Below are 118,635 nucleotides of genomic sequence, written 5' to 3'. Positions count from 1 at the left end.
AGTCACCCTCTGCTTCCAGTAAGGAAGCCCCTTCAGGAAGCCTCTCTAGCAATGATGTCCTGCGCAGCCCTGACCAGCCTCTGAGATATTCAGCCCTAACAATGTTGACAGCATGTAATACTGCCCCGGAAACATTCAGAGATTGCTTGTCAGGCACAGCCAGTGTCTCCAGTACCCAGGCAGCTAATCTAGCAGCAGATAGATCTTGGGTGAGGAAGCCAAGGGAAAGGAGGCACCCTCTTGGCTATCAAAGAAACCGAAAGGCACAGGAGTCATTTCTTGAGCACCAGTGGCAACCTGGCACGCAGTCAGAAAAATTAGACTGCTTCTGGAGATTGTAAAGTCAGCTGAGCTGCTGAAAACAATGGTGCTGCTAGAAGTAGCCTGAGAGAGAAGAGGCTTTAAGGGCAGGTTGTGAGCATGAGGGCACAGTGGAACTGATACGTGAGTTGCCACAGAAGAGCATCTTTGGAGTACTGTACTGAGCCTGTAATGAAAAAGGCTTGGTATCCCAGAAGCCTTTTATCCCAAGGTGATTCACATTTTTCAGGATAGAGAAAGGGAGAAAGTTCATTGGCCATTAATTTTTAATTATAATGGAGTGTTCTGTAGTGATAGATAGTTTCTACTGTACTGGCTGTCCATAGCATGCAGTGGCTCACTAGAAACCTACTCACTGATAAGGCTGTCACAAGAGGAGTACAGAAGAGAGTAGAAAATAAAATACTGTTACACAATCAAAGCATTTCTGTTCAAGCACTCTGCTGCTACTAAGTCATAGGTTATTAGACCTGCATTATAGTTTCTTTAGGCACAAGAAGGTGCTGCAGCTTGTGCTGCAGAGTGCCAGAAGATGCTGCCTCTGTGGTTCCTGCTGGGGCTTGCGAGGCAACCTTCCAGGATGAGGTAGGGCTTAGCTATTGGGATGCTCATTTGGGACTCAGAAGACAGCAGTTTGGTTCCTTAGGCAGCTGCAGGCCTTCTGTGGACTGGAACGCTGAAGGGCTGAGCTTCTATCAGCATTCCTGATTTCAGGGGGGATATGCTGGAAGATTTGGTCTTCCAAATTTGTTTTCTTTTCATGGGATCTCCTTCCTTTCTGTTTTAATCTGACCACTGTTACTTGGGTTGCAGAAGGCTTTGGGGTAAGTATCTGAAGTGGCTGGCAAATACCAAGGGGCTGTCACCTCACTTGATGGCCACAAGTGATAAGGAGGCACCAAAAGGCTGCAGCTTGAACAGTGGGTGGTGGAGGGCAGAAGAGAGAACCTGAAGAGTTGCAGACTCCCAGGTACTGCTCGCAGCCTTGGTTGGTTGGGTAGGTGTGATGTGGCCTTTTTGCATGGATAGTGACTGCTGCTAAGAGGATGAGTTGTTGCAAATTCCTCAGAGTCCTTGCCATCCAGGAGATGATGCTCCTGCCAGGCTACAGAGGAATCATTGGAAAAATAAGAATCATAGAATGGCCTGGGTTGAAATGGACCTCAAGGATCATCTAGTTTCAACCCCTCTGCTAAGTGCAAAGTCGCCAATCACCAGACCAGGCTCTCCAGAGCCACATCCAGCCTGGCCCTAAATGCCTCCAGGGTTGGGGCATCCACAGCCTCTCTGGGCAACCTGTTCCAGTGCGTCACCATCTCTCAGTGAAAAACTTCCTCTTTACAATCTCTCCTAACTTGGTTTAAAAACATTCCCCCTTGTCCTATCACTATCAACCCATGTAATCAGCCATTCTGCCTCCTGCTTATATGCTCCCTTCAAGTATTGGAAAGCCTCAATGAGGTCTCCCCAGAGCCTTCTCTTCGCCAAGCTAAACAAGCCCAGTTCCCTCAACCTTTCTTCATAGGAGAGGTGTTCCAGCCCTCTGATCATCTTAGTGGCCCTCATTGTGCTGCTCCCACCTTCCTGCAGCCCAGCTTGCACCCTGCAGTCTGAATTTGGGCAGTGTGAGCTCTGGGGTGCTCATGCTGTGAAAACAGGCTGCAGATGCTGAGAAGAGCAGCCCCTATATTGCTAGAACTGGTGTTTCTGCTGTCAGCACTGTAGAAATACTCCATCTCCGTGCCGCTCACCCTTCCAGATGGACAGATTCTAAAGTCCTAAATGGGAGAAAAAGAAGAAACAAAGAATTGAAGCAATGCCTTCAGGATACTTTGAGGGAAATCATAAACGGCAAAGGGTATCCTGGCACTGAGAAGATTCAACCTTTAAGCACAGTGACATAGAAAGAAGGATATTCTGTTTATGGAAGGAGTGAGGAGGGAAATTAAAGACTGGGAAGCAAAAAAAAGCAGGTCACTAACAAAAGCCTGTGCTTTGGGATAGGGCAAAGAGGCCTGTTGCCTCCCAGAAGCAGAAGCCACCATCTGTGATGCACAGCCCATTGCATGGCCTGCTACTGCTGCTGGTGGCCAGGCTGTGAGGAGGCCTGCATGGGCCTGGCCTTTCTCCCTTCTCTCCCCTGGGGGTTCTGGGGCTGGATACCTTTTGAATATCTAAACCATCCATTTTTGAAGGTCTCTGCTTCCTTGGAAAGCAAAGTATATGATCAAGAAATGTGTGACCCAAGCCTTGGAATGTATCCCATGTGCCTTGTTTCTGCTGCAGGTAGAAGCCCAGAGAAGCTGACTGGGTCTATGGCATCGTTCTGGCTGGGGATCGGGATATCTCTCATGCCCAGCATGGCTCCCACAGCTCTCTTCTCCCTGTGAGCTCTCAAAGAAAGTCCTTCCTTCATTTCGCAAGGTCTCAGAGCAGCCTCCCCACACCACAGAGCCTGCTAGTGGCTCTGGGCATTGTACCTAATGAGCTGACAGCAAGTTAGCTGCAGCAAGGCTGTCCCTGTGGGGCTGCGAATCCTGCCTTAACCAAGCTGACTGGTACTTCTGCTTCTCTGCATCTGCAATGAGCCCTGGATTGCTGCAGAGGATACAGCGGAACTGAAAGGAAAACAGCAGCAGCAGTGCCTGGAGTGCTGCAGGATGTCACCAGGAGCTGCCTAGGCTGAGCTGATGTCTGCTGCATGGCCATACCCTACAGAGAGGAAGGGAGGCAGGCAGGTAGGTGCCATGACTTTCTGTTCGCCCTGACCCTCCCTAACGACTCTCTGTGATTTCCTTCCTTCCTCTACCCTGCAGGGGATGGTTTGTTTGTTTGTTTGTTTGTTTTACTCTGAAAATGTCATTATCCTTGAAATCAGAATGGCCTAAGATGCAACAAGGACAGGGCAAAAGGTCCCCTGGGTGTCTGTGATTGAAGATGGCAATCCTTTTTCATGCTTTGCCCTTTTCACTTCTTTCCACAAAAACAGGCACATTCCTCTGTTCTGCCCTCTCTGCGCTTCCAGGGATTAAGCACTAAAAAAGCATACAGGCCTTTGTACTGAGAAAAAACTGGAAACTGCTGTAGCCTCTCGAACCTATCTGTTGTCAGCAGCACCAGACCTGATGCTTGTCTGATGGGAACTACTGCAAAAGGCATGCAGAAAGCACCTTCACTATCATGCAGATGGTGCTATTGATATCAGGGGCTTCGGGTGCCTGTGCCACTATGGGAGGAGATGAGGAAGAGATCAGTACCAATGAAATGTTACGGAATTAGCAGCGTTTATGTATTGTTTAACAGATTTTCTTCATAAGGCCAGAACTAATTTGTAGCTGAGCAGCAGAGGAGCTGTCTGTGGGCAGCTGGCTGGATTCACGGGTGACTCAGCTCGCTACGCATGTGTTTCCTCAGATCCAGTCATTTCCCTCATCCCTCCTGGCTTTTCTATCTTACAGAAATATTCAAAGAACTAACTGAAAGTGTGTGCCTAGCAGTATGATAGAGGGTATGGATTTCTTTGAGCATCTGAGTACTTTTCTTGGGAAAAGCAATGTGGCAAGTTTGAAAAAAAGTTGGATTAGATTTTTTTTTTTTTTTCTGTCTTTGGTTTCATGGGGTAAGTCTCATGATATGGAGCAAAAGCAACAATACAAAAGGACAGAAATGGGAGTTCGATGCAAAACATAACCTCAGTGTTAAAGATGCTATTTTTCATATGAGGAGCAGTGCAAATGCTCTACTCCTTGTCTACTAGGTGCATGGAGTCAGCCTCGTGTGTGCACATTCCCAAGTAGATCTTCGCCTGTGTTTCTGAAGTACCTGTGTCTCTGCATTTGTTCATGTATGCTTGGAGCATATCTGATGGCTCTTTGGGTTGAGATGCTCTTTCCCCAGCAATGAAAAGGGAACTCCTCCATCCTTTTAAGAAAATATCAGTGGGAGACTTTCAACACTTGACTGAACTTCCCCACTTTCTCTGTGAAGGTAGGTAGATCTGTGCCCTTGGCCTTGCCAGTTAGCAAAGCTTCCCAGGCCAGAGTCCTTCCATGTGGAAAGTTGGAGGAGTAAGAACAAAACTCATGTAGCTGCCAAGAACACAGCTAACATTCATAAAGCCAGCTTATGACAGCCCATGTTCACAACAGCTGACTCCTTAGAATTTTTCATTAATATGTAAAAACACATCCTTGTCCAATGAGTGTAAATGGGCTTCTAGCACCTGTAAAAAAATAAGGCCTCTTCTTGCAAGGCAGGAAGAATTAAAAAACTGGAAAAGCTGGTGTAGAATACAGAACATCTGGTATACACCAGCACTCATCTTTGCTTCAGCAGAACTAATATTTGCTTCATCTGTTTTGAGATGAACAAGAAATTCCAGCAGCTGCCATCTCTGAGGAGAGCTGCAGAAGGGTATGGTTAAATCCAGCATTGTGTTGAGCTCCTGGGATTGCCAGGCAAGGAGTATCTCCACTGATGATGACATTTTTAAAAAACATGCTCAAAGTTTGATCTTGGTCCCACTGGGCATTTTGCCATAGATCTTAATGGCTTTGTGGCTGATCTCTTAATCTCTAATGCACCTGTGCAAACTTGACAGTTTATTGCAATTTCATGCTTTTTGGAAATCGTCTCACACTAATGCCATCAGAGAGAACAATTTTTAAGGTCATTAGTTCAGGACATATCAAATAAATACTGTGAGAAAACAATGTGTAAATGTCATATTTGCTTAACACACAAAGTAGCTCCTGAAGACCAGTTATCCTTATGTCTGGAGCCAGCATGAAAATTACATTCCGTGCCTAGAAAATGTGGATCTGATGGCAGCGAAGAGTATAACATGGTTACTTGTCTTCTCTACTCTAATCTCCTTCTCCTCATTGCTCGCCATGCATGCATTTGTTTGACTTATTCACCCATACCTTTAAATTCCTGGACTGCGAGCCAGGGCTCAAAGCATAAGACTTCAGGTTGTCCTGCAGCTGAGTGCTGATAGCTGTGTTTCGCTTTTAGGATAAACACTGCTTTCTAGCTACTGTTTCCTACAGAAGGAATTGTGTTGAGTGGGCAGTTATCCCTTTTCTACAGCAGTAGGAAACCACAGGCCCACTGAGTGTAACCTGAGGCAGAAACAGGTGAAAGCTTTATCAGTTGTCTGTTCTATCGATAGTTACACTTGAAGCTCAGTTCCAAGTCTGCCAGCATTTTGCTTATGGAGGCAACCTTGAACCCATAGCCAAAAATGTCACAATCAGTAGCAAGACACATAGATATTCATTTTTCTAGGGATCAGGATGGGGAACAGGATGAGTGGAGGCAAGAGGACTGTAAGGCTTCTGCCTTTCTGTGTCCCAGTGAAGTCTGCCCAGTGGAGTGCATTTGGCACATCTTTTGATGAGGAGAAGCCACTCACCCTAGCCACTGCTGGAACAACATCAGGAGCCCTCAGCCTTTGAGATGGATCTTTAGTAAATAGTCTCCCTGCCCCATTTCAGGCATCTGACTGAGTTGATAGCTTTGTCAGCTCTCCAAAGATTAAACAGAGCCCCAGGTGAGTCATTCAAAGCAGCCAGTTGTTTCTTGGTTTATGCTTGGCATACAGGAAGCTGGACCTTCTCAAGCAGTGATGGGGTTAAATGAACAATCCTTTATGTGCTCCAGGAATGCCAGGCTATCAGCAAGCCCAGATAAACTTCAATAATGGATAACTACTGCAAGACATTGTGTCAAACTTGGGTTAAGCATGACAAGAATTTCCCCAGTGTAAGAAGATGACGTTTGCTAAAAGTATGTAGGCTTTTTTCTTTTTTTGCTTGCTTAAAATATTTGCTTGTTCATTCTAGAGAAAGTTAACACTGTGAATTTACATTTTACAATGTAAATGTTAGTCTGTTAGCTAGTTTTTCTTTTTGGCCAGGTTTCTTTGGGTATTAGCAAAATGTTTAATGGTTATTTAATTAACTACAATTTTATATGTTTCTCTTATTGATCTTGTAACTCAGCAGAGTGGCAGGGGCTTGAAGCAGGGCTTTGCTCTCTTTATGATGACGTCTGTTTGCTTCTATCAAGCCCAGTGACTCAATTTCAATTGATTTGTACACCCAGAGTTTCAGCCACGCTAGAGTGTGGATGTAATTTAAAATAAAGAGAGATGAAACAAAGTGAATATAGAAATGCTGACGGTTTCATCATGTGGGAGGATTTGATGTCTTTGGTCCAGTGGAAATGTGAAGTGCCAGGATTTGTGTCCGAGTGGCAGGTGTAAGATGTTGGGAGCCTTCTGGGAGCCTAAACACAACAAACTGCTTTAACTCATGTCACTGGTAATACAGACATTCAGTCAGCACTGAAGAAACAGCAAGAATGGCATCTTCTCCAGACAGGTCATTTCCACCTTTGTGCAAAGAGAGTAGTAGGTGTATCAGACAAAATGAAAACCCTTAATTCAGAATCTCATCTCTGGCCATGAATACCACCCAGTGAGGCTCAAGATAAATGCTGAAGATCCTGAAAATAAGTACATTTATCTAGGAGGATGATGAACACTTCTCAGCTTCTTGTTTACTCTCATCTGTGTTCTGAAGCATGAGTTGTTCCCTGGCCTTCATCATGCTCTCCTTGGCCTCTACCCAGGGAGAAGGCATTATGGTTTCCCTCTTGCCTGATAACTCCCCCCTACCATTATGCCTGGTGCAAGGGGCCAGCCTAACCCATGGTCTATGCCATATTGCCAGGAGGCACACGCTCCCTGGCTGTGGTCCTTCTCCATCCCACGGCTGGCTGGCTCCATCCCATGCCTTCACAGTGAAGCAGCTCTCTTTGTTTTGGTATTGTTGATGCCAAGGGAGCTCATACAGATCTAAGGGGAAGTTGAACAAATTTGTGGTGAAAAATCCACTAAGCATCACCAGAAGAGTTGTAGAGCTCACAACTGGCTCAGGAAATCCCTGAAATGCAAGTGGTTGTGGGCTGGAAGGGCAGGCAGCAGAAGAGCATATAGGGTTGCCCTGTACCTGGAGATCCAGGGTTGCTCATCGAGGCCAGGCATTCACAATGCTGTGTCTTCAGCTTTTGATGCCCTCAGCTCTCAATCTCTGCTTTGCACTGGGACTCACTTTCCCTCCATCACGCCTCCCATCTACTTTTGGCCAATGCTGTCAGGCAGGTGGGACACGTCAGCTGGTTTAAACCTGAAGGTGCTGTGTCTTTTCTAATAACTTATCTGCCGAATCCATTGCCTAAGCCAGTTCAAAACGTATCCTTTCAGTCTGTGGTGCTATGTAGTGCAGGTGAACAGCACAGAGGACAAGAAGGGAGGACTGTGTTAACTGCCTGAGCCAGTATTGCTACTAGTGGCTTTGTGTTGTGAAACCAGAGCCTGTTAGTCCTGGCGTTACTATGCCCACAGAAACCTTTGCAGCTCAAACCTCAGCTGATGGCAACAGCTCTCCATTAAAGTGAGAAGTGTGCTAATTTGAAGCAACAACAAGTAATTCTAGAGAATACCCTGTGGCTCCAAATACTCCACATTAATCTGACCCAGCCTGTGGACACATTGCTGTACTGTGACAGTGAGATCCTTAGGCTGCTGGTGCCATCGTGTCTTTGTAGTCAAGCAGGCACAGAACTGAGAACATATTTTCTTCTCACAGATCTCATTAGTAAAGCTACAAATCTCTCCATGTTGTATCCAGACATTGAGTTTTTCCATGTTTGAATCAATGTTTTTTAAAATCCCTGGGCTCTTCTTCTATTTTTCTGTTAGGAAAGAAATAAATTATATACCTATGTATGTAGTTCATATATCTATGTATGTATGCATCTATGCATTTATGTAACTGCTGAGAAGAGTACATCTTGCAGTCTCACTGATTTTAAGCAAGAAAAAGTTCTATGAAAAGCAATGAGCACATCAGTCAGGGAAACGCTGGCATAAAATAATAGTGGCCAGAGTCCCCTGTGTGCTCTGATTGCTGCACAGCTTTCCGGGAATTCAATATAGCCCCAAGACCCAGCTTAACTAGCTGCTCTGTGCCACTACAGTTGCTCTGAGCCTGTAGCTGGATCTGTAGATTTGTTCCTCTATAAAGCGGACCTCTCAAATGCAAAGTGCATCCCCCTGCTGCTTGTGAAACCTTCCTCAGCAGCCTTGGAAGGCCCCAGCAATCAATGCGTGATACACAGAAGCAATCAATACGTGATTACCGTCATTGTCTATTGCACTATTGTATATCCACCCCTTTCCAGCCTGGCATCCTATAGTTTCTTTTGGAAGCGGAGCAGCCTTCTGTATGTTCCATATCAGCAGTCATACTGGAAACCTTAGAAAGCTCGCTGGAGAAAAAGCTGGTGTATTTGAAGTGTGTTTTACAGCTAAAAATCCCAAACCAAGCAACCTTGTTTTCTGCAGCCATGGTCCAAGTGTAGGGGGACAGGGTGGGGACTTGCTTCCTGGTGGTGTATCCCTAACTGAATTATGGACCTATGGCAGAAATCTCATTTTCTCCAGATGGCTCTCAGGAAATACCCTCCCCATCAACTATTATTGCTTAAATAATAGGGAGGGAAGTGCAATAGACTTGAGCAATATCTGAAGTACTCTGTGGGGCACATCCCAAATCTTGTATAACGCAAGGCTACTCAGACAACTGATTATAATGTCACTTGGTGGGTGTATGCACTTCTCTTTTTGCCCCAAAGTGATGAGGTCACGCAGAAAAATACAGATACTTGTTTAGAAATTGGTAAGTTGGTGAAAAGAAACGTTACAGAATCTCTTCCTAAGCTTGGACCCATTTATTGCCAACATTCATGCATAGATTCGACTTTAATAACAGGCCCTGTAGGTAGGAAAATATGTGTATAAACGTTTGCAGGATTAGAATTTTAAATGTTAAGTTTCCAGAAAATCCAGTCCAGGAAGGGAAAAGTCTGTCAAGGGAGAGGTCTGCTGGGATTTGATTTATATACAGGACATCCTGCTCAGTTCCGAGATCTTGCAGATATGATTCTAGTTGGACTGCTGGGTTATTGTGATGGCAAAGAAAAGAAGCTTACCCTCTCCCTTGTCTGCCAGAGGCACTCAAACCTATCTGGGCATCATATCAGTGCTAAACATTTGGCTTTCTATATCACATTTCATCACCACTGTTCACTAAGCATTGTTAAAAATGCATGGCATGTGTTCAGCTCCATGCCTGTCGTTAATTAACAAGACGCACGCTGTCATTTGTGTAACGAAGCTCATTGTCCATTCCATGACATACCCATGGAAGGAGATTGTCCAGAAAGTTGGGGCAAAAGGAGAGGGCTCTTAAGGGGTTGCTTCCTAGCTCCTCTGCAGCTGCATCCATGCTTTCCCCAAGTGGTAGCCTGAGTTAGTCCTTTGCGTCAGGAACGAGGGTGCAGTGGGGAAGAGAGAAAGGATGCTGAACTCACATGTCACTCTCTAGTAGGAGAGGCAAGGCACCCTAGACCTGCTCTGGGGTGGTGATACTGACACATCTTCTATGACTTGAGTGACTCAGTCACAACAAAGAGGCTTTAGAAAGCTGCTTTGTTTAGGTACTGTGGGTGCTGGTACTCATCTCAAACTATGAAGGGTTGGTTGTCATGGCTGCCAGACTGTCTTCTGGTTTAGATGGAGCTGCAGGGCTTCAGCACCTGAAGCTACTTCTCTGCTACCCAGTTACTTGGTACCAGGGGACATTCCCAGGCTTTAAGACTGAGTCATCCATACTCTTAAATTGTTAGGATGTCTGAAGCACGTCTGTGGTCCTTCTGATGTTTCCCAGGCGTGGCTTGGAAGCCAGAAGGGTCTGGAGACCATTATTGGTGGGCATTTGAGATGAAACTGCCTTGGTTTGGCAGAAAAAGAGAGTTGAATAGTCTGGATGTGAAATATCCCATGCTGGCCAGACTCAGTGCCAGAGGACAAACCTGGGCATGTCTGATGCACTGTTATAGACACAGCCTTGGTGTCTCCAGCTGCCTGTCTTTAGCATAGAGGGCCTTTTTATTTAACAGAGGGGTTACAAAGAAGTGCTTTAAAGTGCTTTAAAGGTCATTGCTTCTGTTGACCGTTCAACTAAATATAATACAGCGTGGCTTGATGGGAGCTGGTAAGGAAGGAGGTGGGTAAAATCACTCATCTGGTTGCTTCCTCATATGCGAGGGAAGGAAACGTCTGAATTAGAAATGGGTAAGCTGTGTTTACCTGAGTTTCCTTCAGGACAACACTGACAAAGCTAACTTTTACCTTGTTCTATTCCTGGCATGCCTTTCATTCACATCTTTATCAAACATCCCCACAAACTAATGTTGAATCTCCTACTTTGTTAGGCACTGCAGAAAAACCTCAAGCCCACCTTGTTGCCCGTGGACAAGTTGGGCATGTTATCAGGAGTAGTTAATCCAGTTGCAGACTAACAGTCCTCCAGGCAGTTTGCTCCCTATCTCATTACTTTGTCACTGACTAAATTCCTGCAGTAAATCTTAGTGCTTTGTCATTTTACCGAAAGTCATGTTACTTCACCTTTATCTTCAGATACACCAACGCCAACCTCAGAGAGATGACTTGCAGCAACCTTGCAGTGATATTTATCTCCCACTTGCTGATATCCAGGTAGCTGTGCCATCTTCAGAATGAACTCTGTACCAGGCAGGCTGCCCGTGGCTTTCACTTGGAAATCCCCCCATTCCTAACCTTGTAAGTAGCCCAGAAGATATGTGAGGCTGCTAAAATTAAAATCGGAATGGGATGGATAATATGACAGCTGTGTGGCCTTTGAATCACTTGCTAATCTAAGGAAGAAGCCCTGTGCCTCTGCCCCACAGCTGTTCCCAGCATGGGCACGTCCCCAGTGAGGCCATGGGCCCAGGAGATGGCCAGTCCAGCTGTAGAGTGTTTTGTCCTGGCTTTGTCCCGTCTGCTTTTCCCCCTCAGTTCTCCAGGGTTGTGGCTCCAGGCGTGACCCGATCTTTTAAGCAATTTTGTGCTCATCTACGCTTCATTTTGTTCTGACGCTCCCAGCTTGTACAGTTCTCTGCTGCCAGCTGCCTTGTGCCAGCATCCTCCACAGCCAGCAGCTGGGCTCAGAAGCAGTGAGCAGAAACTCAGCACCCAGCCTGCCCTCCCTCTGTTTGGGCTCATTGTACTCAAGTCCTGGACAGGTGTTTGCTTAGAGAAAGCAAATGCAGGCAAGGGTGCAACCACACAGTGAAGTGGCATGGAGCTAGTCCTACTGGTTCCTCCAAAGCTGTTGCACTGGCCAGGGGATGATGAGAGGGTATGCTGTTGTGCTGGCACTGGAGATGAGCACTGAGGCACAGAAAGCTTGACTGTCCTTCCCAGGCTGATGCAGGGAGACCATAGCAAATTTGGGATTGGATGTTGGGGCTGGAAACTGGGAGGGAGCAGCAGACAGTGGGATTGTTGCACATGGCTGGTGACGACCAGAGGAGCTGCCCCTTATGCGCTCACAAAGCAGCAATTTCAAGGTGACTTTGAAGGGGTCTGCAAGAATAAGAGCATTTTTTTCCAAGGGTAAACCTGTCTGTGCATGGAGACTCCAGAAATGAAGTAACATGTCTGACAGCAAGCCTCACGAGACAGATCCTCTACAGGTGTAAATCAGCAGCTGTCCCCTGGTTCCATTTATTGCTGCGCCTGCTAATGGTCCATGCTTCCATCTCTCCCCCCAGGATGACAAGAAGCAGCAGAACAAATTCAGGTGTAATTGCTTCTCGCAGAAAAAAAACAGCAAGGGAAGGCAGCTCACTTAGTGAGGATAAATCTAAGTCTGATAGTTTTCTTTTCCTTGAAGGAAAGCAGAGTTATGATGCCAAGACAGAAAGACAGGAATACCATAAAACAACTGAACAAGGGTGGATAGGTTTCAATCTGATGGCCTTTTTTCCTACACCTTCCTGCCACATCACTGCTAGCATTTGAGAATTGGAGAAAACCTGAGAGAATGGCTACTTGAACAGCCTTCTAAAAAGCCATGGATAATTCTCCTTATCATTGCTTTGCCTTTTTTTCACCAGTACCACTCCACTGATTTTCACCGCAGTGACACAGCTGTAAAACAGGCTTAATGTAGTGCAGAATCAGACCTCATGTATCTAAATTTATTTTTCAGAACTCTTCTTTTCTTATAGGGAAGAAGCAGTGCCCTAAGTTTAAAGGTAAGATCTGCGTGTTCACCGCAGCATGAAGATTTGTGGATATAAATCCTGTTTTGATGAGTTCATAAAGTACCGATGTACTCCATGGCACCAGGCTTTAACCTTGGGATGTTCATTTTCTGTAATGTGATTAAGGAGCTTTTCCCCATGCACAGCAGATACCGAAGCAATTTTTTGTGTCTGGAAGTGGGGCAATTGTCCGGCTTTACGCAAATGAGGAGCTACTTCAGTGCTTGCCCTGTGAAGAGACTTCAGTTTCAATGGGCTTCAAGATTGCACTTTTGTGTTAAGTGGAGCTGTGATCTTTTTCCAATGAGTGTTGCTATGCAGGGCCAATTTGTGACGTCCATTATTCTAAAATAAGTAACTTCTGCACAGCAGAAATATGCTCCACTTGCACTGCTAATCTGTCTCTCACACAAAGGCGTGTTTGGAAGAAAAGTTATTTATTGCAAGTAATAAATGCAGGTTCTCAAAAGCATTTATAACTTAGTTCCCAGAGTCAGAGCACTTCAGTTTGAAATAATTTCCTTTCAATTTTCTGTATTTTCAATCTATTTCCTGGCTGTTTTAGACCATATGTTGCATACTTAATTATTCTCCAAAGGAGAATCTCAGCCACTGAAAATGAAATATACTTACCAAAATTGCTCATGCTTAAGTTTGTTCTTCAGGTATCAACTATTGCCTGTTGTAAGAGAGAAAACCTGGCTGTGAGTTGAATAAGCACATCACAATGAAGTTCCCTGCCTCACCTGTGCAGAAGGTTGTAGATCTCCTCCGTGTAGTTGTCATTGATATGACAGTCCTCTGAATGTCCTCTACTGAAGAAGGGAAATAGTGAACACTTACCCACTGTGTGAAATCACAGAGGAGAGGCCAGGGTGCTGTGGGATTGGAAACCTGTTTTTCTGTGGTTTTGTACACTATCTTTCACCTTAGTAATATTCATTGCTGTAAGAGCTAAGCTGTTGAAATTCTTCCCCAGGGGACTCAGACATTTTCATTACATTAGAAGCCACATGAGTTACTTGCTGTTCAAGGCTTTGGTCTCTTGAGGTTAGAGGTTAGAGGGCTTCATATGATTTTTATATGACAGTTCTCAGGAAGGGGAAATGTAAATATAGACCAGTATTTGGAAAAGTTCATCAGGTTAGTCTGGGGCTTCCTTATGGCTTTGGCCACGAGGCACCATGGGACCAGGAAGTGCAACTGAATAATTCCACATCAGCAAAAAAATGTGAGGTTTGCTCTCCTGTTGTGCTCCTGTGTGAGGCTGGTTAAGTAAAGCCCTGGCCCTCTACCCTACCAGCAACAACCAGCTGTGGTTGTGCAGCTGCACAGCTCATGCAGCAGGACAGACAAAGGCTGACTCCTGCCTGCTTGTGTAAAGGGTTTGCATAAGGATGAAGCACAGCTGCATTCCGCTCTAGTTCAATAATCCCAAGCATATTTAGAGCTGCCCAAGTAGGTATGGGAACGATAAAGTGGAAAAGAATCTTTACAGCAAATAATTCATCTGCTTACAATCCCTATCTGTCTGCTGCATTAGGAGAGGGAGAAACTGCAGGTGTTCCTGTTGTCTGTGCCTTTGGAGGGAAGAGAGAAGTTACGGTTCAAAGGGAGGTCACTGCTCCAAGGTCACACAAAATCTCTGTGGATTCTCTGGAAGTACCCACATTTCATTCTCGTTTTCAAACTCCTTCCAGTATTTCATCCTTTCTGGCAGACTGTGTTAGACAAAAGAGGCTTCTCCTGTTTGCTGAGAGACCTTCTGCTTGACAGCTTTGTCTACTGAGGAAACATTTCTTCACAAGAAGAAATCAGTTTGACTTGAATCAATTTGACTTGATTTTCATGTTTTCTTTTAGCTGACTGCAAAACCTCTATCCCAGTATAATTAATTTCCACAAACATCCCTACAGCATGCTGGGCAAACTGTATTGGCCACTATCCATTGGAGTTGAAAATGGAAGACCCAGCTGCACTGGGCAGTTCCTGAGCAAGGGGCAAAGCACATGCAAGACCCTGGCTAAGCCACTGAATTCACTGAGTATAAACTACTTGCACATGGATCATGGGGTCACATGCAGGGAGCAATACATAGCTGGTAGTAGGTGAGCTTGCATATCCAAACTTGTTTTTTTTTAATAGAATCATAGAATGGCTTGGGTTGGAAGGGACCTCAAGGGTCATCAAGTTCTACCCTCTCTGCCACAGGCAGGATTGTCATCCACTAGATCAAGTACTAGATCAGATTGCCCAGGGCCCTATCCTACCTGGCCTTCCTGGGCAGCCTGTGCCAGCACCTCATTGCTCTCTTGGTAAAAAAATCTTCCCTAACATCTAATATAAATCTTCCTTCCTTTAGTTTAAAACCATTCCCTCTTGTCCTGTTACTATCTACCCATGTAAAAAGTTGATTTCCCTCATGTTCATAAACTCCCTTTTAAATATTGGAAGGCCACAATGAGATCTACCCGCCGCCTTCTCTTCTCCAGGCTGAATAAGCCCAGGTCTTTTAGCCTATCTTCATAGCAGAGATGCTCCAGCCCTTAGATCATCTTTGTGGCCATCCTATGAATGCACTCCAACAGCTCCACTCTCTCACTTGCGCTGAGAACCCCAGACTTGAATACAGTACTCCAGCTGAGGTCTCACAAGGGCAGAATAGAGGGGGGCAATCACCTCCCTCTCCCCACTGGCCATCCCTCTTCTGATGGAACCCAGAATGCCATTGGCCTTCCAGGCTGCAAGCATACACTACTGGCTCGTGTTCAGGTTTTCATCAGCCAGGACCCTTAAGTCCTTCCCAGCAGGGTTACTCTCAAGGAGATCTTCTCCCAGTTTGTATACAAATCAGGGATTACCTTGATCCAAGTGCAAAACTTTACACTTCGCTTTGTTGAACCTCATTTTTATGGTATCGGTGCATTGTTGTCACAGCCCATATTAAATTTGTGATCTGCTGCATGGCTGGCATTTGCTATTTCAAAGTACAGCTGTACTTACATCACTTACGGAGCCAGCCAAGTTACTCTGGATGGCAGAGCTTCCTTGGGATCTTTCTCTCCCCTTAAGCCAGGCTGCTCTAAGCACTGTTTGAAAGGAGACTGCTAAAAAATCATAGCTCATCTGTAAAGGCATGGCTTGTCAGGGGAGGTTCAAGTTGGATATCAGGAAAAAATTCTTCACAGAGAGGATTTGTGAGGCAGTGGCACAGGCTGCCCAGGGAGGTGTTCCTGTAGGTATTCAAGAAATGTGATGATGTAGCACTGAGGGACATGGAGAGTGGGCACGGTGGGGGTGGGCTGATGGTTGGACTACCTGATCTCAGTGGTCTTTTCCAACATCAGTGATACTATGCTTTTATGATTCTCTTCTTTGGACATGGCACCAGAGCTTATACTTACATATAGATACTCAAAGGAATGACTGAAAAGCACTTCAGACACCATACTTTCGTCAGTGCTTATCCCAGGAGTAGTTTGAATCCAGCTCCGTGCTCTCCTGAAAATCTGTGGGGGGCTGTTGGATTATCTCATTTTTACGAGGCTTGTAGATAACTCACCACAACATTTTTGGCTTGTCGTGGAGGCTGGCAATCAAGTGTCGCTTGCAGAAAGCTTGCGCTCTTAGTCTTGGTCTTAGCTAGCAAATACAAACGAGGGTTCAAGTTAGTTTAATGACCCATAAAAGAGATACTTTATTTTTTACAGCTATATATACACGTGCGTGTGTGTGTTTATGCACATACATAAAAAAGAAATATGGGCTGTTCCCTTGGCTTCATCCCACTTTCCATGAAAAGAAGTGTTCCCCTGGAAGCTGTAGCCATTCACGTCCCACAATCTGCCACCTGTCAAAGCAATCTAAGATTTACTAGTGACAACTGAGTGCTAATGTCTGCCATCCTTGCCCTGCAAATAGCCCATGCATTCCCAGTCCCATGGCTCTTACGTCAGCTCTCCTCCCCAAGATTAGTTCAATCCCAGCCAGTCACCCGGTGGCCATTTGAAGTGATTCACTCTTAGAAGTGCATATCTTTGACACTCACTAAAACTTCAGGGGGAAAGTGAGTCATTTCACGTTATAGAAAGTCATATCTTGCCCTTGGTATTTATACGTATACATGAGTGATAATTGTTTATTTTTAGACATCTTTTTCCAATATAAATGCTGCTTCCTTCGATAAAGGTCGCCTTGAGAGCCACATGCTAATATTCAGCTTATTGCACAAATGCTGCAATAGATTATTTATTTATTCATTCATTTGCAGCAGTGCAGTGGGATGACAAGGAGCTACAGCAGAATCTTATTGTTGGGAGTCAGCCTGGAGACAGGGTCCCTGTTGCTAGGCTTATCTGCTGAATGTGCTTTCAATAGTGCAGTGAAATCATCCTTTTCCTGGCATTTTCTTGCTTATTTAATCACTTTGGTCTGCCTCTTTGACCATTTGGTAATGAGTGATTTCAGGACTCAGCCACAAAACTCTGGCTTTTCAGGGAGGACCATTAGACCATGTATTTGTCATGGTGTCCTGGAGAAGCCTTGGGCCTAGTTAGGTCTCATCACCATCCCAACAAACCAGCATTGCACTTGTGGGTGGACATGGACATGGACTGCCAACTACAGCAGCTTTGTGTTGGGACCTATGGCAGTCTGGGGACGTGCCACCCCTGAATTTCACCAGTGTTTGTTCACTCCTAGGAAGAAGTGGATCAGTTGAGCTGCCAGGTTTGGCCTTTGTCTTTCTCACTTGAGCCTCCTGCCCTGTGGCACACATCTGGGGGGAAATCCCAAGTGCCTCTGCCCTTTCCTACTGATGTGCCTCTCCTCTCCTCTCCTCTCCTCTCCTCTCCTCTCCTCTCCTCTCCTCTCCTCTCCTCTCCTCTCCTCTCCTCTCCTCTCCTCTCCTCTCCTCTCCCCTGCTGCTGCTGCTGCTGCTCAGGCTCAAGGCCAGAAGCAAGGCATAAAACCCAATCCAAACCAGGACTCTCCTTCCTCTCCATTCTCCAGCAGTTAAATATAATTTTGGATATAAACTATCCAGATTAAAGAGATATCTGGGATACTTTACTATCATGCTGGCTCCCAAGTTCAGTAAACACAATAAATTGTGGATCCAGATAGAGCTCTGCCTGAACTTTCACATGAAGTTTTAGTTTGATGTTGAAATAAGGTGACATACCAATTTCAAGAGTACTGACTTTTCCCCTATTGGTGTTTATGTAAAGAGAGTTCAGCACATGGGCTTATCCCTGCACCCTGGAGGTGCTGCCAAATGTAACTCAAAGTGGTGTTTTCCTATTCTATCCTGTGCTGGCCACCAAACATTCAGAGGGAGAATGTGTCTCAGCATCTGTGCAGATGCCATGTGGGCACAGATGTTATATTATTTTGGAACATAATTATCAGAAGACATCTCTCAGGCTCCTTGTCTGCTCTGTTTGAAATCATTCAGGGCAACTAATCATATCACAGGCAGGAGACCAGCCATCTTCTTCTGGCAGAATGTAAGAGCTGAGTGAGAATCAAGTCTGTGAGACATCTGTCTACTTACAGTGAAGCTTTCTCACTACCTTACAGAGAACAGATGGAAATCCAAGGGAAAAGGCAGAACATACATGATAGGAGATGCAAGTCCTAAATCTGACATTCAGTAGTTTGACCACTTTTACCATAACAGTAAAATATATTCTCAACTGGCAGAGGAAAGAGAGGAAGTAAGGCATGCACTTTGCGTGCCTCTGCTAGGACATATTTATGTTTTGTATGAGTGGATGACATTAAACAGAGGTTCTCGTCTCTTTCTGTAGCTGAGAAAGCTGGCAGGGCTCATGCTTTGCTAGACCTACTGGAGTCAACACATTAGTGAGGATTTCTTTGTTGTTTGGCAGTCATGGCCATAGAAATTACCAAAACAGAGCAGTGTAGTACTTCTTATATTTTCCCCACCTGTGGCTCACCTGCTCTCCCATCTTGCTGTGTTTCTGACAGACAGAAACTCTTCAGGGCTTTTTAATGAATGAATTCTTAGTCTTCAATGTTTTAAAATCATTTGTGATCACCTTGTTTGACCACTATATGTTGGAGAACTTAGAATTTTATCCTCTAGCTCCTAAAATCAAGCAAAACAGTTTTTGGTGGAGCAATGCCTGCTAGGACAGTTTTGCTAGACTAGATGTAAGGGTATCAGGTAATGGAGGCTGCACACTGCCCCTCTGCACAGTGATGAGTCCCTTGATTGGGTGCTCTCACTACTAGATGCTTGCTAGCACAGTGCTTTTCTGCATTCAGTTTCCAGCTGCTCATCTTAGCACTCTGTTTCCTGTTTTGTCAAAGAATGTTTCCACTTTATATGGTTTCCTTGTCTAGGCACCTGGGCACTTCTTTGTGATGAGCAGAGTAGAAATCCCAGCTCAGCTCTCGACTGATGACTACCATCAGTGGGCACTAGATGGGAAGTTGCTTCCTTTCCGGAGGAACAGACTGGCAAACTGGAACTGTGTATAAGGTCCCTGTGGCCATGAGTGAATTCACGCTCTTAGAGCTGGCCTCTGCAAGGTGCTTGCCATATCTACATGATGCTGAACACACTTACTTCCCATCCAAGTCTTTGGTGGTGGAGGTTGTTCAGCATCTCTCAGCAACCTGGTCACCTTGGATGATCAATTGGTATAAATGATGCTTACTGACACCTAGGCTTCCCCGTCCCTGCCAGTTAAAGGGCTGTAGAAGTAAATCAGCCATGGGGTTGCCTTTTGACCAGTCAGCTGCCTATTTGAAGGTGATTTCCTGAATCCTGGGCATATTGCAGAGGGTTTGTTGGAGATATTTCAAGAGTCATATGAGGGAAATTAAAGGAGGGAAAGAGGACAACACATATCTAGAAATTATTCATTTGTTTGTGGTGGTGCTGCCTTTTTTTTTTTTTTTAAAGCACCCCCTGACAGCCTTCTATTTGCAAAGAAACATAATGTACTCAGCAGCAGTGAAAACACAGAACTGTTTGTTGAGCTGTGGCATTTTTAGCTTCTGCTCCCTGGAGCTGCTGATGAGAGATTGAGAAATAGTTGTTTAGTGGCCTTAGAGTTGTGTAAATCATTTTAGTCAACAAACTTGGCTGCTCTTTCAAGTTAATGTGCCCTTAAAATGTAACACCATTAGACTATTTGTTTTTGGAATGTTAATCTAAATACTTTTGCTTATAAACAAGAAGCATCTATAAAAAGGACTCTGCAAAGCAACATCAAGACCAGAGTGTGCAACAGTGTTCTTACACAGTGCCAGCCCTTCCCAGAGAAATCACCGTCCTGCTGAAGTCTGTGGAAGTGTTTCCACTCACTTCAGCATAATCAAGATCTGGCACAGTAAGAAAACAAGCTCTGGGTGTCAACATGTTCTACCTCTCCCAGATACACAGAGGCATTTTGGCCCCTTGACAGTGATCATTTTACAAGTAAATACTGTTTTATTCATGTAAATCCCAAATGGCTTTCTGAGTCCATAGGGAGAAAATGAAGATGGAGATCCCCAGAGCTCTCTCATCAGGTCAGAGCTTCCTTTCTCTCATCAGTGAGAGTTACCTACCCCATGGAAGCGTGTCAGCAGCTTTCCCGCTGTATAGGGTCTATCCTGTATTTTGCAGCTTGAACTTCACTCTTTTTTCCTATTAAAGCCCTGCTGGGAGTATAAAGTCATTGAAGTCTGTGGCAAGGTTTCTTATTGACTTCAGTGAAGTTTGGATCAAGGCCATTTAATTAGGCTACAGAAAAAGCTCTTTTGCTGTTATATCTTCTCCTGGTTTAACAGTGTTACCTGGATAGGATCATATAATCTCCATCGTATGTGGCTAATAAAAATGGCAGCAAAAGCTACCAAATAGCCAGTTGCCAAATAGTTACTGAAAAATTACTGCTGATATTGGCTGTTATTGGTGTTGCCACTTCAACTCATTTTGGGTGACTGACTTTTGCCGGCTGATGTACTGGCTACACAAACTGCACTTATAGACATGTGAAGGAATGGCCTTTGGATGACCTGTATCCTGTTTCCCATCCATCTCCTACCTCCATTTTGCACACTGGACCTCTCTGATGACAACCACGAAGTGGCTGTTTTGATGTGTCCACACACAGGGAATATCTCTAGCTCCAGAGGCATTAGCTGTGCTGGAGGACAAGATGGTTGCTTGAACCAGAGAGGGTCTGATCTCAGTGGTGGTCTCAGACCTTCCCTGAAGACATGGTATAGAAGCTCCTAACCCTGATGTAAAAGAATATGCAACCTCCTGTATTGTAGCTGTCGGCTGTTGTGGTCCCTGAGTGCAGCCTGCTCCTCAGAAGTGTGTTTCATCCATTGTGGAAAAAAACAGCTTCTGATTTGAGGTCTCAAATGCTTCAAAGGAGCCCCAGCTCCTCTTTGAAAGACACTCGGTACCATTCCTTGCTCCTCTGATGTTCATCCCAGGTGTTTCTGAGCTCCCAGCCACCTGAGCAGAGCCAGTCTGAGGAAGAGATGTGCCTGGTGTGAGTGGTGTGGCTGGGTGCAAAGGCAGAAGAGGAGGGGAGCAGAAATGCCTGCAGGGCTGAAGGGCTGTCCTGTCCTCTCCTTCCCCTTCCTTGGGAAGGTGGGTTGTAGTTATGTACAAGCAACTTGCCAACAGCGTTGTTGCAATGCGGTAAATAATGTGTATAATGTTACAAATAATTCCTGGCTTTCACACCTTGCATACACACAGCTGTCTTGTGAGTCATCCTACAAAGCACGAGGCACAAAGAGGCTTTTGGAGAAGCTTTTCTTTTGTGTTGCCAGTCTCCAAGAGCAGTCCTTCCTTCAGGGCTGCCTCTTTCTTTGGGGACATCATGGGATCCCGGTTTCCGGAGCAAAGCAGGGAAACAAAAGCAGAAACAGAACAGGGAAATCTACTTCCCATATAAATTTATCAGAACAAAGGGTCACTGAGCCCATTTCTACTGCACTGCAGTGACTGTAAAGGAGAGGGTAAGGTAGAGATTTCATATGAGGAAAAAAGAGGCAAGAAGCTTGGGAGAGCATCTGAGGAAGGCAATCAAATGAAGAGCTGGTAGGGGAAAGGGGCAGGCATCATCTTAAATAATGCAGACTCCAGATAAAGGAGAGAGAGAGAATTCAGAGAGGAGGTAACAGAGGGGACTGACGGTAGAGATGCCCCAAGCACGGACTGCTGGGTGGATGTGGGGAGGAGGAGTGAGCAACCCTTGTAAAGGAAAGCACTGGTTGGATTAGCAGAGGGCTGGATGCAGAGGGATGACTCAGTGGTGATGCCTCCATTATGAGAAAGGCTGAGGGGGAGTCTTGAAATGCTAGTGCAGAGAGGAAGAGACCAGGCATAGGTTCAAGGAAGGAGGAGGAGAGAATTAATGCAATAAAACCTTCTGATGGAGAAAAAAAAAATCCCCCCCAAAAAAACAAAACAAAAAAAACAACACACCAAACCTCCCTACCCTAAACTGTAAGCAAATTAATTCAGAGCTATTCGTGGCAATGACATCAATTCTTTGCTCCTGAAACAGTAATGGGAATAGGGGGAGAAAGTGGGAGGAAAAAAGAGGAAATGAAGGAAATTAATTTTTGGCAGTAAAATTTATCATGAGCACTTAGGTATTTCTGGAAATGTTATTCCAAATTTCCCAAGTAGCAGAGGCCGTGGTTCAATGAGGCAGTAAATCAGCTTTCAGGGCAATTAGCACTGGCCTAAAATGATTGCAACCATTTCACACAAAACAGTGAGCTGCTATTTTCAATCCCCCCACTGTCTCATGTTCAGCGGACAGCGCGTTTTTGGATGTGTTAACACTATGACAGAAGACTATGTGCTAGATCAGGCTCTGCATGACATCCTGGAACTGACATGGAGCCAGTGTAACGGAGACAAGCTGCATGGATGCTGGATCATGTGCTGAGGCCAATTCAATGGATACGTGGCTGAGTGAGTATGACCTCTCTGCTGCATTGCTATCCATTCAGGGGACTGGCTGGCACAGAGAGCTGGTGGTAGGGATGTACAGCCACAGCCTTCAGGGCTAAAAGCCTGACACTGGGAGGCACTGAAAGCTCTCTAAAGCCAGACATGCAACCAGCTTCGGGTGACAGGGGGTGATAGGTTTTTCAGAATCCCCTTGGTCCCCAACTTTCATTAAAATAATGGGTTGGGAGATGGAGGTCTTCTGAAAACCCCACTTGGTATCTTTAAAAATGCTCCTCTAAGTGCCCAATTCTCATCCAAGTCCACAAGAACCATGTTTTGTCTTAGTCACCTCCTCAGGCTCAAGCATCTCTTTACCCTGTAGCCATGCATGCCTGGGTTGTCCCCTTCTTGGGATGCTTCTGGCTTGCAGCCTGGAAGGCATTGCCAAAAATACATCTGGTTTTTCCAATTCAGAAGAGCTCTGAACTGTCCACTAAGCATTTCCCATGCAGATGGGGGACACAGCAAAGCCGCAGCAGCAGCAGTGCCTGAAAGCCACTGTTCCTTGGCCAGCAGCCAGGGTTGAGCAGGCAAGAAAGCCCTTGTTTGCAGAGGTTGCAGCCATGCCCTGAAAGCAGAGGTGACCCTCTGGTCGCTCACACACAGAATGGTACCAAGTGGTCAGCTTCATGGTTTCCTTCAGCAATCCATGGTTCTTAGAAACCAGAGCTGTATTTTTCGGGGTGCTCTGCAAGCGGCAGTGCAAGCAAATACACCTGAAGTTAGAAGTTTGGATGCCGTGAGAAAATCCAAGGATAGTTTGAAACACAGAGAAAGCATCTCTTTTTGAAGAATTTCTTATCATAAACCTGGAAAGTTTCACACTTGCACAAGCCAAAGATCATTAAAGGAATATGTCAGGGCAAGAAGAGAAAGCTTCTCCTAAATTGCTCTGGGAAGTGAGCTTGGGTCTATAAGAGCCATTGCTAGTGCTATGTCAGTCTGACAGCAATACAAGGTCAAGTAAGGTCAGCCCTAATGGCATTAGACTGGGAGGATGCCTGGGGAGCCAACATGAAAGGTGCATTCAGAGTTACTAATGCCTACATCAGGGTCAGCTGCTAACAGCCAGGTGCTGATTGTAAGAGCTCCCCTTCCCTGAGCAGTCTGTAAGAATACATATGTTTTAAACAGCAAGGAAATGAATGGCCATGCTGAGGATGAAGTGCTCCTAATGCCTGACACCAGGCAAGCTGACTTTGCCTTTGCTGAAGCCGGCTGCTTCCGAGGGCTCCTCTTCTTTCCCAGCATGTTCCCCTCAGCCTTTCTCCTATCTCTTCTCCTCCCTTCTCTCCCTATAAAGAAGCCATCCAAAACTAAGATCCTGCTCTGGCATGGAGCGGGGAACAAGTGTTGAAATCCTGCTCTTTGTTTCTTTTCTGCGAAATGTAATTCCTGTTCACTGGTTGCCTTATTCTCAGTACATCGCTACAGGACCTGTTGCCCCTTTCCCCATTCTTAGCTCTGCACAGCTGCACAGAGATATCCCTAAAGGCATGGAAGTAGATGTCTTTGCCAAAACAGTCTCCTCTGGGTCTGGGGAGGGCCTCAAATGCTCTTTGCTGGTGCCTGTGTTGGAGCAGCTCCAGCTGGCTGGTATGGGGCCTGCTCAGCTTGCTTGCACCCATCACCATGGTTTGGAGATGATCCATATGGGTGCCCAGGGATTTGGTGAAACCCATTAACTGAAGAAATGCTGTTCCCCTGCTATTCTGAGTTTCCCAGCTTCTTTCACATCCCTGGTTGCACCAACCTCCTGGTCATTTCTGGGGAGGACATATCCTTCAGGACTTTCTTTTGTACTCTGTGATGGGCTTTTAGCATAGTTCTTTCTTTGATAAGCTGTTTAGCCTTTCTTTTTTTCCTTTGAGTTTTGTCCATAGCAAAAATGATTTGCCATTGGAAACATGTTCTTGCCTGTTTGGTTTTTTTTTTAACCCCCATTTTCTGCCTCTTGCAATCTTTATATTTCATTTCTGCTAGGCTGCCCAATAATGTGTTTCTGCTGTTGCATTGGCCTCCTCATTCAGACTAATGTTCAGAAGTTTTGCTGTGAAAAAGAGATTATTTCCTAAACCAGGCTAGGTAGGCAAGGAAAAACTGCACAGTAAGCAGAATTTAGACCAGCAGAAGGATACAGCTTATTTCATTCAGAGAGGACAATAAGATAAATCTTCCAAATCACTCTCTTCCACATACAAGCTGAGCTCCTTTAGAAGCTGTCGCTGGCATAAATCAGGCAGTTTAGCTGCTGCAAGGGCCCTGCAGAGTAGGCAAGTGCTCCTTAGTGAAGCCACCTGAAGTGTTGGTGGTTTGACTCCATTGCAGCACGTCAGTCAGTTAAGGTCGCATTATTCGTGCAGCATTTTGGCAGGTTTGTGCAGATGCCCAAGGGAGCGATGCTCTGAAGCCAGCCTTTTTGCATTTGTAATGTTTGTGGCCTGACTGCCTTGCTGCAGTCATTGTGTGTGTTACTGCTTCATTCCAGACTCTCTGTGCTCTCTGGTCATCTTCACATGTAAGGTGGGAGTGAACTTGAAGAGCCGTGGAGGGCCTTTGCTTGAATGCAGCAAATTATCCCATTCCCTCCTCAGCAAGACACCCAAGCCAGTTTTTGGCTCCATTTCTATTCAGCAAAACATTTGGCTGTGAGTTTGGTATTAAACTCATGCTCAAATCCGCTGGCTTATTGTCAGATTGAAGTCCACAGTGTGTTACTGAATGCAAAGGGAGCCAATTACAAGGAGGGGGAGGTTTGCTGAGCTGAGTTTAGGCTGAAGAGCATGCAGCCTATCCCAGGCCACTTCTCTCCATCAGCTGCTGAGTGTGTGAAGCATGGCGGGCTGTTGTGGCTGCTTTTCCATAACGGGTTTCACACAGACTCAAAAAGGTAAAAACTGAAGTAGGAAGTCACTGCTGAGGAGGTGACACCTTTGCTTGTGTGGTCTTCAGGAGCAGCTCAGGCAGGGCATTGCATGCCCATTGGTCTCTGTAAAGGGAGAAAAAGGGGCAAAAGTGATCCTTCCCTCCCTGTTAACTATTCCTCCTAGAAACTGATATCCTGAGTGTGATTTTAGAAGTGCGCTGTCTTCACTAAGTGCCATGATTCTAACAGATCTTTTCCTCTAAGACAGGAGGTGACATTATATTCATGAAATGCTTCACACAACCCTATCTTGTCCTCAGGAGCTTGCCAAAAGACAGATGATCCCTTGCAGAACTGCATTTCTGTCATTGCAGCTAAGATGAACATAGCCTGGTGTCATGGGAAAATGATTTTGTACCTGTCTCTAAACCAGACCTCAGAAAAAGCATGAAAACATCTGATGAGCTGAGCAAACTGCAGTAGGAGGGATGGGAACTGCAGGAGCTGAGCAGGCCACAGGAGAAGAGATGAAGCCTGCAGGAGTTTATCTGCTCAGAGAAAGGGAATGCCGGTGTTGTGAAGGTCCTGCTAATGGGACTCAACCAGTTATAACAGGATGCTATATTACTCAACTCTTCTGTAAACAGTATGAAGCCCTGAGCAAAGGCTGGGTGCTGTACAGTGACTGATGCTGACAATCTCTAGATGCTGGAAGAGAGCCCAACTCTATGGGCACCAACCAAGATACATTCTTTGCACCTCTCCTTAATCTTTAAAGTGAGAATCATAACAGTCAGTGACCACCCAGAAAGATGACACTGGCTATGTTTAGATAGTGTTCTATGAAGAAAGCCTGAGCACGCCTGGGGAAGCTCTATTCAATTGCTTATGGACTTAAATTTAGCAAGTGTTATTTTTCTAGCTCCCATTGCATCCGCTGGCCAGAGTAGCCTGCCCTGCTGTGACATGCTCTGGCAACATGGGACTGGTCTTTGACTTGTGAGGGTGCAAACCAGAAGCCTCTCATTTATTGAAATGCAATTGCTGGCCCGTCATAAGCAAGAGGATACCCTCTGCAGACCATTGTGATTTGCAGAGAAAAAACATAGAGCTTAGTCATCAAAAACCGGGGTTAGTCATCGCGAGCAATATATCTTCCTCTGAAAACATAAAAGGGAATAAGTTTGGTAAGGTTTACAGGGCATTACAAAAACACTGCTATCACAATTGCTGGCATTAATCCTCATTAGGTAGCCTTCCTTCCCAATGGGATGCAGAGACGTCGCCAAATGCTTTAGCTCTGGTGCCCATAAAAGGCTTCTGCTGTAACTGTCTCGTTATCAGACCATCAATGTCCTGACACTTCCTAGTGATTAATCCTGTGTTGAAATGAAATTAAGTTTCCATATATTTGGCAGAATGACCCCAGGACTTCCTATTTGGGGAATACAAAGAATAAGGCCTCTACAGCCTACAGGAAGCCAGAGTCTCTGATTTCCTGCAGAGGCAGAACAAGAACAAACAGGGAACACATATTTCACAGTGGCAGTCGAAAGCTCACGTAAGAGCCCTGGTGGCCCCCATGATGAAAACAATTAGAAAGGGGAACATCCCTGGTCCCAAAATTCTTTGTGGGTGTTTTGTTACATGCACAATATGCCATTAGAAAATAGATGTAAGTCAAGTTAATGCCTTTTCCAGGTGACTACTAAACTTTTCCTTGGCTTATGTTTTATGGTTTACATCAGCAAGATTGTACTTGTAAAGTAAGTGAGTTTTAGGTTATTATTTGCTATGCTAGACTCTCTAAATCCCTTTGTACTTAGGAAAACACAGTGACATTTTCTTTGATGACTTTGTTTAAATGAACCAGGCCAGAGTAAGGCTGATGTAAATTCCAGTGAAAGGGGCAGGAGGAGGTGGTAAGGCTGCAAATCCTATCTATAGCCCAGCACTGGGTTAGAATGAAAAGCGTGCAGGGAAGTGGAGGCACCATCCAGTCTTCTGGGGCCTTGCAGCACCAGACCTGAAGAGAGAGGCACTGCTGTGTCTATGGTGCAATTTAGTAGCTCTAACCCACAGAAAGTAATGCTTCAAATTGTTTCCAAAATGCTGGATTGCACTCATGGGCATAATCAGCTTAAAATTTGACCTCTGTTCTGAATAATAATTCTATATGAATACTGTAAGTGAAAACTTCTACTTGTATGCTTGCATGTGCTTATGTGTAGATCGTGTCTGAAAGTAATGCTTCTAATTTATTTCCACAGAAACTACAAGAGATACAGAGATTACGGTAATGCTATTTGACAGAGAAAATTCTCAATTATGAAACACTTTTTTCATAAACAACATAGTCACCACCATGAGCTATGCATTTTATCAGCAATGAACAAGAGCCCGCATGCCATAAAATCTACATGGTCATCCAGAAATTGACTTGCCTTTCACATTGCTGTAATCACTGCTGAAATGCATCTACCACCGCCTCCCTGTGCTCACGTGCACTGGTTGGTATCCAAAAACGTGCAGCAAACATTGATGTATGTCAGCGGGTGCCATCTTTTCTGCATGGAGGAATTCAGTGACATGTCTTTGTTTCATAAGCGCTTTCATGTCAGATGCCACTGTGTCAGAGTGCCCCTCTGCTGCCATCTGTCACACGGCAACAAAGTGTAAGAGGTGTATTGGTGGGAAGGTTCAACCTCTACTGCCATACTACCAGCATATGCTTCTGATGTCATGGGCCAACAAAATAAAATAGGAGGCACTACTTTCAGAGCAGCCCTCAGATTAGCGTGTGTGTATTTGTAGACAGAGAAAAACCTGTTCTGGTTGCCTGTGATATCCTTGGAATTACCTTGATTATTCTAGTGTATTTACTTAGCATGTTGACAGTGCTTTGTCAGGTGGCTCTTTCTCTTTCAGTACGGTCAGTTTTGCCAGTGTTTCTGGCTATTTTTGTTGGTTCTTCTCATAAGAAATTGTCTTCTTTCTATCCTGTACAGGTACATGTTATCATAACTATGACTAAGAATGTTTTATTCCCTACTGTTTTCTATCTGTAGAGTCCCTTTCAATGCTACCTAGCTCAAGCTGGAAGAAATGATGGGAGACCCCCATGCTGTGCGGCATTAGGCTTGGTGTTCTTCCATGGAGAAAGGTTAAGACTTCCTCCTGCAATCAGAAACGTGTCTAGTGTGGCTCTCTGGAAAGCTACTTGTCTCTGACCATGCCTTTGTAAGGGGAATTGGTGTTGAAGATCCAGACCTGAGAGAAGATTCAATTGTTTCCCACCATGCCATTTTTCTGAAAAGGCATCTAACATTTTCCTTGAACTATTAGAGATATTATTGAGACATTAGCCTTGCAATGGTTGTTTCTATAGCCTAAAAGTATCAAATGCATAAGGAACACAGGATGTGGCTCACAGGTCCTTATTATGGTGAAATAGAGAAAATCACATTATGTCAAATATATCCCAAGAGAAATACAGAGGTGGTGTCTGGGTGAACTCAGGACAAGTTGATGCCACAAAATGCATCTGGGGACACAGCAGGAAGCAAGATCACTCACCGTGAGCAAATAGATCCAGAAGACTCTTGTGCTATACTTCTGCATCTGTGGGGAATTGGCCAATGCTACCTCTTCACTTGTTCTCTGCTCTGAGCTTTATGAGGCACTGTGTGTGCCTGAGTCTGCCAGGTGGGGGCTGGCTGAATCTCTCCCAGTTATTCTGGTGTTAGTAATGTACAAACAAATCTGTGCAGTGCTGCCAGGTCTCATGATTCTGTAAGCCCTGCATTATTTGTGCTGTTGTCTTTTGCTCCTGGATTAATGCAGTGGAATTCCTGTTTACACTAGCAAATAAGAGGGTCAAAAAAAAAAAGAAAACAAAAAGCACTCCAGATGTCTGGTATACTTCTTAGAAAGGAGATCCAGCACCTGTTGACACAGAACTGTGTTCCAGCTGTTAGCACTGAGACTGTGTTCCAGCTGTGGGCTGAGACAGGTTGAACTCTGAAAGCCACCATTCCATCACTGCACAGTGGATATTGTTGTAAATAACCCCTGTTTGAGAAAGCAGACTATAAAGTGACCACTGTTTTCTCTCACTGCAGACAACTCCTGTCCATGCATTATCTCATCAGCCTTTTCTCTTACAATAACTGAGCTGCCTTGCTGACAGCTGCTGGTGGTTTCCCACTCTTCCAGGGGAAGGCCTTCATGAAGGCTGCTCAGCGATCTTCCCTGAGGAAAGCCTGGTGGAGACACCAGGGATGTCCTGCAGGATCATTCCTTGGAACACATGGGGTGCTGTCTGGAGGTGAACAGGCTCCTAGAGCAGAAATGCTGTGTGTGAGATCTGCTGCTGCATGCCACATGCATACACCACTCTGGATACCCTGAACACAGTACTCTTCCTTCCACAGCCTCAGAGTAATCCTTATCACAGCAACATTTCATTTTTGTTAAAGGGAGTGCTAGCTCTTGTTGAGACGCCTTGATCTAAAGCCAGTGATTCTTTAAGGAAAAGGTCACAGGATGGCAAAGGTTGATATAATTGAACTCAGATTATCTTGTTAAGAACATTTCTACTTTTATCTTTTTATTTCCTCCCAAAACACACCATTGTGAGTGAATCAGAAACTTAAGGCAGATCTGGAGATCACAGAATCATAATATCCTGAGCTGGAAAGGACCCACAATGATCATGGAGTCCAATTCCAGGCTCTGCACAGCACCACCCAATATCAAACCCTATGTCTGAGAGCAATGGCCAAACTCCTCCTGAATTCTGGCACTGGGGACCATGCCCACAGCCCTGCACAGTCTGTTTCATGCCTACCGCCCTCTGGTGCAGAACCTTTCTCTAACCTCCAGCTGCCCCTTTCCTGACACAGCTCCATGCTGTTTCCACTGCCAATTCTACCAGTCAAAAACTGTTCCTGCTGTGAGCACACCAGTTATTAGCATGTCCTTTACAGTCTGTCTCACTGGTACCAGGCTCTCTCTGCTGGGTCTGCATGTGATGAGAAGCAGTAGTTACCTGTAGCATCATTGTGGCTGACACTATTTGCTATTGTAAGCTGTAAGGTAGTAAAGGCATGTCAAGGTGCTGAGCAACTGGAAGTGAAGGTAAAGCTGTGTGCTGCTTTGGTAAAATCCAGGCATCTGAGCTCTGCTTCTTTACTTCTGCATGGGACACCTCAGTGGAAGTCATTATAACCAATACATAGTGGGCACTGCAGATGGAAAATCTGGTATTTTTTTAGCGGTATAACTCTACTGAGATAATCACTCTCTAAGAGTTTCATCAAAATCTTTGTGTTACAAAGGTGTGAGTGAACAGAGAACCTGCCCAATATGTTAGAAATGATAAAGTTTTCCTGATGAAGCATATGAAGCGCCAAACAATTCTTCTCTTCATTTACACCGCTTTTATCCCAATATAACTCCATTAATTTGACAATCACGGGAGGACTGTGGATCTCCTGGGAGGAATTCACCTTTATGGTTCTTGAAATTGATGACATGTATACCTTTCTTGTAGTGTAGCTACAACGATTGTTCAACAAAAATAAGTTCTATACAGAGCAGATGAAACCGTACCTACCAGGGTCATTAAGAAGCGATGAGCAGCCAATTCTTGTTTGTATAGTTTCAGAGACTGTTAGGAGTTGGAAACCCATAAATGAGTGATTAGATCCTTTGAGGAAAGAGAGCATGCAAATTTCTTAGCCAGTCTTGAGCCTGAGTGAGGATGGTGGTAGCAAGAAGCTTCTGTGAGACATCTCCTGTCAACCCCCTGCTTGATGGCAGAGATCAGCTCAGAGGAAAGCCTGATCCTGACTTCTTGTCTCCTCCTCTTGGCAACTGGTTTCAAGAGACATTTTAACTTTCATCCTCATCCCCCATAGTCAGTCCCTCTTATTTAGACTGTGGGACCATATCTCTTATATCAATCTTCACGTCCCTTGGGTCTGAAGAAAAGCTGGGATTTTCTGATTGGTTTAAATTACAGTGGATGATTTTAAAACTTTCATCCTAGAAGAATGTGTTCCAGGAGCAAAAGAGATTGCTGGATCTTTTGTGATGTTTCATGTACTTTATACAATGTCTGAATCAAGTAAAACATGTTGAAGTTTGAATAAGGAAGCTTCTGGTCTGCTCTGTAGGTTTGGCTAATTGAGAGCCTTTCTGTGCTTCAAAGCTTTTCTAAGATGTCAAACAATTTGAGTTAATTAGAGTTAGGAACCATTTCACTGTTTGAATTTGTGACAGCAGAGAGTTAAAGCTTTGCTTACAAGTCTCTCACTTGGAAGTACACACAAAGCTGTTCAATCTTAATTCCCAAGTTTGCTTTAAGGTTTTTGGGTAAGCATTTTATCTCCTCTCAATCTCTGCGAAAGGTCTCCAGGTCTTTATGTGCCTTTCTTTCACAGCAGAGTTTGTCTAGACTTGGTGGGGACCGTGCTGACTTTGCCATCAAGTCTGTAGGAAGACAAAATACTTCCCAGGTGTGTGCTGGCTTCTCAGGATGATGGCTAACAGAGGGGTAGAGATTAAAATATAGTAGCAGTACTGATATGAGTTATGGATTTGAGGATGAATTCTGACAGAACATTCAGAGAGAATATTAAGAGAGGCGCACCACTTTCAAATTGAAAAAAGAATCCAAGACTGTGATCTGAGTTAGATGACAGTGTCTTGGCTAGGTTTACTGAAATTTTCACTAGCCTCATAAAAATTTTATAGAGAAGATCTACGGTCCTTATTTATTACTGGGGAAAAGACACTAAAACTCCAAAAAAAAGATGTTTTTTGGGGACATCTGAGTGAGCTCACTCCTCTACACCATCTAAAGGGTTAATTGGGATATCGTAGGCCTCTAAGACCCACAGCTTGCCCCACAGGGCTGTAGAAAGGCAGATAGGTCTTCTTCCCACTTTATGGAAATAGACTGCAGGAAACCACTTGGCCATTCCCAGTTGTGTCATTCACTCCACCAAGAGGTTATGGGACTGAAATGCAGCACCTTGCGGGAAGCAGCTCTGCCAGCTCCTCTTCTTTGCCCTGACCACATGCCAAAACGTGGCCTTTAGCTCATGTGGATGCCACTCGCCCATGCATGGAAAAGAAGCTGCCCCATCCCTGCAACCCACTTTGATTGCCACAGCACAGGGTTTCTGCCAAGCAGGCCACACATCTGTTGCTGGAGGCTGTGGTCCAAGGCTTTGTGGTGGCTGAGAGCTCAGCCTCATGCAGAAGACCCCAGACTTCAGCAAGTCATGACCCCGGTCTCATTTGTGGCTTACAAATAACTAGCAGCTGCTGAGGAGGTATAAGTGGATTTGCACGTCTCCTTTGAGACATATTTGCCCCAAGGCGCTCATTTGGATGGGTCAGAGATCCAGGCTGTGACCTAGCATCTCCCGCTGGCTGACTGGAGGCATCTGCTGCTGTCCCACCACATGAGAGGACATTCCCCATCATGTTTTGATCATATACCCCAGAGGCACTTCAGGCAAAAAGAGGAGACAGAACCAGGGACCACATCAGCCGGTGAATCACACAGGGGATATTCATAACAGTTCAGCCCCTTCACTTACACATCCTGTCTGAGGAGCATCTTTAGTCCTTTACAAAGCACTTATCCCATGGTAAGCTTAGTCTTCTCATTCAGGATGTTCTAGCTAAAAGAAGTTTTCCAAGAAACAGATTTATTTCCACAAAAATATTTCTGGAAGCCTGGCCCAGGAGTGAGAAGCCACTTTCAAAGATGTGGGAAAGTGAATGGGTTGTCTGTAAATGAAGACCATTTATAGTCTAGTAATAGTTCTTAAGATATTTGAATAGCATTTCAGAGCTAGAGCTGAGGATTTTGTTAGGATGTAGAACATTCCTCTTATGTTTGCCTTTTTATTTAAATGAGATATTAAGGTCTTGTCTCTTGTGGAACAAAAATGTGCAGTAGAGTGTTTTATATCAGAGTAGCGAAGCAGGCAGCTTCAAGCAGACACTACTACATGACATTAGAGTCTCACATTGATTTCAATTATGTCTCTTGGGATTAGCTCACATTTAAAATGAAATCTAAAAGGTCATATTTTATACTGGAATAGGGGTATTTAGATAGGGAAGAGAGCATGGTGTAACTGCACAGTATACCTGGCTTCTAATGCTATACATAACCACAGAGCTTGTTATATGCAACTGCTAGTACTTTCCTATGTGTACGAGTCTTTAAGTTTGCATGAAGGGGTGATTCCAGATCTAAATTTTTGCTCCATCTGCAGGCTTGAGGCTTCCTCATACATATAAGGATTGGGGCCCTCATCTGGAGTAAGCTGATGCCACTCTATTGATTTCAAAAAAGCTAAACCAATTTACAGCAGATGAGAATCTGCTCCAGATTTCCCAGCTGCCCTATCAGAAATCTTCTCAGAGCATTGACTGAGGGGAAAAAAAAAGGTCTCAGCCTGATATCAAGGAACATAATAGACCTTTAATTTAATTGACTTAATTTTATTGGCAGCTATTGTATGATGAAATGAAAACAGATGATCTGGACGAATAAGAAAAGGTTAGATGGGAGTAACCCATTAGTAAATATCAGGGCATCATCTTATTGTCCTCATTTAATAAAGAAACGGGTCAGTAAGTATAATCATAAACATTTTTACATTTTAGAGAAGATTTATTTGACATCATTACTAGCAGAGAGATAGATTCTTCGAAGAGCAAATGATGAAACAGTCTAGCAGATGAGAAGCTAGCTCCTTTATCTGGCATAAAATGGCACATCTCTTCAGACTGACCTGTTTAATTTCGCCTTTTATAGCAGTTCAGATATTAGTTTGGATTGCTGTGGGATATTTGGTATTTTTTTAACATTCATTTGACAATTTTTCTTCGCTTGCAGCTTTTCTTGCCTGTTCTGAGCAATATCTGCATAGATCTAACTTGATACACGATATACCTGAGAGAGATAGTCTAAGAAAGGGAACTGAGTTTCTTTTCAAGGGCTTGATCTTGGGTAGAGCTTCAGGTTTGTGATCATTTAGCATACAACTGAATCAGTGCACAGGACAACACAGGATACAGTTCAGCTTAATCACCAGTGTGGTCACATCTTGACCTGCTAGCAGTCATGGTGGCTGCCAAGATCTCCGTGGGCATCATTTAACCATGTCATTGTGATCATCATCCTTCTTCATCCCTAGGTCTCCCTAGGGATGCATGCACCAAGTTCTGCTGATCCAGCAGATCATTCCTGACAGCTCCTGACTGCTGACAGGGCCTGGCTGAACACACTGTGGGGCAGGTGTGTCTCTGACAACCACTTGGAAGGGCATGGAGGTGAGCAATGTGGCTGTAGCTTGGGGCACTGTGAAGTGCAGGCTACCTGAAGCTATCCAGGTCCAGAAGAGCTGGGAGGGTGTGCACTGCATTGGAAACCTGACTACCACTCAAGAAGCAGCTTCTCCCCATGTCTGCTCAGTGGTGTGACATGTGCCAAATGATCCAACCTCACATGCTGAAAAACCAAGCTTTCAGCTGTCTGTGTCTCACTGGAAGTCTGTCCAAACAGCATTTAAGAACATCAGAGAAATCTCATCCAAGGACAAGAGTACCCTGAGGGAGAGAACAAATATCACACACTGTAAAGGAGAGAAAATTCAGATCAGATGCAGGGAAACCAAAAGTGATTCCTTACTTAATTCTTTGCCAGTATAACTGGCCAGTGGTGAATGCCATTTGTGCAGGAGCAGAGAAAGCATTAAAAAAAAGGCTGTCCAGACCAACCTTGACAAAGCCTTTTCTGAATCCTTACTGCAAACAAATAATTCTAAAATAGTGTAGATGGATTAAAATCCTAGGTTTTTTTACTTAAGCTGAACTCAGTGAGAGATAAGTGTTGTGTGAGTGCAGACACTTTTTTGTCTTCATGGCTTCTGGGGTTTAGCTTAGCCCTGCAGGAGCACTTAGCCTGCAGGCTAGGCCATCCTGCAACAATGGGAATGGTCACCCCAGCCTGGAGCTGGGGAAAGCCAGCATCACACAAGCCCTGACAGACTGCCTTTCCAGCACAGAGTGCCACTAAGCCCCAGAGGGGATCCCCAGCAGCATTTACTTGGAAGGGTTGCCCTCCTGTCAACAGCATCCTTGTCCCTGCTGCAACACCCCTATGGGCCTGCCACAGAGGAGCACTGAGGCTGGGGGCATTTCTGCACTGATTTTCTCCTCCCCCTCTTCTCCCCAGCTCCATTGAATTGCGCAAATCCTGCTCTGTGCTTTAAGGCACCATACCCAACTGAGCCAGAAAGACACGTCTGCTACTGATAATCCAGAGCATTACCAACACAGTCATGCGGTGACTCCATGCTTGACCACCACGGAGCTGATGACGCAGCAGCAACTTGTTTTTCCAGTGCTCCTGCCCTTTCTCCTAGTGTTCTCCCCTTGGGCCTGAGGAGGCTATAAGGGCTCTGCTCACAGAGATTACACTGGAAAAAAAGCAGTGAAAGGGGGCAATGGTGGCTCTTCTGTGAGAGAGATTGGTGGCTCCTTTACTCTCAGTGCATAAAGACATTTATTGGAACAGGCTGCTCAGGGAGGTGATAGAGTCAGCGTCCCTGCAGGTGTTCAAGAAATGTGGGGATGCAGCACTGAGGGGCAGGGTAGTGGTGGGTTGACCGTTGGACTTGCTGATCTTAGTGGTCTTTCCAACCTTAACGATTCTATGATTGTGGTTGTCTCCTCCTTGGTGTGTGGGATTTCGGAGGACAGAGTTGCATAATGCTTGAGTGGTCCCTGAATATTGTATTCCTGCATGGGGGAGTCCTAAGCACTGTAGAATACACCGGCTGCTTAGGAACCAGGTGTCAGAGATAGTTGGAACACGTCCCTTTTTCTCTGTGCAATAACTATCTCTGGGATGGATAGTTCAAAACTAGGTATTTCCACCAGAAAAGCCAAATACCTTCTTCAAAGAAAAGTCAAAAGCCAAACTTTCCAATTATTTTCATTTTATTAAAAAAAAAAAAAAAGAAAGAAAGAAAAAAAAGAAAAAAGAAAGAGAGAGGTGAAGAAATGAAGGTTTTCCTGGGAAACCTTTCCTTGATGAAATTTTTCATTGTGGTCCACAAGAGAACCTCTTGCAGCTGACTTCCCCGTTTCAATTAGGGCTGAAGCTGGAGCCAGTGGTGCAGAAATAGGCCCACTTGCTGGGGTCCCTGAGGAGGCTTTCCTGGGGTGGGAGGCTGAGCACCGTGACCCATACTGGGCACAGGGTAAGCTCCGCAGAGGAGCGCTGTTCCCTGCAGCGCACTGCGAGATGGAGGAAAAGCAGCTTGTATCTTAACATGTTTGGCCTGGCAGGCATTTCAAAGGCTTCTCCTCTGAATCAGGACTGCAGGCACTGCCTACATTTCCTTTTTGCAGAAATTGGCAGGTTGAGCTATGCTGAATTCCCTAATCCTGTTTATCTGCTGCCTCCTTCCCAAGAGGCACAAGGCTCCGGTGGACTCTTCGAGCTTTCCTTTATGCAGTTACTGGAATTATATTTGCCTGTTTGAAGGCCAAACAGAGGCAGGGTGAGGTGAAGGCAATCTGGGGCCTTCGGCACTCCAGAATGTGGGATTTCAGTGAGCAATAAAGAAGGCAAATGTGATGGCCCTTTCCCCTTTTTTCTTTCCCAGAATAATAAACCCTACATGAAATGACTTGTGTCCAGGGTAGATGTTAGACATGTAAAAATAACCCATTGCCCAAGGCTTCCAGTAGCAAAGTTATTACTTCAAAGGAGGAGCTAATCATGCTCTCTCTTGCCTTTTCCCCACTGCCCTGCTCTAATGGTGACATGCTGTCCTGATGGGAGAGGAAGAGGGCTGGCTGCACTGGGCTGAGGATGGAGACAGAGAAGCTCTGTCTTTTCTAGGCAAAAACCTTGGTCTCAGTGCTGCTTGGTGTGGGGATGTGCTCTATGCTGTCCAGCAGCTGAATTGCATATCCCCAAAGGGAAGAAGAAAATAAATCAGTTCTGTCCTTAACCTTTGCACAGGGAAGTTCATTTCTGTGCTTTCCAGAGTCATGTGCCAGCCCTCGAAATGGGTCTGGCACACACACAGTGCTCAGAGAGAACGGGTGCCGAAAACTTAGCAAAGTTTGTGTGTATGGGTATCTGCTGGGCAGGGATCCTGGCTGGGTGTGATTCACCTTCCTTCCCCCTCAAGAGACATACTTTTGTGACCCTGTCACCAGACTGGCAGCAGCTCTGCAAAATGCCAACTGTCTTCTTCTGGGGCTAAATGGGGGGGCTACCTCAAGCACGTTTCTAAAATCAGCCTCTTTCTCTTATTTACGACATTATTTTGCGTAATGAGCATTGCTCGTGAGCCTGTTCTCTGGAATGGCATACTGGAGGACCATATGTCATGGTTTAGACTGCCAGCACATCAACATTACAATCATTTGCAGACTGTTTTATATTTCTTTGATTTGAGAATCTGTGTAATTAGCTCCCCAGAACAGCCGGGGAGAGGAAATGCAGTCTGTTATTTAGGCAGAATTAACATCCTTGTTCTCCGTATTGTGATCCTTAGTTTCCTAGTGCTGTTGCCAGAGCAGGGAAGGGATCACTGCTGAGATATTCGTTCCCTGATCCTGCCTTCCTTGCAAGACTATTTCTACTGCTTTTCAAGGCTCTCTCGAGGATCTGCAGACTGGTACAAGATGTGCTGGTGCTGTAACAAACAAATGCATACTGCAGGTTGCACTGAAAGATCTGTAGTCACCAGAAGTGGTTTCGGCAATGAGAAAAGCCCCAAAACACTTATTCTCACTACCAGCACATCACTTTACCGCTGCTTACTGTGTTTTCCTCCAGCATCCCAGCAGGATCCAGCTAGAATTTCCTACCCTTTGTGTTTCAGACCTGGCAATAAATCTTTTCTGACCTGTTGTGGCAAAAGCCATCTATGGATAAGCCAGTGGGGAAAATTTACATTATTTTAGTATGTTAACAAGCCACTTTAGGCTTTTTCTCTGTCAGCATTTGGTCTGCTACCAGGCATGTGATTGTTGTGTTAAGCTTTCTGTTTCTATTCTATTATTTTTCTGCAAGCTGATTGTTAGCACTGAACAGCCAGAAGGCAGGAGGAGAGCACTCCTGTGAAATGGCTCCCGCTCATCTGGGTGTTGCACTTTGGGAGGCATGGAAGGGCCCTGCCCCACAGGGAAAGGGCAGGCAGGTGCGTGCAGATCCACCAGGTAGCATGGCTAGGGGTCAGGACAGCAACCCACTACAAGCACTGACCTGACCTGAGCTGTCACTTGATAAATAGTAAGTTTAAGATGGCCAAAAGATGGTGGCCAGCAGGGAGAGAGGATTGTCCACCTGTGCTCTGCCCTCATGAGGCCCCACCTGGAATACTGCATCTGGGCTGGGGGCAATCAGCACAAGAAGGAGTGGAGCTGTTGGAGCGGATCTGGAAGACTGATCATGCCAAAGGTGATCAGAGGGCTGGAGCACCTCTCCTATGGAGACAGGTTGAGGCAGCTGGGCTTGTTCAGCCTGGAGAAGAGAAGGCTGCGGGGAGATCTCATTGTGGCCTTCCAGTACTTGGAGGGAGTTTACAAACAAGATGGAGATTGACTTTTTATATGTGGCAGACAGGACAAGAGGGAGCAGGAACACAGAGAGTGCTCTGTTTCTGTAGGAAAATAGTCAAGAAAGCGTGTGAGGTATAACCAGCTCCTGCTCTGCTCTGTCTGCTGGAATGTGTCCACACAGGGTCAGCCTGGATGGGTTTTGGGAGCAGGCCTGCAGCTGACCCCGGCCATGTTGCATTTTGGCCAGGAAGGTGCTATTTTTAAGATGCTTCTGTGGATTTAATATCATTTTGGCCCTGCTTCTGCTGACGTTGTGACAGCAGCACCAGGCTCTGGATGTCAGCTGGCTCCTCCTTTCCTCATGCTTGTCTTCTCTCTGCTGAATTTTGCCTCACTGACCTCAGGACAGGGTGGTTTGCTATATGCTCTTTGTGGCAAAACAGACTGCTTCTCCCTTTGGATATGTCCAGCTCTCTTTCTCACCTCCACATTGCCTGCTCTGGCTCACAATTTTGAGGTGTTTCACACTGCCTTCAAGATACTTTTCTGTTACTGCTGGTTTCCTGATTTAATCCTATTTCTGCAAGTTTGGGGAGTCCATCTCTTCTCCATTTTGCTGCCACTTAACCTCAGAAAAGATTTGGCTGTCTATAGTGATAGGATCAGCTGAGATTTGACTCCTAATGGGGCTGGGGAAAGAGTTTGATCCCAAGTTAATCAGGAATGTGATTGGTCAGTGTAACAAAAACAGGAGTTGCTTGCTCTGACCCAGAAGATGGCATCCTGTTTGGGACTAGGTAGAAGGTAAGAAGGCCTTGTCATTTGTTAATTTGTTCCATCAGTATCTGCTTGGAAGTTTTTGATAAGATTTTATGAACTGGGCAGCCATTAATACCTATCCCTCAAAGGCTCTGCTAAGATATTTGCAAAGTTGTATTCTGTTAATATATAGGTAAAGGAATTGATATTTTACCAAGAATATAAGACCAAATCCAGCATGTTGCAAAGTACTTGCAAATTAATACAGAAAATAGATATTTGAGTTCCTAAAGGAGCACATTTGTTTCCAGGGCTTTTCCAAAGGTGATACACTTTATAATCTGTTGGTTAGCTTGATCTGTCAAGAAAAAAAGGCTGTGAGCACAGACCCAATAACAACTCTCTAGTAAGAGTTGTTTTGTAAAAAGGCCCCGTTTAGTTAGCAGCTGAATTGCTTTCTCTTCCTTTGACATCTGCTGGAGCAAGCCTGTGACTTTCTGCAGTCATTTTTATCTCTCTGTCAAGCATTGAACCTAGAAAGTGTAACTGGACAACGCTAATTAAGTCTTATCTCATCTCCATCTAACTGAATGGTCAACAAACAGGACTTTCTCAGTGTAAGTGTTCCTTGAGTTTACATGCTTTACAGCACAGCTTCTCTTCCTGTGCGGAAGGGTTTTCCCCAGCTGCTTTGTGGTGCACTTTTTGGAAGAAATTCATCCCCTCCTTCTAGCTTATTTGTGTCAACCATAAGATCTCTCTGAGCCTCTTCTCTCAGGAAACATGCATTCCAGAAGAGATCTTTTAAGACAGCACAGGGTCTGGCACCTGAAGTAAAATGCTTGTTCTGTGAGATCCAGTCTTGCATATTTAGATTTCCCTCCTTGCTGTAACCACCAGCTCAATCTGGTGCCTGCTTGAGAAGGATTTCCATTTCTATTATAGCCAAACTGGAAAACATCACCAAGCCCATGTCTCCCACAGCATTTTTTAAATAGAATTGATGGGTACATGTCTAAGACTGGTCAAGACTGGAGCTAGGACCTGAGGAAATGGCCACCAATTGCATCAGGGGAGATTTAGATTAAATATAAGAAAAACTTTTTCTCTCAAAGAGTGGTCAGGCACTGGAATGGCCTGCCCAGGGTGGTGGTGGAGTCACCATCCCTGGTGGTGTTCAAGAGGCGTCTGGATGAGGTGCTTGGTTTATGGTTTGGTAACTTAGTGGGTAGTAATGATGATAAGAGGACGGTTGGACTAGATGATCTTGTAGGTCCTTTCCAACCTTGTGATTCTATGATTCTAGTTTGCTACACTGCAAGCAACATAGACCAGATGCACATTTTGAAGTGGAGTTGAGTGAAAGACAAAAAGTGATGTACTGACAAAACATATGCATAGAATATGTACAGTGGGTGTCATGCCTGTGTTTTTAGGGGCTATCAAGGTGCTACCAAAAAAGTTTTAAAGTGCAAAATCACCAGAACACTATGTTTTCACAATATGATTATAATTATTTTCTTTCTGAGGCAATCTCATATGTTGGTTGTACCAGAATGTGAATATCCCAGCCCAGCCTGATTTTAGGTCAGAGGGAGAGTTCTGAAGGATCTGGCTAACCATGGAACTTCTCATCATTTCTGGGTTTTGGTGAAGCAAAAGCATTTTGTTTTCTCCTGGTCTAGAGCTAGGACTTAGCAGCCCTGGTCCAGGAACAGGGACAGGGAGAAAATGTGAAAAGGAAATGTGCAATAGAAGGCTGTTAAGAGAGCTGTGAGGGATGCTGAAACCACCAGACTCAGCAGCAGATCATAGCATTACAGAATCATAGAATGTCTTAAGTTGGAAGGGACCTTAAAGGTCATCACATCTTTTCAAGGTGTTTTCACCCTTGAAACCTTCCAAGGGAAGAAATGCAGACTGAAAAATCCTTCTCACTTGTACATGACAGAATGCCAGCAAGTGGCAGCAGCTCCCTGCACGACAAAGAGGCTGTCCATATCTCACATCAGCTGCCTGCTCAGCCATTTATCTGAAAACAGAGCAACAACAACAATGACAAAAAGCCCAAATCACAAGCTTTTCTGATATTGCTGGAATAACAGCCCAGGACTGACTGGAAGAGCCCTGCTCTATTCCCCATGTGGAGAGGTCTAAGGAGAATGAGCAGTGAGCTGGAAAGGACAAATGTGGGTTTTAGGAAATGTGGAGTTCCATGTTTTGCAGGAGATCCCATCACTATTCTGGTTTCTCTTTGTCTTCAATCATCAAATGAAGCTTTTGTCTTTTGATAGGGCAAGGAGGAAAGTAATGTACAATAGCTGTTCTGACAGCTTGGCACACCCCAATTCAGTGGTTTAAAGCTTTCTTTGTTCTGAGTTGGTTCTTATAGTGCTAATGACCAGGTTGCCATAAATAGGCACTAAATAGGTCTGGATGCTGTAAAGGAAAGTATAGGTCAACGTTAGCTCTTATGTTGCTCTTTAGATCTCTGTATCAAAGAACTTCATAAAGAAAGGGAAGGTGCCTTTTCAAATTCTGCTCCCTTATAGATACAGAGGGGGAAACTGAGGCATTTGAGTCTGCAAGTCACATGGCAATTTGCTCATCAGAGCATGATGGAGACAAGGACAGCCCTGGGCTCTGCCAAATGTTCTTCCAACAGCAAAGCATCATCCAGTGATGTAAAATTAGCCCCCACTAAAACCATGGGTTAATGGATTTGTCTCATGGAGAGCTGGTGCCTGCAAGGATACAGCCATTTGAACCAGGTAGGAAGGACACAAGTGTGACTGGTTGTGTCTGTGGAGGCATTGCCAGACACAGCCACTGAGCCAGTCCCTGGGAGAAGTACACAAGAAATCCTGTAGGGGATGTCAGTGGCCATTCTCCATCCGCAGGCAGTTCACCTGGGTCTGGCATTTGTGAAACACCCAGTGCTGGCCGGCCATACTCGGAGCATTGCGTTCCTCCTCTCTTTCTAAGAAATAAGCCCTGCTGCCTGCACAGAGATTACCAGCTGGGACATAGCTGCTGCAGGGGACTCAGGTGACATCTGCCCCATGTGGTGGACAGCTGAGCCTGGGCAGGCATTTTTCAGAACACAGCAGACACAGTGCCATGTAGAGAAACCTACTCTGTCACTGCGGCAAGCTGGTATGGAGGGTATGACCTTTTTTGTCTGGCATGCTCCCATGTAATGTGACCTGGTGTCGATTCATGACCATGTGGTGTGGTGACAGTGCTTGCTGGCCTTTGAACTGTGCGGAAGTTGCATCCCTCTCCCAGACCAAGAGACTGCCGGTAAACCACACAGGATGCCATCCAACTTGAGCTATTCTTTATTTTATGTTTCTTTGGATGAAAGCATTTGACCTGAAGTCACTTTTCTCTTTGAAAAGGGAGCTTGTTTCTTAGGAATGATTAATTGGATTCATAGCAATAAATCTGGTCTGAATTCCTGCAGTGTTTGGGGCTGCCCATCCTTCCCACTCAAACAGGGCCACTGCTGTGGTGGCTGGGCTACAGGTCTGAGCCACGCTCTGTGTTCCCATACTGTGCCTCGGCAGAAGCCTGGGGCAGGGACACCACTTGTTATTGCACAGTGCAGTCTGAGTGCCTGATGCCAACTGACTTATCACACGGGTAAGCAGCTCTGTTTTTTAATACCTCAGATCAAGTCAGAAGCAATTTGGTGTGAAATTCCTGTATTAAGGTGAAATCACTTATTTTCCAGTATCCCACTTCACCTTAGTCCTGCTTATCCTGATTTGAGTCTGTGCTAGCCTGTAGAGAGAAGGAAATACAAAGAGGTCAAAAAATAGTTCTGAATCTGCTGCTGCAGCAAGAATTATCTCCTTGGCTTCACATTCTCAGCAAGCTTTGTGCAGAGCAGCAACGTTTCTTCCTCTTAATTCTCTTACCTGCACTTTGGACTGTAACAAAAACCAGTTTGTTTGAGAGGTGATAGATAAACAAGATGGACATGACAGTATCTTTGATAGAAGGTTGATAGATGGGAATATCCAGAAAACAGAGAGAGTAAGTTAAAATGCCTTCCAGAAAAGTGAAGTCAAGAATTTAGGATTTGTAATTACTTTAGTCAAAGATAATAAATTCATGGGCCCAATAAAAAAAACACAAGAGGGAGGTGTACAAATAAAATAGCATGACTTCCAGAATCTAGATGCTCAAATAATAGAATTCAGTGATAGCACTGTGATCTGAAAGAAATTGATGTCTTAGATAGTGAATTTCTACTATTTACACGTTTTTCTTTCCTTTGTAAGCACAGCACTTGGGAAGGGAATTGTGTTTTGTTGTTTTCTTTTTTAAATTTGTGCCTCTTGTCATTGTTTAAACTATATCTGCAGCTTGTTAGTTATTGGTGATAACACTGAGTCTGTCACTAGCTTGTCTTGACTGTGGGATAGCAGGCTAGCTTTGCAATAGTAGCAAACCTTCCCTTGGACCTCCTGATGCAATTAGCTGTAGTATCAGTGAGAGATTCACTCTGCACAAAGCATCACCTCCAGGTAAAGCTGCAACGAACAAGCAAACATTTCTGAGACAGCACAAACTTGTAAACCCTTCCACAAGATTGTTGAATGACAGCAGGTTGAAAGTATGTAATGAGAAGCAGAGAAGCATGAGTTCACTGACTAAGCATCCTTAAAGGGACTGACGCTTAATCTTTTCATAGACTGTGCCCTCTCACCCTGCTCTGAAGCAGGAGAAATGACATGCTCAAGAGGAATGACATAATTAAGAGTAAGGTTGATCTACTGCAAAATTCAGAGCTTGCCTTCTCGCTGACCTGCCTAGAACAGGCCAGTTCATCAACCAGGCCATTGCACATAGTCCTTGGTTTGTCCCTAACCCCTTGCTCCTTTTTTCTGGGAGGTGGTGAAGGCTGCCATGCAGCTCACCGCAATGCAGACTCAGTCTTGAGGCAAGTGAGGCTCTCCTGACCAAAAGTCACCTTGGATCCTGGGTCAGCTTTGTGCTGCCCTAATACTTGTGCTGAGATACCTTAGATGAGACCTCCTCTTCCACAGAGCTGCAGTATTGAAGTCTTAACTCTAAACGAAAGTTGGAGTACGGAGCTACAAAGTATGTGTCATAAGTCACTGCATGAACTACTATTGGCTGAGACAGCTAATTCCTGCTGCCACAGGCAGTACCAGGAGCAGCCCAGGCTGAAAGAGGTGTAAGGTAGCCAGCTACAAGGAGACTGAAGCCATTTCCAGAAATCTCAGAAAACTCTTCCCTGGAAGGAACTGTAGTGGGAAGAATAAAGGCTCTGTGCAGATGCAAGACCTTCTCCCTCATGGTTAGCAGCTCAGGCTATCAGAGCTCTGCCTCAGGAGTTGCATATGGAAGTACCAAGGTAATCCTGAGGGTTTGTCATGTAGGTGGCACGTGCACAGCTGTGGGAGAAAAGAGGACAGGCTGAGTACCAATGTCCTGCATGGGTTTGTACAATCCATGCTAACAATCCAGTATCAGTGTTTTACTGATTCAGGCTGTGTTGTATGACACCAACTCCCGCGTATGTACCTGAATAATATCACATGTCCAGACTGCACCCACAGGCATCACCCCCACATCTCCTTGGCATCATCCTGGCACCACCCTACCACCACCCCTGCATCGTCTTGGCATCCGAGCAACTGCAAATGAGCGCATGGTCTCCCCGACTGCTGTGGCTGTCCTGAGAGCTGAACAACTGGCAGCTGGTGTGGGGTGCTGTGAATACCCTGTGCCAGCATTCCTTCCGGCCTCCCCACTCCCTCTGCTCCCGTGCTTGTGCTGTTTGCCAGGAGAGGCACCATTCACATTTGTCAGGTGGGTTTGTCGTGAGAGGGCTGTGATAAGAGACCCTGCACATTCATCAGGCTCTTATTCTCAGGCTGGTCTCATCTGCAGTGTTTTCATTATTTTCTTTCCTCCCTCTGCTCAGCTCAGGCTGCTCCGGGAGAAGTGGCACGTAGGCACATACGTCCTTGCGCACGCTATACTTGTATAAACTCCATCAGGAAGTCATCTGGCCAAACTTTCCAGGCGCTGCTTTTAACTCTTCCCTAGGCAGGCTGCACTGTCAGCCTGGGGATTTCCAGGGAGCACGAACACATGCGTTCATCCTCTTGCTCTGTTTATTGATTCCCATCGCTCTCCTTCCTACAAGCCCCGAGCATGCAGCGGCACAGTGTTTGAGCCCATCCTCCTCACAGTTCCCACCAGAAAGCCATCCCCTCAGCTGCACATGGCTGCAATAAAATGCTGCTTTGGCTTTCCTGGAGGATGGATAAGGTAACAAAAGCCACTTCCCACAGAGTTGCTGCTGCAGAGGTTTGCCCTGGCACAGCAGTAGGAAGGAGTGCTGGTGGGGCAAGGCTGTCCACAGGGGCAATTCTCCCTTGCAATTGTTCTTCCTGAATTCTCCAGGCACAGAAGTTGTGAAGAAAGTTCTCACAGCCCTTAAATGTTTACTGTGGTCAAGGAAAGATAAAAAAGTCCTTCATGAGTGACCTTGTCTTTAATAGAGACGTGCCTTGCTGTATATCCCACTCTGAACAAAGGCACGATTACACACCCGCTATGCACATCAGCATGCATATAGACATTTCAAAAGTCTGAGAAAAACCTTCTGAGACTGTTCATGTAGGATAAAGGCTGCTATTCCTCCCCAGAACATGTGGATAAATAGATCTCCTAATGATAAATGCAAAATAATGACCATTCCATTTTGTCGGTGCCTTTTAACTGACCGCTGCCAGATTTCAGAGGCTCTTACAAGATTTTGGAGCCTACTGCACTTAGGAATGAAATTGCTGGGGATTTTATTCTGTGCAGGGGGATATGGGTTGGGGATGCCCAAGCTCACTTGCTATTTGGCCAATAGTGCCAGTCATTTATTTGTTCCAGCTGACCTTAGTGCAAATGTGAAACATGTCAGACCAATAGATCTCTGTTGGAGAGGTGCCACCAATGGTGATGTTGTCTCTGTTGGTTCACGGCTGTAACTAACCTAGCACTTGACTGTTTGTGCATAAAGTTGTTCCCCACTCACAGACATCCATCTCTGGTTTTATGGGCATTCATTTATCTGTTCTGTTGTTACAAAACTATAACATGGTCAAATAGATTCTGTATAAAGGTTTTGGTTATTCTCCTGGCTTCAAGGGAGTAAATCAGAAGGATTAACATCATTAAATTCATTTCGGGTAGGCTGGTGTTAATTTTGCCTTTTCTATCAGATTTCCAGGTTTCTGTGTAAGATAGGGGAGTGTGCATTTGCATTCAGCCTTGCTCGGACAGCTGCAGTATAGAAAGTGAATCAACTGCCAGAAATTCCCAAAAATCTAGGGACGACTTTTATGGCAGACTCACCCACTCCTTCTCTTCTTGAACAGCTGTTCATGCATCATGGACAGCAAAGGAGCCCTTTGTTTCTGTCACGCTCCTCCTGAAATTCATGAGATTCAAATCATGACTGCTCAGCACTTGGGGTCAGAGGAATTAAGAGTGCTTTCCCCTCTCCCCTCACCCGCTTTCTTCCAGACAGAGAAATCAATCAGTCTCTCACAGTCCTTTGAGGAGGTAGAGAAGCTCTGATTGCTGAGGAGCATTCAGGTTTTTGACTATGCATGATGTTTCTCTTTTCTCTTAGGTTGTTTATTCAGATCTTATGTTGGGCCAGATTATTCCTCTGTCTCCTGATAGAGGATCAGTATTTCTCTGGCTCGTAATTCCCACCAGAGCATTAAAGAAAGAAGCTGCCATTTGTGCAACTTAATTTTTTGCTTTTTGAATCTCAGAGCCAGAAGACAGCATTTTTACTGGAGGTGAAATGACTTACAGAGATGCAGCTCTGTGTATGCTGGACAAAGGGTGGGCTTGTTCTACCTTTACCTAGCTGTTTCCCAGCCTGGCTGGGGCTGTTGTTACTAAGGCCAAGCCATTCTCCCTCAAACAGCAGCAGGAGACAGGACCTTGCCTCCTAAGGCACCTTACTGCTCCTACTGGTAGCCACAGGGCGGTTGTGTGGGCCTTTCTCCTTCCCTGGGAGGAAGGACAGCCTCCTTGACACTATATTGCACTAGAACTGGTAGATGTCCACCACCTAAGTTTGGCTGACAGGACAGAACAAAGAAAATAACGATTACCTAAATCACAAGACTCCCCTCCATAACTCATACACTGACCACCTAAGCAGAGATTCACCTTCTGGATTTAGTGGAAGATTGAAATGCAGTAAAGGGAAGCAATGTAGATTATTTCTGTGCAACTACAGTGTGGTTCAGCAAAAGAGACAGTCCTGTATGCCTATGGGAGCAAGAACACTGGGCAGTGGTTCAACAGATGCCCCATGCAACCCTTGGCCATGCCTGCGCCCATCACCAGGCTGCTCGAGAGCCTCACTTGCCTTGGCTCTTTAGAAGGCCCAGGGACAGGTCAATGTGAGGATAAATCTCTCTAGCCAAGCTTTAAACATCAGCCTAAAGCAGGAAGAAACTGGCTTGTTTCTGCCTGCAATCATACATAAACTCATTGTTGCACGGCAGAGCTCAGGGCAGGCTTCCAGAAAAGGCTTCCAACATGGCCAGCTTTGTGTGCAGAAGGTAACCTTATGGGCAGCCGGCAGAGAAGGCATCCTTGTAGGTGCGTTTCCCCTTCTGTGACAGAGCCTTTGAGACTGAATGTCCAACATTCAGGAGGTGAAAGGATGTACAGTGCTAAGTCCTGACCTTGCCGTAACCCACAGGAGGAGCAACAAAGATCCCCTTTAACCATGTAGGGCATAAACAGCAAGGAACACGCACGTAACAAAATTAGAAAGGAATCTCACAGATAGCCCCAAAGATAAATGCCACTTTAGGCAATGTTACTTTAAACTGTTGACAGAAGCACCATTCAAAGAGAAACTGTGAGGTGTAAGTGCTCCTCTGCTTCTGGGTAGGATAAGGTGTCATGTAAAGTGCATTTTGTGTTCTTGTTTTATCTCCCTCTCTCCACTCTTCACCAGTGAGAACATGCACACTGAAAGCATTACAAACAGACCACAGTGAGTTTGCTTCACTAACACATCTCCACATCAAAGGCATTGCTGGAATCTATTGATTCTGGCAGAATCACAGAAACCGGTGATGCTGTTAGTGAGAAATCATGCACTTTTCAGTTGATTTCGGGGAAAAAAAAGAAAAAAGAAAAAAAGCTCTGGAATGTGCAAATATTCACTATGCAAAGTGGCTGATAAATAGCAAACTATTTCAATTGTTTCCTCCAGCATCAATAGTCAAGGATGCCCATATTGACAAACAGTAGAGCTTCAGCTTACATTATGTTATGAAAAGCTGCCCTATTTAATTTTTAAGTTTTGTTTTCACTGTTTGTGGATAACATGTGACAGCTCTTATCTGACCTATTGTTTACTTCCTATTTCTGAAGAGAAAGCATCCTATGCCAGTGAATGGTGTTGGTACACTGCCCTGGGAACGTTTTCAAAAAAGCCAAGAGCTTATCAGTGACAGTGGGGCAGAACTGGGGTTCAGGTTACTCCCACCCTCCAGGAGCAGGCCAGGCAGATTCACCTCCAGTATTGATGTACCTTACTTGCAGTGTCATTGGAAAATCTACTTCTGACCAAAAAAAACAGTAACTATTTTGAACAAAACATCATTTCCCTTTTAGTTTTGCCTCATAAGTATGAAACCATTGCATTTGTAGACTGCTTCGACATGAGAGGCAAAATTTTCTGCTGAAAATGGCTCTGTGATTTTACACCTGTGATTCAGAGCAAAACCTGGGAAGGACACAGTAGAAACCACACACCAGGTGCGTGTATCTACATTCCCTCTGCAGATGTGGCTAACATGGCTTCATAAACATAGAATCATAGAATTGTAAAATCATTAAGGTTGGAAAGACCTCTAAGATCACCTAATCCAACCATCAGCCTACCACCATCATGCCCACAGACCACATCCCTCAGTGCCACATCTCCATGACTCTTGAACATTTCCAGGGATGGTGACTCCACCATCTCTCTGGCTGGTATTCAACGCTCTCTGCAAGCACTTGACAGTCTTTTGCACTGCTGCCTATATCTGCACACTGGTGGCCAACCTGCTGCTTGAAAGAAAATCACTCTCAGAATCACAGTGCCAGAGGAGACTTTTCCTTAGGAACACGCTATTCAGGATCCTTCTGCTCCCAGTCAGTGATTTCCAATGCACAGGAATGCACACAGAGGATTCTGCCTCTCCTGGGCTTACTGCTCTCCAATGCAAGCCTGCAGCTGCAGTCCTCGGTTTGGGCTCTGCTGGTGGCTCTGCACTGGCTGCTGACCCTCCCGGGCAGTGGTGTTTTCCTCCTGTACCTCCTCTCACCACCTCGCTTACGAGCCCAAGTCCTGACCTACAGGATGCCGTGACGATCCAGCATCACCTCCACTGGGGTAAGAGTATCTGCCTGGGTATCTAATTATAGAGGGATGGAAAAATGCCCACCAAAGACTGAGGATAAGTTTTCCAATACGTAGCACAGGAGTAATCAATACTTGCATCAATACTTAATTAATCTATGTGAAGTGGAACAGCTTCAGCAGGAGGGAATGAGATCATCCTTTTGAACCCCAGTGTGCTCTGCAGTGTCATGTGGGATGGGAGACATGGGTTTAAATCCTTTTAACTTGAGGTCTAACTTCTCAAATCCTTGGATACGAGGATGCTGCTGCCAGGAATGCTTTGACAGGTCTGACCTACCCTTAGCATATGAAACCTTAATCTCTGAGTAAAAGCACACTGGGATCAGTATAAGTCTCCTTTGATCTCAAGGACCTTTTAGGCTGGTCTCTGATGAAAGGTATTTGCCTCAAGGCCATTGAGTCAGGCCCCTAGAGGGTCCCTCTTTGCTCCTCATAAAGAACTGTGATTTCAGCCAGAGGCTGCAGCACGCCCCAAATCCCAGCCTCCTGGAGTATGTCCCCCCTTGTGCCACAGTGACTGTTCAGCCACTCAGTCCCCAGAGAGATACTCATTTTTGGGCTCCTCTCCACGGGGATATCAATGCTCTGACTCAGTGGCATGGAAAGCCTGCTGGGAAGTGGGGGAGAGTTGTCCACCACAAGCACATGGTGACATAAGTGGTGGGCAAGAAAAAAACAACAGCTTCTCTGTTGCAACAGGAGGAGAAGGTTTCAGCTCTGGGTTCCCCTAATGGTGACTAAGCCATTCCCTCATCCAGCCCCCAGCTGCCGGCTAATGGAGAGGCCCTGCTGCACCGCGTATTCCTGTAAGCTTTGGGTCATCCCGTTTCACAGCTTCTCAGAAGGCATCTGTCAGTGTGTTGGTTTCATGAAGTACACAGAATGGAGATTAAGTTATATTTCAACCACCCTTTCCTTTCTTACAAAGCACTTTGCATAGGAGTGGCAGTCCCTTTGTTAACTGGTGGAAGGTAAGTGTGCTTCACTCCTCTGTGTGTGCCTAAGCTTAAAGGTTGGCTCTTGCTCCCAGCTCATGGTACAACTTAACTTAATACCCCTTAGCCTGCAATGAGATGCTGAAAATCCACATTTTCACTGATGTAGATGATTAACAGTTTCAGAACACTTTTTTTTTTTTTTTTTTTAAACATAAAATCTCTCTGGTATTAATGACAGCTGTGATTTTAAAGCACAGAATTTACTCCTGGATACCTTGATTGAAATGGGTGAGCTGAGTCACAAATGCACCTAGGGTTAGGGTTAGGAACAAGGGTGCTGACACATAGGGACACTGAGGAAAAACTCTTCCAGAATGATTCTAAGAATCACTGCCAAAAAATGGAAAAATCTGCTCTGGTGGTCTGCATGGGTGTAACGAATGTCCCAATTTGCAGAGATACCCACTCAACTGACAAGCCTTCTTCAAGGGTTCACGTTTTTCAGCTTTCAATGGACCATGGGTAGTCCCTGTTCATGACTTCCCTAGAGTGCTATGTTACACTCTCATATCTGGTGAACAGTGTCCGAGCAATCAGGCGGGCTCTCCCTTATCTTTTGGGGTAGAGGATGAAGGAACAAACATGATAAATGTTCATCAGATAGCTGAAATGCATTACAGGAAGGGGCTCAGACGTTGTCATGATAAGCAAATATGATACACAATAGAGGTTTCAGTCCGTCCCTAACTTCCCCAGGAGTGGCTTTGTAGAGCTGCCATGGGCACTGTGGGAACGTGGGCTGTTCCCAGGAGCGTGGCAGGCTGCTCCTTGCAGTGTCTCCAGTGGGATTACCCATCCTGGGCAGGTTACCCAACGGGTAGGACGTGACTTTGGGTACTGCCTCCCGCACGCTTTGGGAGCACCTCCAGCATGGAGGCAGGGATATCTTCTGCTGTGTGTGTGAAATGTCCTTGGCACTGGTGAGCAAACTGGCTGCACCTTTAGAAACAGCACAGCTCATTGCCGCTGGGTTTGAGAAGGGGCTTTTATGCAACCACTTCTGTGTCTCAAAGCCCTGAAGGCTGTGTGTCCTCAGCAAACTGCAGGGTGATACTTCTCCAACACCTTTAAACTCATTTTGGCTGTCTCAGAGGAGACTGGTGAGCATCTCTCAGCATTCACGACTGAGGAGGCAAGCCATGGGTGGCCTCTGCAGACTGCTGGGGAACAGGAGCTGTACTCAACAGTTCTGAAGGATCTGAGCCTGAGACTAAGAGAGAGAGGGGGTGAGCTGAGATAAAGGATGCAGGGTGATTTACAAGGAGGAGGCACTGTGGAAGGGGTGAACTAATAGCAGAAAGAAAGGGCAGCTGCATGCTTGACTACCTTTTATATATATATGTATGTATGTGTATATAAATACATACTGCAGATATGAGTTTGTGCTTCTGGTACATCCCTACCACAAGAATAGTCCTTCCAGAAGAAGAATTCCCAGCATCTCCTCTCCACTGAGGTGCTCAGCAATCCATCAGCTAGAAGAGGTAGAAACAGAAAAGGTGGGCAGGTTTGCTGGCATAGAGCTGCAAGAGAAGGAAGAAACTGAGAAATGAAGAACTGCAATAATACCGGAACATTCTTGTCAGAGGTACTAATACCAAGAACAGCTGCCTGTCACTGAACTGTTTTTCCCCTTTGCTCACTAGGACATGTTAAATATGCAGAAGCTGCGTCACCTCCCTTGACAGACAGCTCTGGAGATGTTTTTTGCATGTGGGGCTGCCTAAGAGTCTGCAGACAGCTGGAGCCAGCCCAGAGCTCCCAGAAATCACGAGGGAAGCCAGGCTGTGCAGCCACCTCCGAGGGATATCACAAGTCCCTGCTGGGTGCACACATGGTGCCGTGAGGACCTCTTTTTGTGCAGGACCTTTGCACTGAGAGTGCTTCCCCTGCTGCTATTGCAGCTCTCTGCAAGACCTCATATTTCTCAACTAATTTCCTCCCAGCCCCACATTTGCGAGTGCTGAGGGCTGTAGCAATTGAGTGATCAAGCATTCTCCCTGCTGGTGTTTTCTACCCAGGCCTCGTGCTGATCCTCAGGGTTATCAGAGAAGCCTTTTGTCAGACGTCAGCCGGAGCAGGAATTGGCATGGAGACAGCGCTGCAATACTGGAAGTTGTTGCACTTGTACTGGCAAAGGTGGAGAATGCAGCCCTGGCATTTATTGTGCATCAGCCCACACACGGTCACACTGCCTGACAGTGCAAAGAAGAATTGTGGCTGTAAAATTGCCCATAGCAGCCTTTGCATCCACTTTGCCTTGCCTCATCCTCAGCATGCAGGACACTTTCTCAAGGAGTAGTTTCTCTCTGGTTTAACAGCCTGCAGGACTGCCCAGCTGCATGTTGCAGAAGATGCTTGACAGTGAGATCCCAGCCTCACACCCAAGGGGTGCATGCACACAAAAATGGGGCTACCTCAGCCAGATACGGGCTAGATGGGAGGGTGGGGTACAGCCCTCCAGAAGAAAGGAAGCCATTGGTTGAACTACCACCTTGCTTGGTGCTGCATCCAAGAGCCCCCAAGGCAGTGGCACGGCCTGGCTGCAGCCCCCTCCAGACCCTTGGGGCATGGCCACAGAGACTGCTGGAAAATGAAACTTCAACCCTGCTGTCAGCCATCCAATTTCAACAATTTTTGTTTCATTCTTGAAAGAAGGCAAAGGGGGAAGCTTTGTTTTCTCTCGGGCTTCTCAGAAATGCTTATTTAGGAATGGGGTATTTTCAAATGTCATATTTGGATGGAAAATGCCTTATCTAGTAATAATAGTTAATCTTCCTCCAGTCTGAGATGCCTGAAAACATCCCACTTGGCTCTCCTCCATGCAGTGGACAGCTGACATCCAGCCCTGCTGCCACGTGTTCAATGCATGGGGGGACATGGAGAGTACAGACTGGTTCCTCTGTGCCCAGAAGCACTCGGGAAGGGGCTTGTTCCTGTGCTGTGCTTTGACAGCAGTGACCAAACCCTGAAGGATTAAATGCTCATTGTGTTCCTGAGCTGCTGCCCCCCATATAACCATGAGTAAATCACAGGCAATTAATGAGCTGCCAGGAGTGCTCCTCGACTCACGGTCCTGTAGCCAAATCCTGTGTTACTCATTAGACCACACATCCTCCCTCCTCTCTGAGGCGGCATCCGAGCAGCCTGGTCAGGGCGCAGGGAGCAAGACAATGTCACCTCACATTTATTTAGGGAGAAGTTTCCCACACTCCTTCGTGGCTCTTCTTGTTTTGATTCAGAGATTTTGTTTTCCTGAAGAGTTAAAATAAATCTCAAACTGCGACTGCAGCACTTTTTTTGAGTGCAGTGTTTGTTGCTAGATAATCCTTTGAGGGAAGCATTAAAAAACAGCGTGGCATTTTTGTCATCAGTCCGGAGTCATCTGAACTAGACTGGCCAAGGGCTGTAAATGTGGTGTGGCATTTATGCATGACGGAAAGCACTTTCCGTCTCTCGGAGCTTGTGACTGCCATTTCTCTTCCTTCTGGCCATTAACCACTGCTCACAGGCTTTCTCTGATCCAGCAAGACACCGTGGCAATGGCAGAGCCCAGCTCTTGTTCTGGTCACTCTGTGCTGTTTCAGAAGTGAGGACAGACAGGGGACACCTTCATCTCCTATGGCCACAGCAGGGGGAAATTTTTGAGAGGTTGGTGAGGCGCTGGCACAGCTGCCCAGAGAAGCTGTGGTGCCCCATCCCTGGAGGCACTCAAGGCCAGGTTGGATGGGGCCCTGGGCAGCCTGAGCTGGTGGGGGGCAGCCCTGCCCATGGCAGGGGTTGGGGTGGATGGGATTTGAGGCAACTTCCAACCCAAACCGTTCTGTGATTGTACACCAGCGCTGCCATGGGCAGCTCTCAGTTGCCACAGTGTCTAATAGGCACCAAATCATGTCCCAGTTGGTGCCCAGCCCAGAATTTGGGAATCTGGAGAAGAAAGGTTTGTTCTTTCATGCTTTCTTTCTCTTTAAAACCACTTTAAATCAAACACCACTGCCTTTAATAATGTGGTATTTTTGAAAAGCTTTTAAGATTTTTTTTTAATCTTTTTTTTTTTTTCCTTTGATATTCAATATTATCAAAAGTTACTGGAGTGACATTAATGGAGGTGAAATAGGATCTTGACCTTCTCCAGAAGGGCCAACATAGCACTTAGAGCCTGCACCTCACTGCCCATTAGTGCGGTTTGAAAATGCCTCCTGTGTGATGGCCAGGATGATATAGTAACCTCTGAGAGAATTTCTTCAGCTGCACACAAGCCGTGGGTTTTTAAAGACAAGAAATTTGTTTTTTCTTGGTGCCTGTTTGAGAACAATTTTCTGGCTGATGCCTGAGGAAGTAGAAGGAGGGGACAGCAGGGGAGAACAGCCATGATGCACTGCAAGACAGTGAAAGGCACCTCCACATGCAAACTCACGATGAGATTGGGGTCATTCGCATTGAAACTCAGCTTGAGGTGCTTCTCATGGACACAAGGATTTAATTAAGCCTGTGGTGGGCTAAATAATACCAGATTAGTTCTTTGTTTTGAATACTATAGATCTTTCAGACCGAGGAGCCACACTGTGGTAAGTTCCACTTGAAGATTTGGCCTTTAAAACTTTACTCTCATGGTCCATCAGGGTCTTGTAGCCAAATCACAACCTATAAGTTGATAAAGCAGCTTTCCTGGCCACTGCATGCACTTTTTTTTTGATATCTCAGTACTAGGATTTCATTCAATTCACCAAAAAATCCCCCAGTGACTTACAAGAGACAGGAAACCTTAGGAAAATACTGCTTGCTGGAAAACCAAAACTTCCTTTCTATTATCATTGCTTGCTGACAGCAGCATGGCTGAAAGGGCTGCAGGAGGACTTCCTGTCCCCACCAGATCAGGTTATTCTGCTGTCCTGTTTCCCCTGCCACTAAAGTCTGGGACAGACAAGATGGCAGCAGAAATCTACAGGAGGTGTTGGAAAACAAATGTGCACCAGAGCTCAAAGAAAGCCCAGGTGTGTAAGTTCTTCAAAACTGTCCTTCCTGAGTCTTGCATTACTGCTTACCACACCTCACCCATGTACATGAACCATGAGGCTGGGCCACTGGTGTGACCCAAAGGAGATGCGCCTTCTTGGGCCAGGCCTTTGCAGCCCCATCAGTCGAAGCTTTCATGGTGGTTCTTTGTTTTGTATTTTCCTGCATCATGTTTGTTTAACTGCTGCTTTTGTACAGTCTGTTCTTCCCAAGGCTGCTCCTATCCCAAATGTAAGATAAGATGGAATAGAATGGGATGGGATGGGATGGGATGGGATGGGATGGGATGGGATGGGATGGGATGGGATGGGTCGGGGAGGGGTGGGGTGGGGTGGGATGAGCAGGCAGAGGAAGGCAGCCCAAGATGTAAGTGGCATTGCCAGCAGTCTCTGCTCTTCTTTGAGAGCGAGGCACTGCATCCGGGTGGCAGCTCCCCAAAGGAGCCCATCACAGGGAAACCTCCTCCTTTGGTGGATGGGACACGTGAGGACCATATCAGAATGCCAAGAGAGCTCAAACCCCCTTGGGATCCTGGGGAATGGAGATCAGGGAAACTGATGGAGGTGAGACTTGAGCATGGGGTCAGGTCTCACCAGTGTGACAGATGAGCGGAAGCTTCCTCTGCCATCAGATGAAGACAGAGGGTTGCCCATGACACCTCTCCTGCTGAGCTGCTAGGGTCTGCAGGGCAGCTGGGGCAGAGGAAACCAGTGGGAAAAGGCTACAGAAGGTACTGCAGTGCAACTTCATGCTTGCCCAGTTACCTGGTGGTTATGACCAGTCCTTCATTAAGAAGCCCCAGGCCACAGGCCTGGCCCTTCAGCCTGTAATGGTCCTCATTCTTTTCAAGATTGAGGAAACTTGTATCAAGACCAAACAGTCTCACCAACCACAGCTTGGTCTCTCTTCAGTTTATCACTGAGGGCCCTGAAGGGCTGTTCATTCCTACCACACAGTGCTTATCAGGGATTTCAGGATACTTCCCACCACACAGTGCTACCTCTCCTCACTCCATCCTATGCTCTGTGTTGGGCACAATGGAGCCAGTTCTCAGCTCTCTGCTGGGCTTGGCCACAGACCACCTCATCCATCAAATCTCCAGCATCTGCAGCTTCTCTCTCACAGGCTGAGGGGCCACACAAGCACTTAACATCTTTAAATCCTCTCCTTCCTCTGTTTCTACAGTGCTGCCTCCCTTCTACCCCTTGCCATCTTAATGGACCGCCAAGAACTGCACTGATTTATAACCTCATCCTACCCCATTCTCGCCTGCTTATTCAGAGCAGGGCAGCTGAACTCATCCGTTTCTTCTCTCCAGCCAAACCAACCTACTTTCCCCATCCCTCTCTTGCCACTCTCCCCTCTTCCCTTCCACATTTGGCTAAGCCTCTGCCCTGACATTTGAAGCTCTAGGCGAGAAACCTCTGCCCACAGCTCAGCTCAGCTCAGCTTTCCTCCCACTCTTTCCTTTCATGTGGGAGCACCAGGGCCTCATCTCTCCTTCCACTCTCTCCAGCTCCGGCTCCTGCAGATACTTCAAACTTCCCATCTCCCCAGGCATTTTCTGTGGCCATGAGGGGTCTGGATTTCACCCACCCAGCAACTCAGCCACGTTCCCCAGCTTGCCTCACACAGCTTGCCTTTCACCTATGCTCTCTGTTCAATATTGTTTGTTCCTCTTTGGGGCCTTAGGACAGCAATATCTCCTTACTCAGGCATCCCATGCTACAGTCAGATTTTGTTGTGAGATATAATGTCGCTTATGTGTGGGGCAAAGGCACTGGACCCAATGGCAAAACGCAGATAGTTCCTGTGAAAATGCTTGTACTCAGTTCTCATATCACTCACTGCTTTTCTACTTCTTAAAAAAATATATTCCTGTCAGTTTTATTCACAATTTATGTATCATCACAAACACACGTTCCCTCTGTTATCGAGCACAAGGGGTTGTTGAGGTGCAGCAATTCATTCAGAGAAAGCTACCTGCCACAGACAGTAAGACAAGCTGCAACTTCAAGCCATAAACCCTGCTCTCCCTCATGTTTCCTCTCTGGCTGAGATGTGCCTGGAACTGCCGTGCCCCAGCTGGAGTCAGCTGGGATGGAGGGGGACAGCTGTCCTTGTGGTTGTGGCTGTGAAAATAAAGAGAAATGAGCTTTGCATGGGATGAAGCACCTCACGTGATCCTCAACAAGCACCTCAATGTGTCTGCTTTCCTTTGGCTTTGGGCACTTCTCACGAAACATGTTATTGTGCTCCTTCCTCCTGCCCTCAATCGAGGGTGCCTGGGGGAGACTCAGAGATTGTAAAGTCAGAGCAGCAGATGGGTTTCCCATAGCGCAGCTCTGTGCCCCAAGCACAAAATGCTGCTGCTGAGTCCTGAAGGCTTTGTGATCCCCCTGAAATGTTGGCTGCTGAACAGGATCTGCACAGGCCATGGGTAATGGAAAGCATTTTTCTTGCAGACAAGCTATCAGCCTGAAAAGAAATAAAAAGTACGAAGAATCCTCCTTAATAACTTCCAGCACCACTCTCTATGCTCAGAGATCTGCCATTCCCCACCTTGTCTTTTTGCAACTCTGGACACTGAATATGCCAGTTGGCAATACGACATTTATGAAACCTCAACAGTCCCTTAACAATTTTGCCTGTGAGACACAACCACTGGCGTAGGACATTCCATCTGGGAGAGATTAAATGCAGGAGCCCACCTGTCTGACACATCCAACCCATTAGCAAACCTCACGTAGTACAGACAACCAGCCATTCCAGGTGTCCATCCATCAGAGAGTGCCTTGCTGTCCTCCAGGAGTACCACTCCAGGCCTGCTGCATGTTATTGCTCAGCAGTGTTTGGATGTCATCAACGTGTATGTGTCAGGATATCAGCATCTCCATCAACAGCTGGGTCGACAGACTCCTAAAGAGCTATTGAAAACATTATAGTGCTCCTTTTGACAGTGGCAGAAGGACTTGGCTCTGCAGGATGGTGTCAGGAGGACCAAAGTCTGGGAATACTGATGCAAACCATGCATGCAAAGGGTGCAGATATGGACAGTGAAATAATCCAGTGGTTCAGAGCCGCAACACCTTAGCAGTAGAATAGGAAAATGAAGGATGACTGAACCCAAATTACTATCCTATAGGGATCTGCCTGCTCTTCACATCCCAGCCCCCAGCTAACTGCATGATTGTCGCAGAATTGCCTCTCCTCTGACTCATGATGTTTCTGCGGGATGCCTTGACTATAATGTGACTTCTCCCTGAGAGCAATTATTAGGGAAGCATTCATTCTCACTGTTTGACATAATGTCGACATTAAAAGTGCTGTGTGTGCAAGGAGGAGGTGTCAGTCCTGTCTGCGCAGGGCCCATTGAATCAGCATGTGTGCTCTCTGGGCTGTGGATCAGACCTTGGGGACCAGCTCCTGAAAACAGGGAAACTGCTCATTAATTTCAGCTTCCAAAAGCACCTGAATGCTTGCGGGATTTAGATCTTGCCAGAGAAAAAAGAGCTCTGAGTTGACCCTGTGCAGCACTTTCCCACTGTGCAGGATTAGGTCCCCGAGCAAATGCAAAAGCTTCCTTTTTTTTTTCTTTTTTTCTTCTTGTGCATAAATTAATTAGAGCCAAAATGTAACGCTGGTCACTGAGCAGAAAATCAAAGCTGGTGGGTTGGCAGCCAGCCCTGCCAGCCTCACCGCATCCACTCTGCGGGGATAACCGCCGTGTTACTGTGGCTTGTCCAAATCCTTTGTACGCTCTCGGCCAAAATTCACAAACGCCTCATATACTTCACAGGGTGAATAATGAAGATGTGCTGATTGCTGACTGCATGGGGCTGCTTACGCAGAAAGGCACTGCAGCTTCCGAAAACCAAAGACCACACCACCAAATTCTGCTCTTTGGTGGCTGCATGTGCCTTCTTCTATTACCTCTGCACTCCAGGTGATGCCCTGGCTGAAAGCCTGTCAACCTCCAAGCAGGCAGAATTATGGCATTTAGCACATAATTACAGAGTGTTTGAGGGATCTGGTTTGCTTGTGTATAGGCAGAGCCATTACATGCTTTACAGATGGGGAAATGAAGGTGGAGAAAAAAAAGGCGATGAAAGGGAAAAGCTTGCAATTGAGGGGCAATTTGTATTCACGGTGGAGGGAAATCTGAGAGCTTCCATAAAGCACTGAAAACCATATGCAGAAAGAGGGGGGAAATGTTACAATTTTTGCTTTCTTTTAGTTTTTGCTTTCTTTTTTTGTCATTCCAGCCTAACTATTGCCACCTCCTCTCCCAGATCTCCATCCAGCCTCATGCGGCACTGGCATCTGAGTGAGCAGGGAGCCCAAGAGCAACACCCGTGTCTGCTTCCAGTAGGGTCACTGGTGATTTCCTTTCTTCTAAAGCTTTCCAAAATATATATTTATTTTGGGGGATGTGGGGTGGAGGTGAGGGAGTGGGGTGCCCCATCCCAAGTAAGCATCCCTGTTATGTGGGCAGCAGTGGATCGCTGAAGCAAAAGAGTGTTGGGAAACACTGTCCTCTCCCCAAGGCAAGGAAGCCTGCAGCCATACACTGTATGCAGGGAGGTTTTCAGCAGTGGTACTCCCTTAAATTGATACTGGTACAGGGGTCACAGCACAGCTTGGGGCCACCAGACTGGCTGTGAATGATTGTGGGGGCTGGTGCTCTCTTCCAGCCCCAGACAATTTGCCACTAACAATGTTTTCAAGTGAGATTGTCTGTTTCTGAAACTGGACACTTGGTTCTTGATATTTTGTTGTCATCAGTAATTCCTTAGTGAATGGCTGTACTGACCAGCACAGTGGTGAACTGCATTGCTGTTTATGCCTGTAATATTCATTGCTCATGGTTTGGTGGGTTTGGTCTTGGCATTTTTTCCTAGCCCCCAATTCCCAAATCAATATTTCCTTTTCATAAAGATTGTTGCAGGAGTACAATCTCTCATGTGGTTGCTGTATTACTTAACGGGCCTCCTGCTTAGGAAAAAGAGCATAAAAATGGAGATGCTGAAAACAGAAGATCCTACTGTAGGCTGCTCCATAATACCTTCCTGTCCTGTGAAGATGTGGTAATGGATGTTTTCACCGCAGCCTCACTCCACTCGTGGTGACAAGTTCCTGTATCCTGTATTTGCTCATACTACACTGCAAGCTTGTGCTCATCCACTTCAATGTGTGCTCTGTGAGGCAGCTGATTCCACTTCCTGTAAAGCATCCAGAGAAGGACCCTCCAGCACTAAAAGAGAAGGCGCATGTCTCTTTAATGGCTTATCCCTTAGATTTTGAAGCTGAGAAATTTACTTTTTGCCTGTTTTAGCCAACATCACTGGTAGGTTAAAGCCTTTGGTCACAGGTTACAGCATATTTGATATAACATACAATAGGAATTTTTCTTGCTGTCAAAGAGCAAATTAGAAAATATACTGATGTTCTTATACATTATCTCTTACTGTCATTAACAAATGAGACTTCAGAAAAGATTTAGCCATCAGATTAGTTTTTATTGCCATGCTGTGAAAGATTGGGACCCAGTGGGACCCAGTGCAAATCAATACCCATTTTGCCTTCTTTCTTCATGCCCTTCCTGCTCCCTTTGTGAATGACAGAACTTACAGGCTTTCAGCTCAAAACCCCCTGGTGGGATGAGTGACTTCTGAAAGTGGGATCACGCTGGCTGGAAGAATCCATGCTGCAGAGCTCAGAACCATGCAGGCATCTCACTGTCCAGAAGTTCCGGGTGAATTCAGCTCCTGATTTTCTCACCCTGGTTTGAAGTGGGAATTGCTATATAGCTTGGTCTCTTACTCATCTGACCCCCTATGTTTTATGCATCTAGCAACATTATTCCTAAAAATAATCTGCTTACAGAGTATGGCATTTCCTATAATCAGATAATCTTGATGGTATGAAAAAATAAAATGCTAATAAAGAAAACAACATCCAAAGAAAGGATGCCTGGTCCAAAATCATCTTCATTAAAGGCATCTCTTTAAACTGAGACATCAGTCTATGTTATCCACAAAGACCAGTAATCACAGACCTAATTGTAAGGGTCTTTCTCCATGTGTGTACTACAAAACTTGGACATCGTTTTCCAAACAGAAAAGCATACATTGATCAGGGAAATAAAAATTTTGCCACTGATTCTCTGAGAAGTGATGGCTATTAGCAGAAAGAAACTCAAAACTGATCTGGAAAGTGCAGTGTGAAGAGCTTCTGAAGATGCCATACACTGCTGAATATAAGGACAATGCTGTGTTCTCTCTGCTTCTATCAGTCATGTAACAAGAAGCGTGTTTCTACCTGAAGTACAGACACCTGGCTTCCTATTCAAGCATCACAAGCAGTCTCCTCCAGTAACAAAAACTGCTTACTCTGCCCCAGAGTTAGAGCTCTTTTGAGACAATCACTGTAGAACCATCTGGTTTTGAGTTGTCTTGTCACTATCCATCTTGTGAAAGATATTTTCAGGATGCTAACAACTCCATCCAAAAAGTTCTTCTATGTTTTGTCACCCATGATCGCATATATTTAGATGCCATATGCCCTGTATTCTCCTTCTCCGGAAGCTCTGTGTTGATTTGTGACAAGAACTGCATGTAAGAAATTTGCCTTTTGTGTGTTATTGTTCATAGACTCTCGCTCAGCCCCTGGGACTGAGGCATAACGTATATGCGTACATACTTGGAAATAGATTGTCTTGGTGTCCCACTCACAAACTGTGAGCCAACCTGCCTCCCCCACTCCTTGATGGGAGTCATTTTGCCATTTGGAGCTTATGAAGCAAGGTCTTTGCTAACCCTCTTGTTCTCTGAAATGCCATATATTGTCTTCCCCTTCATCCCAGCCTACAGGCAAAACCAGCATGTGAGGATGTATGATGCATGATTCAATGTCATGCAAAAATTCTGCTGAACTTCTCACGTTCTGCAGCAGTAATCTTTGTCTCATCTGTGACTGGAGAAAGCAAGCTCGAAGTGTGCAAAGCTTGTTTGACCTTACTTTCAAACACCCACATGCACACTCAAAACCCCAGAGAACTCATTACATTCACGGTCTAGAAACTGGTGTTTTGTTCTCCGTCCCCACTCTGTCTGCCTTTGGATGAATGCAATTGAAAATGTCAGAGATGCAGCTCCTATGTAACGTAAGAGGAGGATTACAGCTTTCCTGACATCGGAGGGGGGGGGTTACAACAATGTGGCTGACGTAGGACAGGACAGATTACAGTGCATCTGACATAGTAGGAATTATAGAAAATGTATTTACACTGTTAGATGGAAAATGAATTTAATATGCTGTTCCAGAGGAGGACAATAAAGGTATGTTGCAACAGCTCTCCCCCCTTTGGAAAGTCGTGTTTCTCACTTGTCCATCAGCACAAACAATCTGTGCTGTATGGCAGGAAATATCGGACGCAAATACCGCCTTAATCTGTACGGAAGGATACCTGTTATCGTAACTTGCTCATTCACTAAGGTCTCTCAGTAGTGGCTGAGACAATAGGTGGATATATCAGGTTTTCCCCATGGGATAACTGTACCACAGGCACAGTGCTGTAACGGCGACTTTGATTTTGTTTCTGCTTTCTTTCAGAGCAAGCAAAGTAGAGGGGGGAAGGGAGAAGGGAGAAGCTCTTGATTTTTCAGCACGTGGTGGACAAATGCTGCTAATATCCTCTTCAAAAGAGGCAATGCATAGCCCCTTGCTGGGCAGAGGTACAGCCAGCCACAAACAGATAAAGCAATTACGTAGGACATCAGGAAAGCGATTGCCTTTCCACTTCAGACTGCAGCAAGAGCGCAATGGTTCTCAGGAGCTGCTGCATGAATATAGAGGAAATGTGAGGGGGCTGTCATTCATGTTATCCCTTGGGAAGGTTATGTAGGTTTTTGCATGAGTCACACACAAGTGAGGAGAGCAGAGGATGGAGCGAGAGGACATAGAAACCATTACATTTGGGTCACTATTTCCAGCACAACAAACACTGGTGGCTATAAACAAAACACGTGTGCAACGAATCCCATTGTTTCAAGCTGCTTCCTTTTGGGCGCGTGTCAACATCACCCACAGCTGCACTGCCAGGGTACTGTTGCATCCAATGCCACAGCTGTAAAAAGCAATAGGCTGCTGGTGAAGGTCAGCCCCAAGGAATGAGGCTGAGTTACCTTCCTGCCTGTGCAGTGCCTACCCAGTCCCTAGTGAGGGCATCCACACCGCCTGGAGAATAACTGGCAGTGCTTGCCCAAGCAAAAAAACTTTGTGGCAGCCCCAGCAACCATAAAGCCACAGGAAATGGTCTTCAGTCCTCTGGCCTGCCTGTAAGAGGGTTCCCAAACTAGCTGAATGGAGGGGCTGATTTCCCACCATGTCCATCAGGCCTGCAGAGTTGCCCCTACCTATCTGTAGAGATGCCAAAAAGGAAAGATCCCGGGCAAGACATGAGAGGATGGGCACAAGAGAGCTTGGCCTCAACAGTTTGGGCTCTTATTTGGAATTTGGATGTGGAGCTCCCACTGAGAGCCCTGCCTCATGCTGGAGTGCCCCTAGGTGGTGAAACCACCAGTCATGGATGATGTATGACAGTTTGGGACCTATGCAGAGCAGCCACTGTGGCTTGTCCCAGCAGGGCTTTTTTTTGCTATGTGAAAAACAATCTCACTGTTTGGTTTTGGATGTGGAGTCAGCAGCTTCTGGCAGATCTCATACTGCTAAGCTTCTCTCTCAGGTGCAGCCTAAAACCCCCCAAAAAACAAAGCAATACATGAGGTACCACTGTGTCTATGGTGTTTCAGGGAGCAGTCAGTCCCCTGCTTACTCCATCAATGGGGACAGAGTAAGACACGTTCCCAACAGAAGCTGCTGGTAAATGACATAGCCTGAGAGCAGCAGAAGGCGAGCTGACTACATCTGACTAGCCTGCCTGCCCACATTCCACTTGGAAGTGGGGGACTGACATTAAACTGCAGGTGCTGATATTGAAAGGCCAGCCTGATGTGAAGACCAACATGCAACAGCTGTCTGCTGTACACACTGTATGACACCTGGCATGTATGCAGCTTTGTTGCACCAGCTGTAAATTAACATCAATCGCTCAATTAGAGAGTGAAGGATGGTTTTGCAGTTAAAGCAGTTTTCCTGGGTTCAGGACATACAATTGTACATCACAGCCTTCAACAGAATGCAAGCTTTACCTCGCAGGAGATGCGGATGCATTTTCAGAGATGCTGAGCAATGGCACTTTCCATTAAAATCAGTAGAAATGGTGGATGTTCACTATCCCTGAAAAACAGCCCACGTACTATAAAATGACTTCCAGCTCAATTTAATTGGGCATGATTAGATTACAAGGTGCGTGTTCACTTGCAGGAGTTACTGCCTCTGATCATTAAGCTCAAACAATTGAAAAAAACCCTAATTCACAAGTAACTATACGTTGTTTAACACAAGGTTGATTGTTTCGTTTTTGCATTTTATTTATCTCGGGCGATGGAAATAACCTGGCTCACTTCTCTTTTTTCATAACTGTCTCATTTGTTTGCAGCCAGTTGTCAGTGAGATTCATGTACCCCAACACAGTGGAGCGCTATCAGCACGACAAACACCGAAGGGAAACAGTGACAATAAAAAACAATCTCAAGGGCATCACCTATCTTGTTTGTTCTGTGTTTGTATTTCCCTTAGTGCAAACAAAAACAGTCAAAGCCTTGGTAGTACTGGTGGATTTTGTAGCACTTTATTTTCTGGGAAAGAACCCTTCATACCTGGCGCCTTTAAAAAGCTATTTTATGGCCCTAGGTGAGGATGAAGGGTGAAAAGGAGCCCCACGTACCTTTGTTCTGCAAGACAAGCTCAATGTACTAGGTCAGTAAAATGCCTGATTAATAATGCAATGTCATAAACATTAATGACAAAAGCTCATTGTTGTGGTGGTAATTATGTAACTGTGATGCAACTCTGTGACCAAAGACATTCAAACAGTCTGAAATATATTTCTGGATACTATTGTGTTGCCTCAGTAAGAATATTCTAGTTTTAAAAGTCAAGAATGTTTTTGCTATAATTGCGGCCGCAGCCACAGTTTTTTTCAAATTCAAAGACTCTTTGAAGTTATATTAGAAATATTTATGCTTATTTTTCCCCTCCTAAGATAACGCTTTTGTCTTTAAAGCAAGCCTACAAACATTTTAGTTGATTATGTCATCTCCTTTACTTCAAATGTGACTATACTGTCTGGAATTTGGCACCTTCCATTTTGTGTTTTTCTAGGCCAGATTCACACTGATGTTACCAGGAGCAACTCTATTGACTTCTGCAAGGTTTTACTCAATTACACCGTGTAAACGACAGGACACTGAAAATAGCCCAAGAAACCAGATTTTCAAAATAATCAACTGGTGTTTTCTGAAAGAAAAAAAAAGAAATGGAAAAATACAGCTATCTTGCAAGCAGCACCCCTATCCTATGATGGTAAAACAGGCTAACTGTAACTGTGGAGAGTGATATAGGCAGAAAGGATTGCTTTCGTTTCCCTATTTGTTTTTATTTCCTCATGTGAAGAAAGTTTCTATTGTTGTCTGTTTTGAAACTGATAGAAAATGCTGAGTGAAATGACTAAAAGCTGAATTGCTGGAAATATCTATGAGATGAGTTCTGGAAGTCTTACATATGCCCATCCGTAGACCATGCCACCCTTAGTGAGGGAGCACAGGACTACTGCAATGGAAAAACTTAGCAGTTGTGTCCTCCCAGACTCTCCCTTTTCTTGGGAACTCAGAGGAACATCCTTGTGGAGACACTTTGGGAAGTGTCTCTCCACTTTGCTTGTTTTCCTACCCTCCTTACGTACAAGCCAGCCCCATAATTACACCTCTGCTGACCACGGATGTTTCTGAGAAATGATTCCTCACTCAGGATATCCAAAACACCAGAGGGCAGCAGAAGTGTTAAAACAGGCATTGCAAAAGCATCGCCTTTCCTTGCACTAGCGTCTCTAGGATGGTAAAATGGGCTCATATAGGAGCTTCATAGTGCCTAGACAGCATCGATTCATAGCGAAAGTGGAAGAAAAACAACTTAATTATGATGCTACCAAAATTGTGCAACTTCTGAGCAGCACTGATGGAAACTGTCGTGACCCTTTTGCATGAAAATAGAATTTAAATACTGAAAGGCTGCTGAGAACGATGCAGGAGGTCTTTATTTCTCAATGAATCATACATACATCAGCATGATTACTCTTGAAAACCATGTGTACCCCATTCCACTGCAGAAGCTCTATGTACCCCATCCTCTGGGCTAGGGACTGCAGATCTGCTTAAATACCTTCCACAGACAGGAACAATTCCCCGTTTTTCTTGCCTCTTTCATCTAATGCAGATAATTTAAATCCTGGATTCTCTTCAGTGTAACCCTCTGATGCAGTATTACAGTCTCCAGGCCGTCCCAAGGCACAGGTGACTGCTGCTTCTTAGAGCACCAAATCCCCGGTCACTTCTTCCCATCTGGGAAGAAAAAAATAATAAGTCTTTTAAAAAGAAATAAAAAATGTTACTTTCCCACCTGAGGCTGTCCTTCTTGTGTGTTCTTTCTAAAAAGACTGGTTCTGTTTGCCAGACTAAAACACTTAATCAATTTGAAATGAAAACAGCAACTATAATTAAAGGGAGGAAAATCCCACCACAGCAGAGGAACCATTATTAAGGTAATTTTTTCTTTATAACTCCTGGGGCACTGTTCACATGCAGTTGCTACTATATATGCTGTTTGTGCGTCACCTCCTCTTCACGAGCTCCATGGAGAATACACTGTTAGCTTAATAATAATAAGTCAGCTTTTCATGTGAGTTATACCAAGCACCATGTAAGTGCTAATTGAATGTTGTAATAGCCTGTTCTATGCTATTCCCCCCTCCCACAGAATGGCACAGCAGCCCCATGACCTGCCTGGGTAATAATACTGCCTTCACATTAGCAGCTCCTTCCTCACGCTGCTGGACAACAGCTCTGCAAGCCACAGGTCTCTCCCTCCATTTCAAGCCCTGCAGGTGCTCAGATGTTACGTCTCCATGCTTCTAGATGAAGGAGCCTGCAGCACAACTGGCCTCTCAAAGGGCTAGCACCCAGGTAACTTTAGGTAATGAAAGCAATATAGAATCATAGAATCATAAATGTTGGAAACCACCATGCCTGCTAACCATGTCCCTCAATGCCACATCCACACGGTTCTTGAACACCTCTAGGGATGGTGACTCTACACCTCCCTGGGCAGCCTGTGCCACTGCCTCATCACTCCTTTTGAGAAGAAATTATTCCTAATATCCAATCTTAAACTTCCCTTGGTGCAATCTAAGGCCATTCCCTCTCATCCTATCACTGTTACCTGGGAGGAAAGGCCATCTCCCACCTCGCCACAGCCTCCTTTCAGGTGGCTGTAGAGAGCAATAAGGTCTCCCCTGAGCTTCCTGTTCTCCAGACTGAACAATCCCAGTTCCCTCAGCTGCTCCCCATCAGACTTGTGCTTCCAGATCCCTCACTGCTTCATTGCCCTTCTCTGGACACAGTGCATGGCCTCTATGTCATTCTTGTAGTGAGGGGCCCAAAACTGAAAACAGTACTTCAGGTGCTTCCTCACTGGTGCTGCATATATATCCATAATTCATTAGATAAGAGAAGCAGACAAAATCCTGCTTGCTTCACTAAAACATCCTGCTGGATCTCTCCCATGGATGTTTATGACACGCAGCTCATGTATCACATAATTTGGTTTAGATAAACCACCACATTTTTCTCATTGGATTCTCATAGTGCAAGTTAAAAACAAAACAAAACCAAACCAATAAACCCATAAATAAAACCTGACAATACGTTTATTTTTGTCCCCCAGGTGGGTCCCTCCTGAGCTCTCTATACATCACTCATGGAGTGGAAAGCCATCAGCTCTCCATCTCTCATCATGAGTCTCCAGAAAATCATCAGCTAGAGGTGAAAACCATCATGTTGATTGCAGCCATGCCGTGCATCTCTTTATTTCAAGAAGCCTGACAGATCCAGTTGCCTCTGGATAGAAGACGGCATACCAGTCCTGAATGCCATTGAGGGTGGTGATCAGACAAAGACTTCAGACTAAAACAAACTATATCCTGGCCAGAAGACCATAGAATTATAGAGTCACTAAGGTTAGAAAAGACCTCTAAGATTATCTAGTCTAACTGCCAACCTGTCACCACTGTGCCTGCTCATAGTCATAGAATCATTAAGGTCAGAAAAGACCTCCAAGCTCATCAAGTCCAAGTGGCATCGGGAACCCCTAGTGAATGCACCAGGATGGAGTGCGAAGACGGTATAGTTCAGTCACCAGCTGGAACACTACTTCTCTAAGAACAGCCTAGGCTGATTCTAACAAAGATTAAGTTGAATAACAGGTGTTATCAACGTCTGTTGATCAGGCAGGCACCACTCAAGGCTTATTTTCAGGGTGAAGCTGGAATTTGAGCTCAGATGCACAAAGTTTGGTCACCGTGTGTGTGCAGAGAGAACATCTACTTGCTCAAACAAAGTGCATCTGCCACTCAGTGCCTGGCAATGGACCTTGAGGGGAATGTCTTTGGATGTCCGGTTTTAACCTTGAACAGCCTCAGCGTGCAGAAGAAATCACTTCCCAAGTTTTGTTCCTAGATAACAGCCCTGCAGGTGTATCAGACCACAGAATCATTACAGCTGGGAAGATCCTGAAGACCATCCAGTCTAACTGTCAGCCCGTGCTTGTGAGTGCTCTAAGCCGCGTCACTCAGTGCCACATCTACCCTCTTCCTGAAAGCCACCAGGGACGGCGACTCCGCCACCTCCCCTGAGCAGACCGTGCGGATAATCCGCCAGTTTCATTTCATCTTCCGTGCTGCTGCCCAGCCGGGGGACCCACATTTTTCCCAGAGAACCGCGGACGGCAGTCCTGTGAGTCCCGGCCGTCAGACGGGGCGCCGCCTCCGCCGGGCTCCGGGCACGGCGTCGCGGGCGCGGAGGGGAGGCGCCGAGGGGAGGCGGTTAACGGCTGCCGAGGCGCGCGCCGGCAGGGGGCGACCCCGGCGGGAGACGGGAGGGCGTCACGTGACCGCAGAGAGTCGCCGTCTCCCCCCCCCCCCTCGGGCGGGGACGGAGCGGAGGGTGCGGGAGACCCAGGTGCCCCCTCCCTCCCTCCGCCCTGACGTCACCGCCCCCCCGTCGCCGGGGCGACGGCTCCATCAGCGCGCGCGTCAGCGCCGCCCGTTCCTTGGCAACGGCGCGGTGTCTCGCTCTCCTTCAGCCTCGCGCCTGGGCGCGCGTCTCTCTGGCGTCAAAGTGACGTCAATGGGCCCCGCTCTCGGCTTTCGGCGGTGGGCGGGGCCGCGCGCGGCGGAGAGGGGCGGAGGGGCGGGGGGACATCCCGCGTGCTCCCGCCCGCCCGCCCCCCGGCGCACGCTCCCTCCCTCCGTCTCTCCTTCCCTCCGTCCCTCCCTCTCTCCTCCACTCACTCACTCAATCACTCGCACCCCGGCACCGCGGCGGCGGCAGAGAGCCCGCCAGGTAGAGGGGAGAGGCGGTTTGCGGAGCGGCCGCCCGAGGCCGAAGGGGAAGCGCTGGGCTCCGGGGGATCCGACGAGCCGCGCCGCGCCGTCCCCGTGCGAGCTGCGAGCGCCCGGGGGCAGCGCCGATGCTGCCGCCGCCGTGGTGAGTCGCGGCGCGGTGCCCTATCGCCCGCCGCCCGCCTGAACCATGGTGATCATGTCAGAGTACGCCTCAGTGCCGGCTCCCAGCGCAGCCCAACCCCGGCCCCTGCGGGTCGGCTTCTACGATATCGAGAGGACCTTGGGGAAAGGCAACTTCGCCGTGGTGAAGCTGGCCCGCCACAGGGTGACCAAGACGCAGGTGGGTACGGGCCGAGCTGGAGGGTTTCTCTCTGCTTGACCTACAGACGTAGCGTAGAATTAAAGCGGAGCCCGCCGTTCGCAGAGCGCTTCCCTCTCTGCGAGCCCCAGCCGTGGGAACTTTCGCACCCCCTGAAGTCTTTGCACGTGTCGGGAGGGACCCACGAGGATGTCGGAGCCCCCGTTGGCTCCCCGCGGGACCAACCCGTCCCGTTGCTTCGCTCGAAGAACAAAGAGCTCGCCGTGTTCGTTTGCAGAGCGTTTCCCCGCGGCCGTGCGGCAGCGGTGTAGCGCTGCGTGTCCCAATCGCCCTCTCCCTTACGAGAACGTGGTTTTTTTGCTGGATTAAAAGATTTACCGAATTCCATCCAGCGCTGCCCTTCCGTAGTTCCGTTCGTTGTGTTGCTGTGGAGCAGCTCGAGAAAACGCCATCAGCTTTGGCCACACCGTATCTAAAGTCCACCTTACGTGTGTTCTGTGAGTTTGTGCGTGGTTTTGCGTGTGGTGTCTTGGTGTCGTGCTCTTCCTCTCCCCCATCATAATAAGCGTACCTTCTTTGTAATGCCGGCGTTTTGATGTGATTGTTATTATTTTTTTTAACCTGCAGGTCGCGATAAAAATAATAGACAAAACAAGGTTAGACCCCAGCAATCTGGAGAAGATTTATAGAGAAGTGCAGATAATGAAGCTTTTAAATCACCCCCACATTATCAAGCTCTATCAGGTAAGAGGTCAGCTTTGAAGCACGGCGTGCGGATGAGATATGCCTGTCCTCTTGCATTTGATTTTGCATGAAGTGTTTCTGAACTGAAAGAGTTTTTGGAGACTACAGTTCATTTAAAGTGGGGGTTTTGTTCGTTTAAAGTTATCGTTCTGGTACGCTTGTCAGGTTCTTGACAGAACAGTGAAAAAAGACTGAAGTTTGTTTCAGATCAAGGAACAGATTGTCAGAACTTGTAGAGTTAACTTGCCTTTCGAGTTCCTTTGCTGTGTGTTTGGAAGATTGGGACTTCTCGCGTGCTTTTGATATGAGGAGGACTTAAACCCTCTTAGGACAGCAGAGTAGCAGGCACAGAAGCTGGGCTTGCCATAAGTGAAAGCAAATTCAACAACAAATAAACTCAATCAAAAAGAAAAAAAACTTGGAAATATCGATATCGTAGAATATGTGAGGAAATGACCCGTTTTGGTTATTCTGTCCCAGTTCCCATAGTTCTTTTAAACTTATTTTCAGATCTTTTCCTTTGTGGAGTTTCAGGGTATGAATTTTGATTTGGATTCATTCAGTTTCAGCTCTCTTGCATTTGCTTTTTTAAGGATATTAGAACAGTAAAAGTAAGCTTCTCCACAAACGTGTTGTGCAGCAGGCAGGGTGGCAGCTGCCTAATGAGCGAGGGCTGCCTTGCAAATTTGGAATCTTGGATCCAATTAGCGTTTGGTGTATGTTCCTTTAATCATCTTAAATAGCACCATACGGATTTAAGAAGATGAGGTATCATGGTCTATCTGCACCTGGCCAGAAGGACAGAGGGGGAGAGGAATGGATTAAGAAATGAAGCAGCAGGTCTGAAATAGTGTGCGCTGTCGTACACGCAACTGTCAAGTTGTTATCTTACCGTTGGGTTGGTTGGCTTAATTAACATTCTCCTTGTTTGAAACGTGTGAGGCTGAGGAGCCTGTAGAACAGGTGTTTAGGCAAGGCATTGTTTTTCAACACCTTGACACGCGTGAATTGCTTTGATGTTTACAGTATTAAACCATCCTAACAAAAATGATTTTTGCGTTACCATCTGACGTCATTGCTGCCCATAGGATATACCAAAGCATTCTAACAGTTCTGTTGATTTCATTTCGGTGGAATGATGTGGGTGAAAATACTGTTTGGAAGCTGTTAGAAAAGCAGGTTAAATTCCATCTAGTTGAACCACTTCACTTGATTGAGCAAATGACGTTGGTAGTGGACCATAATTTCTTTTCAGCAAAGTTTTCTTCTCTTTGTTGCTGTAACTGATGCTTTACCTGTTTGGTGGAGGCTGAGAAGCAGGGATGGAATTAGATGACATACCAATGTAGGGTGTGTGTTCTTGTATTATTTCATCATTGTTTTAGTTTCAGCACAGCGTCTTAATTTCATCCAGCTGGCATCTTTCCCAGAACACTTTCCTTCAGTTTTTTAAACTGGGAACCTCTCTTCCTTTGCTCCCTTCTTGTTTGTTTTCATTTTGTGTCTGTGTGTACTTGTAGAGGGAAGGACAAGAGTCTCCAAAAAAGGTTATGCGTTAGGAAGCTGGAAATTGCAGCCTTTGAAGTAGTATTGACTCTTGTTTGATTGTTAATGTTGCGAGCCTCCTGCTTCCCAAACAAAATATTGATTCCCTGTGAGTCCTATTCCAGGGAAAGGTTATATTTCTGAAAGCTGAAATGTGACACTTAAGAGACGTGGCTTAGTAAATGAAGATGAATTCCAAAATGCTCAGTTTTGTTTGGGTTTAGTTTTGCTTTATTTTTTTCTCTCCAAAGATGTGTCAGCTTCCTCTGACAATTAGCATTTTGCACAGGGTTGGTAGTTGAATGTTGAACAGCCCAGTGACAGCTGTTGATGTGCCTCAAGCACTGCAGTAACAACAACAACTACCTGTTTTCACTCACATGGGAGGCTTGCTGTGCCCCAAGCCAGCACCAAATGGGAGTGGGGTGTTTGGTAACACTTGTTGATTGTCTGAGTACAGGTATCTCCTGATCTGAGTGCATGCTAGCTGTGAAACAAAGATGGCTTTAAGTGAGCTTCGTGTCCTTGTGTGTTCAAAATAAGTCCAATGACTTGGAAAACTGTATATGCATATTTTAACCAAAAAGGGAATTCAGGGAAGTATATAAAATGATGAAATGCTCATCAATTATCTTATGGAGATTACATGGCGTAGTAATGGTAAGAAGAACAATACAATGGGAAGCTATTGTATGTTGCAGGCACGGAAGCATTGATTTGTTATCTCTTTCGTTACCAGTTTGCTGGGAAAGAACATTACAGTGCAAAATTAGGTGTCTTACTGCCAGCTACTGTAGCAAGTAAATAACTGAACTGATATATTTGAGATTAGATTTGGGGAAATGAAAGTAACTACAGAGGTCTGTGTTTCTTTAAGCATGTCCTCTCGTGTCTTGGCAGGTTATGGAGACAAAGGATATGCTTTACATTGTTACTGAGTTTGCTAAGAATGGAGAAATGTTTGGTAAGTTCTCACAGCATTACCTCAAAATTCTTTAGATTTAGAACTCGTGGCCATATTGTCGTCATTCCTGAGTAATATCTGTTTGGATTAAAAACCCAGAGTCGCTGTTGTCAGCTGTCAAACAGCAAGTGCAGCATCTGGAAGACTACAGAATCATTTTCCAGGTATTTCTAAGTCTTGTGCCTCTTTTATTTTGTCTTGCAGATCATCTGACCTCCAATGGGCACTTGAGCGAAAGCGAAGCGCGGAAGAAGTTCTGGCAGATTCTTTCAGCAGTGGAATACTGTCACAGCCACCACATAGTGCACAGGGATCTCAAAACAGAGAACCTTCTGCTAGATGCTAACATGAATATCAAGTTAGCAGGTAATGAGAAATGCCTGGTTACTCTATAAATGGCGTTAGACATGTGGTCAAATTCAGTCACCCTACCATAATCTCATAAACGTATTTGGAGTAACTGAAAGTTAACATTACTGATATTTCTCTGAATATATCCTCTAGACAAAAGAGAATAACTCAAATAGGTATGCAGAAAACAAAGCAAAACACCCGCTTCCTTCCCTCTGTTTTTTGCTACTTCTAAACAGTTTGCGTGTTGCTGAGTGATGTCTTACACCAAACTTCTACCTTCCTTCCAGACTTTGGCTTTGGAAACTTCTACAAGTCAGGAGAGCCACTCTCCACTTGGTGTGGAAGCCCACCCTATGCAGCTCCAGAAGTTTTTGAAGGCAAGGAGTATGAAGGACCTCACCTTGATATATGGGTGAGTATGATATTCCTTTGGAATTCCATTTCACGCTTTGTTATGGACTGCGAGCTTTGAAAACCATTGTTTCTACTGGAATCACTCATACTCTGTGCTGTTCTCTGTTGACAGAGCCTTGGAGTGGTGCTCTATGTCCTTGTCTGTGGTTCTCTGCCTTTTGATGGACCCAATTTACCAACTCTGAGGCAAAGAGTGCTGGAGGGGCGGTTCCGCATCCCATACTTCATGTCTGAAGGTGCTTTGTTTTCGGATTCTTAATGTTAGAAAAGGAACTGAGAGTAAAGGAATAGCTGTCCTGTTCTTTCCTGAGGCAGTGTCCAGATGGTTTTGCAGCTGACAATCACCTTGTCTTTATGTGTCCAGTAATTTCTGCAGGGCAGCACGTAAGATCAGGGGCTGATCATAGATGTTTTCTTTTTCTGAGGTCTACTTTATGGTGTATGTAAAAAGCTATCATTTCATTTCTTAAGAGTACTGCAGAGATTAGATTATAAAAATTGAAGCTCTAGCTGTAGAAATAATCGCTCACAAAAGAGAGAAAACAAGCTTTTAATGAAACTAGCCGGCAGTGTTGAGGTGGGTGTAGTTCTGAGATATTCAAACTATGCAGAAAGGGTATGTTTCAGTGTGGCTTTGCTGCCAAAGAGAGCAGAAATAGTGAAGCTTAGCACTGTTTCTTGAATGCTTGCACTTGGACAGTCTGGTGAGAAAAAGGAGCTGAGAGGTATTATCGGCTCTCTCCGACTGGGATTTGAAAACAAATGAATATGCCTCTCTTCAATGGAATAATATCTTCTAAAGTCTGATCTTGATCTGTTTTAGCTGTGAACGGCTTTGGTTCCCTGGCTAAAAAACAAACAAGCAGTATGCTTGGACCAGGAGTTCATATTTTAATGTGTACAGTAGTTCTTTGTAAATCCTAACCTATTTCAAATGGATGTACCATAGTAAAATCCACTCAAAATTAGCCCCCTTGCAAGGTAGAGGGCAAACTGAAACCTACTTTTAGCCAATACAGTGTCATTTTGTTCAATGACATGTTCCTTCTATAAAATATGTGCTATACTGCTCTTGTGCTGGTTTGGATATTTAGCAGTCAGACTCTGCATCAGCTGCTCAGAAAACTTTTAATTCCTGTTTTCATAGACATCAAATACTGGTGGTGGGAAAGTTTCTTAGCAAATGCCTGGGGCTGAACTGGCATTTTTACTCCTTGCTCATGAGTTTATCTTTGTCATCTAGACTGTGAAACACTAATCCGACGGATGTTAGTCGTAGACCCAACAAAGCGAATAACCATTTCCCAAATAAAGCAGCACAAGTGGATGCAAGCTGACCCATCTCTTCGACAGCAACAATCCCTGTCCTTCTCCATGCAAAACTATAACTCCAACCTGGGTGACTACAATGAGCAGGTCCTTGGGATCATGCAGACTCTTGGCATTGACAGGCAGAGAACTGTTGAGGTGAGAAGTGCTTGTCCTTTTGAAGTGTTTTCAGTGACTACCAGAACATCAGTGGTGCATTCATGTAGATTGTTCAGTGACTAGCCTTGATGCAGTTTCACAGTGTAGTAAAATCTTCACTGCCCTTCTGGGTTTTTACTTGTTTTTTTTGAGTACACAATTACTAAGTCTTTAATAATGAGTTGTGGCTGTGTATCTTGAGTTATGTGTAACTAGGATTCTTTGTATTCTAGTCTTTACAGAACAGCAGCTACAACCACTTTGCTGCCATTTATTACCTGCTCTTGGAGCGCCTCAAGGAGTATCGGAGCAGCCAGCTATCGAGTCGTCCAGCAACTGGCCGTCAGCAAAGGCCGAGAAGTTCCGAGATCAGCAATGCTGAGGTAAGGAAGAGGACATTGTTTACCTGGGAGGGTTTATCTGTGGGCTCTTTTCTGCCACTTTCTATGGGAAAATAAGATTGCAGCTTCAAGGCTTCTGAGAACCAATTGTGTCCTTTGATGGGACAGGCTACTATTCTTCAGTAGGGTGCTGATTGATTGAGTACTAGCTGTCTGTAGAGCATGATCCAGAGAATAGTTTGCCTCTGGTGCAAGTCACTAATGAGCCAGAAGTCTAGGCTTCTCATGGAAATTTGCCTTCTCGGGCATGGATCAGTTACCCTTTTGTTATATGCCCTGTAGGATCCTCAGAAATACTCCATGATTCAGGTTGTGTGTTTCTTCTGACTTTTCCTAACCCCTACCCCCTTCTAATTGTGCTCTGATGCCTTTTCAAATTGTCCTGGCGGTTTAATAGTCTGACTTAGGAGAAGTACTTTGTGTTTGTGTTGGCACTGAAAGAGTAGCTTTGTTAATTTTGATAGAAAGTGCATGGAGAAGGCTTGCACAGAAGGTGTCTCTGAAATTCCTTGAGCCTACAATATTTGAAGAATCGCATGGAACAGCAGTGTATGTGATGGCTTCTGTGCATCTCTCTCTGCCTTCAGATGCCTCAGGACAGTCTCACTAGTGAAACCCTGCGATCATCTCTGCTTTACCAGCAACCTCAGAGTCTGATTCAACCATCTTTGCAGGCAGAAATTGACTGTGATGTGAATAATCCATTACAGGTGGGTGTTTTAAGCTGAACTGTGTGTAACTGTGTCTCTTTTGTTGTTGTGGGTTTTTTGTTTATTTTTAAATTGTTCTGTTGATCTAAAAAAGACAGAGGTCGTGACAGTTGTTCTCTCCCTTCAATCTTTTGTTTGGCACTTGGGCATGATGCTGTAGTAGCCTCTCAAACAGTACACCTACTGAGGACATGCCACGGGGCTTTGAAGAGCATTAAAACATAGCGCAGAAATAAATCTCTGAATTGACATGTTTTGCAGCCTGTATTTTTTCCTGTGGATCCCAACTTCAACGGGCTCTTTCGAAATCGCTCCATCTCCCCCAGCAGCCTTCTGGAGACCACCATTAGTGAAGAAGTAAGGCAAGAGAAGGAGCTGGAAGATGAAATCAAGGCATACGACCACCCCATCCGCATCCCTAGCAACACCAGCCGGAGGCATACGCTGGCCGAAGTCACTCACTTCTATCAGCATGCCCCTCCATGTAAGTCTGGGAGCAATGAAGGTCGTCCTTAGTTAGAGGAAAATGATGAAGAAGGTGTGCCATAGCAGAAAAATTCCTGAGGATGTGTGCTGATTTTAACTTGACAGTAGGAAAACCCAGAGAAGTGGTCTCTACTCTGCCCCCTCTAGTTCTGACTTACCATAAATAAGCATGGCCCTTCAGGAAGAGATGCTGTACTGTTATATTTCATCTAGATCTTTTCAGAGCGAGCATTCTCACAAGCAGGACATAACTCTTCTCTGCTTGTTTTTGCTGTTTTACTATGTGTATGGTGTGCATGCTTGACTCTTAAAAAAAAAAAAAAGTCATTGCTAACTGTATTGGGTACACATCCAGACCCCTTGAGATAAATAAGCAAACAAAAATGCTCACAAAACAAAAATCTTACGTTGGAACTTTCGTGCTAGAAAACGTTGTGTGTCTGAGAGTTATTGGCAGAGCTCTGCTAGCTGGGCAGAAGCCCAGCGTTGGTTATTTGTCAGTGACCGTGTGCTGGAGTCAGGCCCTTTGACAGCATAAGTTGCTGGACATCTCTCTGACTTGCAGCTGCTTATTAGTGCCAGTGTAGGTGGGCAGAATGCTCTGATGTCACGTTTGTTCCTTCCTGTACTCATCTTGGGAATGCTCTTTCTGTCCTTCCTTCCCCTCTGCAGGTATAGTCATTTCCTCCTCAGCAAGCCCCACAGAGGGAACTAGTTCAGACAGCTGCCTTACTTCATCTTCAAATGACAGCTCAGTGGCCCTGAGCAGCTGTTTGGCAGGTCAAGTAATGACAGGGAGCCCAGCCACAGCTAGGATGACATCACCCTTCCTAGCTTCTCAGTCTGACGCTCCGGTGTTACAAGCCCAGGGCTGCATGGGAGGTGCTTCTCTCCTGCCTGTCAGCTTCCAAGAAGGAAGACGAGCATCTGATACCTCATTAACTCAAGGTAACTCCTTCCTTGCAATATCCCAGCAATAAAGCACCCTTGTAGTTGCCACTAGAAAAGGGTAGCTTTCTTGCCTGTGTCGGGATTACACTGAGGCTGCTTGGATATTCTGCCTTGTGTATTTGTTGTTCCTGAGGAGGGTGCTGAGGTTGGGAGGCTCTCGCGTACTGCTTCAGCATGCCCATGAAGATGTTTCTCCTGCTGTGAGTGGGATGGCAAGCTCCATCCTTCTCCTAAAATACGGAACGCTCATAGTGTTTTATAGCAGCTTTGTCCTTTGCTGTGTATGTGTCCATCTAAACAAGGGTGCAGCTGTCGCAAACCCTGTTCCATCACATCAGTTTTACTCTGTCCATCAGGCAGAGACGCAAAGGTGAACTGAAGGGTCGCGGTTTCTTCTAGTGCAGTGCTCACGTAAATGAAGGCAGCTGCCCAGAAAGGCTGATCTGTAAAGTAGGCTCTCAGTTCAAATGCTAAGAAGGATTAAAGTGCATTTCTTCTCTTCATGTCCCACAGGCTTGAAGGCTTTTAGGCAGCAGCTGCGGAAGAACGCTCGAGCCAAAGGGTTTCTCGGCTTGAATAAAATCAAAGGCTTTGCTCGGCAGGTGTGTCAGTCCTCCTCATCTCGGGCAGCAAGGAGTGCCATGAGCCCTTTCCAACACGCACAGCCGAACACCTGCATCTACAGCAGCAGTGGGAGCAACAGAGAGGGAAGAAACCTTCTGGAAGAAGTACTACAACAGCAGAGGTGAGAAGCTGACCTGGAGGAAGGAGCTTTGCTATTTTTCTTGGGGTTGTTTTGGTTAAGGGCAAAGGAGGAAGAGTAAATGCAGCAAAATGGGTTGGGGATTCCTTCCCTCTCAACTTTGCTGTGTGGCAGCAGATAAACTGTTTAGCTTCCTTTGTGGGTTCCTGCACTGGCACGTGTAACACAGGGTGTGCATTTCCGCTTAAAAATCTCCATGTCCAAGTATTTGGAGGTCACTGGACAGAGAAGCAGTCTGGTACTGTGGGGGAAAACATTACTTCTCCCCACTGCAAGCTGTGTTTTTCTTTGTTAGGTTTGGGAATGATTTCTTTCCTCTTCTGCCTCCTCCTGTAATTTTCCCATAGCAAGGAAATGAGACCTTGTAATTTGGAAAAGTTACAGCCCACAAAGGAGGCACAGTCCAGTGGCCTCAGATGTCATGTGCGATGGCACCTCTTCATTCCCATAGAACAAAGATGGAAAAGAGAGCATCTGGTTTATCTGCATACGTTGTCTGTAAAACATCTAGTATTAGCTGGCCAAATTATGGCCAGATAAAATTCTAGTGTGGGGAATCCAGCTTCAGTGTGGGGAAAAACCAAGAGAAAGCATGCTGATCTGGCACGGCAGTCACTTTAATCGTACTTTCTGGGTAGGGTAAGATTTGTCAGAGAGGAGGAAACGAAGGGGAAAGTTAGGATTGGGGTAAGGGTAGGGGCAGGAGAGAGGAGGAAGGAAAACTTGAACCCTTTCTAGCATTGCAAGTTAACATCTTCCTCCTTGGACTTTGTTCAGAATACTCCAGCTTCAGCATCACCAGCTACTCCAGCCAGCTTGTCCCCAGACATCTCAAACATCTGCGACAAATGGCCTCCCCCCATCTGATAGCGCAGGTACCTGCAAAGCCTCCAATTCTCTTCTGCTGTCAGAGCTACAAAGAGAGAACTCATTTGAGCTGGCCTTTGGTGGCAACAGCCAACTGCTCCAACCTCATTTCTTTGGTGTCAGCGTGTCACCAGTGTCCTCAGCAGCTCACCTCCTAGACACTCACCTGTATATCAGCAGCAACGTCTCTCCGGTTGGCACCACCTTCTCTCAGCAACAGAGTTTCTCTGCACAGTCTCCGAGTTATGATGCTGTTGCTTTGCAGCATGGGGATTGTGAGATGGAGGACTTGACTTCCAACCAGCTAGGGAAGTTTGTCCTGGTCAAATGAGAGCGCTGGCTGCTACAGCTCACGCTGCTCTTTTTAAAAAGAACTTGCACCACTGTTCCATGGCATGCATAGGTCCGTGGCTGGCTGGTGTTGTGTGGATGAGTGACTCTCAGAAGCAATAAATTTTGAAGTATGTGAAGAGGCTGTCTGGCTCCGAAAGCTAGCAACTTTATAGAACTGAAACAAGCAATATGTATGTCTTTTTGCTTCTACTATTCTTGCACTGAACAAATACGAATAGAAACTGTTTTGTTTTTTTTTTTTTAAAGGAAAAATAATGATGGGGGAAGATGGGTGGGGCATTTGTGGGGACAGGGAGGGATGTGGTTGGGGAAGAAGTCTTCGGTACTGTACTCAAGTCAGACCAATACAGCTCTGCTGTTATGCAAGATTAGCAGCTGTCAGTAGTGGTGACACAGCAGGGAGAGGCTTTTCAAAGAAGGGACCAGAGCCTCCCTCTTTCACAATATTCATTTATGGGTTTGTGAAGATGATTACCTCTTTTAAAGAAAATAAACAGAAAACCAGTGGCATGCAACATTATGCATTCATGGAAGATAAAAATGGAAGCAATGCCATTTGTGTTTTTTTTTTTCCTCCTGTTAACACTCATTTTGTTTTAAAGGAACCAACATCCCCATTCCGCATCTCCCAGATATGTATACTTTACATGAAAACTGTGAACTTTCTGCTTGATATGTCAGCTAGAAAACCTTTTTTTAGGAAAAAGAAAAGCCAACAACCAAACAGCATTCTAATTAGCACAGAAGCAAGTAATCTCGTGAAAATGCATCCTTTGATATCAGGATCTAAATTACAGACTGTCTGGTCTTCTGCAGGGGTGGTGTGTGTGTGTGTGCGTAAGCACATGCACACATGCATGTATTCTGTTGGTCTAAATAATCTTTAGGTCTCTTTTTATAAATGCTGAGTTTTTTTGTATTCCTGCAGAGGCACCAAGGAGGGAGCCCTTATTACCTTTGGGGTGATCGGAAGCATTTTCCTTTTCATAAGCCCTCCTGGAGATTGCCTACAGAGCTGTCTGAAGGGTATTTCTTAGTGCTGCACATTGTTATTTCCGCTGCTAATTATGTTTTTATGCATTTCATTATCAGGGTCCAAATAGAACTGACTCTTGGGGAAATGTGCAATATTGAGGTTATAATTATATACTGACAAAGACAAAAGGAATAGGCTAGAACAGAATTCTGCTTTAACAGAGTACAGCTATTTCTGAACAAAACTGTATTAAAAGTGAGTAAAACAGCACAATCTTTGGGTGTTTGTTTTTGGCTGGTTTGTTTTTAGCATATTAGCAAAATGAGGTTTTGGATTAGGTAGGTGTTTTTTTTTTTTTGTATGGTTTTTAATGCTGTATATGTATATAAATAGGAAGCAGAAAACTATATAACACTAGTTATTTTTTATATTTTGTAATAAGCTTCTATTGTGTTTCTGGTATAATCCCACCTCCCTCCCAAGGCAGAGCATGACTTCTGTTGGTGTCAATAGAAGATGTGCTTAGGTGTAAAGGGGAGCCCAAGCCATGCCCTTACAGCAGTGAGTGGGGCAGGGCGTTCCAGCTTTGGAAGCAGGTGAGCAAACAGTGAGCCAGTTCAGCTGGAAGTTGCATTCAGGAAATAGCTGCATTTTGTCTAAATGCTTCAAGGACCCATCTCCCTCGTGTGACACAGGGTGCCTTCAAGTTACCTTGGCTTCGTGCAACCTGCAGTATTACGCATTTACAAATAATATAGATACCTGTTTTTTTTTTCTTTCTTTCTTTTTTTTAATTAAAAAAAGCCAAAGATTGACCAGATTAATCGATGGGAGTAGGAATGGTTGAAGATGTCATGTGGCTCTGTCTGTGGCTCTCCATAAACAACCTCTTTATCTGTGTACAGTATCTGTGTGTCTGTACTGGTGCATCTCCAGCTTAATGCTGCTGCTACGTGGTCTGGAAGCTTCAACACGAAAGAAAACTGCTTGAGTAGAATATCTGAATGAGCGGTGCCTTGCAGCAGAGAAAACACCAAAGTCTCACTTTAAATTATAGTCATTTAAAAACAAAAAAACAAACAATAACAACAACAACAAAAACAATAACATGGAGATGCTGGAGAGGAGGATGAGAAGAAGCCAGAATTTCACAAAACAGCAACTTTGCCTTCAGTTTCGTAAGGGGTAGCACACAGACTGAAAACACAGATTTTTCCTCTTTGGTATTTGTTCTGTTTAAATGCCATGGATCAAAAGGCCACAGATTCTTTTGTTTCCTGTCCTAAGCAATGACGAGCACTTTACTTTCATAGTATTTTTTTTTTTTTTCCAATTGCTGTAGAACCTCTTTGGATTTCTTGCTGGAGCAGAAAGAGGTCATTTTAAAAAGTTTGGGTTTTTTTTTTTTTTTTTTGTAGATATCTTGACAGTGCTGTTCTGCAGACTGCAATGCAATAGGGTATTTAAAGACACTACATGATTGGTTTAATTAAGATGTATAGTTTATTTTTTATCATGACTGAACAATCATTTTATTTCTTATGTTAAAATGAGAGATGTACACCAAAATGATTAGTCTGTGTTTTATTTAATATTTAAATAAAAAATGTTTTAAAATCGCTGTCTTGCATATGGTTGGATGGAGTTCTTTCTCCTGCTGCTCTCTGCACTGTAACAGGAGCTCCAGCTCTGCATAGTTAAGACTCATTTTAAAGCTTGAGTCCACAGGACATTACTGGCACTTCCTATTATGTACTAAATGAAGAGGAATGGCTGGCTCAAAAATCTGATAATGGGATATTGAGCCTTTCACTGGTAGGCAATCTGTCTGAATCTAACCCAAGTCTGTAGTAATCGGGTTATAAAATCTGACAGCTAGAGAGGTCTATGGAGTGAAAATGGTCAAGCGTAGTTTAGTCATTACCAGATGAGCAATCCATCCGTGTCACCTTCATCTAAAAGAGGTCTCAACCAGATTAAGGCACTGAGGGGAAAAAAAACTACAGCAAGGGAAGCAGAGGTTCCAGGGGTGATGGTATTTTTCCTTCCAGCTACAAAGACATGTGCAGGGGTACCTGCTGCAGCCAGGCTATGCTTCCGCACTGCCTTTACAGCAGGCTGCCTACTTGCAGGCTGCAGCAGGGATGCACTCAACAGACTAAAACTGAAAAACCTCCTGACTTAAATAGAAGATCAGTCTGCTCCCTCAGGAGGTGAGAAAGCAGAGTTAGGAAGCTCACAGGTACTGTCAGAGAGGTGGCTGTTCTGCATGTGTTTTCCTAGGGTTGTGTTTTCAGCATGGCTGCGTCCAAAGTGAGGATTTTCACAACTATGAAAAAACAACAAAGATGCTTTTAATTACTTTTGCCTTGCTTTTATTATGACCCAGCTTAAGAATTACACCAGCTGCTATTTTCACAAGGTTCTCAGGGCACTATTTTAAACCCTAGCAATTCTGTGAAATCTCAGAATGTTGCTTCTTAATGGACAAAAATCAATGCAATTCCACCAGCTTGTGCCAACATAACTGACCCCTGGGTATAGAGGGATCTGACAGCGTCGTGATTTCTTGGAAATGGCAGGGAAAATCAGAACAAAGAAAACGTGGAACTCTGGACTCAGTTTCCATGTGTACACAGTTTCACTCTTGGTGCTTTAGTCACCTCTTCCGGCCTTTCCTCTGACATTTGTCTCTGATCCTGCTTACCATGTTTGGTTTTGTCCTCAATATCTCTCCAGATGCTGCATTGCTTTACTTCATTTCTCACAATACAACTCCATACCTAGTGTTTTCCTCTCTTTTCTTATCTGGAATTGATGCCTTGTTCCCCTCGGGTGGAGCTTTAACACAGCCCCTAAAGTGAACAACCAAACTTTGTTGTTTTGTTTTCTGTGGTGTTTGTTTGTTTGTTTAAAGGAAGTGCTTAGAGCTGGCAGGAGATGCCAGGCTGGTAGCAATAAAAAACACAGGCTGTTTTTCCATAGAGCAAGTCGAGCACAAGTTGCAAGCCCAGTCTTTTGGTGCTACTGTGATCCAGCCATGGGAGAGAGAAGCTCCCCTGCCCCTCTCCTCCTGCCCACTGCCAGGTGAAGCATGACCCGTCCCAGAGCCACGACCTTCCTGCTGTCTGTGCTGTAGGAGGAAGTTTTTCACACAGAGGGTGGTGACACACTGGAACAGGGTGCCCAAGGAGGTTGTGGATGCCCCATGCCCCTCTCTTGAACAGAGGCATTCAGGGCCAGGCTGGATGTGGCTCTGGGCAGCCTGGTCTGGTGGTTGGCAACCCTGCACGTAGCAGGGGGGTTGAAACTACATGATTATTGTGGTTCTTTTCAACCCAATCTGTGGCCAATCTGTGATTCTATCGTTCTATGATCCTGACCTGTGTCAGCTGGAAAAGGAGATGTGTCAGAAAGGAAAGCAGCTGAGCTCACAAAATGATGGTGCATGAGATGGAAAGCGATCGGTGCTTCCGTTTCACTCATCCTGCAAAGTGAGAATAAGGCACACTTCATGCAATGAAGGAGAATTAATTTAAGAACTAATAGAAGGAAATGTGTGCCCCAGGAGGATGCAGCTTCAAGTATGGCTGCTGGCTTATTTCATGGCTGCTAACTACTTTTAGCGGTGACAGTTAAATCAATGATAAAGATAATCCACTGTCATGGTTTATGGATTTAGCAGCGCATCTGTGAGAGATCAAGAAAGAGCTGGTCTTTGGTACAGCCTGCCAGGGGCACGATAGATAGATTTTTGGGACAGAAATGCCTTTCTCCCAAGGCATCAGATATTACTGTGTGCCAAAGACAAAATGTTCACACAGCGTAAACAGACTTGACCACCACCTGCAATATATTCTGGTTTCTTAATATACATTTTATGTCATATATAACATATTAAGCAGTGTCAGTGCCCCAGACCAAAAGCACAGCTAATCAGCTCATTTTAGAGGCAGGCTCCTAGGGAAAGGGCAAGTACAGTGCAATCTCTCTGTGGTATTACCAGCCCAGTAGTGAGTGAACTGCACTTTAAGGAATTTTTGACTGGCATCTGGGTCACTGTGTTCAACAGCTGCAGATGGGTGAAGCCTCCAAGGATTTGGCTAACCCTTTTTGGAATTATTTTGTATTTCTGGCATCCAGAGTGCCTTGTGACAATGAGTGTTATCATTCAATTTTCCATTGTGTGAAAGACTTTTTGTATTAGGCCCACAGTCCTACAGATTGGCTTGTGCTCCCTTTCTCTTGCTGTAGAAGATACAAAGAGTAAAGTTCTCCTGTTCACATCTCCATGCTGCTCATGAGCTGATGGGACCTCTCGTATCCATCCCATCACTGTAGAGGTGAGGTGACCACTCAGAATACTGCTATACTTAGTTTGTCTGTCTATGGAAATGCTGCACATTTCTGTGCAATGTTTTCTGTATCCTCACCAATTCTTTTTCATCCTCTATATGCGCAGAGCTGCCCCTGTTTCTGGGGCATGAACACAGAAGAAGTGGTCTTGTTTGTATTCCCTGCTCATTCCACACTAATCTCCAAAGCTCTTATTTGCCTCGCTGACAACTGTTGAGCAGAGAGCTGGAGTTTTCAGCAAACTTAGTGACACTGAGCTTTCCATCCAGGCATGTTGATTTAGAGTCCCTGATGGACTTTTTATGGCTAAGGTTGGTGTTCCCTGTGGCACTTGCTTCGTCTTTACTGCTGGTGAATTGCATAAGTCATTTTCTTAACTTTATATTCAGTTTTCTGAGCTCATTGCATCTCTTTGCAATTGGGTCACTTATGACTGCACCATGTTGTCCAGGTCTTGACACTAATGGGCTGTTGATACTTGACCTCTCACTCTGCAGAATGTGCTCCTTCTTGTTGTATCACATTTATCTGCAAATCGAGCTATTCTGCTCTTCGTGACAGTTTGTATCATTTGCCTTTTACGGAAGCCCAGCTTTCCAGCCCACAGGTCTCTGGATGACCTCTAAAAGCCCTTTTTAAAAATGAATGTGACGTTTCACCTTCAGCTCCTGTGGTGCCACGCCATTTCAACAGCTATTGTGGTATTGTACTGAATAGGTCAGCGGTTTCAAGTCTTTCTTCCTTCAGAGTTCTTGAGTGAAAGTGTCTGATCTTAGTGATCTGCTACTGTTATTTTTATTGCTTTATCCCCAGATCTGCTATACTGACACTTCAGTTCTGGACAGTTTCTGAGGCCCGTTGCCTGTGGAGCCAGCCACCAGTGTGGGGCAGAGCGGGCCCACCCCCAAATGGATGAATGAGTCTGGACCAAGCCATGCAGACCATGCTGTCCCTTTTGCTCCTTGCAGGTGGGTGACAAAGCAGTGACAACAAGGATGGCCATCAGTGAGTATCTGCATCAGTGCCATGGTCCCTGCATTATGCACTTACAAGATCACAGAATCACAGAATCACATAGTAGGAAAGGACACACAGGGATCATTAAGACCAGCTCCAGGCTCCACACAACACTACCCTAATCCAATCCTATGTCTGAGAATGCTGTCCAGAAGCTCCTTGAACTCTGGCACTGGGGGCCGTGCCCACAGCCCTGTGCAGCCCGTTCCATGCCCACTGCCCTCTGGTGCAAACCCTTTCCCTAACCCCCAGCTGCCCCTCTCCTGACACAGCTCCATGCCGTTCCCTCGGGCTCCGTCGCTGTCACCAGAGGGACCAAATGGCAAGGCCTTTCTCCCTTTGCTGTGTTTAAGGAGAAGCAGACTAATTTATGGATTGCTTCCTCAACGATGTGAGCTGGCTTTGCTAAATCAAAATGAATACAGCAGCACTGCTTTATGATACAAATGCAATTAGCAGCACATAGCTCTGACCTCCAGAGCCAGACAATCTCATCCTTTGTTTCTTCAGCCACTAAGGCAGCAAAATGAGATGCACTTTTTTTGACAGAGCTTTTCCCAAACCAGGCTAGGTCTCATCTTTCCTTCTCCTGTGCCATACTCCCCTATTCACTCACACTGGTCGGCTGCTTTTTGACAGTCCTTGGCTTATTCCATGACAACCAAAATATCTTCTAGCTGTAGGTGCCCCTGTTCATTGCAGAGGAGTTGGACCAAATGACCTTTAAATGTTCATTGCAGAGGAGTTGGACCAAATGACCTTTAAATGTCCCTTCCAACTCAAATGATTCTATGATTCTATGATCTTAGTCAAGAGCCAGGAAGGATCACAGAAGTCCTAACCAAGAGCTCACTGCTATCCTCGCTGATCATTTATGTCACTTTTGCTGGTAAAGGATCCTTGTGATTTGGTGAGCTCTTCTACAGCATCAAGAGGCATGCAGTGCTCTGGGCTGTCACACAGCCCATGTCCCAGCCACCTGCTTCACTTACAGACAGATCTCCTCTGGCAAGCTGCATCTTGCAAAAGTTGAGCTTTAAACACCTCTGTTCATGCCAGATAGAAAACAAAGATAAATACAGCAAACCATTTGATTTTAGCTGCTTTGTCTTGCTTGCCTAACATCTGCAAACAGCTTTTCTATTTGCTGGGACATATAGCCGCATTTTCTGTTCTTTGCACGGAATGAAGATAGTTGTGCAGGGGTGAGCTAAGTGTCTTATTTCTTTTTCCTGCTCACCCCTTGTATGGTAGCAAATGCTTTTACTGAAAACATAAAATTAGATTTCCAGGAACACTTATGCACATGCCTTTAAAATGCATTTTCCATGAACATTTTAGCTTTCTGTTCATGGAAAGTGAGCACAGCAGGAACAAGGACACAGAACCACCAAATTAACTGCAAAGCCGGACAGGTCAGGCAGTTGCATTGCCCATGCTGCCTTCCTTGTAGTGCTTGGTCTGAGAAAAACTGGGGTATTAGTCTCAATTCTGGGGTAGGAGGGTTAATAGCTCTCAGCAAGAAAGAGTCTGAACACTTAGAATTCAATTAGATATGAGAGTGAAATGATGAATCTTTGTCCTGGAGTGGAAAAGGTTTCTTTTTGCATTAGCAGGGGTAAAATAGCTTCAAAAGGCTGCTGCGGTGTCTTTGTAATGGTTCTGACACAGAAAGACAGCTTTAATTCTTAATTACTCTGCTCTTGATTATAAATCACCGAGCAGCAGACCTGATGAGCCTCAGGCATCCCAGCTATGTGGCCCAGTGGGTGGTGTTCCCACGAGAGGGGTGAGAAGCAGAGAGGAGCAGGAGGTCTGAAGGGGCCAGGTGACATTAGGCCACTCTACTCACTCTTCACGTTGAATTTTGCTTGGAAGGAGGACGTGTTGGTAGGAGTTTGACATGTGGAGATGGGTGCCCTCTTCAGAGGGAAGGCAGGAGGAGCTCCAGAGCACCAGTGGGGGACAGAGAGGTGCTGGAGCCCTCTGATCATCTCTGTGGCCCTCCTCTGGACTGCTCCAACAGCTCTGCATCCTTCTTCTACTGAGGGCCCCAGACCAGGACCAGGTGTCCTTTTGGTCTTAGGGTGAACCCATCACTCTGCACAGGACGCCTCAGCAGCCCACAGTCACTGATACGATCCAACAGCTGGCTGAACTCTTAAGTGCAACCAAGCCCCTGGGCGCATCCATCCCTTCAGTGAGCAGGATTAACCAGTTCCTGGGGCAGGATGTGGCCTTCAGCATTGACTCTCCCAACAGTAGGGCAAGCACGAGTATTTTTTTTCTCCTCTAGTGTGAATTATTTGGCCTTTTCCCAGTGTCCAACTCACGTGGCCAGATCACCAGCTCCCCCAGAGCTCACCACAATTCGATGTGACAGCACGTGGCTTCCAACCCCAGAGCCACGCTTGCCTCCCTGTGAGCTGAACTGACTTCACCTGGGTTTGAGGTCTGAGATCATACTTTCAGGTATGTGCTATTTGCCGGAGGAATAAAACACCAATAAAAGTATAAAAGCTGCCAGCGTTACCAGTTTCTTCCTTGCCACGTGAGCCGTTCACAAAGTTTATGAGGAAATCACAGCAGCACCTAATTGCACTCAGCAGATCTTGCGTGTCAAGACTGCCCTAGTCATTCCCTGTGTGCTCAAATCCAGTTGCATCACCAAAACAGGACTGGGCTGAAGTGTTAAAGCAAAGCTTTCTCTCTTTTCAGAGAAGAAATGCCTTCCTCCTCCTGGTCTCAAGTGTCCATGCCAGGGCTATGATGGAGTGGGAACATGGGAAAGGTCCCACAAAGGCTCCACCAGAAGAAGGGTGGCCAGCTGGGACAGGGAGGTGATTGTCCCTCTCTACTCTGCTCTTGTGAGGCCCTATCTGGAGTACTGTGTCCAGGTCTGGGGCCTGCAACACAATAAAGACAGAGAGCTGTTGGAGAGGGTCCAGAGGAGGGCCACAAAGATGATCAGAGGCTGGAGCACCTCCCCTATGAAGACAGGCTGAGGGAGCTAGGCTTGTTCAGCCTGGAGAAATGAAGGCTGCAGGGTGACCTCATTGCAGCCTTTCAGTACCTAAAAGGAGTCTACAAACAGGAGGGGAGTCAACTTTTTTACAAGGCTAGATAACAGCAATCCAAGGGGAGATGGTATTAAGTTGAAGGAGGGAAGATTTAGGTTGAGTATCAGGGGAAAGTTCTTTACCAAGAGAGTTGCTGGTGAAGTGCTGGAACAGGCTGCCCAGAGAGGTTGTGGATGCCCCGTCCCTGGAGGTGTTCAAGGCCAGGTTGGATGGGGCCCTGGGCAGCCTGTCTAGTATTAGGTATGGAGGTTGGTGTTGGTGTGTCCGCATGTGACAGGGGGTTTGGAACTTGATGATCCTTGAGGTCCCTTCCAACCCAAGCCATTCTATGATTCTATGATTCTCTGCCCTCATCCTTCTGGACATTGTCCCTGGAAGTTAGGGTTTGTGTCCTGGCATCAGGAGCCAATTGTGGTGCAGGGAAATGGGGACAATCATTGCAGGACAATGCTTAGACCAGCACCCAAAGACTATCTAAAACATCCCTTCTGCCACCTGATAGGCACTGGGAGAGGGAACACACATGCACACGTGTGCCTTTGTGTGTGAATGTGCACGTACACGGTGTGCTTTGAACAGTGCGTGGTCCATTCAGAGCCTGAATCAGTGTGATTTCTCAGTATTGCACAAAATCATATTCCTAGAACTCATAATGGCCCTCTCTGAAGCTCTTCCTTTGCTTAAGTGGCTTTGTTGATGATTACCTTTTGTCAGCCATGCCTGGTAATGAGGGACTAATAATGCTTTTCAGAACTCACTAACAGCACAGAAAACTCCTGGTGGGCAGCAGGACTGAGCTCTTCCTGTTGGCTGCACCAGGGCAGATGAAGCAGAACTCGAGCTGGCTGCCCTTTGCTGAAGTGTGATGGGTTGCAGCCAGCACCCAGTTTGAACCCCCGTTTCTGTTTAGAGGATTGACTTTTGGCTGAGCTGTCAAAAATGTTGTATAGACATGTACATAGATGGGTTTATTTTTAAGAGAGATTTATTTTTAAGAAGATATGAAAGGTTCTGCACCAGAGGGTGGTGAGCATGGAACAGGCTGCCCAGGGCAGTGGGCACGGCCCCGAGTGCTGAAGCTCAAGAAGTATCTGGACAGTGCTCTCAGAAACAGGGTCTGATTTGGGCTAGTGCTGTGTGGAGCCCATGGTTGGACTCGATGGTCCTTGCCGGTCCCTTCCAACTTAGGATATTCTGATTCTGTGAAAACTAATTTATTCCCTGATGTCACTAAATGAGTGTGAAGGTCAAACAGAACAGAGCTTTACAGGGAGGAGAAGAGAATGGTTTCTTCAAGAATTAAACTCCTTGAAGAGATGATGCTGGTACTAAGGGTATTAAAAGATGTAGTTAGTGTGTATTACTATGAACCAAGACAATCTCTGTTTTTTAATCATTTAATCTGTTTTATTTCTTTATTTATTTCTCTACTACTTTTTTTTTTTTTTTCTGGTAAAGTGAGAAAGGCTTTCATTTCGTCATTCCTAAATTAAGATCAATAGACCTTTGTGCACTTTCTTCCCACAAAAATTCCTAGGTGGAGTCCCCCAAAAAGTCAGTCACTGGAAGAAAAAAAACAGAGACACTGGAAGTTCCCAAAAGCTGGTGTTCTCAGCCCAAAGTGAGTATTTTAACTCTTAGAACAACTAATATACAAGCCTCCTTCCTTTGCCCTGTAAATATGACATAAACTGGATGGTGAGATGCACACATAAGACAGATGCAGAATCCATGGGCAATGGAAAACTATTAAGGTACTAAAATGTTCCAAAAATGAGTTGTCATTCACGTAACACATAGGTCACTGTGGTCACTCCAAGCTCCAACGTACATAACATGGGTGTATCTGTTTCTGATGTTACCACAGTCTTCTTCTGGCTAAGGTCTTGTCATAGATTCACAGATTTATGGATGGAAACAACCTATTAGGTCATCTGAGATGTTCCTCTGCTAACGCAGATTTATTCCCTCCTGTATATTTTCCACTCTATTGTTCGAATGACTCAAGCGTCCGTTGCTTCCCTTGAGGGACTATTTTGGAGCCTGACAGACCTTGCCATCAGGATTTTGTTCCCCTTCATATTCCTTCGAAAGGTTCTTCTGCTTAATTTAGTTATTCACTCTTTTCTGCAGAACATCGGTGAGGAACAGGACTGCAGGAACATGACATCAATTCCTTACTTATTCATCTAATTCCTATCGTACCAGTTTTGATGACCCTGTCCAACCCTGTTTTCCTTGGTGTTTATTACCTCGCACTCCTGAGAGTATAGTCCAACTTCCACTGCCTATGGACTTTGGAGGGGGGACAGAAAGGAGGTATTTGGCTGCACAGATGCATTTTTTCCACCTCATTTTCATTCTGAGCAAATCTCATTGCGTCTGCAATGATATTTGAGAGTGAGACTGTTAAAGCTGCGTGGAAACCTGGAAAATAACAACTATTTGCAAGGAATTTTGATGCTCTATTTAAAGTTTCTTTAATGTTTTCCTCCTCCACCTTTCAGTAGCTATAATTAAGTAAGTGATGGGAAAAAGAGAAAAGAATGCAAAGTTTAGGTTGGAAGACAAGCCACCAGGAAGTCAGGAAATTTAAAAGGAGTGTAATAATAATGGGGTTTCCCAAACAACACAAACTTGGCATTATTCCACAGCTCAAGTACTTCATGTCACAACGAGAATTGTTATTGCCTTCGTGTTTGTGCAGAACTGTAGACCTTAGCAGCCCAGGCATTAGTTTTAAAGCAAACAGGAATGTCTCATGTCCCTTTGAAGATGTTTTACATTATCACAGAGGCGGAAAAGGCATCCCAGTAGAGCAGAATCACATCTCTGCTGTGCAGAGGTGTTACTTTACTAAGTGACAGATAACTAGAGATTTACACTGATTCCTTTGCAGGTACTGCCGTCCCTTGTGATCCCTACCCTCTTTCCCCTAGATGCTCCCCACTGGTCTCAGCCTCAAACCTAACTCTTACAGCCCCCCATGCGCCAACCCAATGCTTTTGTTGGGTGTGCTTGAAACACACCCAGCTCTGAATTGGCTCAGCTTGCACAAAACACTCCCAATTGCAGATTTGTAAAAATATTTAGATCTAGTCCAACTGTCTTAGACCACTTAGAGCAAAACTAAACACCGAGATGGTCACTGCTGTAGTAGCACAGCTATACATACCAGAGTAGAAGAAGGCAGGAAGGGATCTACTTCACCGGGAGCTGTAAAATGGAAAAACAGCCAAGGTTAAGATTGCCAGCTTGGTTTCAGCTTCAGGGATTTGTGTGGCTTGCAGGTATTTGCTATAGTGTGGGCATATCAACATTATTCATTTTGGCATACATAACATGCAGATATATCCATCCTTGATTCATTCCCTTGGCTGCAGGGCCAGAAGCTGAGGGATGCTATCGCAAAGGCTTCAGGGAACATGGAGAGAAGTGGGAACGTGCCGAGTCTGTCATGGCTGACTGAGCAGTCACAGCAATACATTCATGATTATGATAGCAGTGCTAAAGGCACTAATTAAGGAAGAAACTTGTGTGAAGACCTTTAGTTACTTTTTTGTTTGTTTGTTTTCTTTTGTTTCTTTTCTTTGAATGCACTGCAAGCTTGCTGTATTTCTGTGACCAATGGTTCTCAACCTGTGCCATCGTGTAATTAAAGGGTCTGAGAAGGGTGAATGGAAAAAGCATTTATTTGTGGGAAGGAGGCATGGGGAAGTAAAGGGAGTTCTCACAACAGATTTGAGCCATGTCAAACCTTCAATACAGCAGTTTATGTCCTGCTGTGTGGGACTGCGGCAATCTAGAGATGTCTCTTCCAGCTTCCTTTTTATGCGATTCTGCAGCCCTGGGTTTGCATGCTTTCCTCTCTACAAATCCTAGCAAAGTTCTGCTACCTCTTTTTTTGTCTTCTTCTCTCACCTTGTCTTTCTTTCCTTTTCATCTTAGGAAAAATAATGGACTAGCAAAATGGGAAAAACCAAGACTGAAGAATGTTCCCTTGAGATTTTCCTGTAAATACATCCTGCTATTATTTCCCATAGAGGTTCTCAGCAAGAAAAACCTTTTTTTTTTTTTTTTTTTTTTTATGTACATGTGCACATGAGCACAAAGAAACTAATCCTTTCTAATGCACAGCACCAAAGCCATCAGTGAAACAATTTCAGCCGCACAGCCTGGTAAACAGAGCTTGTAACCACCAGCCTCTATTGCACAGCAGAGCTGAAAGAAAAAGCTTATGCATGACCTGACTTGGATCAGGCTCTGAAGAACGAAGTGCATCTGAGTGATGCAACCTCCATGTGAGTGCTAGTGAATATGTATTAGTTCAGCACACCAACCCTGTTCATAGCTTTGAGACTCTCTTTGTCACTCCTTGAATGCTTGAAAGTGGTTAGAGATTGGAGTTTTTGTTAAGCTCCTTGGAGATATTTAGTAACATACACAAGCAAATTGCTCTCTCTCCAACTTTTCAAGGTTTCACTTGCTTTCACCCCATCTCTTCTTACTTGTGGCATTCAGCTCCATGTGGCAGCACTTGGGGTGATGGGAAAGCATGATCCTTCCTGGCTGGAGCCACACATGTGGGACTCCACTCTGCCCAAATTCTTCGCCAGTACTGGGGTTGGTGGCCACTCCAGATGCTCCAGTGCTGCCACTCTTCTCTTGCAGGTTAACATGAGACTGTGATGGGGGAATGGCACTGAAACAGGCTGCCCAGAGAAGCTGTGGATGCCCCAAGCATTCAAGACGGGGTTGGATAGTCCTGGGGCAGACTGATCTGTGGTTGGCAATCCTGCCCATTGCTAGGGGTTGGAGCTAGATGATCTTTAAGGTCCCTTCCAAACTAAGCCTTTCTATGCTTTTATGATTCTGTGCTTCTAGGATTCCATGATTCTATGAAGGCGCCTATGGTTCTTGTATTCGTTCTGCTTCTCAAGGCAGTGATCTCCTGCAGATGTTTTGGCTGTGCCTTAAGTGTTCATGCTACATCTTTCTCCCCATAGTGTCCTCCATTCTGTATTTTATGCCTGCAGATATTTGAATTGATTTGGCTGATGCACTGGAGGAAATGACATGTTACTGGGAGCTCTGAATGTCTTTCTTTAATGCAGCTACTTATACTGGTTCTGGCCAAAAGTTCAGAAGGCTTTTCTGTTCATTTTCCCAGTATCCACTGTGATCTTGCTGAGCACGTTATCCATCTCCTTCTCTTAGTCCATTTGTACTATCCTGGGAATTTGCAAAAATATTTTGTAGTGCACTAGCGCCTGACAAGCAGTCCTTCTGGAGGAACATCCATTTGCACACATGAGATGTTTTAGGTGAATGGTCAGCCTAGCAAGGTGAGCAGGCTCTTTGTGTTCCTCATCTTGCTTTGGCTCAGCAAGAGGCAAGAACACAGTGATTCACAGAAAAGGAAGAATCAAACCCAACTGTGCCACCAGCCAGCCATACAGCTTGGTGACTGTCTGGAGATCAGCTGAGGGCTAGCAGTGCTCTTTATTTTATCTGAACTCGTTTGTTCCACCATCATAAAACCAGGATCAAAGCATTTCTTGTGAGCTTTTTTATTTCTTCTTCCATCCCTATTTATTTCCTTCCTGAAGCTCTAATCCTTGGGGCCATCAGAATTGGTTGCTATGGAAGTGACTGAGAGCACAAAGAGAGGATTATGGTTATTATGGTTTCAGGTGAGAGAACAGCATTGAATGCAGGCAAGCTCCTAAAATCCAGCTGGGCTCTGAGAAACCTCACTGCAGAGAGGCATTAGAGGACTCTCCCTGTTCTGTTTTTTTACGTACTGGCTCCAGCTCCACAGCAGAAAAATTACAGATTAAGACTAAAGAAGTCACTTATAAAAAATAAAAGGAGAAGCAGGGCTGAGGGTAGAGCTCTGTGGGGTTGAGCCCAGCAAAGATGAAGCATCTCATCAAAATGGGACTGGTAGCAGTGCCATTGGTCGGGGGTCTGAAGCTGGATCCAGCTGTTCTGCAAGGTTCCCCCAACACCGTCGCAATTGCCAGAGTCAGTCAAGATGTCCTTCCACTGCTACAAAAGGCCATCCTCCCTGAGCCCCACATGTGGTCGCTGCCTGTCATGCTACACTTGTGCACAAGAGGAGAACGTAGCATGGTTTGGCCAGCTGGGGTCTGAAACAGAAAAACAAGAGGCGTCTCTCCACTGGCACAGCCCAGGGAAACTGTGCTGGAAATAACTGTGCTGAGACATGGCTGTTAAAATCAGGCGGTCACTGGTGGTGCTTGGATGGAAGGGCAGCCAGGCCCTCAGGCACAGTACAGGCCCTGTCAGAGGTTTTCCTTTTTTACCTGGATGTAGGGTACATAGATTGAAAGTCAAGAAGGTGTTTTTGGAGGAATTTCCCCACTGGCTGTTTGAGCTAGATCTCATCCCCCCCAAGTCTAACCTCAGCGTGGCCAAGGTTGGAGAAGGGCATCACGGCCCCACTGCCATTCAGCACAGCAGAAGCCATAGCAACAGATAAGCTCTGTTAGGGGCATTTGCAAGCAAACTCCCAAGTGGATTTTTCCTCTTAGAAAAATGGCTCTTAATTATACTGGACAACCTCTTGGAGGTTGGCTGGCCAGCTTCTTTGGCCGTGAGAGGCAGGCTATGCAGCGAAATGTCCGTTCAGAAGTAGCTACAGTGCCATACATGGTAAGTTAAGAGGGAAAAAAAAAAAGTTGTCTTGTAGATGTTTGAGTCATTACATGGTTAATTACACAGACTCAATAAAATAGTTAATTAACACTACAGTTGTGAAATACTTCATAAAATAAATAAGGCTGTATGACATCAGTGTAATTGCAGGAAAGCGAAGACTGTTAGATATCTGTTCACACATATAGTTTCAGGCTAAAAATGAGGGTTTTGTTGTCTTCTGAGCCTTATTAAAAGAATTGTTGTCTCTCCAGAGAGAGCAAAGATGGCTGCTATTGAATCCCAGGCCACTCCTCATTTCCCAGCGCTGACACAGTCGTGACAAGGAATAATATATTGCATTCATCACGCCTGCTCTCCAGGCATGATCCCCAAATAATTAATCCTTTTAGCTTGCAGGAGCTGCCATCTGGCCAGTTTCCAATCAACCTGGCTGGTTTTAAATTGGAGTTGCCAGTAACACGCACTCATGTGGGCATGTATTTCAGCTGCTTGCCTCAGGTGCTTGGGATTTTGTTGTATTTTAAAAAAGGCAAGCTGCAGATATAACACATGCTGCCCAAATGCAGAGAACGCAGCAACCTTTGCATCAAAGAGCTTGTGATGTGGAAGGAGAATGACCAGGAGCTGTACATAATACATAAAGCAACACTCAAGAGTTCAGCTGATTCTGGGGAGTTTTGCATTGACAAACTTACTCTGAAGAAAAGGCCCAGAATAAAACCCAGTTGTTTTTTACAGTCCTGCATCACAAATATGGAATTGAAATTTGTAAAAGGGAGAAAATTGTCACTACCAGTCATGAGAAACCGGAGAATCATGAGACCAAACTGACTTTAAATGGATCAAAGGTCATAGAATTGTAGAAAATCCCAAGTTGGAAGGGATCCACAAAGATCATCAAGTTGACCTCCTGGCTCCGCATAGCACCACCCAAAAATCAGACCGTAAGTGTCTTGGTCTGACCTGTCTTTGGTGTGGTGGATAATCCTGCCCTGGAAAACTGATGCTCGTGAGCAGCTGTCCCAGGATAGAAGCTTCTTGAAAGGTGATCTCTGGGATCTTCCTCAGATTCAGTCTCTCCCTCTTTGCTATGCCACCAGTCCTAGGCCAGACAGAGGGACCTTGGATCTCATGCTGCTCTTTGCTGTGGTCAGTGTAGAACCACATCCCAAGTGAGTGTGTTAAAAGCATGCTGAGATTCTTCATGGTGTAGTTCTTGTTTAAAAAGTGACTTCTGATATGAAAAGCATACTTCTATAAAAGCTGTTTGGGAGACAAATGAAAATAAAGGTGTACTTACACAGCTACTTTTCTGGCTTAGCCTAGAAGGAGAACCTTTCTGCATGAGCCTCCTACCCAGTGTCAAGAAGCAAAATGCTATTAATTGAATTAGGCTCCTGGTGACACCCGAAGAAGCCATTATCATCCACACAGACCCTGAGAGCAACTAGGACAGGACTACCATGTAAGATTTAGTAGGCAGTTCTCTTGTGGTGCAAGCTGAAGGAGAAAACTCAGCCCACTATCTCTGCGGGAATTTCCCTCCTCACAACAAACAAAAAGAGACACCTTCGACTTTGTTCTCCAATTCATTTTTATGATTATAGATAGAATTAATTCCCCTGGGTGGGGGTATCAACAAGCACTTTTACAGAGCAGTGCTCTCCACACGGAGCCAAGTTTGAGGAACCAGGACAGAGGAATGTTATCAGGATTCAGATTAGCAACTGCTCTGCCAGGGCAAGCCCCTATCTGAAGTTTTCTTACTGTTTGATTAGTTGGGACAGGTGGATAAAGAATCCAGGTGCAGTAAACTGTGGTCTTGAACTCTTACATTTCCTTTGAAAACCTGGAAACTTTCCACATGTCGAGCTTCCCTTGTAGCCAACAGCTGCTTCTCTGCATCTGCTTCAGACCTATTCAACTCTTAACTGTCCCAGAAATCAATTTCTGCCGCTCATAGGCTTCTTCTGAAAAGAAACAATGACAATCTACTAAGTGCTAGCATGTGGAATTCCTGTTAGCTAAATCCAAGGCACAGAACAGCACTTTATTGGCATCAGATGAACTGTTACAGAGCTGAATAACAACATCAGCTCATGAACTCTGTTGGAGTTGGGTGGATGCTAGACATACTTGGTATGAGTTGGCTGCAACTCTTCTGTGAAAGAGATCCTTTATTTGAAAGATTATAAAGAAATAGGAAATAAAACCTAACTACAAGCATGCTCACACCTGAAAAACAATATCTGGGGAAGCAGCCTCCAAGGTCAGGGCTGAAGACAGCAGCTTACAGGTGGGAGAGCGGAGCTGCTGCCTGGTGATGGCCTTACTCTACACATGACCTCCTTCAAAATGGAATAAATCATAGAATCACAGAATGGCTTGGGTTGAAGGGACCTCAAAGACTATCTATTTCCAACCCCTGCCATGGGCAGGGCTGCCCCCCACCAGCTCAGGCTGCCCAGGGCCCCATCCAACCTGGCTTTGAGCGCCTCCAGGGATGGGGCACCACAGCTTCTCTGGGCAGCTGTGCCAGCACCTCACTGCCCACTTGGGAAAAAATTTCCTCCTCATCTGTCCCTGCACTGCAGAAAATTTTAGTTCCTTGCAAATATGATTCTCAAGGGTTAACTTCTCCTTGTTTCTGTGATTCCTCACCCCAGTATGGGTGTGTTTACTTGTTTTCTCCCTGCACTCTTTTTTTCCCTGAGCAGAGATTTACTGGTGTTTCAGTTCCCCTATCTCCTAAATTCCTGCAGTATACTTTTTCACCTAAAAATAAGTACTCTGTTAGCATAAGGAATCCTTTAGCAAGGTGATGCAAGAAAGAAAGATCAGAGATTTACAGAACTGAAGGTGAATGATACCCATAAAAAGGGCCTCAGAAAAGTTTGCTTGCTAACCAGCCTAATGAACTTGCTGCCCAAGACTTTTTAATTAGCTTTTTTAGATATGTTAGAAGAAAATTTATTTTCTTAAAGCTTTATCAGCCTGCTTGGGTGTGATGGACAAGCTGGACATGAGCCAGCAATGTGCCCTTGCAGCCCAGAATGCCAACCATGTCCTGGGCTGCATCCAAAGAAACGTGGCCAGCAGGGTGGGGGAGGTGATCCTGCCCCTCTGCTCTGTGCTGGTGAGACCTCCGCTGGAGTACTGCGTCCAGATGGGGAGTCCTCGGTACAGGAGAGACATGGAGCTGTTGGAGTGTGTCCAGAGGAGGGCCACAAAAATGATCTAAGGGGAGGAATACTTTCCCTGTGAGGATGGTCTGAGAGAGCTGGAGCTGAGAAGAGAAGGCTCTGGGAGACCTGAGAGTGGTCTTTCAGTATCTAAAAGAAGGATATAAGAAAGAAGGGGACAGACTCTTTAGCAAGGTCTGCTGTGATACAATGAGGAGAAATGGGAAATGGTTTCAAACTAAGAGAGGGGAGATTTAGACTGGATATAAGGAAGAATTTAATGCTAAGGGTGGTTAGGCACTGGCATAGGTTGCCCAGATGGATGCCTTGTTCCTAGAGACACTCCAGGTCAGGCTAGATGGGGTTCTGAGCAACCTGATGTAGCTGCAGGTTTCCCTGTTCATTGCAGGGGGGTTGGACTAGTTGGCCTTCAAGGGTCCTTTCCAACTCTAAGGGTTCTATGATTCTTTGATTCTATTTCCTCAAAACTAACAATTTTTTTTCTGGTAGAATGCAGCAAGACAATATGCAAACTGGAGACAGCTATAAGAAAAGGAGCTGGGGAAAATGCAACATCCAGTCCAGATACCCAGATAAAGCTGACAAGGGCTGATTGCTTCTCCAAAACATAAAAGTCTCCGGATACACTGTGATGCATGATGAGATCTCTCTCGTGCCCAAAGGCAGATAGGTCACTGCAGGACAAGGAATTTTGCTGACTTCCCACCATTCTGGTAATTGTGCAAGGACTGCGTGCCATCTCCTTGGTCTTCCTGGCCTGGTCTTTTTGTGAGAAATCATACTTGGGTGGGGAGGGTAGCACTTCAAGCCCTCTCCTTTTCCTTCTTTGGGCAAAAGCACATTTCTCCTGGTTATCTTGAGCATCAGCTCTCTATTGCCTGAGGAGCCCCATGCCACTGGCAGGGCGTGGGGTGAGGAAGGGGAACTGGGCCTGCTGGGAGCTGCTCTGCACGTCCCATGAAGCAACCAAAGGGTATGAGCGAATCAGCCTGATTGTCAGGCTTCCGTGTGTTCAGTCAGGCTGAATTCCCCACATAAGGACAAGCACGGGCGAAATATCCGTGCAGGAGCAGGAGCAGACAGTAGTCACCGGGGCTGTCTGAGGGTGTGCCGATGGGAGCAGCAGGAAAAGGCAACAAGAAAAAGCTGAGTGTAACGGGTATGGTGGGATCAGCCAGCCAGCAGCTGAACGTGTGTGCCTATAGCTGCAGCTAGAGCATGGGGCGGTTGCAACAGTTAGCTGGAGTGCTGGGTGATTAATGGAGAACATAACAGCTTGGAGCATTTTTATAACTGATGATTCCTTACAAATTATCCCCAAACACTGAGCTGCTTTCCTTTGAGCCTAACTGAATGTACCTTCAATACATCTGATTTACTGTTTTCCCCATATAACCAAGGAATATTTTGACTCTCCCATTTTCTAGGGTGGGGGAAAAACTGAATCAGCATCTTCCAGTTCTCAAAGGTGGTTTCTCTGGTTTGTATAGTGTCTGGAGGCCATGAGAAGTTTTCCCTGAAAAACCAAAGGAGCTGTTGCTACAACAAACAGTTGCTTGCTCTGCATCCTTACCCAGATCCTTGGTTTCACTTTAAATATAACAGCATGTGGTGCCCGTGATGCAAGAGGTCACTACTAATGTTCATACCCATTCATTATGAACATATAAATAATGGACAAGTAACACCTCCTAGAGCTGGCAGCTAAACTGCATTAAAGAAAAAGCCCAGAGCAAATTGCTGGTGTAGAATGCTTGGGCTTTTGTTCTGTTTTCCTCCAGGTGCCCCCTCCATACACATTGCTTCATTCCAAGTCAGCACAAGACTCTCTCAAGCTCAGGCCAAGGAGCACGTTTCATCTTCAGGGCAAGGCTTTTCTTCCTACAACTTTCCTGTTTTACATTCTTAAACAAAAGCTCTATTTAAAATAAACAAATTGCCTGGTTTTCAAAAACGACAATGATTTTCCTGGAATGTGTTTATCACCAGTCCTTTCTTTACATTTACTTTGCTAAACAAAATCAAACGTGAAAGCAACGATTCAAATATGTAAATGACACTTATCTCTCCCATCTCTCCTTTTTGTTATTTATGGTGCCCAGAATGACTATTTTGCTCAGCTCTGATCATGAGTTGCTCAGACCTTCCCACGTGATGGGTACCAGTGCTGTGGTGGTCTGTTTCCAGTGCTACACTGTGCATGTATGGAACTGTGCCTCTGTTTTCACCTCTGCCTTCAGACAGGGGCACCAGGCCGGGGGAGTAATGGAGTAGTAGTTGAGCCCTCACCAGGGGCTGGGGTTGCTGTGACCTGAATGAAGATGTTGTGTGAAGACATGGGGAATCTCCAAAGCAGGGAAAATAGAGACTGGTGCAGAAAGTTAATGCTTAAATTTTGGAAATCTGTGGGTGTTGGGCTGCCCCTTTCATGTGGCTGAATTTCCCCCTCCACACAAGAGCGAGAGTGTGAAAATGAGGCAGAGAAACCCAAAAGGGTGGTGGAAGTGAGAAGGGATGGTAGCCAATATCCGCATTGGGCTCGTGAGAGCAAGGCAAGCCTTGGTGAGGAGTAAGCAGGCACTTGGTGGATACCCTATCCACATGTGCTTGAGTGGGTGAAGAGCCTTACTCAGCACAGAGGGAAGGCAGGCTTCCTCCTCTGACTCTGCGTGTGAGCTCAGCCCAGGGTTTTGATTCACATTGAGTGGGTTGGTTTCACAACTCTCACAGAGAATCTTTGAAATCGGATAAGAGCAAGACCACAGTCAAAAAAGCTCTTTGAGTTTCTGAGCACAGAACCACTGCTGTTTCATTATGATCTAGTGTTTCATTGACCAAATTTCAGCTTGGGAAATAGCACAGGAACGTGGTAAAATACGATCTGTGAAAAACTGATATGTTGAAAAACAGAAAGTTAGAATGGCAAATTAAAAAAAAAATAATTTAAAAAGGTGCTCTTATAAATAAAGAGTCTCTTTTTTCCCTTAAATTTATTACTGCCATGAACCTGAAACTATCAGGCATCCTCAAGAGGCAAGACAAAGCAGCAAGCTTGGGGCTGCCCACCCTGGGCACTGTAAGATGATGCAGAAGCCATCATCTGGAGTTGATGTGCTCTGGGCTACAAACCAAGGCCCCTTCCTGGCTGGGGTCACCACTAGTTGCCAACAGAACTTGCGCCATTTCCCTGGTGGCCCCTCGGGTGCTCAGGCTGGAGCAGTGCTAAAGAGGATTCTTCTAAAAGGGCTCCTTCTTTCTCTATGCCTTCTTCCTGCTGTGTCTCTGCCTCTGGAAAACCAGTAAGTGCCTTATGTGTGAGGAACTCAATGACATGGGCAACCTTGGGTGTCCTGACCTATGGGAAGGACATGGAGACAAGTAAACGCAATCTGGTGTTTATTGTCCTCTAATATTTTCTTGGTTTAAAACCAATAAGGAGCCCTCTCTGTAATTATGCAATACTGCTCAGATTTGTAAAGTAAGCACATTAAAAAGCTTTAGAAAGCAGAATAACCAGCTAACAAGCTACAAAAATTTCTGAAGACATAAATCAATGCCATACCTCTATGACTACATTGAGGCAAAATAACGTGGAAAAAAAAAAAAAAAGAAAGCCTCCAACCCCAAAGCAATGCACACAGGAATTCTGTTGTTGTTTTTGTTCCTACGCACATGCCATTCATGTGAGGTGGTGTTTGTGCTTCGCTCGCGGTGGCGGTGGACGTCACTGTCTGGAACTGCACAGGTAATGGATTTGGGACAACTTACAGGTGGTGGCACAGGGCTGCACTTGTTTTTCTTTCCTTTTTGATGAAACGGGCTTGTTTTGCAACAGGATTGAGGCATGGTGGGGAGGAAAGGTGGAGGGAAAGAAAAATTAAAGGGGAAAAGAGTGTGAAAAAAGCGGTGGAAATTAACAACAAAACCGAAAATATTTTCAGGAGCACTTTATAATTCTGTCCCCTTGGCAATATCTCAGCACATTCTTAATTTTTTTCTGCTATGATTTCTTTTCCTTCTTGTTGCTATGCCTTAAGGACCTGCCTGTAAGGATTAGACATGATTTGCACACAAATAAGAAATTATTGGCCCAGGGGACCACTAAATAGCCACAGATCTGCTCTCCCCCTGGCATCCCGCCCTCCTGCAGAAATTTGTGCTATAGCAAATGAAAGCGCCTCAATCCAGGAGCTTTCGGCTTCAAGAAATGCAGAGAATAAGTCTTCAGTCCTCAGGTGATGCTAGATGTGGGTGATGCTCCATGCTACAAACAAAAGGAGGACAAGAGCCTTGTTCTCTGCCCAGATTGACTGATAGGTGACAAGAGACATCACTGTCCCACCTTAGAGCAAGGTGGGGGTCTTTATCTTCTCCCCAGAAACAGGAATAGAAGAGACAGAATGGCCTCAAGTTGTGCCAGGAGAGGTTCAAGTTGGATATTATGAAATATTTATTCTCGGAAAGAATGGTGATGCATTGTAACCAGCTGCAGGGAGGTGGTATAGTCACCGTCCCTGGAGGTGTTCAAGAGCTGTGCGGATGTGTCACTGAGGGACATGGGCAGTGGGCTGGTGGTTGGAGTGATTTTAGTAGCCTTTGCCAACCTTAATGATTCTGTGATTCTATGATCCTTCCATTATTCTACCCTCAATTTAACCTTGAGCATTGAGCCTAGAGACAGTTTCCTTTCAGGGCTCTGAAAGACTTCTGATGCCATAACAAGAAACACCATGTCCTCTCTGCATTTCCCATCATGAAGAGCTGGGGCATGGAAGGAGCAAGGGTGGGTATCTCTAGCTTTTACAGCCTGTCATCAGAAAGCCGGGGCGCAAGCACAAAGCACAAAGAAATGCAGTCATTGAATGGTATCTGCATTTCCCTGTTTGAAATCTGGAAGCAGGCTGGAAACATATGTATATGTGAAGCAGAGATCATTTTTGTAAAATAATCTGGAGATTGAGAACCTCAACATTTATCAGGTTTGCAATATTTGCTGGTTTCAGTTATTGAAATAAGAAAAACCTGCTATCTTAGAGTCAGTATTTCTGCTTTCTGCTTGTTCCAAGCAGGAAAGGTATGTGAAAGAGGAAGAAAAAAAAAAAAAAGAAAGAAAAAGATTAAAGGCGAAACAACTCTGAGCAGGATGAGAGAGAATCATTTTAAGTTTTGGGTGTAGTTTCAGGTTGTTCTTTATTTTATCTGAACCGGTTGTCCCACCCCTAATTACAGCGGCATTAAAACATGCCTGGGTGTGGTCACTTGAAATTCTCAAGTGGGCAAAAATTTTCAGCTTCATAATGTATTTGAGGCATGTATCTGTAGACCACTTTAAATTGTATTTCCAGTGACACAGCAGAGTGCTGCTGCCTTCTCCACTGGCTTCTGTCCCTTCATTTGCTGTAGCTTTAGTCCTGTAGCTTTAGTCCTTCCTTATGAGCTTGAGCCCTAGCCAACATCACCAACGGCCATATCTCCCAGCCACTCACATAGAGCATTCTGCCTCTGGAGTTGTCCCACGGAAGGACAAAAGGGACCATGGTAGCTCCTACTGCATTTCTATCAGGAAAATGGGGGTTAGGTTTTTTCTCATTGGATTTTCTCAGATCATGCTGCTGGTAACCTTTTCCATTTCATTCTCTCTTTGTGGCTTTTTCTCAAGTCATGTTAAAATTTTAGTCCACAAAGCAAGCAGTGCAGCTAGACACTTTGCTTTTACTCGCCAGAGGCTTTTGTCTTGTTTCTTAGAACCTGTGGTAAAGCACAGTGCATGCAAGACTACAGTTATAGTACACATGTGCACGAAGCCTACTCTGGTTAATCTGATAGCTTCTTAGCAACCAGCTGCCTACTTTGGCTTCAAAACATGGAGTTTCTTTCTCTTCTGACTCCACAAAGTCTAGTAGCATTTAGAAAGCTTTCCCAACAAACCAAGATAGCATTTCTCTGCTTCTGAAAGTATACACTATTACCATCCACATAGATATTTACAGACCTTCCATAAAAAATAAACATTCTGCGGAACTGGTTTGAAAGCCAAGAACAACCCATGTAACATCTAACAGCACATGCTAGAGAGCTGTGTTCCACCCGCTGTGCCCTCCAAAGCTCAGGTTATCTGATAGTTATGCTAAGCATCCCAAACTGAATGTGCACTTGTGATTTACTTATCATAAAATCACAGAATGGCTTGAGTTGAAGAGACCTCACAGCCCACACCGTCCCAACCCCTGCCATGGGCAGGGCTGCCCCCCACCAGCTCAGGCTGCCCAGGGCCCCATCCAGTCTGGCCTTTGGTGCCTCCAGGGATGGGGCACCACAGCTTCTCTGGGCAGCTGTGCCAGCGCATCACCTCCCTCTGAGGAAGGAATTTCCCTCTGATATCTAACCTAAATCTCTCCTCCTTTAGTTTAAAGCCATTCCTCTTGTCCTATCTAAAAAGTTGGTCCCCCTCCTGCTTGGAAGCTCCACTGGAGTACTGGAAGTCTGCACAGAGGTGTCCTTGGAGCCCTCTCTTCTCCATGATGGTGAGCTCCCCTCAGCCTGTCTTCATAGGAGAAGTGCTCCAGCCTTCTGATCATCTTCAGGCCTCCTCTCAACCTGACAACATCTCAGTCCAGCATGCTGGCTGGAGAACTCAGGGAGATGGAAGTAAAAAACTAGCATATGCTCTCTCTGGCTAGGCCGGAAGGGTAATGAAGTGGAAACGTCAAAAACAACTATTGCCTGCTGCACTGGGATCTGGATACACAAACATGTTCCACAATTAGTTTCCCTTTCTCAATTTGGCTGACCAGTTTTCTTCTGAAAACTGGCTTGGTTTGGTCTTGCTGTTCATTCTTCTCTTCTGGTTTGCCTGCAGAAAGGTCGATGCTGGAAAGTAGGCACAAGAATTACCTTTCTTTTTAGTACTATGGAATTAGAGCAAAATCTCTCTACTACACCATGCATCTATTCTCTCAGAGCCATGTCCAGGTGTGTGGCTCAGCTCTGGAGTAGCTCTTAGAAGTTTGGGTTAAGAGCAGACCTGAGCCATAGATTCTCTGTGCATATCCTTACCCAGGTGGAGGGACACAGATGAAATTCTAGCCTCATGGAAGAGGTACGTGCATGGTAGATGGGCTGGGAGCCCTCATCTCTCATTAAGTGCAGGTTTTAAGTTGTCATGCAAAGTGAAACATTGTCAACAGGCGAAACTGAGCTGTGCCTTTCTTCCTGCCTCTGCGTGTCATCTCATACGCTCAGGACAGTCATCCAAAGGACAGAAGGTGGGGGGGTCAGACTCCTTTGCATAGACAAAGGGAAAATATCTGATCTCCCGTGATAAATAGGAAGCCTTTATCTCTCAGCAGTGAATAAATAATCCTACAGAAATATTGAAAATGATCAAAGGATAACTGAATCTTTTAGCGTTCCTTATACATGCTCTTCTCACCTCTCTTTCTGCATACAGTTTGTGTTTATTAAGTTCTGCAAAATTTAATTTATTTTCCAAGGATACACTGTAAATATTTGGTGCTGAAGACTTGATAATTTAGGCAGTTATCCAGACTGGCGTCATCAGCAGAGCTCAGGGTTGCACCAAGTATTACACCCTATAAGATAACAAATCCAACAGACAGGTGAGAGATTTTGAGAGTATCTGGAGGTGATATGATAAGCTCAGTGTTGATTCTTTTACTCAAGAATTGAATTTGCAAAGGTCGCACAGCACTGTTGTAAAGGAGACAGAAGCGTGAACAACTCCTTGTGATAGATTCCTTGCTATTAAAATAAAAGGTATGCAGTGGTTCCTGGGACTTGCTCTTTACAGCATTTTTCTGGCAAAGGGCTCATCAAGGACAGGGCACATCAGAGAACTGAGAACTCTTTTTAGTTGTGGCAACAAGAACACCAGCGACATGTAAACACAAGCCCCAGATAAGCTAGAAAGGTTATCTTTCTTTTAGAAGGCATCCTTGCTGTGGATTGAGCCCCATACAGCTTGCACATTTTCCAACGGCAAGAAATCTTGTTCTCATGTGCCCAGGAATAGCATGTGCCTTTGCATCTGCACTCATCTCACTTACAGTCAGCATGCCTCTGAGCAGCAGGGCCAAGTAACAGCCACCTTGCATAGGCATCCCTCCATGTTAAATATGCTTTAAGCTAGAAGTGTTGAGGAAATCCTTCAGCACACATGGACACCTCAGGAGCCTGATGATTTCGGAAGAATTCAAACCATACTTAAGTGTTTAAAGAAGAAGCAGTGTTTCAGCATTATATGCCTGTGGACAAAGAAGTAACTTCTGTGAGCACACAAAACACTTCAGAAAACCCAGTTCTTATTTTTAGTGCTGAAAGGGGTGAGAGTTTCTGGAAATCGTTCTACAGCTGAGGCTCGGTGTCCCTTTGAACATCTGGTCTCTCCGCATCAGCCAGCCTCTCTGCAGTGAGTTTAAGTCAATCATGCAGCCACTGGGGTTTTCAGATTGGTATTTTCTGTAGCTTATGTATATAAGAACATCTTGCTGTGCTCTTCCAAGTGGCCACGTGCCTTGATGTAGCAGCTGCCTCTTATGTTTTATTAAAAGAAACAAAGAGGGGAAATGGCGCTGCAGGGCAGGCTAGAAAATGCCAAGATCGAATGGTACGATGCTGTCCTGGCCAGCAAGAATTTGGTTTATTGGAGGTACAGAGCTAACAAATTAACAAAGGCTATGATGCAGTAGATTATAGGGGGGAAAAATACTGGGTAATAAGCTGTGGGAAACATTGAGTCTGGACACCTGTAAGGGTCTACATCGAACCAGCTGTTGTAAACAAGGAGCTAATGCCATGAGCTGAGGGAGATGACACTGCTGACATTGTCTAAAATGTGCTGCTGTTTCCTTTCGAGCAGCACAGAGGTTTTAGCTACTATGCTTTGCTTCCTGCCCCATGTAGAACTGCTTTCTTGATGCTGCTCTGCATTCTAATGTAGGGATGAGGGCAGGAGGAAGGAGAGGCCAGAAGGTCACATTCAAGAACTCTAAGAAACAGAATGTCCTCCTTCCTCTTCCCTGCAGGGTGCTGTCTGCAGCTGGCCTCCTTTGTGTTGACTTTGTTCTGCCACAGCTCTGCCAAAGGACATGGTGAAAGGGGTTCCCCAAACTGTTGGGTTTCACTATGCTCCCAAATCACACCACTTTCTCTCTATGACATATTGGTTCCCATCAGAAAACCCTGCCTGCAACCCCTTTCCACCTTAAGCGTTATTTAGCAGTGTGGAGGAATTCCAATGACAGCAAGAAGTCGAAGTTAGCGAACACTGAAGGTTGAAGATCTTTTTTTTAATTTTTCTTTCCTTTCTGAAGGTTCTGAAGGTTCTGAAGGTGCATTACCACAGCCATTGATCCTCTGTCTTTCACCAGCTGAGCCTGTGGCTCTATCTGCCCTCCCAAAGCACACAGAATCATGGAATCATTTGAGTTGGAAAGCACCTTTAAAGGCCATCTGGTACAATTCCCCTGCAGTGAACAGGAACACCTACAGCTAGATCAGGGTGCCCAGAGCCCCATCCAGTCTGACCTTGTACATCAACTACATCACCACCAGGTTTTTCTGCAGAAAGCCTGGATGAAGGTGACCCTGAGGACAATTTTCCCTGTGTCCATGATCTCTTCTTAATCAAACAACCATGAGTCAGCCTCTTACCAGGCCCCTGGGATGCACCCCAATCATAAGCAGCCACAGACAGCTCTGTTTATGCCTGTTGCTCTGGGCTCCCTGTATCATCCATGGGAATAGCAGGCATTCTCATGGCATGAGTCATCTGATCTCTTCTAGGCGCCTACAGGAGGACAAGGCAAACCATGTCCTAGAAATGCCCATTTCCCTCCATTTTCCAATGAACTCAGGCGTTAATGTCTAGTTTGGGCCTTTGTTTCATATTTGTTCCCATTTGAAAATTTGGAAGAATTTTTCTCCTCTTTTCCCTCTTGCTTCTCATCCACAGCTTTCTCGTGAAAGCTCTGGGACACCAGGTGGGTTCCACCTGTGATATTTCAGGAACCAATCCTCTGCCTTCTCCCTCCTGGTTGTGATTTAAAATGCTAAATCTAGGAGACTTGTTGCCTCTTGGTTGCATGGCATTCTTTGAAGGAGTGGGAGAACTGGTATTGTTGCAATATCCATACTTCAGATGGGAAAAAAATGTTGATTGCTTAGAAGAATTTTGTCTTTTTGATGTGTTGATTACATATTTACATTTTGTTACAAATCAGGGAGCTGTAGGCACTGTACAAAAATACATCATAGATGTATTGACATCATTGTTTTCCAGTGGTCTGCTCCTTCCTATCCACATCTCCGTAGCAGACAGATGAATTCTTGTTTGAAGCCTGCTTCTTTTTTTTTTTTTCTAAGACAGAGCTTCTGTCCAGTATTTCCCCATGACCACAACATCACAACCCTGCTTCACTGACACATTTGTATGCCTGGTTCTAGCTGAGGGAGCTATTCATGAGCTTGGAATTAGGCATGAGCTTGGGAACTCTGCAGCATCAGGACCTCCGTGTGATTCCTCTCTTCCCTGCTGCTTGCTCATTGCTAGTGCTTCTACTCCCCACAGGTGCTGGGAAAGACATGTCCTTGCTTTCAGTCAGAGATGATATTATCACCTGCCCTTAGCAATGTTATTTTCTTTCCTGCTGAGCTTAGGCAATACTGCAACATGCCTAAACAGTGCATCCACAACAAGTAATGGCATCATCTTGCTTTCAAAACAAACTTGTGGTGGGTGGAATTAGCCATGCTGAATGATGCTGACCTGATTGATAACAATCAGTGAAGAAACTACTTCAGCTATTCAGTCATTCACCTCTAGTCACCCTCATTTTAGGGAGAGTGGGAGCTAGTAGTACTCTACGTCATCATATCACCACAAGGAAGAACTTTTGGTATTTTTTAATCAAATGTCCTTATGAACAGATCGTTGTTAAGGAACTGCAGGGAAAGAGGGGTATTTCCACATCGCCTGATGTGGTTGTCTGTAATCTGTCCTTCTTCAGTTTCTTTCTGCCCTCTGCCCCTAATGCAAATCTTGCTGCTTCCCTGAACAACAAATATCACAAAACACCTGTGCACAGCCTGCTCTGTGCACAGGGTATTTCCTTTCTGAGCTAAAAGGATAACTGAGTGAAGAGAAAAGCACCTGGTCTGTGGTAAAATTTGACTGAGTTTTGCTTATTATATCAGATTTGCAGAAGTGTGTGAGAATGATTTCAAAGAACATACAACTGGCTCAGTTGTCTTCAAGTCTGATCATCTTCTGCTTTACCAGTGGAGAGCTGGCTTAACTGCAATGTATTAGTTCAGAGCTGCATGATGCATCGAACATTAAGTGGAAGAGTTAGGCCTTCCTATGCCCTTCATTTCTCCACAAAGAAAATTATTATAGGTGGGACAAAACCCAAAGTATATCATAGAATCGTAGAATCCTTAGAGTTGGAAGGACCTTTAAATGTAATGTAGCCCAACACACCTGTAATGAACAGGAACACCACAGCTACATCAGGTTGCTCAGGGCCTTATCCAGCCTCATCTTGAAAGTCTCCAGGGATGGGACATCAACTACATCTCTGGGCAATCTGTGCCAGTGCCTCACTACCCTCGCTGTAAGAGACTTTTAACTTATATCCAGTCTAAATCTACCCTATTTGAACTTGAAGCCATGTTCCCCTTGTTGTATCACCACAGACTCTGCTAAAGAGTCTGTCCCCTTCTTTCCTGTAGAAGTAGTGTACATAGTATATGCTTTAGGCTGCCTTATGTCCTCCATCCCACAACCCTCCCCCTTATCTGGGGTTATCTCTCTTTGAGAGGGCTGATTTTTCCTCCAGGAATCCTCCAGAAAAGACTGAGGAGAGGATCAAGTTTGTGCAGTGGAAGAACTTGTCCAAAGAAGCAATGTTTTAATGTTGTAGGATCTTCTGTAGGACATGGTTGGCAGGACCTTGTGGTTAGAGGAAGGTTGGTTTGTGTCCTGATGGAGTGAAGGCTGAACAGAAGCCAAAGTGGGAGAGGAGAGCATTATCAGGGACTAGACTTCAGTGCCATGATGCTGGGGAATCTGTGCCAGGAGGCAGGAGCTGGAATAAAGCACAGGTTTGAGCTGTAAAGAGGCAGGAGTTGGGCAAAAGGCAACAGGCTGGTGCCTGGCAGAGAAGCTGAGGGCACCTGGTGAAGATTGTGTTGTGGCTGGAGAGTTGTACAGCTAATCCTCAGCTGTCTGATCTTGTTAGACCTTAGATGCTAGAGTGGTTGAGTGCTGCCAAAAGCTGGGTTGATAGCTCTGGCTGGGGGAAGGTCAGCTGAAAATGACAAGAACTTCAGCTGCAGTCACACAGAAGCCAGGGAGCTAGAGGGGAGAAGGCAGGGCCAGAAGAAAGGTGTTTACTGACCTCTTACATCCAACTCCAGGCTGTCAAGCCTGCAGAGAGCACACAGAAACACACTTACTGCCTTGAGTATACACTGCACTCATGCACAGAATGGAAACCAAGCTGGAGAGTCCTACAGTTCTGCTGCCAACAAAGCCTGAGAAGTGCTAATTGCACATGTGCTTATGTATATATTGGTATAAGTGATGCCAAAATATGTATATGTTAAATACAGGTATATCTTACAGTGTATCTTAAAGTACACAGAAGTGTAAAGACAGCTTTCTATATTTTCCCTAAAAGAACCAGTCTTAATCTCAAACATCTCTTGTCTAAAATGATGCCTTTGAGACTGGAACTCTGTTTCAACTTAGCCTGCAAAACTCATGTTACTAAGTGAAACAAGTGATTGAAACCAAGCTGTAATCAGCTATTTCTCCAGTTTGGCTACGAGTGCAAGCAGCAGGATTTCACTTGCAGACATGCTGCAGGCTTTTTGATGTAGCTTAATGTGGTGGCATCTGTCCTTAAAATTACTGAGTGCTGTATAACTCTGAGTGTTGGGAAAGCTCAGGCTTAGAGCGTTTCACACTCCCAGTTGCAGTACCTAAACTGTTTATCTTTTCTCTTGCATCAGTTTTCCATCCAAAATGGATTTTGTGGAGTTTGGTGAACCCACTTGGCAAATACTCTGATGCATTAGTGATGGAGAGTTCAAAAAACACTGTGAAATAATTGCTTTTTAGAGCAAGGCTGGAGCAACAAGAAGCACACAAAGCCTGCAGCCATGTGATCACAGATGCAGAATAGACCAAAGACCAAAACAGCAGTGCATTGGCAACCTTGTACTCTGAGTGAGGTAAGAATTTATAAAGTAGGCAATTAGAGATTATTTCCCAAGGCAGACACATAAGGATGATGATGTAAGGCCACAGGTGGCTTTAATCATAGCATTTCCTAACTTTGGACTCTGCACCTCCATTAATGTTGTTTTTAAGGAGTGCATTATACACTGTAAGGAGTACGGTGTTGATTCTGATGATCAAACAGCAACTCTATGAGTAGGATTTATTTGGAATGAGGGCAGGCTCTGCATGAAAACCCGCTCTCCAGACACTCCTCGTGCAGGCACTGGTTAAGGATTTGGTACTTCTGTAGCAAGGCTTCACATCAAGTAGCATTCACAAAAAGAGGGGAAAAGACTTATTCTTCAGAGATATATACCCCTATTCCCATTGTATTTATATCAAGGACAGTAACAACACCTAATGGCCTTGACCAGTCTCACCTGGGTCCTCTTCCCATCCTGCCCCTGAGCTCAGACAATCCATTTCAGCTTGGCCTGGGGTTGTCAGTGCCTGTCTGATCCCATGCTGTAGGTGTTATTTCTTCCTGTCCTGTCTCCCAGATGGCCCTAAGATCTGTGCTATAGCTAACACGTCTCCAGCCTTACCTCCTGGATGGAGCCCTTGGACCTATGTTATAGTTCTGTCAGCTCTATTACTGACCCTTTCTGCCTTAGCTCATGATGGAACCCTCTAGGTGGACCCAGGCCCTGGCTCATCCCCTTACCCTTTTGGGGCAGTCAGTCAACCTCTGTTACCTTCCGAGCCTACTCACTATGCATGGCTCCTGGAGGATGATGTCTGTTGCTGAGAGCATGGCCAAGGCTGGGGTCACCCTTGGTGCCCAGTTCCCCATCTCCAAGTGAGCAGTTGGCCCTTCTAGTATCCCAACACTCTCCATTGGAATAAGAGGTGACATTCCTCCTTAATTCCTTGGAATTTTAATATGGGCTGTTTGAAACCTCTGTGGTAAGCTCTGCTCATTATGGTACTTTCTGAGCATGAAGGTTTTGTGCAGATTGGGGCAGCTGGGCCATCCTTATCCTAGTCAGGAAGAGAAGGCACAGAAACCTTTCTCTGATCTACTAGCTGGCAAATGCTACACTTTTGCTATGGTTCAACCCTCTGCTGTGCCATCTCACCTTGAAGCTTTGCTGCTAGAAGACAAAATGCTCTCCAAAATTCTTTCTGACAGCTGCTGACCGCACTGATAAAGAAGGTATATTGGGTTGGCTGTGCACAATGCCTGCCTGTTTGCCAGTTTTCCTGCTCACTGGGCATAACACCACGGGTCAATGTATAACTTGGGGTAATGGTTTCAGATGACACCAAGAGCCATGAAGAAACATTCCACGTGAAACTCTGTGTATGCAGAATGGTTTTGGAGGATAAGGGGAAGGCTTGAGTTGAAAATCCAACCTGCTCAGTTATAGCTACCTTGATCCCAAATAGATTCAAATTCTTGGTAGTTTAGAAGCACAAACTAACTAGTTTTCCTCTCTGCATGTCTCTCCCCCTTTCCGGGCTAATCTGCAGGAGAGAGAGTATGAGAAATGTTCACTAGAATAGTCCCAAATTGTTCTGATCTAAAAAAGGGATATTGGGACTCTCAAAGAGACCGCACTCCCTTGTGACATGAAGCCCTTGTGGGCAGCAGGGAATTTTGACCATTCTTGGAAAAAGAGAGAGCTAGATAGAAATGGGCTCAGAAATTTGCCATAAAAATTAAGCCTTGGAGATTTTGTTCTAATAGCTATGCATATCCAAACTTGCTGCTGCTTGACTGCTTCTGCCTCACTCTGTCTCCCTTTCTTATGCTCCTGCCATTTGCCCTGCATCTCTGCCTTCTCATTCATCAATCACTGCTCCTCATCTAATCAAAGCCTCTGGCACGGCTGCGGGCCACATGGCACTAACCCCACTGGGCCAGTGCCAGTAACGTCTGGGAGCTTCCCAGTTTGCATTGGCTGCAGCCACATATTTAAGTTTCTTTCACATTTTTGTGATGATACATCATATGGATTTTATTTTATTTTTCTTTCTCTCCCTCTCTGGAACAGTAATTTAAATCCAGTCCTTGTGGCTCTTCTTGATTCCTTGATTTACTCCTATAGGTCTGTTTCACTAATCACTAGATTGTGAGCTTTTGAGGAAACGATAAAAAGGGCTTTATAAAGCTCCTTAGCAAGGTGACCCCTCTGTCCTGTCCAAGGTGTAGGCAAATGCCAGCAAAAGGCAAACAAAGGGAAAATAACTTTGACTTCAAATAGTCCTTGAAGCCGGTTCTTACAGCACTTCATTAGTATATGCCAGTGTAAGGTGACACTGTCATTCTGCTTTGCTTTGTGTTAGCAGCAAGTTTGGTGACGCTTCCTTGTTCTTGTGATCCATCATATATTTTGTGATATTTATTGTTTTATAAATGTTGGTGGTCATATGAGAATCCGTCATATGAGCTATCCATTTCTATGCTGTTTCTAGGCCTCGTGGTCAGAGGGATATGTTTAGGGCCCTCCTGTGAGCCTGACGACAAGGATATCAGAAGACAAATAGACCTTCAGGTAGGCCAAGGTTTCTTTGTTTACCTGTTTACCTTGTACTTTTCAAAGCAAACTGTTTAAGTCACTCTAATCCAATGTCATGACTTGGGGAAGCTTGAATTGGGACCTTCCAAGCATGTGAGATTAGTTACATACTATTTATGTTACAGCTCTGTTTTGCTCTCCTTGCTTATACGTCCTCCTTTGGCTTGCTCTTTATCCTGACGTTAGGCTGCAAGTATTTTTTCCTCAAGCACAGCGAGTATAGAAGTTGGATAGGAGACTGGGAAGCAGATAGAGCACTCACCATCTTTTCTCACCCAAGGTTTTCTAGGGAAAGGACAGTTCCACAGTGAGGTTATGGGCAGCTTTGGAAAGTACAACACAAGTTCTACTGAAGTTGCCCCACTTTCAGTCAATGTGGGGTTTTCCCCACCCCACAATTTCTAGCTCTCCCAAGTATGGAAACTTGGAAACAATGGAAAAAATGAGGTAGCCTGCCCTTTCAGAAGACATTTTGTAATGTCACTCTGCTCGCCTTCCCATAGCCTGCAGGTGATGTTGATCGTGTTTACAGGAAATGCCATGAGTAATTTGCAAAGTGAAAGCAGCTTACACTGGGTGAGGGCCCGTCTGATGGGACAGAGCCATGCTGTGTTGCTGGGCTCATGGGTTGGAGAGGAGCAGCTTGGGGAGGAGTTTGTGTAACAATTCTTTCAATACTGGTGTATTGGAAGGACAGCTTGAGGCCAACGTGACTCTGTCAAAAGACCTTGTTTAGCACTGTCACCTAGCTGGAGGAAACAAATTCTAGACCCTTTTTCACCTCATCCTTTTTGCCCTTACCCTGTTGTATGACTCCAGAATGCAGCACAGCATCAGCCCAACAGAACATACCAGTTATTTCCTGAAAGTCTTGAAGCACCTCTGTTTCTCCCTACATATCCCTTCCCTCAGGGTAATACTCCACTCACTGCACTCCCCAGCCACTATCTGGAAAGCATAAAAGCCACAGTGCAGAAAAGGCTTGTGCATCCTTTGCAGATGCCTACAGCTCCTGGAGACAGCATGTGGCTGCAGAGCTCCCCAGGTAGTCCTGTTCACAGCTCAGTGCAATTCCTGAGTGTGCTGGGAGACCTCCCTTCCCATGTTTCCTTGAAATCCTCTATTTCTCATTCAGAGTGCAAATCTGTGTTATATCATGTAATTTTTTCCCAGTAAATGCTGGTCTCTCCACTCACTCTTTGCATAACCCCACTGTCTGCTGTGGTTCCCAAGCCAGTTGTGCTTTTTTTCCCAGACTGTGAAGGTCTGACAGTGCTAGTGAAATTACACAAGGCACAAATCAGGAGAATGGAGTAGAAGCCCAAAGATGTGCCTCCTAGCAGGATTTATCTGGGGAGCTCCTTCCCTGTCTGCAGGTAATCCTGATTAAATAGTGCATTACCTTTCCATCCTCATGTGACCAGTTGCATGGGATACTGACAGAGCACTTCCCTCTGTAGGAACCATCTTCCGATCACCCCCATGTCCCTTTTCTTGTTCCTCTGCACAGATGTTCTTTTAGTACAATTTTGAGAGACTGATCTGTGCTTCCTGTGAGCGAACACGCTGTAGTTTACGCCTATGCTCTCCTGTGCTATTGTTCGCAGCCTGCTATCATTTCACATCAGTGTTCATTCCAACTTTCAGCTCCTTCTCATTACTGAGGTACATGCACATTATTAGTACTTACAGACCCAGAACAGGGCTGGGTCTCTGTGCCAGGATCTGTAAGGAATGATCCTGCAGCCGAGTTCAACAAACATAGCAAGCAGAGAACGTACCCGATGTTCAGAGGCAAGGAAGCAGCTTGCTTTTGTGTGGCACTGGGCATTCCTGGCATTTCTCCCTGATCCTTGCAGAAAGAAAAGACAAAGTACATTCTGCATCTGTCCCAGAAGAACATTTGATGCAGTGTTCCCTCTTCTTCCCAGAGCGTAGCAACCTGCCAGGGACATGGAGGCACATAGAGGGAGGTGTAGAAACAAGGAGGAATGTGGAGGACAGAGGGCTTGAGGGAGATGGTGAGACCTGGAGAGTTGTGAGGGGATGTGGAAGGACATGGGGTGTTATGGAGGAACGTGGAAGAATGCATGGGAATATGGAGAGACATAGTAGAACGTACATGGATATGGAAAGACATGGAGGGACATAGGGGAGTGTAGGTTCTGGGGCAGGTGAGGAGAGGCTTCCTGTGAGCCTGTAGCTGGATGAAGAACCTCAGATTGATCTGGGAAGAGGGAGGTTGCCCAAGATCAATTTCATGCACTGCTCGCTGGGCTTGGGGCACAGAGAAATCAGCTA

The 118,635-nt window shown here is 45.4% G+C and overlaps 1 protein-coding gene and 1 long non-coding RNA gene across 3 annotated transcripts; both read left to right on the top strand.

The window, feature by feature from the left end:
• Positions 1 to 2,313: 2,313 nt before the first annotated feature.
• On the top strand, positions 2,314 to 65,822 carry LOC149919953 (uncharacterized). Its single transcript, XR_016459434.1, has 3 exons — positions 2,314 to 3,059; positions 60,536 to 60,638; positions 61,209 to 65,822. It is a non-coding gene; the product is annotated as an uncharacterized LOC149919953 (long non-coding RNA).
• Positions 65,823 to 70,772: 4,950 nt separating this feature from the next.
• On the top strand, positions 70,773 to 81,306 carry SIK1 (salt inducible kinase 1). 2 transcript variants are annotated; one of them, XM_031594638.2, is made up of 13 exons: positions 70,773 to 71,191; positions 71,798 to 71,914; positions 74,360 to 74,423; positions 74,628 to 74,789; positions 75,065 to 75,189; positions 75,304 to 75,427; positions 76,435 to 76,658; positions 76,892 to 77,041; positions 77,647 to 77,769; positions 78,031 to 78,253; positions 78,928 to 79,203; positions 79,720 to 79,951; positions 80,747 to 81,306. In XM_031594638.2, the coding sequence occupies exons 1-13, from the start codon at positions 71,039 to 71,041 to the stop codon at positions 81,165 to 81,167; spliced, it is 2,394 nt and encodes a 797-aa protein (XP_031450498.2). In that variant the 5' UTR covers positions 70,773 to 71,038; the 3' UTR covers positions 81,168 to 81,306. The 2 variants fall into 2 exon arrangements, with proteins under 2 accessions (XP_031450498.2, XP_089979297.1); XM_090123171.1 differs by lacking the exons at positions 70,773 to 71,191; positions 71,798 to 71,914 and adding an exon at positions 72,476 to 72,754.
• Positions 81,307 to 118,635: the final 37,329 nt, after the last annotated feature.

Source organism: Phasianus colchicus, chromosome 1, assembly GCF_987193195.1.
Source record: "Phasianus colchicus chromosome 1, bPhaCol1.hap1.1, whole genome shotgun sequence".
Taxonomy (NCBI): domain Eukaryota; kingdom Metazoa; phylum Chordata; class Aves; order Galliformes; family Phasianidae; genus Phasianus; species Phasianus colchicus.
Note: the sequence above shows the minus strand (reverse complement) of the source record. Positions and strands in the feature narration are given on the sequence as shown.

What these genes read in the sequence shown, in the direction of transcription:
- SIK1 (XM_031594638.2), top strand. Translation starts at nt 71,039, where the DNA reads ATGGTGATCATGTCAGAGTACGCCTCAGTGCCGGCTCCCAGCGCAGCC. An exon ending in CTATCAGCATGCCCCTCCAT is followed by an intron (nt 78,254 to 78,927) that starts GTAAGTCTGGGA and finishes TCCCCTCTGCAG; the next exon opens with GTATAGTCATTTCCTCCTCA. An exon ending in TGATACCTCATTAACTCAAG is followed by an intron (nt 79,204 to 79,719) that starts GTAACTCCTTCC and finishes CATGTCCCACAG; the next exon opens with GCTTGAAGGCTTTTAGGCAG.